Genomic DNA, 144,179 nt, shown 5'->3' with positions numbered 1-144,179 from the left:
GAAGGGTCTCTTTTGACCATTGAAGGGTCTTCTAGGAGGTCGAAAAGGTTACTTCATATAATAACATTTCCAAATAGTATGTCCCTTTTTATTGCAATTGTTGCATACAACAGTTTGAGGAATATTTGGGCTTAAGGTCTTCCCTTTGAGATTTGATTTGTTTAACTGAGGAGTTTTCTTTCTAACATAACATTCCTCAATCAAATGTCATTTCTTTTTACAATAATTGCAGAACTTCTTCTTCACTTTCTTACTTGTTATTTTATTTGAACTTGCCTCATTGGTATGATTTGAACTCTTGTTCACATTATAGCCTACTCCTTCCATGTTGAAGGGTGCTTTGGAGGTATTTTCGAGTAAAAGATCAAGAGTCTTTTTGTCATTTGTGAAGGACTCTAATGCTTTACACAGTTTCTCTTTTTCTTCTTCCAAAGTCTCTGCTTGAGAAGTTAGAGATGTGTTTTGGTTTTTGAGGGTGTTTATCTCTTTTAGGAGATCTTTCTTAGTAGTAGCCAATTCTATGCTACTTTGATATAAATCTTCAAAAGCTTCTTCCAATTCTAAATAATCTTTATCTTTAGAAGGAGAAATAGGAGTTACCTCATTTTGAGTTTCTTCGTCTTCTTCGGTAGCCATTAAAGCGAGGTTGGATTGTTCCTCTTCTTCTTGTGATTCTTCATTATCTTCGTCTTCATCACTTGAGTCGAAGGTGTGTTCGGCTTTGTAGGCCTTCTTATACTTCTTCATTTTAGAGCAATCTCCTCTAAAATGTCCAGGTTTTCTACACTCATAACACAAGATTTTCTTTGAAGAAGAGTCAGAATTATCCTTAGAGATATTTTTACCTTTTTGGTCTTTTGAGAATTTTCTTTTGTTGTATGAAGGTTTTCCTTTGTTCTTCAAAAACGTTGAAAATTTCTTTGACAAATAGGCAATTTCATCATCTGAAAGTTCTTCATCATCATCGCTGATATCATAGGTTTTAAATGCGACAACCTTCTTCTTAGGTTCCTTAGGCTCGTCCTCCTTGGTGTCTTGCTTTAGCTCCATCTCATGTGTTTGAAGTGATCCCAATAGCTCATCTAGACTTAGCTTATCAATGTCTTTTGATTCTCTTATGGCTGTAGTCTTGGGTCTCCATTCCTTTGAGAGTGATCTTAGAATCTTTCGAACGTTCTCGCCATTGGAGTAGACCTTACCTAATCCTTTCAACTTGTTTACAATATTAGTAAATCGAGTAAACATGGCATATATATCTTCATCGTTTTTCATTTTAAACAGTTCATATTCATTTACTAACATGTCAATCTTAGATTGCTTAACTTCAGAAGTACCTTCATAGGTCACTATAAGCTTATCAAACATCTCCTTAGCGGAGTCACACATGCATGTCCTATTATACTCTTTTTCTCCTAATGCACATTGAAGATAACTTATAGCAATATAGTTGAGTTGCATCTTAGCTTTCTCAATTGAGTCCATTCTTCTTTGGGCTTGTCTCGATATTGGATCCGTTCTCTATAACTTCCCATGCAATCAATATTATTGGCGCATACGAAGTTCTTGAAGCGATTCTTTCAATAGGAGAATCCTTCACCTTCAAAGAAGGGAGGTCGGATAATGTTATAACCTTCGAACTTACGTTTAGCAGAAGTTCCCATAGTATTTAACTCTTAGTTGGATTAAAGATAATCATGGTCTTAAGCTCCCGCTTTGATACCAAATGTGAATTCACCTAGAGGGGGGTGAATAGGTGTAGGTTCAAAAATTAAAATAACTATGCGGAAATAAAACCAAAGAATAAAGATAGAGAAGAGTAAAGACAAGCAATGTAAAAAGACACAAACAATTTATAGTAGTTCGGCCAATATGTGCCTATGTCCACTCCTCTCACCTTAGAGAGAATTCACTATAACGAATCTTGAGTGAGCAAGAGAACTCGTACAACTACTCTTGAAAATATGAGCAAGATGACTCAAATGACTACTCTTGAGAAATGAGCAAGAGGACTCCTTCTCTTGATTTTGAGCACGAGGACTCAACAACAATTTTAAGTAAAGTACTAAGTAGTTTAGAATTACCTTAAAACTTAGTAGAATGAGTGCTACCTCTTAGTCAATGTAGCTTGGATGCAAGTATGTAATGAGGGAGCAAGAATGAGATTGAATTTTCTTCGATCTTCTTGATCTTGAAAGAATAATCTCACAAGGGAGTGCTTGATTGCTTATAGCTCTTGATTGATGATTGTTGTAGTGTTTAGAACATTAATCAAGAGGGTATTTATAGGCTAGAGGCTTAGAACCAATTAGGAATCCAATTAAGAAAAGAATCCCACATTCTATAAGTAATCCGGTATGCTGGATGAGAATCCGGAATGCCGGATTACCTACTTTCCTTAAAAAATAGGGGAATAACGGTCAAATTAATTTAGTCAAGCACTGATCTGGTATGCTGGATTGGGATCCGGTATGCCGGATCAGGGCAAAATATAGCTTACTGGAGGTGTTTCTCCAAGACACCCATTAATCCGGTATGCCGGATTGGGCAATTACAGTGTAATTTTGTCCAATTCTTTTAAGGCTTAACTTTGGGGTCTTCTTACCCAAAAGGGCATATGTCTTAGGGGTGAAGCTACCTCCTAGGGACATTCTACATGGATGCATGCGTGTGTGTGTGCATTACATCGAATGTGACTTGAGAAACAACAAGAAATACATATTTGTAATTCTTAGAAAGTCTTCAATAGAAAGTCTTCAATTCTTCAAGACTTTAAGCTTTCAAACGTTTGACTTTGACTTCCAAGCTTCAATCTTCTTTAAGAATAGTTTTTGAACACTTGTATATATGCTCCCCCTCACTTGATGCTATGCTTTGACTCTAAAACACTTAGAACCCAAGCATTAGTCCAAGTCTTATTTGTTATCATCAAAACATCATCATAGGGATGACTTGGAGGGGATAAAGTGTAGGATCAACATTTTCCCTAACACTTCCTGTCTTTCTTGGGTATAGGGACAATATTGGACAACCACTGAGGATATTGTGTGACTTGTAGAAATTCTACATTCCACTGCTTTATGACTTCTTCCCTAATCTTCTCACTCTATTCAGGTCGCATCCTTCTGGGCTTTTGCTTGACTGGCCGGGCATCTGGATAAGTAGGTAATTGGTGTTGTACTATCTCTGGATCGATGTCGCGCATATCTTCGTATGACAATGCAAACACTTCTTGGAATTTCTTCAATAGGGCTGTCATTTGACCCTTCCTCTTTGTTGAGCGAAGCACCAATTTTATCCATTCGTGGGCATTGTTCAGTTCCCAAATTTATGGGGCATATGTCCTCTCGGACATGTTGGGTCTTTCTTTGCTTTAATTGCTTTATTAGATGGTGATGCTCGAGGATATTCTCGTCATTAGAAGAAGAATCAAAAGAGGAATCAGATGAAGAGGAGACATACTTGGAATGGTTGATTTAATTCATGACAAGAGTAGGAATACAAGCAGACTGGAAGGTACTATATTCCTTGATTACAACAAACTCATTGACAGACGAGACTAACTCAGAGCTGACCACTCCCTGAGACTCTATCTCACTAAACCTTTCAGAGGCACTAATCTAGTTCATAATTGGCTCTTGGATAGGATGAATTAATAGATAAGGTTTTGGCCCCTCTTCATCCCCTGTAGGGATCATAGCTATTTTAAACAGTCCTCCGATGTTTAGTTCTTCTTCAGTAGCTTTTAGTTTCATCTGCTCTATTTCGAGGGTGATCCAGTCGACATCATCCTGAAAGAAGATTTCAAACCCGGGCTGGAGACTTCCATTGTCATGATCGAACCAAGGCTCAATGTTCCTATAGTAAGGGAAGTTCTCATCTTATTTGACAAAATATCCATTCAAGGTCTTGAAGTATGGAGATGGTTTCTTTACCTCAGCAACGCTCGCCTTTTGACATTCTCAGTTCATTTGCTTAGGATAACTTACTTTCTTTGGTACTTTATATCCCATCCCACGATGGTTGCCATAGGTTGGAAAGTCAGGGAATTGTGGGATCCCTTATTGGTTCCTTCCTAATCTGAGCCCTACAAAATATTCCATATTGTTCATCATCTTCAGAATTATCATACTCCATTGTGGATGGCTAATCGAATGGAATTATTTCCTTCATTTCTGAGGCCATTACACTGATTGCCCCAATCTAAAATCCTCCCAGCTGGATATTTATCGGGGCTTCCCCACCTTCTTCAATGCTATCAACAGGGTGGATTCCTTCTATTGGGTTGAAGTATGGATCTCTGGTGTTACTATTACCAATCCAAGTCTCCCATTCCTTCATCATCTTTGGGGGCCCAGAGTATGGCCAGTTGTCTGAGTATAACATGGGATCTTGAGGAGGATTCCCAAAGAAATCTTTCGTCAAAGAGAGATTTAACCAGGTCATGTTCCTCAACTCATGTAATGTTCTCTGGAGGAAGTCTTCTTCTATTGGCAACTCTATTTTCTCGCATTGTGCGACGAAGTGTTCACACACCATGTTTGGGAAGTGTGAAGTAACCTTATACAGGATGCCATGAGTCATGGACATTAGCTCAAGGATGTCTTGTATTTGGTAGAAGATGCTCATATTCCACTTGTCAAAGTCCTCCCCTTTGACAAACAATGCCCTTCTCTGATTTACTGGAGATCCTATTTCCTTATCACCACTCCTTCCTTCGTCTTCTTGAGGGATAGGCTGAATGAGGTCTGTCGGCTCTGCTTCATCATCATTAATTCCAATGCTATTTACTGTAGAGTTTCAAAGGAGAACTCATCTTTAGACTATGGCTCGAAGTCTTCTTCTTCACTATCGTCGGTCCCTCCCACCTTGATAAGGAAAGTGTCTCCAAATAGAGTTTCGCTAATGGCTAGTGTTGATACAGCTTGGATTAGACTTGGTGTGACCTCTTCAATAGTTCTCATGCTGTCTTTAGAAGGCCCTTCCACAATGGGTTGAATATGAACCGTGAAATCTTCTTCACCTTCTGAATTTTCCACATATGCCATGTGACTGATCTCAAATCAGTGAACCCAAACCTTCTCAATTGCGCATTGGGTTCGAGACTGTCAAGTCCATTCTCTAGGTATTCCAGTTTCATCATCCGATGGTTAGAGGCTAGACCTTTCCCTTGGTCGCAACGTTGTCCATCTTCTCTGAACTTTCCATTGCAGTTTGTTCTCGCACAATAAGCACATACCATCATTCTTCTTGCTCTCCTTTTTCGAGCGTATCGGCTTCGACCATGGAACGGTGTTGGCTGACTTTTGATCATCTCATCTTTGTATATTTCCTTCAGGAAGTTGCTGATATTGGTTCTTGCTTCTGCTGGGAGATCCATCTGCCACATGAGGCGCACTTTGTCTCTCCATACCATCCTCAATTCCCTCAAAGATGCTTTTTTGGGCCGGATTAGAGTGGTTGGGTCCAAACCTGTTGTCCCTTCCTCCAAAGCATTCACAGATCCCATGGGCCATCTTGGGGAGTCAAGTTCATCTTCATCAAGCGACCCAGTTAAGGTGGCAAATGTTTCTAGTATCTTACGCTACTAGGGGTATGGATACTCATGATACACTCCATGTAGATTCTCTAGGATTATCCCCACTTGCTCTTCCTCCGTCAGATGGGGTTGTATCCTTTCAGCTTCTTTACAGAATCTTTTGACGTCGTCGGAAAATCCTTCATTCATCTCTTGCCTTAGTGCCTCTAATTCTTTTCTTTCTTTTTTGCTTTTCTCAGTTTGGGCTGCTATGATAGCCCTATATATTCGAGCGTCCATCAGCTCCCGCTCTTGCTTCACAGGTTAAATCAAAATTGTCGGATTTCTGAAGGGATCTTCTTCTTCTAACATATTCACCCCATGATTTGGCAGAGGGTTAGTGGTCACATTGGGCTGTTAACCCGTCTTTAATTCAATTTTTCCTGCATCTATCAGATCTTGGATTGCATGCTTGAGGTGTCTGCATTTGTTTGTCTGATGACCCTTCTGATTATGATAGTAATAGTACCACTCTAGCTTATATCCTGGAGGTAGATTGGACGTGTTCATGGGCCACGGTGGTACAACATCCATCATCCCTTCTTGAGTTTGAAGAAGAGGCGAGTGGATGTCATACTGCCAAAGGTAACCTGTCTGGGAGGGGTTGACTGTTCAGCTTGGATTACCAAAGGAGGAGCAACTGTTGGTGAAATTTGCTTCTCGGTGTACTGAACGGAAGTAATTACATTCACTTTAGGTCCTTTACCTCTTCCTCCTATGTTATTCTTGCCAGAATAAGAACCAGAAGCTTCCTTGGTTGAAGTCTGGGCTGGCTTCCCTTTGAATAATTTGTCCTCAATGCGCTTTCCAGTGGCTATGAGTGCTTCGAAGGTTCTGATGTGCTGACAGTAGAGGCGATCATGATACTCTCCATGTAGGTTTTCCAATATGATTTTGACCTGTTCTAATTCATTCGGGCAGTTCCACATCTTGGATGCTTTTTCACGGAATCTCATGATGAAGTTAGAAAATCCCTCGTTGGCTCCTTGCCTCAGGGTTTTCAACTTGCATTGGGTGATGTCCACTTCCGTGTTGTAGGAGTACTGTTTGGTGAATGTCTTTACAATTGCTGACCAAGTTTGAGTTTGAGTTTGATCCATTTGGATTAGCCACCTCAAAGCTGATCCTGCCAACGAGTAAAGGAATGCTTGACCCATTTGATTTTCTGTGAGATTCCACGACTTGGCCACTGTAATGAAAATCTTCAAGTGAGCTCGGGGATCCCCTGGTCCATCGAACTTGTCGAGCTTCCATTTGAAATCTTTGGGTATTCTTTCTCCAGCGAAGCAAACCATGTCTTCTCCTGGTTTCTCAACAGCCTTTCCTTTCATTGCCATTTCGAGCTTCTCAACTTTCTCCCTCATCTGTTCCTCCCTTTCCGTTTCTGGTGGGTCTTGGGGAGTATTGATGGCTATATCCTCTTCTTCTAACATGATCCTGGGTTGTGGCCTAGACATCGTTGGGGTCACCCTTGGCTCTCCAAGGGTTGGCGGATTGTCCACTGAGATTGACCCTGTATCGACTGGTCTAAGTATGTAACCAACTGTTTCATCTCTATCATTTCCCTCTGCATGCTAACCATTTCCTAACTCGGTGCTTTCTTTGAAGAATTGGCCCATGGCGGATCCATGGTGCTTGTAACATGGGGTGACCTTATTGGACTTTGTGTCAGGGGACTAGAAGTCAAGGGAGGTGAACCAGAATTTTCAACAAGCTCAGAAGGTGGAGTCTGGTGGAGAATGGCCTGGTTCAATCGACCGTCTTGACGGTTCCACACGGGTAATAGGGATTTTCTTTGTAGCGAAATTGTGCCTTGCAAAGGTAAAAAGGGAAAAATTTAGGACTCAAGTGGGGAGATTCCTTTTTTTATCTTGTTTTAATATATTTTTTTTGTTTCAAACAAAGTGACAATTCGCTTTTACTCTCTCGATTCTATTTTACTCGGATAGTCGATGGTAAGGTTTGCATCCACATTCAAGACTGCTCGGGAATAACCCTTACGATCTTGTGATATGATGCAAGCTTGCTATAGATCCTTCGTTGTTTAATAGTTCTTGGAGATCAAATTTGAATCATCACAAGGAGATCTAATCGAGGACTTCTCAACGATCTACCTTTTCCTACTATAGAGTACCTCTCATCAGAATTCTACCATTATCACATCATTTAGACTGTATCTTTCTCCAAGGGACAATCGAGGCTACATTTTTTTTTTTGATACACTGATCCAAATAGATATGTGACACATATCGAGGGACATTCGAGGGACAAATAGAATTCTTCCGTTGATTGATATTATGCATTAAGAGAAGGGATATTGCTGAGCGTTCCACTTTCGGCCTTGAAAAGCTACAAGGATAGTTTGTGGCGTATCCTAGTCGTATATGGTTTAATTTCCTACATGATGCATGCAATAGGTAGGCTGATAGGACAGATCAAGGTCACCTTTGACAGGACTAATATACCTATCGCTCGTGATAGCGAATTGCGGGTACGTGGTTCTTTTGATATACCTAGATAATAGATCACGCGATCTTAGAGTAATCAATCTAGTGCCCTTTTTGAGTAGCAAAGTACCCCACAACACACTAGTGAATACCCTCATCGATAACTCTAGACCCATACAGTAAATATCAAGGGTTGTGGCTTCGACCATGAATTACCCATGACTATACATGGGGTTCAATGACTAATCACGGGCCTGTGTATTCCCATGAAGTGTTGTGTGTATGATAGTGTTGCAGGAAGCGGGTATCATCCGACCTCAGAGCACTTAGTATGATGTGCCCCACCTCCCTAAGGGTAGAGGCACAATAGGGAGTACCCTCGTCGTTTGATTTCACTTCGAACACGATGCATGATGTAGTTAATACAACAAAAGGGGTTAGCCAAGTATGTCTCAACCAAACAATGCAGAAGGGAGAAAATTCTTACGTTCAACGGTAGCATCTAGTATTGAAAGTTTGATCATTATTAATTCCCAGTGGAGTCACCACTGTGAGGATCCGTTTATTTTTCCTTCCCCTTTCTTGGCGGGTGTTTTAGCCGCGCGGAGGGGTTGGTTGGTACTCCCCGGTTGAAGAGAGAAGGAATGCATCTTCTTAGTAGGTAATGATTATCAGGGGATGGGGGTCATACAATAATTATGAAATGGAGTCGCCACCTAGGATTAAGGCCTAGGACCCATTGGTGCAGTTCTGGAAGGGCTATGAGACTTCGGTTGGTCTGGTCAGAGATTCGGGGTAAGTGGTCAAGTTACGAAAGTAGGAAGGTATTAAGCATCCACGAGTAAACCAGTCTTTCTACTAGATGATAGTTTTCGAATGTTCTCCCTTTATGAATGTCCTATACCCACATGTATGGCTAAATACTGATGCACAAGCTATTTAATTAAATTAAACTATGTTACACTAACTATTGTACACTACACTAGAATATTTGAAATGACTACATTGTGCTAGAATTAAATGTTAATGGAGGAAATGTATACCTATATGCTTTAAACAAATGCAATTATACAAGACGGACAGCGTCCCCCAGCTCAGGTGGAGGAAAAACACTGGCTGTGTCCCTTCGTCAGACAGAGTAATGACTTACGAGTGTCGGATCTTGGGATCTCGGACAAAATAACGACGTTTCAAAGTTTTGGAAACTAGGTGCTCAAATGCCAGATAGAGTAGCTACACCACGGGAGGTTTCCCAAGCTTGTGAAAAAGGGATCGGAGAAGCCGGACTCAGATAGCTCGGACTTTGGATAGGGGAAATTGGACTAGGGCAGGGCCTCGAAACAAGGAAAACGAGGAAAAACTGGAAAATTGGAGCTCTGGGGGTGCCCCCTCTCCCACAAACTTCGACTATGAAAATGAGGGGGTGAGGGGGGCTATTTATAGGAAAAATTGGTCCCTGCGGCGCCGCGGAAATTACGCGAGGCCGCAGAAAGTGGAAAAATGGGAAAAATGGAATCTGGGGGCTTACGGAGCCGCAGCGCGCGCGGTAGGGCCGCATGGCAGGGCTGCCTGGCAAGGCCGTGTAGGGCCGTGATGCCATGTGGCACGGCTGCCTGGTGGGGCTTCGGCCACGGTGCTGCCTTACGGGGCTACCGCACGTATGCTATACGCCTTATAGGGTGAACGGAGATGTTTGCGGTGTTTGAAAAGTTAGGTTTTCAGGGACATTTCCAGTCATCTACATCCGATTGTTGTCATCGCTGGGAGGGTGACAAAATCCAGTGTCTACAAACCCCGCCAAGTGCGCCTTTGGCATGACATCTAGAAAGTTCTTGGGGTTCATGGTGTCGAAGAGAGGGATAGAAGCCAATCCATCAAAAATCCAGGTCATCAAAGACATGACACCCCATCGGACGGTCAGGGAAGTTCAAAGACTGAACGGGAGAATAGCAGCACTAACCCAGTTCATGTCCCGAGCAGGGAACAAGTGTTTACCCTTCTTCAAAAATTTGAAGAACTTAAGAAATCCGAAGGAGTTTGTCTGGACGGAGGAATGCCAGCAGGCATTCGAAGAGCTCAAATGGTATCTGTTGAGTCCACCACTCTTGGTGCACTGGAACCCAAAGATGAACTACAGCTATACCTAGCAACATCCCTAGTAGCAGTCAGCTCAGTTCTCCTGAAGGAACATGAGAAGCAGTAGAAGCCAAAATATTACGTAAGCCATGTCTTACATAATACAGAGACCCGATATCCCAAGATAAAAAAGTTGGCTTTTGCCCTAGTTTAGCAGCAAGGAAGCTCGGGCCCTATTTCCAAACATATGTGGTCCAGGTCCTGACTGACCAGCCTCTGAAGAAAGTACTTCACAAGCCAGATGTCTCCGGATGACTCATAGCCTAGGCAGTGGAGTTGAGCAAATACCACATAGACTTCATTCCTCGAGCAGCGATAAAAGGACAGGTGATAGCAGATTTCATAGTGGAATGCACACATCCAGAAGGAGAGTTGGTCGGTGAACCAGAGCTTAGGGGCTGTGCTCAAGCCTCGTGGACCTTGTTTGTGGACAACTTAGGCAACATAACAGGGGGGAGAAGTGGGGCTCATTCTCACAAGCCTTGAAAGATTCAAGATCCAGTATGCACTACGGTTCAACTTTCCTATCTCCAACAACGAAGCAGAGTACGAAGCGTTGTTGGCAGGATTAAGACTCGCTCGAGCCATTCAAGTAGAAAGACTCATGGTTCGAGGAGATTCACAACTGGTGGTGAATCAGCTGAACGAGGAACATGAGGCCAAGGTCGAGCGCATGGCAGCATAACTCGCAAAGGCCCAATACTCATTCAAAGGATTCACCAGCTTCGAGATGATCAGGATTCCCCGAATAGAAAATTCGAACGCAGACGCACTATCAACGCTGACAAAATTCGAACTCAATTAGTTGGATTGGGTAGTATTGTTGAGGTTTTTGTGTCTGGACTTCTAATGATGGACTGTTGTGTGGAGCCTCCAGGGGCTGTACTATCAAGGCTGACGAAATCTGAACTCAATCATTAAGGACTATATAGGTATTTTGGTAAATTTCCTGTGTAGGGTTTCGCTATAAATTTGTAGCAAGAGTTCTTTCTCTGTATTGAAAATCTAAGAGAGGTGTGAGGAACGAGCGACTGTAGTATTCTCCATTGATAATGAAACAGATCTCATCTCACCGTGGACATAGGCAACCTTGCCGAACCATGTAAATCTTTGTGTGCTTTGTGTGATTGTGTTTGCGATTTCCATTCTTCTCTGCATCGTGTTAGGTTTTACAAGTATATTTAGAATTTCTAGACAAACCCTGTCATAAGGAGGAATTAGCAGCCCCAATAGAAGAAGAGCCGAGTTGGATAGACCTCATAGTCCAGTACCTAAGAGATGGAAAGCTCCCAGAAGAGCGAGTCGAGGCGTGAAAAGTAAAGAGTCAGAGCGCAATACACATGGCTTGATGGCGGGCTATATAAAAGGTCAGTCTCTATTCCTCTACTACGTTGCCTTGGCCTCGCAAGGGTCCAATATGTTTTGTCAGATGTCATAAAGGAATATGTGGAAGCCATATGGGAGGAAGAGTTTTGGCCTACAAAGTACTACGCCAAGGCTTCTATTGGCCAAAACTGTAGGAGGACGCCATCAAATACATCAAGAAGTGTGAACTATGCTAGATTTTTGCTCCCGTACCCCACCAACTTGCGACACAACTAACGCCTATGCTCTCCCCATACCCTTTGCCATGTGGGGAATGGACATACTCAGAGATTTCGGACCAGCTTCAGGAAGCAGGAAGTACTTAGTGATGGTCATCGATTACTTCGCCAAATGGGTGGAAGCTGAACCCTTGGCCACTAACACGGAGAAATAGGAGGGAGAAGTTCTTCAGAGACAAAGTCATCTATAGGTTTGGACCCCCATGAATCCTCATCACCGACAATAGAAAACAGTTTGACTGCCCAACCTTAGGGGAATTCTACTCAAGTTTCTTTATTGATCTGAGGGTCATCTTAATGGCATACCCACAAGCAAATGGGCAAGTTGAAGTCACCAACCTGACATTACTGAGCGGGATCAAGAAGCGACTTTCTGAGGCTAAGGGGAGATGGGTGGAAGAACTACCAAGTGTCCTGTGGGCATATCGCACAACAGTGTGCACACCTACAGGAGAGCCACCATTCCGCCTCGCCTAAGGCACAGAGGCCCTGGGACCGGTGGAAGTTCTAGCATCTTCCCAAAGAGTGATAGCATTCAACGAAGAAGAAAATGAAAAAGACCTTCGGACAAACTTGGATTTCCTGGCTGAGGTCCGAGAGGAGGCATTGTCAAAGAACTCTATATGCAACCAATGAGCGGGGAGGTACTACAACCAAATCGTGAAGGAAAGGCTATTCCAACCAAGGGATTTGATCCTACGTAAAGCTAGTGCCTCACGACCACGATAGGTCGAAAAACTCTCTCCAGACTGGGAAGGTCTCTATATAGTTTCCAACAAAATTCGCCCAAGCACATATCGATTGAAAACTCCACAGGGCAACAAAGTACCTCGACCGTGGAATTCGGAGAACCTCAGAAAGTTCTATCAGTGAACAAGTACCCCTCGCTCAGCCAACTCACCACCCGTCCAGGCCTTGCTCGGAACACACTCGCTCATCTAGAAAAAGCAGTAAGAATTTCATTTTTCTGTTATGTTTTTCGAATGTGGTGTTTGTACTTCGCTTTTTCGTAGAAAATTAAGTTGGAGTTTGAGAAACGAGAGCCTACCAAAATGAAAGCCCTCTACGTGAGGCAGGAATACCCTCTACGTGAGACACAAAAGTCCTCTACATGAGGCATGAAAGCCCTCTGCGTGAGGCACGAAAGCCATCTACGTGAGGCACGAAAGCCCTCTACGTGAAGCACAAAAGCCCTTTACGTGAGGCACAATATCCCTCTACGTGAGGTAGGGGTGTCAATTCTGGACTAGAACCGGTAACCGAACCGAAACCTTCCCACTAGGAACCAGAACTGACCCACCTAATAGCTTATTGGTCTGGATCTGGTCTTAGTGATAGATTATTAGTCCGGATCTGGTCTGGTCCCCGAAACCATTAAGGATCCGTTGGAACCAGAAGAAATGCATACACTTGAACTTATCTTGCACCATTTTTTCTGTTTTAAAATGTAAAAGATGATCCTTGCTATTTTAACATACAGTTAAAGTGACTTTTATTACACATTTGTTGTCCGGTTGCTATTAGAACATGACCCAAGACTAAGCAAGACACTTGACCCCTCAAATTCTAGTATTCTACCTCTTTCATATCAGTTGCACATAAAGGGCACACACCAGTAGTTAATAAATTGCTTTTGAAAGATTCTAGCTTGCTTGAGATTTCTCGTTCCGATGGGAAAAATGCTTTACATTTGGCTGCTCAACAAGGGCATGTTTGGACCTGATTAGGAACCGGAACCGGAACCGAAACCAGACCACCCATTAGTTAATGGTCCTGGATCTCAGATTTGGAACCGGTGAGCTTATTGGTCCGGATCTGGTCTTGACACCTTAGAGCCGGAACCGCTAGAGAACCGCATCGATAGCTCAGAACCAGACCAGTTGACACCCCTAACGTGAGGCAGAAAAGCCCTCTATGTGAGGTAAGAAAGCCTCTACGTGAGACACGAAAGCCCTCTACATGAGGCAGGAAAGCTCTCTATGTGAGGTAGGAAAGCCCTCTACATGAGGCATAAAAGCCCTCTACGTGAGGCAGAAAAGCCCTCTACATGAGGCACGAAAGCCTTCTACGTGATGCACAAAAGCCCTCTACGTGAGGCATAAAAGTCCTCTACATGAGGCACAAAAGCCCTCTACGTGAGGCATCAAAGCCCTCTACGTAAGGAAGAAAATCTCCATGAAAGACAAAGAAAGAAAATCTCCACGAACGACAAAGAAAGAAAATCTCCACGAAAGACAAAGAAACAAAATCTAGACGCAAGACAAAGAAAGAAAACCTCCATGCAAGACAGAAGAAGGAAAACTCCATGCAAGACAAAGAAAGACAGATCGGGAAGAGAATTTCCCAAATTCAAACAGAAGCCAAAAATATACAAGCCAAGGCCATTCACCGTTGGAAATTCACGATGATGCCACGCTAGTCAAAATCAGGGGCTTGAGCAATTACAGCATCTCATACAAATTTAACACCAGCAAGGTACCTAGAGTTACCATACCCCTTATATTCAGAAGAAGCTTTAAATTGCCTAACGGCCCGATCGGCAACATGCGCAACAACTTGAGAAAGGGCATCGCTGTACTCCCGAACAAAAATCGAGCTTAGCAGATAGATCCCACAACTGACGGACGACATTATTCAAAGCAGAGTCATACCACCTTTGATCATACTCCACTTCAACTACAGTGTCCTTCAAACCTTGAATGCAGTTTATAAATGACCTATTAGCTTCATGAGCTTGGCCTAGCTCATCTACAAGAGCGGTAACGGTGTAATTGTTATCCTCTGTAATGAGCTGGAACGCCTCAAGGTCACCCTCCTGCTCATCGCACTTCTTCGATAGCTTGCAAGTTTAGCGCGACACTCCATAAGTTGAGCTTCCAAAGATGCCACCAGGGCTGAAGGTAAACCTCCCGTTCTAGCAACAGATGTTTTAGTAATGTCAACTATAGAAGGGGCCTACGGTAAGTGAGCCAAGTCAGAGGCAGACACAAGGGGAAGAAAAATAAAGTTCCATTCCAATATAAACTAAAGTACATTCGACGAGCCATTACACAAATAGAGAGAAGAACGGAGGCAAAACATAATATTTCACACGGGGAGAGGATTTATATTTCGGCCATCACCTATAAAAGTTGTGGGATCAGCATTGCCTCCAATGACCCCCACCTCCGTGGCAACATCTTCCTCGCCAGGGTCCTGGGAAACCCCCCGTTCCTTTTGGACACCTGCCTCCATCTCAATCGGCTATGCCGCGCGCTCCTCGCTAGTTTTCTCCACTAGCAGAGAACAAGCAGAGAAGTCGAAGTCAAGAACAGACCCCAAGACAAAGTCTCGAACTTCCCGAGCTCCAAGAATGAAGGAGTCAACACCCGCCTCCACCAAAGCATCATCAAAATCTTTGGAGGCTTTAAACTCAGCAACCACCTGACAGCAATAAGCTTCTCCCGCTCGGTAAGCTCGGCCAACTTAGCCTCAGCTTCCTTCAGCTTGGAGTAAAGCTCCTGAACACATGCATCAGAAGCAGCCTTGGCCTCCACTAAGCTCTCCACACACCCTTGAACCCACTATAGGTCACCCTCTAGAGCCTTCTTCTCGAGGGCCCAGGAACTCTCCAGGCTGTGGTGTCTCCCTACAACCGTTATTCTTCGATACTCGAGCTCCTTATTCCAGGATTTTGCTACCTCCAAGGCACTCTCAGCGCTAGCAGCCTGCAATTGAAGTGCCTCCTAGAGGTCCACAATCAACTAATCCTTCTTCTTCAACTCCTCTTGGAAGAATATCAAGCAATCAAAGGCACCCCCTATATATGTAACACTCTGAAGAATACAAGGAGTCAGATAGAGAAGTGCAAAAAGAATCTCAAAATGTTACGTATAATGCAAGAAGAACCTACCTGGGCAAGCATGCCCCCACCCTTCAACACTAGGTCTCAATTGCAGGCTGCTAGCGCTGAGAGTGCCTTGGAGGCACCCCCTATATATGTAACACTCTGAAGAATACAAGGAGTCAGATAGAGCAGTGCAAAAAGAATCTCAAAATGTTACGTACCTGGGCAAGCGTGCCCCCACTCCTCAACACCAGGTCCTCAGTGGAAGATTTACCCACCAGGTCATGGTCCTGAGGAAGCCTGCCCTCTTGGACCTAAGAAGCACCTGATAACATGTCGCCAAGGACAGAACAAGCAGCCAAGAGACACATGAGGGGACAAAAGGAGAAGGAGCATCTTCATAAGGGTGTTAAACGATCCGATTTTGGTTAAATGGCCTGGTTCGGTTTAAATCATTTAAGTAAATGGTCTCAATTTTGAAACCATAACTGAACCATTTATTAAACGTTTCACAGTTTCGATTTTAAACGGTTCTGTTCAATTTCGGTAAACAGTCTCAACTTGCTTTTGGTACATTTATGTACATTTAAGAAAGTTAAATGGTTTATTCGGTTAAACGGTCTGGTTCAGTTAAAACCATTTAATTAAACAGCCTCAATTTTGAAACCATAACTGAACCATTTATTAAACGGTTTCATAGTTTCGATTTAAACAGTTCGGTTTGGTTTCGGTTTGATTTTAACAGCGGAAGGGACGAGCGAGGAGAATCCTGCCCATCCTGCCTCTCCCCCTCATCCTCAATCAATGTCCCCAATAGAGAAGAACCAATCTCCAATGGCAATCGTTTCTGGCCCAGCGAAGAAGAAAGCCCTACAACCTCGACTCTGAGAGCAACAAGCGCATCGTCTAGATGGTTAGGGTTGTCAGCCGAAGTATCAAGCACAAGAACCCTGGAGCTCTTGGCAATTGACAGGATAGTAGTAGGAGTCAAAGCCCACTCTAAGGAAGAATCCACCCTTAGATGTTTCTTCCTTCCATGTTTGGGAGGCTGAAGACTTGCCTCCTCTAAAACTCTCTTGGAATTATGAGAGTCGCATTGCTTAATGGCAGCCTTAAGTGATTGGTTATTGATAGGCACTGAACGATAAAAAGAAGGTCAATGCACAACTTGAACGTACAAAGTACACAAAGAAGGCAATGAGAGCCTCACCAGAAGTGAGACCATGCTGAAGAAGGAATTCCTCTTCAGTCAGAGGAGAGGCGTCAAAAGGAGGGTTAGTTTCGCCAACCTCTCAAAGATCTGGAGTTCCGATTCATTCAAGGGAGGCCTAGCATTCAATGCTGAAATCTCAGGCTTAGACCAGACATTACCAGTTGGCACTCCTCCAGTCCCTAGAACGAAGAAGAAGCGATGTTTCCACTTCTTATTGAATAAGGCAGACCAGTAAGACACTTTACCGAAGCATGTTGGCTTATGATATAGGAACCCCAGGAGCCAGAGTGGGGATTGATATGAAAGAGGTTTAAGAAGAGACTAAGCGATAGAGACAGACCAAGACTATTCATCATGGCAATGTAAGCGAGGACGATCCTACAGGAATTCAGAATGAGCTAAGGGAGGGAAAGATGGTAGTACTCCAAGAGTTCACCAAGGAACGGTTGGAGAAGGAACCTAAGTCCACCAATGAAGTAGTCTTCAACATGGCAAACCTCTCCCTCATCAGGGTCACAGGCAAAGTTCCTTTCTCTAGGAACCCTGAAGGCAATAGAGTTGGGAACTTGATACCTCTCCCTAAGACGGTCCAAATTTACCTTGGTAATTGTACTAACGTACCTTCGAGCACCCCAAGGAAAAGACGGGCTTATATCTGATCGTCCAAATCCTTGAGAGGTAGGAGGCACTACACGTGCCATCACAAGGCGAGGAGAACCACCTCCAAGAGCAGCATTGGCAAGACTGGAGGTAGAAGCCTCACTTGTTATACCCATGCCCAAAATACACCCTAAATTTTTGGGCTAAATTGATTTTCCATTTGTAGGTGTTGCAACGCTGCCAACGGTCAACACCTGTGACCTTGGGCCATAGTAGTCAAGGGGATAGCTGGAATAAAAGCATGGAAAAGGTAAGCTTTTAACCCAAAAAGTTATGTATACATACCCCCTTGAAGTCCTTAAAGTTCGGGCCAAGGCCCAGTGGCCTTGCCCTTGTGTTTTGCCTTTTAAACTGGAATGGACCCGCGACCGGACCCACTGCTAGTGAGTCCGTTCGAGGATCCATCCGTACTGTTAGGTCCTTTTAAGTTATAAAAAGGGGACTTGAGCTCTTAAACTCATTTCTTTTTCTTCAAACCAAAAACCATGGGAGAAGAGTGGAGAGAGAGAAAAAGGAGAAGAAGAAGGTGTGAAGGGAAGGGGAAAAGGGAGAAAATTTGCCATCTCCACCTCAGTACACCACCTCTCCCTCCCCTCTAGTTGTCCGAACAAGGAAAGAGGAAGCCATGAAAGCCAAAAGAATAAAGGAAGAGAAGGAAAAGAAGAGAAAGAAAGAGATCAAGGGGGCTAACCTACATTGGCTCTTAATCCCTCCATTGGTAAACACCTCCCCAACTGTCCCTCTCCATCTCTAATTGTTAGTTTAGGGTTTTGCATGTTGGGGTTAGGGAAGACTTTGGGTTCCACTTGGGACCCAATGCTCTTATGTGGAACTTGATTTTGGTCCTTTGGGGTGCCATTGCATATCCTTGCATCTCCCTTTGAATTGTCCTTCACCCAATCCATGAAAAATTAGGTTTTTCACCCAAAACCCAAGTTTGGGTTGGATAATCGAGTATGGACCATAAATGCCTTGATTCATTGTGTCATTGGGTTTATAGGACCCCAATGAACCTTAGAGACCTTCCCTACAAGTCCTTGGGGCCATTAATGGCCTTGGGCATCAATTTGGATGAAGTTTGGGCTGAAAACCCGTGTTCAATCTACGAACAGACTCACGATCGAACCCACTTAAGTGGATCCATTCGTAAATCTGTTTGTTACTGACTGCTTGACCTCTACTCACTATTTTGGCCATAACTTGGTCTATACACATCGATTCAAGTTGAGTTGTAAACTAGATTTCATATGAAGAACCCTTGACCAAACTGGAGTGGAAAATCCTCCAAAGTGGACCCAAACCTGATTGATGTGTTTTGACAGTAAAGGTTATAATTTAATCTGTTTACCTGGGTGACCTCAAACCTAGGGTTCCACTTGGAACCAATGGTATAACCTTGGTAGGATGTTGGACCCCATTTTATGGTTATGCTTTCTAATTACAACCTCAAGAAACCCCCTTGCAACCTCATTGCTGTCTTAGGGTTCATTATCTGAAAAACCTATAATTTTGATAATGGGGGATTCAATCCCTTGAACCCCCTAAGACCAATGAGTTGATGTTAATAATGTGGCCCTAGGAGACCTTAAGGTACCCTCCCCTAAGCCCTAAAACTATTAAATATATAAAGAATGGGTTGGGGAGGTAAAGACTTGAAAAACCTCTATTTTGCCCCGAACAAATTCACAACCGGATCCAATTATCGGGAGTTCGTTCGAGGATTCGTTCAGTACAAAATGTCACTTTTTTAAGTTGTTGCCTGAATGGATTTACCAACGGACCCACATGAATGAGTTACGTTTGAGAATCCGTTCGACACTGTATTGTTTTACTGAGAACGGATTTACTAACAAACCTACAGGAGTGAGTTACGTTCGAAAATCCATTCGTACTCTTTTGTTGTTTTATGAACTTAAACCTTGGGGACCCTTCATAGACCCTTCCTACACTTACTAACACTTATGTTCACATACTCCTAGGCTACCAACCTACTATGGAGAAGCGTGTATCACGTCGATCGATAGTAAACACTACGAACGATACACGAACTATTATGAGTAGGGGTGGACTTCATTTTATCTCGAGTGATTCCATGCTTAAACAATACGTTTGGTGCATTCATGTTACTTGTCACATTTCATGCATAATGCATGTTTGCATTATTTAATCATGAATGTGTTCATGTGTATGTTAGTTGGTGGCTATACGCTGTGATTGTGGTTGGAAATGTGATCTGTTATGCGCCATGTTGTGCTGGTACCCGAATACTAGATGGTATGGGACGTTGATGCACCCAAAGTACCTCTTGATACGATAGTTTCATATAGTATTTTGCATATTGGGTTCGTATAATGTGATTAAAGGGATACGAGTGGTAGATGTGTATGTTCCTACACCATGATCGCCTACTGTGATTAAAGGGATACGAGTGGTAGATGTGTATGTTCCTATACCGTGATCGCCTATTGTCATTAAAGGGATATGGGTGGTAGATGTGTATGTTCCTACACCCTGATCGCCTATTGTGATTAAAGGGACACGGGTGGTAGATGGGTTAATTCCTACACCGTGATCGCCTTATTGATAATCCAGCCCGGGGATCGAGGGTATGTTTTGGTATCGTGGCATAGGATTATCAGGGGTTTGCTAGGAGACCGATGATGTGTTCCAGGATCGACAGGCTTCCACTGACGTAGTTAGGGTTATATCGTTGGGGATCGAGGGTATGTTCCGGTACTAGGATTCTGGCTCTACTATGTCGTAGACTAATGGCATTGTATCGTTGGGGATCGAGGGTAAGTTCCAGTACTAGGGATACAGTTCCATTACTCTACACAGCATAGCATTCATGCATACATTGCATCTCATCATCATCATCAACATCATATATCATACATCACAATTCATATTACATTTTGAACTATTGCATATGATGTATGACTGTAAATTGGATCTGATGTGTGAGTCATCATTGGTGGTATGGGATGTCTATGATATACGTTTATCAGGTTCGGCTTCTAGTCAAACAATTGTTGTGTGTGTGGTTCAACTTTCTGCTCGCAGGGCTTAATGGAGCTCATCCCTCATGGAACCCTTCTTTTTAGAATGTGCTGTAGGTTATACGATACCGGTCGATGACAGAGGACACGGTAAAAGATGTGGATGCGAAAGTTGGTCTATGGCCGTTGATGCTGTTGGGTAATTCTAACCCCACCTCCATGAATGTTTTGATGATAACAAACATGTAGATATAGACTTGCATATGTCTATGTGTCAACAGGGCTAATAAAGTCAAAAGAGTAGTAGACAGGACAAGGCAATGAAGATCAAAGATATCAAGGGCATTTCAAGAAAAGAAGATCTTAAAAAGATCTTTTGAAGATTGAAGAACATCTCTCGAAGAAAGAGACCAAGACCCTAATCAAGATGCTCGTGTGCACATACTTAGAACACTTACTGCATGCTTGTATTGCACTTACATAAAAATTAATAAAATAAACATGTGCATCTTTTAGAGACCTTAGGAGGATACAAAAGAATCCCCTATGACCTTAGAATAAGTCAAAATTGGTTGGAAAAAATCCCAGACCGAACCCATCAGTCAAAAAGTCAGAATTAAGTCCTAACTGTGATTTGGTCTGATGATCCGGTCGACTGGATCTCAGTGTATGGATCGATCAGATCTGGCAGTAGCTGCTCGGGTACGTTCCCATAGATGATCCGGTCGATCGGATCAAGTGGGACGATGATCCGGTCGACCGGATGCCCTGTTTGCCTCCAATGGCTAGTTTTTAACGGCTATATTCTCCAACGGCTAGGATCCGATCGACCGGATCAATCTTCAAGTCGACCGGATTGGTGAAAAATCGATCCGTTAGAGCACATTTTGCATATGTTCTTTAGGCCATTAATGAGCCTATAAATAGAGAACTTGTCAGTCTTTTTCACCTATCCATTACAGTCCAAAATCCTACTTTTGAGAAAAATGGAAAGTGATAATTGCTCTCATAATTGAAGTCTTGTCCGCATCGATCAAGAGTTGACTTCAAAGCTTTGAAGGACCTTCCCAAGCTCATTCAAGGAACTAATTCTAAAAGAAGGTCTGCATTGTGCAAGCATACATTCGCATCATTTGGCACTTGCAAGGAGTACACATCACACTCCTTGCTTAGGTATTTCTATCTTATTTCTTTTTGTATTTAGTTTATGCTTTTAAATTTACAAAGCATTGTTTGCATTGGCCTAGACTGTACTTAGGCATTACAAGGATCCTCTTATCCTTAAAGATTTTGGATTCTCTTATCCTTAAAAGATTGGGATCCTTTTATCCCGTGTAAAAAGATTGTAAAGGTGTTCTTCCCACTTACTGTACTGAAAGGAAGAAACTAGTGAATTCTCTCAAGGTTGAGAGGAGTGGACGTAGGCTAAGTTTAGCTGAACCACTATAAATTCTTTGTGTCCTCTATTTGCGCACTCTCTTTTTCTCTATCTTATTTAATTTCTTTAAAAATTTAAAAAGGATATAAATTCACTAGAGAAAACTTATTCACCCCCCTCTAGGTTATCCAACAAGTGGTATCAGAGCGGGAGCTCATTTTGATTGAGACTAAGATCAATGAGATCTAATTATACCAATCCTCTTGAGGGACTAAATGTATCTAGACCTCCCTTGTTCAATGGAGACAATTTTTCTTATTAGAAAATTAGATTCTGGAACTTCACATGTGCACATAATCTTGAAGTTTGGCATGTTATTGAAAATGGACCTTATTCCTTTACTAAGATTGTAGATGGTGAAAGTGTGTCTAAGGAAACCTCTGAATTAACTCCGACTAAAAAGGAGAAAATTCAGTTTAATTTCAAGGCTATCACCTTTCTACAATATGTCTTGACCAATTCTGAATTTAATAAGATAGCCATGTGTGAAACGGCTAAAGAGATTTGGGATACACTTGTGGTTTCATATGAGGGAACCTCACAAGTAAAGGAATCCAAGATTGATAAACTTGTGCATGAATATGAATTATTTAAAATGTTAGAAAATGAGAGTATTTCAAGCATGTTTTTGCGTTTTACTAACATTACCAACAAGTTGAAGGGACTAGGTAAAACATACATCAAGTCCGAGAATGTAAGAAAAATTCTCAGGTCACTTCCCCCAAGTGGAGACCAAAAGTAACAACCATTAAGGAAACAAAGGACCTCGACAAAATTAGCCTGGACGAACTGCTTGGATCTCTTCTTACTCACGAAGTCGAATTGAATGATGATGAAAGATGGTCGGAAGTGAAAGAACCAAAGAAGTCTATAGCTCTCAAGATCACAAATGTTTCTGATGAAGAGAGCAATGAAGAAGAGGATGTCACTTTCTCAAAAAAAGAAATGTCCCTTATCACAAAGAAATTCCATAAATTCCTCAAGAAGAAAGGTGGAGAATACTTCAATAAGGGACAAGTAAACAAAGGTAAAAATCTAACCAAAGATAAAACTCCTCTTTCCAAGAAAGATATTGTTTACTATGACTGCAAAAAGTCCGGACACTTCAGAACTGAATGCCCAAAAGGATAAGATAAGAAGAAAGCATATGCCGCTGAAATTTCATGGGATTCAAGTGAAGAAGAAGTGGTGGAAGATTCTGATGAAGAAGTAACACATCTAGCTTTTATGGCAACAGAAGAAGACATTGAGGTAAGTTCAGCCTATCTAACTTCAAATTCTAAAAATAGTGATTCAATTGAAGAGATAGATACGGATGACATAGATGAAGCTGATATTGAAAAGGGATTTGAACCTCTCTATGAGGCAAGTCGCAAGCTTGAAGCTTCAAACTCCTTTTTAGAAAAAGAAGTAATAGAATTAAACAATAAAATCGATGACCTACGTATCTATGTTGCTCAAGTTGAAGGAGAAAATGGGAGATTGACGTCGGCCTTGCTAACCTTCACCAAGGGTAAAAAATCTTTAGACACTCTTCTTGGTACCCCTCAAAAGCCACCACAAGACCAAGAAGGTTTAGGCTATAATGCGAAAAACCCATACCATGCCAAAGGTAAAGAAAAAGTGGTACAGGGAAGAACATCCCAAGGTCAAACGTCAACTTCTCATGTTCCTCTTTCAAGGAATCAAGGATATAGAAATCAAGAGCATAAAAATCAAAGGTATAGAAATCAACATCATCATGCATTTCAATATACCTCTCAGAGAAGGAATAGACCTCAAAGGGAATATGTATCTCAAAGACCCGAAGGTCAATATTATAGGCCATACGCTCCATACTCAGTGGGAAGAAGCTATAGACCTCAACCAAACCATAGGCCATATATGAAGTATAACTCGTATAGACCTTATGACCATCAAAGATTCCAAAGAGGTAGAAGGACTCAAAACTCCTTCAATAGCCAAAGACCACAAAGGCAAAAAAAGGCACCATCCCCATTTGACATTTGTGACCCTAGGTACCAATGACCTAAGAACTATGTTATGGGCACAAACTATAGTCCTAATTACAAGACAGTTTGGGTACCTAAGGAATCTCTCAACTCTAACAACAATGGACCCATGAGATTATGGGGACCAATGCATGTGTAAACTTTGTTTTGTAGGTATGCTTGAAGAGCAAAGGGCAAGTAGAATGGTATATCGACAGTGGATGCTCCAAGCCTATGACGGCAAATACAAAGTTATTCAAAAAGTTGAGAAAGTAAGATGGAGGATAGGTGACTTTTCGAGATAATGGCAAAGAAAAGATAATTGGCATTGGAAACATCAATATCGGAGGTACTACCATTTCAAACGTCTATCTGGTAAACAAACTTGCCTACAACCTACTAAGTGTAAGTCAACTATGTAGTGTTGGATATAAAGTAAGTTTTGATATTTCACAGTGCTTAGTTATGGATACAAATAACAAAGTAGTATTGAAAGGAACTAAAAATAACAATATATATACTTGCATCATTGATGAAGCTAGTTCTAGCAATACTTGCTTAGTTTCCTTTGAAGATTCAAGTGTTTGGCATAGAAAACTTGGGCATATAAATATCAAATTGATTCAATCAATAGCTTCCAAGGATCTTGTCCGAAACTTACCTAAACTAAAGTTTGACAAGAATCATTTTTATGATGTATGCCAAAAGGGTAAACAAGTTAAGGTTTCTCACAAATCTAAGAACATAGTTTCAATTTCTAGACCACTTAAACTTCTCCATTTAGATCTTTTTGGCCCTATCCCTACTCCAAACTTGAGTGAAAAAGTATACACTTTTGTCATTGTTGATGATTATTCTAGATATACTTGGACTTCTTTTCTTAGACATAAAAATGAGGCTTACGATGAATTTTCAAAACTGTGTAAGAAAATCCAAAACCAAAAGGGCTATTTGGTCACTACAATAAGAAGTGATCATGGTGGTGAGTTTGACAACTCAAACCAGTTTGGGAAATACTGTGATGATGAAGGCATCACTCATAATTTTTCTACTCCTAGAATACCCCAATCCAATGGGTTTGTTGAAAGGAAAAATAGATCTCTTTAAGAGACTGCATGAACCATGCTTAATGAATATTCCCTACCTAAATATTTTTGGGCTGAAGCTATGAATACTGCTTGTTATGTTTTAAACCGTGTTTTGATTCGAAAGATCCTATCCAAAACACCTTATGAGTTATATTTTGAAAAGAAACCCAAAGTTGATTATTTTCAGATTTTTTGTTGTAAATGTTTCATTTTGAATACTAAAGACTCCAAAGAAAAATTTGATGAAAAATCAGATGAAAGCATTTTTCTTGGGTACTCTAGCAATAGTCGTACATATAGAGTATTCAACAAAAACAACTTAGTAGTAGAGGAATCTATGAACATTAGATTTGATATTTCTCCTCCAAAAGAAAAGTGTAAACCTCTAGTTGATGATGATGAGGATGTTATATCCGAAATCTCAAAAAGAGTTGAGACTACCTCTTTAAATGAGAATAATTCTCTTCTAGACACATCAAATGAAGACTTATTAGAACTTCCTTAGGAAGTTAGACTAGTAAGAAATCATCCATTAGAACAAGTTATTGGTGATTTAGAATCAGGTGTTCAAACTAGGTCTAAACTTCAAAACACTTGCAATTTTTCTGCATTTCTATCCATAGTAGAGCCTAAGAACATAAAAGAAGCCTTGATGGATAATGATTGGATTTTGGCTATGCAAGAAGAACTTCATCAATTCGAAAGAAATGATGTTTGGGAGCTTATGCCCAAACCTAAGAATAAATCCATAATTGGAACAAAATGGGTATTCAGAAATAAATTGGATGAAAATGGTATTGTGGTAAGAAATAAAGCTAGACTAGTGGCTCAAGGATATAATCAGCAAGAGGGAATTGATTTTGATGAGACATATGCCCATGTTGCTAGATTAGAAGCCATTAGAATGCTCCTAGCTTTTGCTTGTCATAAAAATTTTAAACTTTTTCAAATGGATGTGAAAAGTGCTTTCTTGAATGGGTTTATTGAAGAAGAAGTGTATGTATCTCAACCTCCTGGTTTTGAAAGTTCTTCTCACCCTGATCATGTTTTTAGATTAAAGAAAGCTTTATATGGACTTAAACAGACACCAAGAGCATGGTATGACAGATTGAAGACATTTTTGATAGAAAATGCTTATACCATTGGTAAGATAGATACTACATTATTTGTTAAACATAAGGGCTCTAATTTGATTATAGTGCAAATATATATAGATGATATTATATTTGGTGCTACTGATGATTCACTATGCATTGAATTTAGTAATTGCATGAAAAGTGAGTTTGAAATGAGTTTAATGAGTTAACTCAATTTCTTTTTAGGCCTTCAGATTAAACAAACTGAAAATGAGATTTTTACCAATCAATCTAAATATATCAAAGAGTTGCTAAAGAAATTTGATATTAACTCCCAAAAGGCCTCTAACACTCCAATGAGTACCTCTATAACTCTCTCAAAAGATGAGAGTGGAACCCCTGTTGATCCTACTCGTTATCGAGGTATGATTGGAAGTTTGTTATATTTAACTACTAGTAGACCTGACATCATGTTTAGTGTTTGTGCATGTGCTAGATTTCAGGCTAGTCCAATGCAATCACATATTAGTGCAATTAAAAGAATCTTTAAATATTTAAAAGAGACAATTAATATAGGATTATGGTATCCAATGCATAATAATTTTGAATTACCTAGCTTCTCTGATGCTGATTTTGCTGGTTGTCATGTTGATCGCAAGAGCACGAGTGGTACTTGCCACTTTCTTGGATCTTGTTTGGTTTCTTGGTTCAACAAGAAGCAAAACTGTGTGGCACTCTCAACCATCAAAGCTGAATATATTGCAGTCGGCAGGTGCTGTGCCCAAATTCTTTGGATGCGTCAAACTCTTCAAGAATATGGACTCCAATTCAATCCTTCCAAAATATTCTGCGACAGCACTAGCACCATCAATCTAAGTAAAAACCCTATTCTTCACTCAAGAGCAAAACATATAGATGTCCACCATCATTTTCTTCAAAACACTGTCCAAAAGGGAGAAGTTGTACTCAAACACATCGAAACTGAGAAACAAGTTGCAGATATGTTCACCAAACTTGTTCGAAGAACGATTCTGCAATCTTCGACGAGAATTAGGTATGTGTCATCCTTTTGAATGAGAAAAATCCCCCGAGCCTGCCCCCAATCGACTTTACGATCCAAATCTGGGGCTGACCGATTTAAGAAGCATTTTTAAGTCACCCAATCGACCAAATCGCGGAAAATGGTCTTTTTAAGCAAAACTGAGACTCAAATGGCTCATTTCTAACTTTCTAAAACCCATCTCTCTTCTCTCCAAAACCTCTTTTCTGAGTTTCTAGGGCAAAATCTTGCCAAATCCTTGAAGATTTTTATCTTTTTGGTGATCCAAACTCATTTTCACTATCAAATCTCTTAGTTTTCCCTCTTCTTTTCTCAAAAAAACCTTTCAAATCCCTCTTTCTCCAAAACCCTTACTCTCTATGGCTTCCAAAGGAGAACCCTCAAAGAAGAGAAAGATGGTTGCTTCAAAGAAGGATCAATATGATGGGACTTTGTTCATCTCGAAGGAGGCCTCGATTTGGTGGAAGCAATTCCAACTCAAGAAACTCATTAGGGAAAGGCTAGTATCACTGAACTCAACAATATTCTCCCTAGTGAAATCAATACATTTTTTGAAATGTTGGGTTGGGATTCCATTCTTTATCCCCAAGAGAAAGCCTATACTAGGCTAGTGCAACTGTTCTATTGCAATCTCCAAGTAGTTAGAGTTGAAGGAGACTATACTATCACTTCTCTTGTTAAGGGAAAACATATCTCTTTTGACATTGTGGAGCTTGCTCAGATTATTGGGGTAGATGACTCTGGAGAACAAAAGTATCTCCGTACCAAGACTTCCCCTACAGGATTTATGGATGTTGATGAGGTATATGGTTCAATTTTCAAGAATTATTTTAGGGAAACCAAGGGCCTTACTGCTATTCATCCTGGAGATATTCCTAGGGTAGTCAATTGAATTTTGACCTATAATATCCTCCCTCTTGGTGGGCATAGAGATGCAGTTACCCGCTTTCAGGCATATATCATTTGGTGCATTGCTAATACTCACCAAATTTGTCTTCCCTATGTGATTATGAAAACTATGGAATTGGCTGCTGAAAGGGACTCTAAGGCAAGCATCCCCTATAGTAGGTTCCTAACAGTTATCTTCAAACATTTTGAGGTTGATCTATCTGATGAAATTCCAACTTCAAATCGTTTTGCAATTGATTCTTCCTCCTTGAAGAAGATGGGCATTCCTACTAGCGGATCCGATGTTCCTCCTCCTCCTGCTGGTCGCCAAGCCAGGCGCAAGCAAGCCTCTTCATCAATTGTTGATAGTGATGCTTCTGATGAGGATGATAGTGAGGATGAAGATTATGTGTCCAGGGCCGAATTTGCTACTTACCAGGAGAAGCTTGACTCTCGTCTGCAGGGATTTGATGATCAGTTTGCAGCTCTTCGAGGTGACAACAAGGAGACTTTGGCACAGCTTAGGATGCTCATTCAACATTTCTATATTTCTCCTCCTCCTCCAGATGCTTAGTTTGAATTATTTTTGCCTATCTTAAAGACATTTTTGGGTTGTAATATTTTTATGACTTTTCAGTATTGCACTTTTTTAGGGGGAGTATGCTTTGAACTATTTAGTTTTTGAACATTAAAACTATATGCTTGCCTGCTTTAGACTTCTCTAACCATGTGATTGGCTTATTATGGGTGTTATATCCTTTGGCAGCAATTATTCTATTTTATTTCTTGTAAATGGATGTCTATTGCAGGGGGAGCCTTCTCCACCCTTTTTGGTGTTGACAAAGGGGGGGAAGCTATTTATTGATGATTTGGACTTATACATATTTTTGCTATGTGCATGATTTAAAATTGTTTGATTTTATACATTGCATTTTATTTGGTTGCTTGGTCGTTATACATGCTATATATTATATTGCTACTAAATCAAGTGTTTGTCATCATCAAAAAGGGGGAGATTGTTGGGTAATTCTAACCCCACCTCCATGAATGTTTTGATAATAACAAATATGTAGATATAGACTTGCATATGTCTATGTGTCAACAGGACTAATAAAATCAAAAGAGTAGTAGACAGGACAAGGCAATGAAGATCAAAGATATCAAGGGCATTCAAGAAAAGAAGACAGGACAAGTCAATGAAGATCAAAGATATCAAGGGCATTTCAAGAAAAGAAGATCTTAAAAAGATCTTTTGAAGATTGAAGAACATTTCTCGAAGAAAGAGACCAAGACCCTAATCAAGATGCTCGTGTGCACATACTTAGAACACATACTGCATGCTTGTATTGCACTTACATAAAAATTAATAAAATAAACATGTGCATCTTTTAGAGACCTTAGGAGGATACAAATGAATCCCCTATGGCCTTAGAATAAGTCAAAATTGGTTGGAAAAAGTCCCGGACCGAACCCATCAGTCAAAAAGTCAGAATCAAGTCCTGACTGTGATCCGGTCTGATGATCCGGTCGACCAAATCTCAGTGTATGGATCGACCGGATCTAGTAGTAGCTGCTCGGGTACGTTCCCATAGATGATCCAGTCGACCAAAACATCGATCAGATGCCCTGTTTGCCTCCAACGGCTAGTTTTTAACGGCTATATTCTCCAACGGCTAGGATCCGGTCTACCGGATCAATCTTCAGGTCGACCGAATTGGTGAAAAATAGATCCGTTAGAACACATTTTTCACATGTTCTTTAGGCCATTAATGAGCCTATAAATAGAGAACTTGTTAGTCCTTTTCACCTATCCATTACAGTCCAAAATCCTACTTTTGAGAAAAGTGAAAAGTAATAATTGCTTTCATAATTAAAGTCTTGTCCGCATCGATCAAGAGTTGACTTCAAAGCTTTAAAGGACCTTCCCAAGTTCATTCAAGGAATTAATTCTAAAAGAAGGTCTGCTTTGTGCAAGCATACATTCGTATCATTTGGCACTTGCAAGGAGTACACATCACACTCCTTGCTTAAGTATTTCTACCTTATTTCTTTTTGTATTTAGTTTATGTTTTTAAGTTTACAAAGCATTGTTTCCATTGGTCTAGACTGTACTTAGGCATTGCAAGGATCTTCTTATCCTTAAAAGATTTCGGATTCTCTTATCCTTAAAGGATCCTCTTATCCCGTGTAAAAAGATTGTAAAGGTGTTCTTCCCACCTACTGTACTGAAAGGAAGAAACTAGTGAATTCTCTCAAGGTTGAGAGGAGTGGACGTAGGCTAAGTTTAGCCGAACCACTATAAATTCTTTGTGTCCTCTATTTGCACACTCTCTTTTCTCTATCTTATTTAATTTCTTTAAAAATTTAAAAAGAACATAAATTCACTAGTGATAACCTATTCACCCCCCCTCTAGGTTATCCAACAGATGCTTCTTTTACTTCTTGTTATTTTTGATATTGTATTTTCTTGATGTATGTTTTCCTTTCTTTCTATGTACTTATGAAACGACTTATGTTGTATTAACTTTTAAATTCAAGGATAATCCACCTTATGTATTTATTATCACTTTAGTTTCTCTTTATGAGAACATGTCGCTTTATTTCAAAAACTCTTTCGCTACTATGACGTTGTTTATGATTCTTGATCGTGTGACTGTGAGGTAAGCCACAGCGTCTGTGATCCTAGAGGCGGTTTTGGATGTTGGGAAGCATCCTAGTCATACCAAAACCCTAGGGTGAGGGTTGGGGTGTGACATCACTAATACTACGAGAAGAAGACCCCTCATGGGAAGGACCGGCAATTGAAACTCTTCCCAGTGGACGCACTTGCCGTGATGCGGGGGAAGCATTCTGCATATCGGTCCTCTCCCAGAGAGAGGATTTACCCTTACTAAAAGACATCAGGCTTGAATGATGAAGACAAAGGGAAAAATAAAGAAGCAAATCAAAGGGGAGAAAGCCTTACTAGTAGAAGCGCACTTGAAAGAAGAAGGGTGTATGGCAAAAACCAAACTATCAACACTTGATCAAGTAGAATAATGTTTGTAGTCTGAAGACAAAAAAAAAAACCTAGAAGAGCGAAAATAGAAGAAAAAAGGGTTTAAGCAAAATCCTAAGCCACTCATCGAGGGATATTTAATGCTCCTCAAAAAGTGCAACAAAAATTGAAAAGGCACAAGCACGTAAGTGGCAATCTTGGGATCTCCCTTGATTGTCTGCGACAAAGGGGCAGATGTGGCATTAGACCATTTGACAATCCATAAAAGGCACATCACACTAGGCAACAAGCAAAGTGATAGGTACACATCCCTCCCAAACCAAGCCCGATGCATTACGCATTAGGTAATGATGAAGATTTTAGGAGACAAAATGCCGCGAACAGAATAAGAGGTGATAAGATTTCAAAGAAAGCCAATGCTCAGCCAAGCATTGGATGACCAAGGCACCCCTTCCACTCGGTTGATAGTGGAGAGGGTAAGATTTTGAGAAGGCCAACACTCAGCCAAGCGTTGGATGTCAAAGGCATCCCTTCCTCTCAACCGAGTGTGGAGAGGGTAAGATTTTGAAGAAGGCCAATGCTCAACCAAGCGTTGGATGCCTAAGGCATCCCTTTCGCTTGGCCGAGAGTGGAGGGGGAAAGATCTTGAAGAAGGCCAACAATCATCCAAGCATTGGATGTCCAAGGCATCCCTTCCACTCGGCCAAGAGTGGAGGGGTAACATTTTGATGAAGGCCAATGCTCAACCAAGTGTTGGATGTCTAAGGCATCCCTTCCGCTAGGCCTAAAGTGGAGGAGGTAAGATTTTGAAGAAGGCCAACGCTTAAACAACGCTCAGCCAGCGTTGGATGTTCAAGAGCATCTCTTTCCGCTCGAGAGTGGAGGGGGTAAGATTTTGAAGAAGGCCAACGCTCAGCCAAGTGTGGTATGTCCAAGGCATCTCTTTCGCTCGGCCGAGAGCCTCGAGGGTAAGATTTTGAAGGAGGACGACGCTCAGCCAAGTGTTGGATGTCCAAGGGATCCCTCCCGCTCGGTCGAGAGTAGAGGGGGTTAGATTTTGAAGAAGGCCAACGATCAGCCAAGCGCTGGATGTCCAAGGCATCCCTTCTGCTAGGCCGAGAGTGGAGGGGGTAAGATTTTGAAGAAGGCCGATGCTCAGCCAAGCGTTGGATGTCCAAGGCATCCCTTCCACTCGGCCAAGAGTGGAGGGGGTAAGATTTTGAAGAAATCCGATGCCAGCCAAGCATTGGGAATCCAAGGCATAAAGACTTCCGTGCTCGCCTTCTGCAACCCCAACCCTCGATTGGGACTGGGGGGGATAGAGGTGTGATTAAGAGTTAGAAGAATCTAACACTTTGCAGGTCAGAGTTAGAAGAATCTAACACCTTGCAGGTCACAACATCATGTTCAGGAAGCAATAAACCTAAAGGCGAGCATGGAAAGTCCAAAAAGAAAGAAGAAGCTTTAGAAGAAAACTGAAGATAGTCCCAACCGAGGGCAGGAAGTAGTAAGGCAACAAAACAAAACAAGCATCACCAACAAAGAAGCCATATAATGAAAGGAGATTTTTATTACGCCAAATGGCAATGATAATTACAAAGAGACTCAAGGCCGTACAACATTATAAAGATTTTCTTTGTCTGAAGGCCATACAATGTTACAGAGGAGCCAAGGAATTAAAGAATTCTTCAAACATTTGATCGAACTTCGAAATCACCAACACGAGGGGAGGCTTTTGATCTCTAAAATCTCCAACAAGTGAAGGTTTCAAGCACTAGGGAAACGGTTAAGGTCCTCCAAATCTTTGGCACTGGGAAGATTCTCACAAACTCTCATAGTAGATCAACATATGGAATGTCCAAACCTCAGTATGGATAAGGGATGTCGAACCACCATTGCCAGTGCAGTCCTGAGAAGAAATCTTAAACAAAACCTCTGAAGGCCTAAACTGACCACCAAGTTCTGAAGAACTACAGTGAGATCAGTTGTTCATTGACTCAATCTTGCGCCCAAGAACCACCTCCAAAAAGATAAGGAGTTAGAGAAGCGGGAAGCAATTCCCAGGGCGCACAACCTTCCCCCTCCCAAAAATCGAGCCACAAGCAACTCCTTGAGGCTCTTGAGAGGGGACAAATCTTGCTGATCTACATCATTGCCACTCGAGGCGCCATCGGAAGATAAAGCCGGGATTTGTCACGCCATCGTAGGGTAAAGTCCAAAAGAAAAGTCACGAAGGCACAACCCTCAGAAAAAGGATAGGCAAACATGGGTTTGTAACACAATGCCTTGCCCTAGGCAAGCAGATGTCTCAGACGGTGCCACATCAAAGCAAGAAGTCCCAAGTTATAACAACAGACATAGCAACATGAAGAAGAAGCAAACCTCATAGTGTCTACAAAAATAAGAAGACACTAGGATATAAAGCTTGGCGACGAAGGGGCCATCCTTACAAAGGAAAAAGAACGGCTGAGATGGAAAGAGCATGTGACGGCCCAAATAGAAGAACAAGACCAGCACCTGAGAAGACTACAGAAAGAATAAATGCCCAGATAAAACATGATAATTTTCCATTGAAGACCTCTGAGAACGACGCCTCGAATGCCATGAATGGCCATATTTTCCCAAAAAAAGGCATTGATAAGGATTCGCTAAAGAGGACTGTGACTCCATGTGAAGCGTCAGGCCTCCTTAAAGATTCAACATCTGGATAATTGCAAAAGCAAAGATAGGGAATAAGATCTACCACTCCTGCTTTAAGTGACGTAACAATTATGCTTCCTATTACGAGGTAGTTACAATCTACACTATCCAAATCAACCCAAGGACTAGAAAGCGCCACAAGGGGATGTACAGCTCAAGACCACTCTACAGGGGAACACCCAAATCTCAAGCAGGTCCGGAAGAGAACCTGGGGCTAGTACATACTATAGAATAGTAAGGCACGAGATCGACGAAGGCATGTCAAGGACTGTTCTACTCCAACACACCCCACAAAGAAATTTGTTGGAGTTGGGGGCTTTATGCTATACCATATAAAAGCCACCCAATTACTCCACGACAGGTGGCACCAACAAGGATAGCCGATGGGATCTGTCGGGTAAGAACTATCCGCTCAAAGGCCCATAAAGGATTTGTAGGGTAAGAACTATTCGCCCGGAGACCCATGACTAAAAGGATCCAAAAGTCCCCTCATGGAAGCAAGTGGAAGCTGGCATACCCATCAGGTCAATCAACCTATCAGCGCCTACTCTATGCGACCTAAAACATCACCTCTCACTAGGGGCAGCCGTATTATAGGAGGCCTAAGCACATCAACGGTCACCAAAAAGCAGTAATCCAGTGGAAGAAACCACTCTCCAGCGAGGGAAACCACACCCCAACTCTCCATCGCATTTATGAGCATGCCCGCCATGGAAGAGCTCTTATGCATATAGGGGACCTCACCCCAATAAAGAACTCTCCATACAGAACTCTCCATATCATAAACAGAGAAACACTATGCCTCCTCACAATAGGACTCCTTCATTGGTCACATCAGGACCTCTACATTGACACCACATCCCAAAGGGATCAAGCCCTATAAATGGGAAGGTAACATCCCACAGAAGGGGATCAAACTCTTGAAACTCTAAACTGTTTCATCTGTTTGCTAAAGAGACCTAACTTAGGCATCGGAGAGTTCCCCGCCGGCACTCACCTCCCTTGCCTGTTTGATATTCTGTGCAAGTCCCCACTCTCAGAGAACCCCCCGAGAAGTTTCTTAATGCAACACAATGGGTACTTTTATCCCGTGTAATGGTGACCAATACATGATAATGGTGGTGCATTGTTGCACTTAGTTATTATGTAATGTAATGAATTACATATGCTAATATTTCGCATATCTCAATGTTTTTGCATATATTGGTTTTGACTCACTACTTATCTCGACATGTCTCTATTGCATTGAACCATTGTGTTAGACTGGGAGACTGAATATTTCATTCCTTCCCGGCCATAACCTATTCAGAAATTTTGGCATTGGGGGTTATGCCACAATTACATTCCATGCGCTCCATTTGAGCCCTTTCTAGCACATGCTCTAGGGAGCAAAATTACATTTGCTTAAATACTAAAAAATTTGTTTGAAAAATAGGTTCTTATATTAAAAATTATTTATTGCATCTGAAAATTGTTTTTCTATACATATAGTAAAAATGTAGTTTTTCATTCCAGGACACTTAGTAGATAAACTATGATTTTGCCTGAATTTTTTTTATTTAATACAATATGATTTTATTTCATTTCATTCACTTTTTTTTGTATATAGAATAAAAAAATTTGGCTTATTGCATTTCCACTAATTTTAGATTTTACTTCTCACGGCTTATGTTTGGAGCGCATTCCTCACACATAAGCATGTTCAACTTATGAGTTCATAGTGCAAGCTTGTGATGCAATTTTTATCATAGAGAGTGGAGTAGGGGAGGGAGGAGGAAGGAGAAAAAGAGAGAGAAAGAGAGAGGATTAGGGATAAGAAGAGAGATGAACTGTACTATATGATAAATCCATGTTTTTCAGAAGACCAAAATCTTGGGTTACTCGAAAGAATAAGATCTTCGGCAATAATATTCCCCTCCAGCATAAATCTCCCTCTCTGGCTACAGTTTTGTTTTCTTTGGCAACATTTTACCTTTCTTCCCTGACAACAAGCTCAAATGCATTTCTAATTTCTAGGTTCCCATAAATGTTCAATTTCAAAAGGGTTGTACGCTCAATCCTTCTCAAATATGTATGTACTAGAATTAAAATTTTGTCAATGACTTCTATTGTGCTTTGTCAACATTATCTGTAACAAGGAGGGCTCTAATTGTGTAACAGGCAGCAGTCAAGATGCCAGATTGATAGGGCCGGAAGAAGCGTTCTCATTGACGCCACCTAAAGTGTTGAAGATGGTGAATTCGAGTCCACCGGAGAATCTCCAATTTGCCACGGAATGGGCGACCATTATTCCGATCATCATGGGTAATTGGTCGAGGACGGAGGTGCATCCACTAGAAAAGACTAGTTGCCCAACGAGTCCCCATTCAACGAGCAAAGAATACTCCAAGGGTTCATGTCCGAGGTAAAAGATGAGGCGGACTGTTGATGGTGAGCAATTCTCATAATATTTTTAGGAATTCCAAAAAAAACTTTTGTAGCTACTGGGTATTGTTCTTCCTCACAATGATGTTGTATCACCGAAAAATTTCACGGGGAAGGATTTCTTTAGCTTTTAAAAATAAACAGATTTTGTATATTTTATGAAAGAGAGCATCTTTTAAATGGTCTTCAATACAGCTACAACCTCAAGAAAGTCGTGTACCTTCTCGGGGAAGTGACATCGTCCCAATCAATTTGTTTAATTGAGTCAAGCACAACATTTTGAAGGGTGAGCTGTTTTGTGTAAAAAGCTCCAAGGGATTTTGAGAAGGCGATAAGAGCGGTCCGAAATGATTTTTTCTGTCCGAAAACTCGCGTCTTCCACAAAGTGTTAATCGATGGTACCACTTGGTAGGTACACCATCATGATGAAAGAAATCGATCGTGGTTGTCACCGACCCAAAAGAAGATGGAGCAATTGCCGTGGTAGTTGTTGTACTACTGCGAGTAGTAGGTGGCGGTCATGTTCCATAAATAGTAGGGATCCTGACTTCCGATTTTGACTATTTTCGGGAAGAAATAGGAACTAAAAGGTTGGTAAGGAGAAGGGGTGAACTCATTGTTGTGGCGAGAATTGCATAGCCAGGAACCATTGGGTAGGAGTGCCGTCCGCTATCCTGGGGTTCTCGAATGAGAATACCTCCATGGGGGCAGGAGTAAGGTGGTGTGGCCTTTTTGCTCTTGCGATGTGGTGTCGCATGGGCTTTTCCTTTACCTTTGTCGGAGGGCGACGAGGATTCATGGCCTGCTAAGATAATCAAAGAAAATTGTCGATACTTTTATATGGACAATTTCATATTGATATTGATGAATAGTATTGGCCCAATTAATCCGTCGGGAGTTGGTTTCCTTAGTTTTAGTCTTTAAAAATCGCGTACAACTTGGTTGTCCGCATTTAATAAGGAACTTCTCGGCAGAGGTAAATCCGAAACCGTTGGATTGCATTAACAATGGCTAGGATTTTCTTTTCATAAATAAGATAATTAATTTGAGCGGGGGTGAATTTGCCAGAGTTGTATCCGCAAATTTGCTCATCAGGGAGGATTTTTAAGAGGGCGTGCTTTTAACACACAGCCCCAATGTTCATTGCTAGCATCTGTTTCAAGGATGAGGAGATCGCCAGCAAGAGGAAAGTAAACTCTAATTTTGTATGTATATTTTTGTAGATGCGATATATTTTATGTTTAGATGAAGGTATGGCTCATATTTTAATGGCCTAGATTTAATGATTTTGATATGACGAATCCTAAAAAAATGGTTGAAGTGATTCTTCCTCCCCAATAGACAAAGGAAAACTTTCACTTATAATCATTATATTCTTGTAGGACCAAATTTCCCTTCACCCACCTTAAAGAGAGAATCTCTTAATCCATGGGTTCTGATAGTTAGCCGAGAACTTTGGAACAATGCCAGGGGTATTTTGGACATCGTATAATAGTAGGGGAAAGAAGAAATAGTGACATCCAATGGCTAGATTTTCTTCCCCCATGGTGAAGAAAAACTTGCACGCTTTTAAGGGCCCTTTGTGGCATGTAAGTTGGAAATAAAAGGCAGGTTTATAGACCCAAGAAAACATTCTTATTTTAAAAGAATTTGTTGTGACATGTCAGATTTTTCTTCTATTGTTCCAATATTTTGGATCTTTTATCTATGCCACCATGTGGTCATGTGTTGATTTTTAGTCTAATCCAATCCAATTTCATCACATGATAGTCTAAAAGAAGACTTGTTTGGAGAAATCAACTATGTTGTGAAGAGTTTGGAAACTGAAGAAATAGGCAGGTCCCACTGTCTACTATCCAACTATAAAATCCCAGAGCAACCTCAGCTTTGCACATGGCAAAAATGAGAATGAAAATAGCCACAGAAAAGTCAAGTTTAGAGTGAACGATCGTGAAAACAAGAGAAATACTGCTTGAGATGGACCATCAAATTTAATGATGGAAGAATAAAAATTGGTAATACCACTGTCTACTCATCTTCTACACGCTTCTTGTCTAAAACTTTTTCAGGATTAATCACCAAAGTGCCCAGCACCAAATTATTCTACGCTAAAATGACTTGGACTAACATTTTTCTTGACTGGAAAGACAAGAAAAGAGCCTTTGATGAACTTGAGTGAGTGACCACTTCGATGGATTTTTCACCACTTGGTTCACCCACCAAGGCTGAGAACGATAGTGTTAGACTAACTAAACTCAATATCTACTTCTTTCTAGCAGATCTTCAAAAATATCTACTTCTAGCCAACCGATCCAATATATCTATGGGCATAAATAGCAAAACCCAATCCACTGAAGGAGGGTTTCCTTTCACAGCCACGTACATTGCGACACCGCGACACCGCAACTTGGTTAGGGAAAAAGTAAGCTGAAATAAATGTCACTACTCACTATGCCTAATGAAATGTAATCTATAACTATTTGCCATAATGGAGTACATGGGGTCAATTCTAGTGAGTAAGAACTTTACTAGATCTCATTGGGATTTTTAACTTCCAATGTGTAGAGAAATGACTTTACAAAAGATAAGATTTTTTCTCTATATATTCATTGTATGACATTTTCTTTACTTAAATAGAACTTTAAATTTGAGTCTAAATAACTTCACCTAATTTTGACCTAAAATTTGACTATGATAAATATGGGGGTTCTCTTCAAACGAACAAACCAATGTACTGCCAAATGCCAAATGCCAAATAATGGCACCCGGATTAAAAATCTCCATAATACCTTGATTAACTTCAAACAACTATTTTAGTTTTCTTTTCTCATAAAATAAAAATATTTCAGTTTTCCCCCTTCTCCTGTTTTTAATCAACTAGTAAGAAAACAACATGCAGTTTTCCCTTCACGGCTCTGTTTGTTTCCGTATAAAATTTACTTGGAAAATTTTCCACGACAAATTTTACTTGTTGCAAAGTTTTCTAGGGTTTGTTTCCATAAAAAAAAAAAACATTGCAATGCAATACTTCCCAACATTAAAAATTTTACATCTATTTTTTTTTTTTTTTTATGGAAAAATGGAGCCGAATCATGAAGATGAAACTGACAGCTTCAAACATACATATTTTTGGTTTCGTCGCATAGTGAAAATTTTGTCCAAGTACTATTTTTCAGCATCACAACGAAAACCAAATCCAATTATTGCAGGGGAAAAAGTGGGGATTGGGTGGTCTTGCCAATTTGACGAGAATTAAAACTAACCAATATTAAAACTCTGTTGATAAATAATAAAAAATAAAACTTCACTAATGTATCCTGTGTGTAAAAAATAAGTCAGAAGAATTTAAAGTCTACAACAAATCTCAAAAGGCAGATTATATGTGGACTGTTATCAAGAGCAATATCAAAGAGAACAAAATTTTCCACTCTTCCCCTCGTCTTTTCCTCTCATTAACTCGCATATTTTTCCTACATCATACAAGTCAAATATCACGTATCCTCCAGAGTTTTTTATCAAGCAGCCCTCAAGGTTTGATGGAATTGGAAGTTTTTCACCACTATGGAAGCTATGCTCTTTCTGCAACTAAGCTGATGTTGAGGAAGAGTAGAAAAGATAGAATACCCCCCCGGAAAAAAAAAAAAAAAAAAAAAGAGAAATAGGATGAGTAATAAACATATGTTGTTTTTACACTTCTATATAAAAAGTCACTAATGATTTCAACGTTTTCTTGCTTAAATGGTCAATTTGAAGAAAAGAAATGATTAGGTAAACAATGAATAGAGAACTAACAACTACAAGGTCCAACTTATAATGCATATATATATGGAGAGGAGGAGAGAGGACATAAGAAAGAAAACCAACATGACTACCAAAGAAATTTCCAATCTAGGTAATAGAACTCTTTTTCTTTCATTTATTCATTCATTTTCTTCATAATCAGCAGAGATAACAGCAGTTAACAAAATAATTGCTGGTTCAATTTCATGCCAGCATAAATACTCGAGAAATGATAATCACATACATCACAAGAACACATTCTGTTATCCTTTCAACTACATTAAAGTCGTGTCAACATTCCTAAGAAAGGATTCACCTATTGATATTATGTTCAAAATATTGTACATGAAACAAAACTAAAGAAATACTATAATAACAACCACATGAAAGTTGTTTGAAGCCATAAAACTAATAGCTGTTTTAAATGAAGAAGACAATAAATGTACCTTGAATTTGACATGCAATAAAGAATCTACATCCCAATACCCACGGTACTCTACTTGTCAGGATGGCCCCGTTTAGCTCTACGGCGTGTCTGGCCAGTATGCGCATTCCGAGCAGATTTCTTTGCCTTCCCACTGCAAAGGTTAACCAAAAAATGGATAATGCTCATATAGAAGTCAAGAAATCAAAACAAAAATAAAAAGGGGAAAATACCATCCCAGCCCCTCCTTCCCTACAACAACAACAACAACATAGCATCATCCCAACTAAATGGGGTTGGCCACATGGATCCTTGCTCTCCAATACTAGGTCTAAGCTATGCAAGTCTTTCCTCACCACTTCTCCTGTGATTAATCTAGACGTACCCCTAACTCTTTTAGTCCCCTCAATCTGAATCAAATCACTATTACGTATTGGAACATCCGAAGGCCTCTATTGGACATGGCCATGCCACCTCAAACGGCTCTCTCGTAGCTTATCATTAATCGGGGTTACTCCCAACTCAGCTCTAATATGGTCATTCCTTACTTTATCTTTCGTAGTTTTGCCACACATTCATCTAAACAATCCTCATCTTTGCTACACTTAGTTTATCTATACGACTCTTCTTAACTGCCCAACATTCTACACTATACATCATAGTTGATCGTATGAGAGTCCTATAAAATTTTCCTTTAAGCCTTCCAGGAATAGCCGATCATGGTGATAGCTTTAATGAAATTGATTCTAAAAGAACCTATTTCACCTAGTGTTAATTTCTCCCTTTTTTGCATGGCTCCAATGGCTATATTTTATGTTCAAAGCTTGGATACTTTTTTTAGGGTTTTCTTCTTCTTAGTAAAGCGACTACTCTAGAAAAGAAAAGAAAGTTGCACCCGTAGAAGTGACACTTATGGCCGATGGTAGGAGGGGGCATCAATTGGAATAAAGTTCCATCCTCTATATCACATTCTTTCAAATATCTAAAATAATCACTTTGTGGGATCTCCTTCTATACAATACTCATCACTCATTAACCATCCTAATGTGCTAAATTTACACACCATATACTCTGTGTTTATTCCACGCATCTTAAGACCTTTTGATTCCAAGGTAGATCTCCATAAATCCTACTTGGCATTAGTGGCTTTTGTCTCATCCACCAGAACAATATCATCAGCAAAAAGCAAACACCAAGGAACTTCATTTTGTATGTTTTTAGTATAATTGTCAAGGCGCCGTCTTGGCGATAGTTTTTTTGGGGTCTAGGTGTTTGTCACCTTAATGCAAGGCACTGTTTTATTGATATCGAATTTAGTTTGACATGTATATATGCCAAATATCAAGTAAATGTTTTTATATTTATTTTTTCATTTACTTAAGATATTATTCATAAATAAGCAAATATTCCCTATTTGAATCCAATAAACAAAAAAGTTAAAAATCAAATTCCAAAAGAATAAAAATCAACCCCCTAGTTCAAGAACAAAAGCTGGGGTGAAATTTCAACTTTCAAATACTTGGATTTTTCTCAAATCTACAAATTCTATAAATCTAATCTAATTATACAAAAATATAATTAAAAACCAAAAGAGCGCTAAAATAATATTTTGTTTTGATGTATAAAAATATTTATTTTCATTTAAGACGATTTTAAACAGCATTCGTACACAGTAAATAAAGTTTCACCGAAACATAACTCCTTCAACATAAATCAGATTTAAGCAATCTTGGATTTATTGGAAAGCTGGTTTTATGCTCTACTTAATACAAAAATATCTCATGTGAAAATAAAATCATTTAACCAGTTAAAATTATTAGAGCACAAGAACATTTCTCTAAATCAAGAGTAGTTTAATTACTTATAAATTAGATCATATTTTTCAAGAACAATATAAACTAAATGTGAGACTAGGTATACCAGGACAATGATCATTTCCAATAACAGTATAAACCAAATGTATGTTTTCATTGTTTCAAACTTTCAATAGTTTGCTTCTTCAGTTATGTTGTCTTCTAGTTCTATGTTGATTTTTTATGACTTGATGTGGCTTAATGTTGATTTTTCATGGCTTGATGTGACTTAATGTTGATTTTATATGAATTGATGTGGCTTAATGTTGATTTTTTATGATATAAGGTACATATTGTAGCATACTAAATAATGGCACAAAAGAAGGGAAATAAAAAATAACACTTGGGCGCCTTATCACCTAAGCGCTTAAACACCCCTCCACCACCTTGGGTCGCCTTTGAGAAATATGGTCGCTAGTTAAATCATCCATGATAAACACAAACAAATACGGGCTTAATGTTGACCCTTGGTATAACTCCATTGTAATTGGGAATTCACTACCTTGACCCCCCGCAGTTCTTACACTAGTCACTACACCATCATACATATCTTTAATAATGTCCACATATTTACATGACAACGGACGCCTTGGGATGCTCCATATCTGTGAGACTTAAATAATAAACAATTGAGGAATAAATAAAGAATAAAACATACCTGAAAATGGCTGAAAACAATCTGGTTAGGATTATTATTGGAAGAGCCAGTAAAGGAGTAATGTTGATTTTTCATGACTTGATGTAACTTAATGTTGATTTTTCATGACTTTATGTGACTTAATGTTGATTTTTTTCATGACTTGATGCGACTTAATATTGATTTTCCATGACTTGATGTGGTTTAATGTTGATTTTGATGATGTAAGGTATATATATATATTGTAGCATACTTAAAAAAATAATGCAAAAAAAGAGAAAATAAAAAATAACACTTGGGTGCCTTAGTCGCATAGGCGTGCCTAGGCGGGCGCCTTATCACTTAAGCGCCCCTCCACCACCTTGGGTCGCCTTAAGAACTATGGAGTCTAGTTAAATCATCCATGATAAACACAAACAAATAAGGGCTTAATGCTGAACCTTGGTGTAACCCCATTGTAATTGGGAATTCACTACCTTGACCCCCCACAATTCTTACGTTAGTCACTACACCATCATACATATCTTTAATAATGTCCACATATCTACATGACAACGGAGGGCTTAGGATGCTCCATATCTGTGAGACTTAAATAACAAACAATTGAGGAATAAATAAAGAATAAAACATACCCAAAAGTGCCTGAAAGCAGTCTGGTTAGGATTATTATTGGAAGAGCTAGTAAAGCAGAGGCCTACAACAATTAAGCATGGGCATGTCAGATGAACTAATATGCAACTGCATGAATAAACTGTTTCCCAAGGGGGAAAAAAAAAAAGAGGTGGGGGGAAGCTTCCAAAAGACAGTGTGTAGTTGATATAATACCCACCGCAAACCACACCAGCTCTTTAGTTGCAAGATGTCTCGTTAATTCATGCTTTTTCAGTGTTTCCCGTACAGAATCTTGAACCTTGCCAAAACCAGAGAAAATACTGTGAAATACTGCAGGGTGCAATCGATAACAAATAAAAGACATCAAAATTGAATTATGATCAGCAAAAGGAGAGAAAAACAACTTTACATCTAAAATTATGACCAATTACGAATATCGTACTCAATTCAGGGTCAAAATTGAATTATAATCAGCAAAAGGAGAGAAAAACAACTTTACATCTAAAATTATGACCAATTACGAATATCGTACTCAATTCAGGGTCAAAATTGAATTATAATCAGCAAAAGGAGAGAAAAACAACTTTACATCTAAAATTATGACCAATTACGAATATCATACTCAATTCAGATTATAGTATCAAAATCTACGCATAAACGGATATTTTTGTTTGCAACTGTTCAAATCCAGCTCAGAGTTCCATTCTGAAGCAGAAAAATCACAAACAAGCTTATTCAGTAAAATAAGTGTAGGAGTGAGTACATCCCCCAACAAAAAAGTCAAATAAGTAATGGGATGGATTATGTATATATACATATATTTCGCTTCTGATCTGATGGATTTCCATTATAATTGGGGCTATTTTAATGGTGGACCTATATCATAGTTGTCAAGACACCAAGTTGAATCAAGGCATTGGACGCTTAGGTATCAACTAGGTTGGGTCTAGGCTGGCAGGCGAGTACCATATTCTACTAAAGATGGTTATCAATTCAGTGGTAAATATGTAGGATAATTTGGGTATTAAACTACTACCATAAAGAAAAAGATTAATATATAAATGAGACAAACTTCAAGGAAAAAATTGTAAAAACTGATAGTTAAACTTATCCAAAGAACCCAAAGAGTGCTTTCATTTTCGAGACTTGGGACGAGGAGCATCCGGCAGCGGCCTCGACTGCTTTACTGGAACCTCTTCCTCCTCTACTCCTCTCACTCTCCTCCGCTGCTACTGCTGCCGTAGCGGCGGCAGTGACGGGTGGCCACACTGTTGCAGGTTTTTGGTGTTATGAGGACTTTTGGAAGAAGAAGATATCCCTCTCCCACAATTTGTTACCTTTTTAATCCTTACTTCCATTAATACCCCCACCTTTGCATTGTATTCCCTTTTAAGTTCTATTTCTTTCTTCTTCCAAATATACCCTTTCCTCATCAAACGTGTTGTCCCACTTGCTGGTTTATTTTCTTTATTAAATTGACTTCCATTAATTACAATATTGTCATCCCAATTATAACTTTCAGTTATTTACCATCCTGTCATTGCTCTTATAAAACTTCAAAATATTTACTGTTTTGCCACCTGTGCTTATATTTTGAGTTATTTAACACTTTGGTGGGCCCGAAAGCGATCCGATTAGAGTTTTGAAACCCGGATCCACATCAGTTGGCAATGTGTAGTTTGCAAATGGGAAATTTCATTTGCGAAGACGGGGCATTGGGAGGTTTGTCAACTTGGAGCTTGCACCGTTCTGTAGTTGAGATATTGCAATCAACTAAGAAGCGTCACCCGACTCTGTTGAAAAGACAGGATATGGCCTTTTCCTCAGAAACTGATGCAATTCCTATTCTTTGATCAAGGAAATTCGAAGCTGGGCAGAGTAAAGGGTTCCTGCTTTTACTCCTGGTCTCCTCCGCTGCTCATTAAAATTTGAAGTTGCTGGTTCACTTGAAGTTCTGGAGGGCGGGATGGGTTATGCTCGGTCCCCAATACCTATTCAAAAATCCTAACCTGTCCTGGGACATGTGCAAGTGACCAAGACCCGCCTGCAGTTTTGTCTTCCAGAGTCTCAGTCTATTGGGAACTGGCCCAAGGGGCTCAACAGAGTGGAGAACCGACTGCAGAAAACGACATGACTCGATAAAGACCATAGGGGTTAAGACATTTAGCCATCGATGACACTTGAAAAATGTCACATTCAACGATCCCAATTCGGCTCTTTGAGAGTCATCCTAAAATCCATCTTTTCCCCTTCATGGATTGTCGTGGATTTTAAGCTTAAGGTAGAAATATCAATAGTTGTCATCGGCGCCTAGGCAAACCACAGCTGTGGCTGGATGCCTTCTCACCTTGGTGACACCTTAATGAACAAGGCTGCATCATAGAAAAGGTAATCAAGGGCATATATGCAATATCAAAGACTCCATCTCCTTAGTTATAAATAAGAAAAGGGGGTTATAAGTAATTAGTGGTAAAAAAGAAAAGGGGATATAAGTGAAGTAGAAATATATTTTTCACTTGTTCTCAAATACAAAGATTGAAAAGATTTATTTGTAAATTGTAAGGATTTATTTGTAAATAAGATCTTGTATGACAATAAAAAAGTCCTTCTGTGAAGCCTTCTCGAAGCTGATTTTTCAATTCCTTCTTAAGCAAAGCGGATGGAAACAGATTGGAAACAGATTATTAAGTATTGCAAGCATCACCCTTTACTTCATCTGGCATCAGAGGAACAGGCTGATTTTCCAACAGCAGTTCATACAACCATCTATTATCATGGAACTTACGAATAAATGGGTAGGTGACAACCATTTGCTACCTGACTCTGCAAATGAATTGCAGCTTTCCCAGATGGTCTTACCCACCTTGCAGAATAATATCCTACCCATGGATTTCTTTCTTGAATTGGACAGCTCGGATACCAGCATTATTATCTCTGATGGCAGCTATAACACATCTTCAAATCAAGGAGGGTGGGGATACCTTATTATCCACAAACATGCTTTATATGCATCTTCAATGAATTGTGGAAATGCAGGTTCAGCACAGGAAACGGAAAGGATTCACAGAAGGACTCGAAAAGGCACTTTCACTGGAATGCAGGAACTTGATTATTTGGACAGATTCACAGGAACTCAAGAACTGGTTGACAGCCCCAGAAGACTTTCTGTGGCCTTGGGAACTTTTTACTTTTCTTTTTGACATTAGATCTTTCTTAAACTTTTTTCGGTCTGTAAGTATAATTAAGCAACCAAGACACTATATCCAGCCGGTTGACAATTTGGCAAAATATGCTAGAACCAACCAGATATCTTCTAGATGTATGGCTACCAATGTCACTACTATGTTTTAATTTTTAATTTTAATCTCCATTTCATCAGAAAAGACAAAAAAAAAAAAAAAGAAGCCCAATGGGTTTGCCCTTTAAGGCTTTGCCAGAAAAAACCAAGGTTCAAAAACTTGGTGCCGACGCCGGTTTCGACCAGCCAGGAAACCGAGATTCCTAGGTTTCGGTCAAAACCTTGTCGAAACCTAGTATTTTTTGGGCAAAACTCGACATGTGATGGGCTGGATAAACTAGTCGAAACTACCAAAACTTGGTATTTTTTGGCCGAACCTGGTCGAAATTATCGAAATTTCCAAAACATTGTCAAAACATGTCAAAACCTGGTCGATACAGTAGTACATATAGATTTCGTCTCAGAAACTTGGAAACCAAGATATCTCGATTGAAACCACTGGCTTCGACCAAGATCTTGATCCATGGAAAAAACTAAGTTGCAGCGACCTAGTCTTATTCCTCTTGACACAATGTGAACAATGAAGGAGAGATGAGATTGTAGGAATATCCCTAGTTGTCGTGGCACCTACGCATCCAAAGTGGTGGCTGGGTGCCATGTTGCTTTGGTGCCTAGGTGACACCTTATTGAAAAAGGTGGTACTATAGAAAAGGGTACCAAGGGCTTATAATACAAAATAGAGGACTCAATTTTCTTAGTTATAAAAAAGAAAAACGGTGTCAGTTGCTACTGAGGGCATCATTCATTAGACTAGTTGTGGGGATACTACCACGTAAAACGGTGTTGTAGAACATAAAAACCGCCACCTGTTCGAGGTTGCCTGTGCTCTAATGTTTGGAATGCATGTCCCTAAACACTATTGGATTGAGGCCGTCCTTACTGCTACTTAATCAACTGCATGCCTTCTTTGCGTGTTGTGTTCCCAGTCTCCTTTGGATGTTCTCCATCACCGGTCCTCTTTTACTCTTCTTTCGCGGGTCTTTGGTTGTGTGTGTTTCGCATGCAATCATCGTCTTGCTAGCAAACTTGACCCTTTGGGTAATGTAGTCCTAGATTGGTAGAAGACCAACTAGAACCTAGACAACCAGGATCTGATCTGAACATTAATTCGGGTAGGTTAAAAATAGGTACTTTGGTCAAATTAGGGTAAGGGTTTAATGGGACCTAGGGTTTGAAGGTACGGTTATGCTAAGTTGATGTAGAGAAGTCTTCCAGTGAAAGTTACGTTAGGTTTTAATGGAGGGAAGTGTGCTGGAATGAATCGGCAGCAAGGTGCAGGTTAGGGTTTCAGGTTTTCGGAAAGAGGAAAAGATGGATTTCTATGGTTTAGGATGGTCAATTTGGCTGCAACTTGGATCAAGTTTCCCTTATGGTGAGAGGAGAGTTCAATCTAAAAAAGGAGGCGGGTTTGGTCTGGGTAGAAATTAGCTATTGGGAAAATTGAAAACAAAAGGGGGAACCTTATGGTTTGGGCTGTGAGAGGATTAGAAGAAGAATTATTGGGGATGAGGATGAATCCAACTCACTGTTGTTGCAGAATTTCCTTGGCAGCACCTTGTTTGATTGTAGATCTCGAATAAAAATCCAATCTTGAACTAGAACTTGAATGTAGAGCTTCAAAAGAATCACCCGGGCTTCACACCGCAAGGTGTCAATTGGATCAAACACCAATCCCACCAACGAACCACCCTGGCTTCCCACCGTAAGGTGTCGATTGGATCAAACATCAATCCCACCAGCCTTGATCAAACAACAACAGCAACAACAAACTCAGCCTTATCCCAACTTAATGGGGTCAGCTACATGGATCCAACAACACAAAGTAGGGAACAAAAGTCTAAACAATAAAAAGGGGGATGCAAAAATGGTCAAAACAGGAATGGGGGATGAGATGAGAAAAAAAAAAAAAAAGATGAAACTGAGGGGGCACAACCCATAAGTCAGGAGGATCTCAGCTAAATGAGGTCTGCAACATAGATCCTTGCCCTCCAACAGGCTCTATCCAAGGTCACACTTGGGACAAGTCCCAGACAATGCATGTCCTTCCTCACAACTTCTCCCATGGTCATTTTAGGCCTGCCCCTAGCTCTTTTAGCTCCTTCTATCAGAACCATATTACTCCTTACTGGGGCGTCCCTAGGCCTCCGTTGAACATTATCGTACCATCTCAAACGACTCTCTTGAAGCTTGCCATTGATTAGGGCAACTCCCAACTTAGCTCTAATACGATCATTCCATACTTTAACCTTCTTAGTTTTCCCGCACATCCATTTTAACATCCTCATCTCTGCTACACATAACTTCGCAATATGACACTTCTTAACTGCCCAACATTCTACTCCATACATCATTGTCGGTCCAACAACAGTCCTATAGAACTTTCCTTTAAGCTTTAAAACAATACATCGGTCACAAAATACTCCGGACACACCTCTCCATTTCATCCATCCCACTTTAATTCTCTGTGAAACATCATCTTCTACCCCAACTTCTTTATAAACGATTGACCCCAGATATCTAAATAGTCACTTTGCGGTATCTCTTTTTCCTCAATTCACACCATGTCAGCATCCATCATAATGTGCCTAAAATTACACATCATATACTCCGTCTTTGTTCTACTAATCTTAAAGCCTCTTGTTTCCAAGGTTGATCTCCATAACTTTAACTTAGTGTTAATCCCTTCTTTTGCCTCATCCACCAAAATGATATCATCGATAAAGAGCATACACCACAGGCCTCATCTTGAATGCTCTAGGTTAGCTCGTCCATGATAAGCGCAAAAAATAAGAACTTAAAGCTGAACCCTGATGTAAACCAATCGAAATTGGGAATTCCTTGCCCTGACCTCCCATAAATCTCACACTAATCACCACGCCTTCGTACATATCTTTAATAACATTGACAAATTTACTTGACACCCCTCTCTTCACTAGAACTTGTTGGATTAGACCTCTAGGGACTCGGTCTAGGCTTTTTCCAGGTCAATAAAGACCATATGGAGATCCTTTTTGCTATCTCTATATCTTTCCATGAGCCTCCTCAATAGGTAGATAGCTTTTGTCTTAGATCTACCTGGCATAAAGCCAAATTGGTTCATTGATATATGAGTTTCTCTTCTCCAACCGGCTTCAATAATCTTCTCCCAAAGTTTTATTGTATGACTCGTTACAATGGAGAAGAAGAGCAGCAAAAAGCTTTGCATTAATATCAAAATTCGTGTACAATACTTGCCCCTTACAACCATATACAAAAGACTCAAAAATAGACTCCTACACTAAAAAGGAAAGGCCTAACTCAATCCTTAACCTATTAGGTAGCTTAAACTGACTAAGAAATTGAAATAGACTCAAAACAGAGTCCTAATCTAACCCCACTAAACAATTAAAAGAAAACTACTAAAATCACTTAAATTGAACCATTGGTTGAAAACAACTGATCCCGTATGCAACCCTATTACCCATACTTAAGGTCCATAAAAGTGGCCTATTACATATAAAACCCATGGGATCAAAGGCCCAATATGAATATAACCCAACCCTAGACATATTCCCATTAAAATAAGCCTCGTTTGGGCTCTAGTGCATTTTCGTTGGCAGTGCATTTTCGTTGGCCACTTTGCCACTCAAAAGGGTTATAAGTGCTACCATCCACCTTCTTGTCGTTTGTTTGTCACTATGGATGTCGTCTTTCAAGAGTCCGCTGCTTATTATTCTTCCTTTGCACCTCTTTAGGGAAAATATTCTAGTGACGATGTGCCGTTAATTGTTCGTCTTGATAGCCCCCTCCTTATCTCTTTCTGAGCTCAATGTACACCCTTTTGTTCAAGGGGAGCAACTGATTACTGACAACCCATTGCAGGTGTTTACTCGCTCTCAGTCTCGCAAAGATTCAACAGACATTACCACTACCACTGCCACTCTACTTAGCCAACCACTCTCCTCAGACCCAGGACCGCCCCCATCTGAACCTGGTAATCCTCTTGCTCCTAGTGATGTTGATTCTTTGAATTTACCTATCGCTGTTCATAAAGGGAAGAGGAGTTGTACAGTTGTACTCAACACCATATTTCTCATTTCGTCTTACGATTCCCTCTCTTCTTCCTATCATGCTTTTGTGTCGTCCTTGTCTTCTATTGCTACTCCCCAGACTTGATAGGATGCAATGGCAGATTCGTGATGGAAAGAGGCTATGACAAAGGAGATGAGGGCCTTTGAAAAAAATGATACATGGGATATCTCTTCCTTCAGGGAAGAGACCTGTAGGCTGCAAATGGGTTTCGGTTCTCACCAACCAGGCTCCCTACCCTTCATCTTCACAACAGGATAACCAAAACTTGCACAAAGCAATCTAAGCAACTTCATTGATTCATAAAATCATGGGGTGCCTCTATGGGCAGGTTCCAATATATAAAAGCCCAAGGATTGAGCTCCAAAATAGAAACTAAAAATTAAAAAAGCCCCTTATAAGGCTGAGACTTAGGTTACAAGTAATGAAACTAAAATAGAAAAAATAAGTTGCAAGGATCAAAATAGAAACTGAGTCTAATTAAAAAAGAAAACTTAAACCTACTTTCTAAATCTGAAATTAGAAACTAAACTAAATTTCTAAATACCCACACATAAAGCACCATGCAATCTAATCTTGAGCGCCACAAAATCTTCTAATAATATTCTTGTAACCACATAGAGACTAAGAAATTAGTAACAGAAGCAAGAGAGAGAAGATAAAGGAACTCTGCAACAAGAAAGGAAGCAGAGCCGGTTAGTCTATAAGCTCACCCTATGACCATATAAATATAGAAAGAGTACAACTTATAGGAGTCTAAAACAGACTCAAAGAAGGAAATAAAGGATCCTAGACTATCTAAAACTATTAAATAAAAACACATAAATCGGTACTCTTCAACAGTCCCCCTCAAGCTGGAGTATACATATCAAAGGCTTTAGCTTGGAACAACAAGAACAGATATTATGAGTAGCACCAGTCTTAAGCATAAACAGTAGTGGTAGACACCAGTGAGCACAAGGAGAACTTCATTCAAGTAGCAGTACCAACTCAAGCACAACAACCATCAGCAATTTCAGTAGATAATAATCTTCATATCGAATCCAATCAGTAACGTGTAAAATAGGCGGCAGTGAACACAAACTGCAATCCACAAGATCATAGCAGCAACAATAATCTCAAAGGCACTTCCCAAAGAAGGCTGGTAGTAGTAAGGACTCATCTTCTCAAAGAGAGATAAAAGTGCAACATCCAATGGCTACATCATAAGCGGCAGGTAGTAGGTAGTAATCTTCCCAAAGAGGACAAAAAATGCAACTCCAATAGCTACACATAAGCTCTTCTAAAAAAAGGCAAGTAGTAAGTAGTATTCTGCTCAAACAAAGGTAGACATTGAGCCCCAAACAGAGGTCTTCGATAAAAACTTCAATGATAAATAGGCAGTATAGGTTACTGCGGACCAAACAGCATCAAATTGTTGTAGACTAGACAAACAGTACAGATTACTGAGGACCATATAGGCAACATAGGTTACTGTGGACCAGATAAGCAGTATAGGTTACTGCAAACCAGATAGGCAATATAGGTTATTATGGACTAGACAACATCAGGTTGTTGTAGACCAAGTAAATATGAATTGTTGTTGAATACCATCTTCACAAATAAAATTGTTGTTAAGGACACAAACAAATAAATAATAGTAATCTTCAGATGAAAATAGTCTTGAACTAATGACTGAAGACTTAAGCAGATAAGATAATAATAATCTTCAATCTCCCCCCTCACGTGTAGCATTCCATGTGGACAAATAAAAGACATCAATTATCAACATTGTAAAGGATGAAGCGTCATAAAAAAATCCAATATAATAATCAAGCGTAGCGTTACAACAAAATCCCAATAATCTCCAATTCACCCCTTCACGATAGAAATAATCCCCATACAAAATCCCAAAAATTGTCACACAAGTGCAAATCTTCAAAAACTGGAACCCCAAATTGATATAATTGGGGCCCACCAAACAATAATATGGGAAATATATAAGCCCAATGGCAATTCTGTAATTTTTTTTTTGGTAAATAAGTATATTACCGAACCCCAAGAGGGGGCAGGAAAGAGAGACCAAATAAACATGAGGGGGGAAGAAGAAAACAAAGGGATAGGGAGAGAATAAGAAAAAAAAGGGGGGGGGGGGGGGAGGCAATCAACCAGCCTACGCAGAGGAGGAAGACCGCAAAAGGGTAATATCAAGGCCCCAAGAAGTGAAAATATGCCTGTTCCTAGGGTTGTCCGTGGACTACCTCTGACAGATACAGCTGAGCTTGGAGGACACATCGAAGGAGATGGCTTTCTAAATCACTTCAAATGATCGAGAGTTGGAAGTCCATCTCCTGAGGTTCCTTTCCATCCAGATATGGTGAATAGCAGCGCTAAAAACTAGTTTCCCGATAGTGTCGCAAATGGAGTTCCCAGGAAAAGTCTTGAGAAGCCAAAGCCATTCACGGTCAAAACTTTGGATCCTTCTATTGCGCGGCCAGATAGAGGACAAGGCCTTTTTCCAAATGGTGGAGGTGAAGGGACAGTCAAAGAAGAGATGGGGGATATCTTCACGGCCAATCCAACAAAGGTTGTAAAAGGGCGGGGGGCGGGGACAGTGCGGTGAACGAGAAAGGCTTAGGTAGGCAGGCAAAGTCTGAGGGCTCTCCAAACAGTTAGGCTATGGCAGGGGATGCGGCCCTTGAACCAGACTAAGTTGTGCCAAGGGACAGAAGGGCTAGGGTCTCTGGAGAGGTTCCAAGCAGAAGAGGAGAAGAGACCATTGGGGGAGGGAAGCCAGATGACCTTATCCGCGCGAGGGGAGGAGTGCTGCAACGGGGAAAGGGTTGCCCAGATCTGGGAGACGATGTCGGGGTTCAGGGAGGGGTGAGGGATCCAAGAACCAGAGGAGATGAGGGAGAAGACTGGGGCAGCCTTGGGGAGGCCAGAGGAATAGATGGCTCTAGGGCCAAGAAGATTATAGAGAATCCCTAAAGGATGCTAAGGGTCAAGCCAGAGAGAGGTGGAGGTGCCATCAGCAATGGAAGAGGAGATACCACTGATGAGCACATTTATGTGTGAAATCTTAGGGTATAAAGCAGACATTTTACCACATTGAACAGAGTTACTCAGGTGCTTTTCTGTACTTTTCAGGTTTTTGATCATTTTATGCTATTTTGGGATATCGGGAGCTGCATCTCTTAATCTACACGTAAAGTCACCATATTTCTTTCCATGGCTGTAAAGAGGACTGAATTTTGAGCTAGATGGACGAGACGGAATTCAAGTACGCATTCGTTTAGGTCATCATGCAAGCGATTATTCTTTTCAAGCTAGGCAAGAATAATGGGCCAAAAATAAGTTGGAATGCAAGCCAAAGCCATTCTGCCACTTCCCAAGGGTATTTTTTACATCAAAGGAGGAGTTTCTAATCAAGGGTTGAGATTTAATGCAAGTACAAGACCCTTTTTGCGATTTTCAAATCTTAAAGAGAGAGAAGAGCTGCCATCCACACATGGGGGGACCCACACTTTCCACCATTTTTTTGAGCACACTCTCCACGATTTTTGAAGGACAGTATGGGGATTTACTTAATCCTTGAATGGAATCCTAGTCATCTCTCTCTCACCTCCAAATCTCCAAGGGTATTATAGGAATTTGATTATGGATGGATATCTTGTGGAGAATATTCTCTCATCCTTAGAAGGTTGAAAAGTCAAAGATTGGAGATAGCCTTGGTCACATTACTTAGAAGACACATGCAAAGAAAAGGAAACACATGAATTAAATTGGAAAGTCTACTTTTTAGAAAATAGCAGGTCTATTGGACTAAGCTTTGTACACCTCTTACTTTCTATTTTTTTTCTTTTTCTTGGGATTCAAGCAAGTTGTAAAGGGAAAGATGAGACAATCAAATATTGAGGGAGGATCCCTTCACACTTCCAAGCTTTTTAGAGGAGGGAACCTCCCAAAACCATGGAGGCTTCCCCCCCTCTTCTATCTTCTTTCTCCTTCCACTATAAATACCTAAGGGGGTTGGGGGTTGTAAGGTGTTCAATTCTTAATGAAAATTCTCTTCTTCTTCCTCTAATTTTTGGCTTTTAGTTTCTAGTTTGATTTTATGAATTAGATTTCCATGGTTGTAATAATTTTATGCAAGTTTTAATTCAATTATTGTCTTCAATATGGTTGTAATCTCTTAATCTCTAGTTCCTAGTTTTTTAAGCTTTCTAGTTTTAGGTTTCTAATTCTTGTGAGAAGAGTTAGAGATTTGGAAGAGGAAGACATGCAAAGTTCATTCAAGTTTTTCAAGCTTCATCAACTACATCCATCCAATGCCTAATCAATTCATGCAATTACAAGTTTGGTAGAAGGGAGTATTGGTTCAAAGTTCTTATTTTTTTTCTCTCTTATTCTTAGTCTCTAATTTCTTCCATCATTTTTATTTTATTCTTACTCTTATCCCCTCTAATTCCTCCACTCTAGTAGGATTTTATTTTTCCAGTCTTTTTATTTTATTCTCATTCTCTACCTCTCTAATTCTTCCATACTTTTGGGATTTTATTTTTTATTTACTTTCATCATCATGCCTTATGTTAAGCTCTTAGTTTAATTATTTTTGTTTTATTTTTCAGATTTGGTATGCGCATTCAAGTGTGGTAGAGAAAGTCAATCAACTTCAGTCCAGTTCAAGCAACAATTCATTAATTTTATTTCTTTAATTTCTAGCTTTTGATTGTGTAGTTGTGGTAATTTTAATTCATCCAATTTCGTTAATCCGCGTTAGATGCATAGTAGGTTAGATGGATGTGTGTTAGGACATAGATGCTTGTGAGTTAGGATTCGTTAGTTTAATTAGACACCTTAATTAATTTGGTTCACTTTGTGTTGCTTTTAAGTGAGTAAGATAGAGTGGCATACATCTCCTTGTGTTCAACCCGTAGCTACGATTGACCCGTACGCAAGCGTACGATTATCGTGTAGCCAACGGGTCGATCACAGGAAGATGTTTGCCACTTTATCTTACCTTTCTTAAGCAAGGCAAAAGTGTATCAAATTAAGATGTTTGATTAAACTAATGAATCCTAACTCACAAGCATCTACGTCCTAACACACATCCATCTAACCTACTATGCATCTAACGCGGATCAACGAAATTGGATGAATCAAAATTACCACAGCCACACACAATCAAAATCTAAGAAATCAAAGAAGTAAAACTAACAAATATTGCTTGAACCGGACTGAAGTTGATTGGTTTTCTCTACTTCACTTGAATTCACGTACCAAATCTGAAAAATTAAAATTAAAATTATTGAACTAACAACTTAATATAGGGCATGAAGATGAGAATAAAAAAAATAAAATTCCAAAGGAATAGAAGAAATAGAGGGGATGAGAGTGAGAATAAAATAAAAAGTGTGGCACAGGAACAAGAGAATAAGAATGAGAGAAAGAAAAAAAAGAAATTGAATCAACACTCCCTTCTACCAAACTTATAATTGCATGTATTGAATGGGCATTTGATGGATGTAGTTGATGAAGCCTACTTTGCTTGAATGAACTTGCATGTCTTCCTCTTCCAAATCTCTAAGGCTTCTCACAAGAATTCGAAACCTAGAACTAGAAAGCTTAAAATAAAAACTAGAAGCTAGAGATTAAAGAGATTACAACCAAATTGAAGACACTTATTGAATTAAACTTGCATTAAAAATTAATTACAACCATGGAAATCAAATTAATAAAAGCAAACTAGAAAATTAGAAGCCAAAAATTAGAGGAAGAAGAAGAAAATTCTCATCAAACTTGAACAACTTTACAACCCCAACCCCCTTAGGTATTTATAAGAGAAGGAGAAAGAAGAGAGAAGAGGAGGGGAAGCCTCCACGGTTTTGGGAGGTTCCCTCCTCTAAAAAACGTGGAAGTGTGGAGGGATCCTCCCGCAATATTTGATTCCCTCATCTTTCCCTTTACAACTTACTTGAATCCCAAGAAAAAGAAAAAAAATAGAAAGTAAGAGGTGGGTGTACAAAGCTTAGTCCAATAGACCTGCTATTTTTTAAAAAGTAGACTTTCCAATTTAATTCATGTGTTTCCTTTTCTTTGCAAGTGTCTTCTCCAAGTAATGTGATCAAGGCTATCTCCAATCTTTGACTTTTCAACCTTCCAAGGATGAGAGAATATTCTCCACAAGATATCCATCCATAGTCAAATTCCTATAATACCCCTAGAGATTTGGAGGAGAGAGAGAGTGATGACTAGGACTCCATTCAAAGATTAAGTAAATACCCATACTGTCCTTTAAAAATCGTGGAGACTTGGTGTACCCTAAAAATCGTGGAGAGTGTGGGTCCCCCCATGTGTGGATGGCAGCTCTTCTCTCTCTTCAAGATTTGAAAATCCCAGAAAGGGTCTTATACTTGCATTAAATCTCAACCCTTGATTATAAACACCTTCTTTGATATCAAAAATACCCTTGGGAAGTGGCAGAATGGCTTTGGCTTGCATTCCAACTCATTTCTGGCCCATTATTCTTTCCTAGCCTCAAAAGAATAATCGCTTGCATGATGGCCTAAACGAATGCGTACTTAAATTCCGTCACGTCCATCTTGCTCAAAATTCAGTCCTCTTTACAGCCATGGAAAGAAATATGGTGACTTTACGTGTAGATTAGGAGATGCAGCTCTCGATAGCCCAGAATAGCATAAAATGACCAAAAACCTGAAATGTACAAAAAAACACCCGAGTAACTCTGTTCAATGTGGTAAAATGCATGCTTTATACCCCAAGATTTCACACATAAATGTACTCATCAGATTCCCCCACACTTGAACTTTGCTTGTCCTCAAGTAAACAAAAACAAAAACTATCCAAAAATGCAAAAGTCCTAACTCACTATCGTAGGAATCACGGTTGCACTTAGCATGTGCAACAAGCCTTTAAACCCCTAGGTTACTCCTAGTGGACGAGTTTTGTCCCGTGGGTGTTTGCAATGAATGTACACCCAAAATTCAATAAGTCAAAAAGAATGCTGCAAATTTTAATCATGGCATAAGTAGGATAGTACACACAATATCTAAAAATACTCAACTAAAGATCAAGGAGCCAAGGATTCCCCCACACTTGAATTTTATTACCCCACATCAATTTAAGCAACAAGCATGTATCAAGATTAAGGGATCTCCTCATATCTTCTGAACACTACTCACCTTCAGGTAAACCACTCATAGCATCGATGGAACCAAAGACTCAGGCTTTGAGTATTTTTTACCATACTTTCTTTTCAGGCATTAAGGCAATAGCTTTTCTTTCTCTTCAAACAGTGAACTCTATTTCTACTCCATTACTGTTCCTTGAATGACATGGTGGAGCATACACCAAACATCCAAGTACTTGGTAGCTTCGCTTTTTGCATATATCTATGAAGACATTGAGACATTGATGCTAGAGTTTTTTTTTGAGTTTCCTTCCAAGGAATTTCTAACAAGTCACCCTACTTCCTGAGGCACCAGTGCTCTATCTAGTTCTAAGGAATTCCACTTCCATTTCTTTGTTTCTCTTTTTTTTTTTTTTTTTTTTTTTTCTTTTTTTTCATGCCTTGCCACAAATAAATTGGTCTCAGCTTTTAGCCAAAAGATTAAAGGGTCCATAAAACACATAGAGGAATCTAGCCATCAAGTGAAATAGTGCTCATATTTTCTAACTCGGTCTCCATCACTGGATACATACCAATTACCGTCTTTGAGAAGGGATTTTTTTATTATTTCACATACTAGGGCACCTAATTCCCTCTTTCTCTCGCTTTGCAATCAAAGAAACGTATGTACAAAACCAAAACTACCTCCACAATCAAAATTCACCAATCAAGTTCACACCCCCCCCCCACACACACTTAATTCATGCAGTGTCCTCAATGCATGCAGAAAAGAAAGAATAAGGACAAGGGAGGGCAAACATACCAGGAAATCAATCATCAAGGTAAAGAGGCCCATGGAGATCCATGACCACTTCCACAACTGGAACAGGCATCTCAATGTATGGCTTCAAACGTTGGTCATTCACCTTAAAAGTAGCATCTGTACTTGGATTGACAACTTCAATAGCCCCATGAGGATAAACAGTTTAAACAATATAAGGGTCATCCCATCTAGAGCACAAATTACCTGGAAAGATGTGCAAACGAGAGTTGTACAACAATACTTTCTTACCTACCTCAAAAGATTTTCTCAAAATATGCCTGTCATGGAAAGCTTTGGTTTTGCCTTGTAAATCAGGGCATTCTCATATGCCTCATTTCTCAGCTCTCCCAACTCCGATAGTTGGAGTTTCCTATGGGCACCACAGTAGGTAGATCAAAGTTAAGCTTTTTAATAGCCCACAAAGCATCTATTAAAAGATTAAACCAATCCTTGTGGTTCGGGTTGATGGTTTTCTCAAGGATTTGCTTTATTTGCCGATTTGAAACCTCAACCTGGCCACTAGTCTAGGGATGGTAGGGTATGGCCAACTTGTGAATGACACCATACTTTCTCATGAGGGCCTCCAAGGGACGGTTGCAAAAATGCTTGCCACGATCACTAATGAAAACACGGGGCATACCAAAAAGGGAGAAAATGTTCTCCTTTAGGAATTTGATAACCATCTTGTGGTCATTGGTCTTGCAAGCAATTGCCTCAATCCATTTTGACACATAGTCCACAGCAAGTAAAATGTACAGGTTACCAAAAGAAATAGGGAAAGGCCCCATGAAATCTATACCCCATGCATCAAATACCTCAACCACCAGAATTGGATTGAGGGACATCATATTCCTCCTAGAGAGACGCCCTAAAGATAAGCATGAAAAACACGCCTTCCAATAAGTAAAAGCGTCTTTAAAAAGACTAGGCCAATAAAATACGCACTGTAAAACCTTGGCCGCTGTCTTATTGGGCCCAAAATGGCCTCCACAAACCTGATCATGGCAAAAAGATAACATAGATTGTTGCTCATGATCAGGAACACACCTACGGATGACTTGATCCGGACAGGTCTTAAAAAGATAAGGATCGTCCCAAAAGAAATATTTAACTTGAGAAAAGAAGCGATTCTTATCTTGAGTGGACCAATGTGCAAGTGTCACACTCGTAACCAGATAATTAACAATGTCAACGAACCAAGGTTCACTAGACACTGCCATCAGATACTCATCAGAAAAGTTCTCGTTGACTGGAGAATCATCAGTCAAGGAATTCGACAGCCGGGATAGATGGTCTGCAACCAAATTCACTACCTTTCTTATCCCTAATTTCAAGATTAAATTCCTGCAACAAGAGGACCCACCTAATGAGGCGAGCCTTGGCATCTTTCTTCTGCACAAGATATTTGATAGCTGCATGGTCAGTGTACACAATCACATGTGAGCCTATCAAGTAGGACCTAAAAATTCTTTCTCAGTAGTGGTATAATTAAGTTGTGCATCATCTAGAGTCCTACTTGCATAATAAATGACTTGGGACAGTTTATTGATTCTTTGCCCAAGAACAGCCCCCATAGCAAAATCAGAGGCATCACACATAAGCTCGAATGGCACTGTCCATTTTGGAGCTTGAATAATGGGTACTGAGGTCAACTCTCTTTTTAATTGCTCAAAGCTCTTATGATACTCAAGGGAGAAATCAAAGGGGCGGACCTTTGCCAATAGGGTAGTTAGAGGTCTAGCTATTTGGCTAAAGTCCTTGATGAATCTTCTATAGAAGCCAGCATGACCCAGAAAAGATCTAATATTCTTCACACTCTTAGGTGGTGGTAAATTGACAATAAAGTTCACCTTAGATTTATCAACCTTAATCCCCTCTTTAGAAACAATGTGACCAAGAACTATGCCATGCTTCACCATGAAGTAGCACTTGTCCCAATTCAAGACCAAGTTCTTTTCTATGCATCTCTTTAGAACCAAAGAAAGATGGTACATGCAATTAGAAAAAGTAGAGCCGTGAATAGATCATCCATAAACACCTCTAGGAAGTGTTCTACCATATCAGAAAAGATACTCATCATGCACCTTTGGAATGTAGTAGGGGCATTGCAAAACCCAAAAGGCATACGCCAGTAAGCAAAAGTTCCATAAGGGCATGTAAATGTGGTCTTGTGTTGGTCCTCTAGAGCAATAGGGATTTGGTTAGAGCGTGCATATCCATCAAGAAAACAATAATATTCATGGCCAGCTAGTCTCTCTAACATTTGATCATTGAAAGATAAGGGGAAGTGGTCCTTCCATGTTGCCGCATTCAACTTCCTATAGTCAATGCACACTCTCCATCCTGTTTGGATACAGGTTGGAATCAATTCATTATTTGCATTCTCAACTACAGTGATTTCTCCTTTCTTAGGCACAATCTACACAGGACTCACCCATTGGCTATCAGAAATAGGATAAATTATGTCATGATCCAAGCACTTTAGAATCTCTTTCTTAATTGCCTCTTTCATCACAGGATTAACCCTTTTTTGGGGTTCCCTAGAAGGATTGGAACTCTCCATCAGATGAATATGATGCTGAACAATGGAAGGACTAATACCTTTGATGTCTGCCATGGTCCAACTTATGGCTTCCTTATGTTCTTTTAGAAGCTTGATCAACTCTTGTTCTTGACTAGAAATCAGATCAGAAGCAATAATTACAGGAAGAGTGTGATCTTGCCCTAGGAAGGCATATTTTAGGTTGGAGGGCAACGCTTTCAACTCTAATGTGGGGGGCCCAATAATGGAGGGTTTAGGAATGGAGGTGGATAGGGGTCCAAGGGGCTCCAATGGTGGTTGGATGCTCCAGACCTCGGATAAGGTGGTATCATCAACACCTTCCAATTCCTTCATATATTCCTGAAAGCCGAAATCAAAATCAATCTCAAAGAAAGTCTCAGCATCATCGGGGAATCCCTGAAGCATATGTACCTCTTCATCTTTATCAGGCTGTTTGCCCTACCTAAACACATTAAAGTCCACAGAAGTATTGCCAAAAGATAATTTCACGAGACCATTCCTACAATTAATTAAAGCATTACTGGTAGCAAAGAATGGTCTGCCCAAGACATGGTATAAAATCTCGCGAAATATCGACGATATATCGCCATATTTCGTGAATCTCAATATGTCCGAGATACGAAACACTTCCGAAACATAAAAATACAATATCTCGTCGATATATCGTGGATCTCACGATATATCGCGAGATATTGTAAAAGTGACAAATAGTGTCACATTAAGAGCCTTATAATTCCATATTTCGCAGCTCTTGGTCGATATTTCGGCGAGAGTCGCTAAATCAAATTTTCTCTCTTCTTCCTCCCTTCCAAGCCTCATCCAAGCATTGTTGAAGCTCCTTGTCATTGGGAAGACGTCGGAGGGTCATCTAAGCTCATCATCCAAGCCTATTTTCATTATTTAAGGTAAATTCTATTTCTCTAAAACTATTTTTTTAAAAAAATTTTTGTACAAATGTTGTTGGATGTTGATGATATTAATATATGTTAGACACCTGGAGGCCGATCTCTGACCTCACGGTGTTGAAATTTTTTTCCCATATGTATTTTTTTTATTTTTTTTCTGGTTTTAAAAATTCATTTTCCTACAACTAAAATAGAAAATAATTAGGGGTAATATGACTTAGATGGTAATGAATTAAATATATGTTAGACACCAATGGCCGATCTACGGCTTCACAATGTCGGATTTATTTTTCTGCTCTTAAATAATTCTTTTAATTTTTGAAAATTAAGAAAAATATATAAAAAATTAAAAAAACAGAAATAAATAAGGAAAAATATGAGTTTTAAGTTTAAAAAATAATGAAAAAATATGAAAGTTATTTCTATATGTTTTGAGATGCATTACATGTATATTATGTTTACTAATTTTTGGTTTTATTGTGTTAGGTCAATACTTATATTAACATTATATATAAAAAATTGGTTTTAATTATGTGAAAAATATAAGGGTTAGGAAAAAAATATTAAATAACTATACAAGTGTATTAGTAATCTAAAAGTGTCAATTGAAGTGCATCTACATTAAGTTTTTTAATTATTTGTGTTACTTACATTCACGATAAACAAGTAACATTATGGCGGATCGTGATAGACAACGTCAAGGGCAAGCAAAAGGTGGGGGAAAGTAGTCAACAAAGGGGGCGGAGGGAACAAAGAGAACGAGAGGAGCAAGAGAGACCAGCCGGCCGGCATAGGGGTGACATTGCATGGTTACATGGTACTCCCATTGATGGGGATAAGAGAAAATCTATATGTAACTATTGTCATGCATGCAATTTATGGGAGGTGGGTCCAGTGAGACTTGAACAACATCTGGGAGGATCTAAAGATGTTGTAGGTTGTCATATGGTCCCTCTTGAAGTAGCCAGGGAGATTGGTGATAGTTTGAGGGGAAGAAAGAAGAGGAAGGCGTGACAAGCAAAGGATAAGAGAACAACTTGAGGATACAGATGAGGAGTTCGATGGGAGGAGGAAGACGATACAATGATGATGATGATGATGATGATGATGACATTGCGATGCACGATGACATACAAACAAGCAGAGGAGGCTAGGGATTTTACGCGGACTGTTTCAAGGAGCGGAGTAAGTTTTCAAGATGATCGGAAGAAAGACAAAGAGTAGGAGGTAGTGGAGGAGTCGGCGCTCGGAGGTCCTAGAACTTTGAATCCTTTTAAAAGATCACAAAGTGTGAGGGCAACCCCAACACCTCTACCAAGCATTACAGTACCACCATCAACACCTGATCCTAAATTGCATAAGAAGAAAGGAAGCAATCGACCCGAATCAAAGGAGCATGGAAGGGGATGAAGGGATTGGTTAAAGAATCAATAGCTAAGTGGATGCTATACCATACCATCCCAAAGAACACTCGCTGAAAGGCCCCCATTATGATACCATGATAGATACCATTGCAAAGGCTGGCCCAGGATTCAAGGGCCCCACCCCATATGAGGTAAGAATGTTTATCTACCTCAACAAAAGAGAGATTGATGAATACATTAGTGAGATAAGGAATATGTGGGAGACATATGGGGTGACTATAATGGCAGATGGATGGACTGGGCTTACAAGAAAGTCCATCATCAATTTCATGGTTTATTGTGATGGGAGGGCAGTGTTCCTCAATCGTGGATGCATCCAAAGAGATAAAGGATGCAAAATATATTTACAGATTGTTAAAGGAAGTAGTGGAAAAAGATGTGGGTATTGAGAATGTTGTCCAGATTGTAACGAACAATGGAAGTAACTTCAAGCTGGCCGGTGAGAAGATAATGAACAATAGTAAGTACCGGCTCTTCTGGACTCCTTGTGCAGCCCATTGCATCGACTTAATGCTAAAAGATATGGGAAAGTTAAAGTTGGTGAAGACTGTGATTGAAAGTGCAAGACAAGTCACCAACTTTGTATACAACCACTCTTATGCACTCAATCTATTGAGGGAAAAATGTGGGGGTGACTTGGTTAGGCCTGGCATCACAAGATTTGCCACCAACTACATTGCTCTCAAAAGCATTGAGACAAAGAAGGCCGGGCTGAGAAGCATGTTTGCTTCTGAGGAGTGGTTTGAATGGAAGGGTTCCAAGACTGCAAATGGGAGGGAAGCACAAACAACGATGTCATCTGAGGACTTCTGGACCAAACTAAGCAAAGTGGTGAAAGTTTTAGAGCCAGTAGTTAAAGTTCTACACGTTGCTGACTCCGCTCTGAAGGGCCCAACCATGCCAGTCCTATATGCTGCAATAGACTTGATGAAAGATAGTGTCTATAGTGTGGCTCCTCGCAGTAGCAAACACTTCTTAGATATCATAAATGCTTGCTGGGAGAATCAACTGATGCATCCACTGCATAAGGCTGGTGAATAAATTTGTTTTATGTTTACTAATTCATAGTATTATTATTTACTAATTACCTATGCATTTGACAATACCTCTATTCTATATGTCATATTTCAGCATACTACTTGAACCCTAAGTATCAATATAACAATAGGCTTGGATTGGAAACTCAACTTATTGATGCTGTGAAACAAGTAGTGAAGAAGTTGGAGTCAGATGGTGCACTACAAGCAATTTGCAACAATGAAGTGAGTTCATTTGGAAACTCAACTTATTCATGCTTTCAAATAAGTAGTGAAGAAGTACTTACTAATTTTCCACATGGGTGTAGATCAAGGTATTTAGGGATGCATTGGGAAGTTTTGGAACCGAGGTGCGATCTGGCGAGCACGTGGTGATCTTGGTAATTCTTTTAAGTTTTAAATTACATATGTATTGAAATTTGAAAGTTGAAAGTTGAAACAACATTTGACACATGTCTTTTTTGTTGTAAACTTGTAATGCATTGAATGGTGGGTGTTGTATGGGAATCGGCTGAAAACTTAAGAAGAATAGCAATTAAAGTCCTTGCCCAAACATGTTCTACATCCTGGTTGTGAGAGGAACCGGAGTACCTTTGCACTCATCCACTCCAAGAGGCGCAATGATTGGGGTCTCAACGTTTATCGACATGGTGTATGTGCACTACAACTTGAGGCTGAAACGCAACACATACGCATAGGACATGTGGGACGAGGGGCACCATTGATCTAGTGACATCTTTCAAGTTGACTCAGGCGATGAGGACCCTATTGTGGATTGGGTGAGGATAGAGGTGAGCCAGTGTTGGATGAGGAGGAGGTAGGCCCGACCCCATGATAGCTTCCGAGATTGGTGCTGATGTAGACGAGTATATGGCGACGAGGGTCGGATACATGCAAGAGGAAGCCTCACCCATACCATTCCAGCCCACTGGTGGCAATGTTCGCGATGATGAAGACTGGTCTAAGTCCTCAAATGATGATGATGATGATGGTGATGATGGTGATCTTGGTGGTGGTGATGGTGACGCCGGTGGTGGTAATCTTGGTGGTGGTGATCTTGGTGAAGAATTTGACAGCATGCGAGAGCGTTGTGGTAGGCCAGGAGGCCCAGGATACGGCACTGTAGAGCCACTCCGATTCACCGGAGAGACACAGTTTGATCATGCCACACAAGATACGGACCACGAGCACGTGCCCCGGACCCCACTCGAGAGGCCCCTACATACATACAACAGAAGCGTAGGGGTCGACAAACACAACAGTTCAACCTGATCACATGGACATTGATAACCTATCTAGCTCTGTTGGTGGTTTGAGTATGGGTGATAGGGAGGGAGGACCGACTGGACATTGGCGTGCCCCATCTTTTGACGCACATGCCACTCCATTGGCATCGGATTATGGTGCATCACAACCTTACGGTGGATATGGATATAAATCATCATCATATGGGCGGTTTAGTGGGGTAGGGGACTATGACTACGAGTCCCAGTCCCGAGGACATCTTGGATCATCTTTTGTAGATAACATCTTTGCATACCCTAGCGGACCTAGCTACCAACCTCACCACCATACATGCACCAATGCCATCGCCTCTTGCCCGGCGCCAACATCATATCACAGTGGATCATCTTCTTCACTGATTTGGATCGATTGGTAACCCTAGTTTATACCCTAGGATAGGTTACCTACAAGATGTTGATGATTCCATTTACGTGACACTTGTGGATGACTACACTCGTTTCTTCTCCGATTCTATACCGTGGTCCACATATGTCCTTCAAACAGAGAGCAATGGACGTCGACTCCAGCGAGGCATGAGTGGGATTGATCCAGGGAGGCACAGCAACTACTATTAGCAGTTTAGCACTTGTAATTTGTAACTTAAGTTGTGATTTCATTAATCTATGTGTATTTAACTATTTATACATTAGGGTCGGCGACCGTATGTCAATCAAGGGTGCAAGCCCAAAACACCAATTTGAATTCACATTTTTACAATTTTATGGTTTAAATGTGTTTATTAAGCTTAAATAAGGCTGTCCATGAAGTTTCAGGCCTAGATATGGCCAAATACCCCCCGAGATGGTCCCCCGAAATATTGCAGAAAAAATGCAATATTTCGGGCATATTTCGCGATATCTCGGATATTTCGGATATCTCGGTAGGCCCGAGATACCGATATATCGCGAGATATAGTACTATGGCCCAAGATGATAGGGATTTAATCCTTGAAGTTTGCAGTAGGTTGGGTATCTAAGACAATAAAATCCACAGGGAATACAAATTCCCCAACCTTTAGCAGGACATCCTCAACCATCCCCTTAGGAACTTTTACTGACCTATCTGCAAGCTGAAGAGTGATTCTAGTGGGTTTCAGCTCTCCCAATCCCAATTGTTGGTAGACATAAAAAGGCAATAGGTTCACACTTGCACCAAGGTCCAATAAAGCATGATCAATAGTGGTGTTGCCTATAATGCAAGATATGGTGGGGCTTCCAGGATCCTTATGCTTGACTGCTACTGGCTGTGCGATGAGAGAACTAATGTTAGCAGCCAAGAATGCCTTTTTGGGCACATTAGTGGTCCGCTTTTAACTACATAAGTCTTTAAGGACTTAAGCATAAACGGGGACCTGGGCTATAGTATCCAACAAAGGAATGTTCACCTAAACCTATTTAAAAACATCAAGTACTTGCTTCACAGATGGAGATTTCTTGCTAACCAACCTATTTGGAAATGGGGCACGTTGGGTATACACTCTTTCCGGGGTGGTCCTTTTCACTTTCTCAACAAAATCATCTTTGATTCCTCAACCAAATCAACTTGAATTTCTTCAGGTTCATCAGACGAACCTGGAACAGAAGGCACTACAACAACCTCATCAATAGGGGGAGAGTCAACAAAAGTGTGAGACGGTAAAGATTGAGGGGTACTAACCTGTTGATACTCACGGCCACTCCGTAAAGCATATATTGTATTAATCTGGTTGGAGGGCCCTTGATGCTGATGACATTGTACAACATTGAGCTGAGGAACTTGGGTACCTTGCTGAATTAGAGTCTGATGTCTATGATTCGGCTCAGGTTGGCTAGGCAATTTTCCTTTTTCCCTCTCATATATGATTGTAACAAGCTGGGTGAGTTGCTTCTCCATATTATTATGGCTTATCATGAGAAGGGTCATGCTTTTCTCTAGCTCACTTATTCTTGTTGCTTCTCCTGTATTGGTAAACCCTAGGGGTTGCTGATAAGGTGCAAGAAGAGATGGCTTAGCAGAATTCATTGGAGGTCCTAAATGAGGACGAGGGGGAAGGGGATGAGGAGACATACCTGGGTTTTGTGGTGCATAATTAGGCCTTTGGAGACCAAGCTAGCCTTGATGGTGAAAGTTGGATGGGCCTGCTTGGTTCCCTTGATTCCAGGAAAAATTAGGGTGATTTCTCTATCCTGGATTGTAAGTGTTGCTATATGGATTATTTTGCTAAAGAGCACTTACATTCTCTGTGTTGGAATTACCCACAAAGGTGTTGGGGCATTCCTCCAAAAGATGACCAGGTATATGGCACCAACTGCACATGGAGACATGATTGACTTGGTTAACCGGTATAGGCTCTTTAAGAACTATGGATTCCAACCTTTTGATGAGGCTATCTAGTTTGGCTTCTTTGGCTAGTACACCCTCAATGAGGTAACCCTTAGTGGTCCTTTCAGCCTCTTGGGTGGATTCCCACTCCTTAGTCTTGTCAGCCAAGTTGGTCAAAAATGTCCAGGCCTCATTCTCATCAGTAAAAGAGGTAAAGCCAGTAGGACACATAGATTCTAAAAGTTGCTTAGTCTGAAAGTCAATGCCCTCATAAATGATTTGGCAGATTTGCCATAAGTCAATACCGCGGTGAGGGCATTCTAACAGAAGGTCCATGAACCTTTCCATGAATCTAGAGAAGGACTCATGTGGTTTCTGCCTAAATTGAAATATGTCACTCTTGAGTTTATTGGTCTTGTGAAGAGGGAAAAATTTTCTCAAGAAGACAATTGTAAACTGATCCCATGTAGTAATGGAATTAGTCGGCAGTCCATAGAGCCAATTCTTGGCATGGTCCTTCAGGGCAAAGGTTATAAACCGAAGTCTAACTGCATCATCAGATAAATTTTGGACCTTAATCAGAACACAAACCTCCTCAAATTCCCTAAGGAAGAGATAGGCATCTTCATTGGTCATCCCATGGAAATGGGGCAACATACTAATGAAGTTGGTCTTGAGTTCATAATTGTTTTCTGTAACAATTGGTAGACTGATGCAGGAAGGCTGTGCAGCCCTGGTAGGGTAAAACCTATCCTTAAGAGTCTTGGATTGGGGTTGGTTAACCATAATTAAAGGTGGTGGAGAAGGTGGTATTCTAATAAGACAGTTGGTTGAATCACGGATCCACACTGTAGCCACCTAAACAGATAAGAAGTCTCCCCCTTTCTTTCTTTTTTTTCTTTTTTTTTTTTTTTTTTTTGAGGAAGAAAAATCAAAAGACTAGAAAAAAAAAATACTAAAAACACGAGTGAGCCCAAGGTAGTTGGTGCATCTACCCCTCAAAGATTGAAACAATGATTCCAAAGCTGTAAGGTTGCCATATAGGTTGACAATAAGGGAATCCCTATAGTCTTCAATTGCCACCAACGTGCGACTCCAAGTGGATTCTGATGTAGAGTGAAGGACTACTATTCGTTTTTGTTTCCAAACAAAAGCACTCAATACGTTGCTTTCCTATTATCAAAGTTGGTCACCTCCAAAGATAAGTCACATGCCAATCCAAACAACCAAAACGAATCAAGGGGTAGCGTCATAGGTGACTAAACCCTATGAGGGACACCAAGATTGGCTGGGTTTAGCCATATGAAAAATTTTAGATTGAGCGCACATTCTTTGAAACAGAAGAGAGACAAGATGAGGTTTTCTCTTTTTTTTCTTTTTTTAAAAAGAAAAGGAAAAAAGAAGAAGAAAATAAAGCACTTCGATTTACTTAAAAAGAAGAAAAATAAAATGGACAATTACCTCCCCAGCAACGGCGCCAAAAAACTTGTTTGAGTTTAAATAATACCACAAGCGCACGATTATCGTGTAGCCAACGGGTCGATCACAGGAAGATGTATACCACTTTATCTTACCTTTCTTAAGCAACGCGAAAGTGTATCAAATTAAGATGTTTGATTAAACTAACGAATCCTAACTCACAAGCGTCTACATCCTAACACACATCCATCTAACCTACTATGCATCTAACGCGGATCAACGAAATTGGATGAATCAAAATTACCATAGCCACACACAATCAAAATCTAAGAAATCAAAGAAGTAAAACTAACGAATATTGCTTGAACTGGACTGAAGTTGATTGGCTTTCTCTACCACACTTGAATTCGTGTACCAAATCTAAAAAATAGAAATAAAAATTATTAAACTAAGAACTTAATATAGGGTATGAAGATGAGAGTGAAAAAAATAAAATTCCAAAAGAGTGGAAGAAATAGAGGGGATGAGAGTGAGAATAAAATAAAAAGAGTGGAAGGAACAAGAGAATAAGAATGAGAGAGAAAAAAAAAAAGAAATCGAATCAATACTCCCTTCTACCAAACTTGTAATTGCATGTATTGAATGGTCATTTGATGGATGTAGTTGATGAAGCCTACTTTGCTTAAATGAACTTGCATGTCTTCCTCTTCCAAATCTCTAAGTCTTCTCACAAGAATTAGAAACCTAGAACTAGAAAGCTTAAAATAAAAACTAGAAGCTAGAGACTAAAGAGATTACAACCAAACTGAAGACACTTATTGAATTAAACTTGCATTAAAAATTAATTACAACCATGGAAATCAAATTAATAAAAGCAAACTAGAAAATTAGAAGCCAAAAATTAGAGGAAGAAGAAGAAAATTCTCATTAAACTTGAACACCTTTACAACCCCAACCCCCTTAGGTATTTATAGGGGAAAGAGAAAAAAGAGAGAAGAGGAGGGGAAGCCTCCACGGTTTTGGGAGGTTCCCTCCTCTAAAAAACGTGGAAGTGTGAAGGGATCCTCCCTCAATATTTGATTCCCTCATCTTTCCCTTTACAACTTGCTTAAATCCCAAGAAAAAGAAAAAAAAATAGAAAGTAAGAAGTGTACAAAGCTTAGTTCAATAGACTTGCTATTTTCTAAAAAGCAGACTTTCCAATTTAATTCCTGTGTTTCCTTTTCTTTGTAGGTGCCTTCTCCAAGTAATGTGATCAAGGCTATCTCCAATCTTTGACTTTTCAACCTTCCAAGGATGAGAGAATATTCTCCACAAGAAATCCATCCATAGTCAAATTCCTATAATACCCTTGGAGATTTGGAGGAAAGAGAGAATGATGACTAGGATTCCATTCAAGGATTAAGTAAATCCCCATGCTGTCCTTTAAAAATCGTGGAGAATGTGGGTCCCCCCATGTGTGGATGGCAGCTCTTCTCTCTTTTCAAGATTTGAAAATCGTAAAAAGGGTCTTGTACTTGCATTAAATCTCAACCCTTGATGCAAGTAAAGGGCTGAGATTTAATGCAAATAAAAAACCTTGTCTGCGATTTTCATTACTTAAGGAGAGAGAAGAGCGGCCATCCATATGGGGGGACCCACAACCCTCCACGATTTTTGAAGATGCACATGCTAATCTCCACGATTTTTAAAAGCACACATGCTCCACAAATTTCTGAAGGAGGACATCATGGGGATTTATTTATTCTTGAGTGGAATTCTAGTCATCTCTCTCTCTCTCCTCCAACTTTCAAAGGGTATTTATGGAATTTGACTATGGATAGATATCTTTTAGAAAATATTCTCTCATCTTTGGAAGGTTGAAAAGTCAAAGCTTGAAGATGCCTTGATCACATTACTTGGAGAAGACTCCTGCAAAGAAAAGGAAGCACAAGAATTAAATTGGAAAGTCCACTTTTTAGAAAATAACAGGTTTATGGACCTAAGCTTTGTATATCTCCCACTTTCTATTTTTTTTATTTTCCTTGGGATTCAAGCAATTTGTAAAGGGAAAGAGAGATGGGAGAATTATTTTTGTGGGAGATTCTCTCCACCCTCTACTGTTTTAGAAGGAGAGAGCCTCCCAAAACCGTGGAGCTCTCTCCTCTCATCTCTTCTTCTCCTCCTCCTATAAATACCCCTAAGGCTTTGGGGTTATAAGTGGTTATTCTAGTGCTAATTCTAGTTCAGATTTTAATAAAATTTTCTTCTTCTCCTTCTAATTTGCGATTTTCTAGTTTCTAGTTTGATTTGATGAGTTTAATTCAATGGTTGTAATAAGTTTATGCAAGTTTTAATTTCAATTATTATCTTCAATATGGTTGTAATCTCTTAATTCGAGTTCTAGTTTTAAAGCTTTCTAGTCTAAGTTTCTAATTCTAGTGAGAAGATTTAGAGAGTTGGAAGAGGAAGCCATGCAAGGTTCATTCAAGTTTTTGAAGCTTCATCAACTACATCCATTCAATGCCTAATCAATTCATGCAATCACAAGTTTGGTAGAAGGGAGTATTGGTTCAAAGTTTTTATTTTTATTTTCTTCTTCATAATCTGTTAGTTCTTCCATTATTTTTATTTTAATCTCACTCTCATTCCCTCCATTCTAGTAGGACTTTAATTCTCCACTCTTTTTATTTTTATTTTCATTCTCTACCTCTCTAATTCTTCCATGCTTAAGGAATTTTATTTTTTTATTTACTATCATCATTATGCATTATGTTAAGCTTTTGATTTAATTAATTTTGTTTTATTTTTTTCAGATTTGGTAAGAGCATTTCAAGTGTGGTAGAGAAAAGCAAGCAATTTCAGTTCGGTTCAAGCACCTTCGGTTTTACTTCTTTGACCCCTCAGATTTATTTTCCTTTGTTTTTGTGTGGTTGTGGTGTGTGGCTGTGGTTATTTAATCCTTCAATCAGCATTAGTTTTGATAGGTTAGATGGATATGTGTTAGGACGCCAATTCAATTCGTTAGATGCGTAATTTCGTTAGATGGATGTGTGTTAGGATTCAATTCGGAAGATGCTTGTGAGTTAGGATACGTTAGTTTAATTATCGTTAGTTTAATCCAACACCTTAATTAATTTGGTTCACTTTGCATTGCTTTTAAGTGAATAAGATAGAGTGGCATACATCTCCTTGTGTTCGACCCGTAGCTACGATTGATCCGTACGCTTGCGGTAATTATTTCTTGCAAACAATTATCAATCCAAGTACAGGCGCTACTTTTAAAGTCAATGGCCAACATTTGAAACCATACATTGAGATACCCATTCTAGTTGCGGAAGAAGTCATGGATCTCCATGAGCCTCTTTACCTTGATGATTGATCTCCTGGTATGTTTGCCCTCTCTTGTCCTTATTCCTTCTTTTTCTTTTTCTTTTTTGGTAAAGGGGATCCTTATTCTTTCTTTTCTGCATGCATTAAGGACACTGCATGAATTAAGTATGGGGGGGGTGTGTGAACTTAATTGGTGAATTTTGATTACAGCAGTAGTTTTGGTTTTGTGCATACGTTTCTTTGATTGCGCAACGAGAGAAAGAGGGAATTAGGTGCCCTAAGATGCGAAATAATAAAAAAACCCCTTTTCAAGGACGGTATTTGGTATGTATCCGGTGATGGGGACTGAGTTAGAAAATATGAGCACTATTTCATTTTATGGCTAGATTCCTCTATGTGTTTTATGGACCCTTTGATCTTTTGGCTAGTAGCTGAGACCAATTTGTTTGTGGCAAGGCATGAAAGTGAAAAACAAAAAACAAAAAAGAAACGAGAAAGGAAAGTGGAATTCCTTGGAACTAGACAGGGCACTGGTGCATCGGGAAGCAGGGTGACTTGTTCGAAATTCCTTGGAAGGAAACTAAAAAAAAACTCTAACATCAATGTCTCAATGTCTTTATAGATATATGCAAAAACCGAAGCTACCAAGTACTTGGGTATCTGGTGTATGCTCCACCATGTCATTCAGGGAATAATAGTGGAGTAGAAATAGAGTTCACTGTTTGAAGAGAAAGAAAAACTATTGCCTTAATGCCTGAAAAGAAAGTATGGTCAAAAATGCTCAAAGCCTAAGTCTTGGGTTCCATCAATGCTATGAGTGGTTTACCTGAAGGTGAGTAGTGTTCAGAAGATATGATGAGATCCCTTAATCTTGATACATGCTTGTTGCTTGAATTGATGTGGGGTAATAAAATTCAAGTGTGGGGGAATATTTGGCTCCTTGATCTTTAATCGAGTATTTTTAGAGATGGTGTGCACTATCCTACTTATGCCATGATTAAAATTTGCAGCATTCTTTTTGACTTATTGAATTCTGGGTGTACATTCACTGCAAACACCCACGAGACACAACTCGTCCACTAGGGGTAACCTAGGGGTTTAAAGGCTTGTTGGACATGCTAAGTGCAACCGTGATTCCTACGAAAGTGAGTTGGGATTTCTACATTTTAGATTAGTTTTCGTTTTGTTTACTTGAGGACAAGCAAAGTTCAAGTGTGGGGGAATCTGATGAGCACATTTATGTGTGAAATCTTAGGGTATAAAGCATTAATTTTACCACATTGAACAGAGTTACTTGGGTGTTTTTCTGTACTTTTCAGGTTTTTGGTCATTTTATGCTATTCTGAGCTTTCGTGAGCTGCATCTCCTAATCTACACGTAAAGTCACTATATTTCTTCCCATGGCTGTAAAGAGGACCGAATTTTGAGCAAGATGAATGTGACAGAATTCAAGTACGCATTCGTTTAGGCCATCATGCAAGCGATTATTCTTTTCAGGCTAAAAAAGAATAATGTGCCAGAAATAAGCTGGAATGCAAGCCAAAGCCATTCTGCCACTTCCCAAGGGTATTTTTGACATCAAAGAAGGTGTTTCTAATCAAGGGTTGAGATTTAATGCAAGTACAAGACCCTTTTTGCGATTTTCAAATCTTGAAGAGAGAGAAGAGCCATCATCCACACATGGGGGGACCCACACTTTCTACCATTTTTTTGAGCACACTCTCCACAATTTTTAAAGGACAGTGTGGGGATTTACTTAATCCTTGAATGGAATCCTAGTCATCAATCTCTCTCCTCCAAATCTCTAAGGGTATTATAGGAATTTGACTATGGATGGATATCTTGTGGAGAATATTCTCTCATCCTTGGAAGGTTGAAAAGTTAAAGATTGAAAATAGCCTAGGTCACATTACTTGGAGAAGACACCTGCAAAAAAAAGGAAACACAGGAATTAAATTGAAAAGTCTGTTTTTTAGAAAATAGCAGGTCTATTGGATTAAGCTTTGTACACCTCTTACTTTCTATTTTTTTTTCTTTTTCTTGGGATTCAAGCAAGTTGTAAAGGGAAAGATGAGAGACCCAAATATTGAGGGAGGATCCCTCCACACTTCCACGTTTTTTAGAGGGAACCTCCCAAAACCGTAGAGGCTTCCCCTCCTCTTCTCTCTTCTTTCTCCTTCCCCTATAAATACCTAAGGGGGTTGGGGGTTGTAAGGTGTTCAATTCTTAATGAAAATTCTCTTCTTCCTCTAATTTTTTGCTTTTAGTTTCTAGTTTGATTTTTTGAATTTGATTTCCATGATTGTAATAATTTTATACAAGTTTTAATTCAATTATTGTCTTCAATATGGTTGTAATCTCTTAATCTCTAGTTCCTAGTTTTTTAAGCTTTCTAGTTCTAGGATTCTAATTCTTGTGAGAAGACTTAGAGATTTGGAAGAGGAAGACATGCAAAGTTTTTCAAACTTCATCAACTACATCCATCTAATGCCTAATCAACTCATGCAATTACAAGTTTGGTAGAAGGAAGTATTGGTTCAAAGTTCTTATTTTTTTTCTCTCTTATTTCTTCCATCCTTTTTTATTTTATTCTTACTCTCATCCCCTCTAATTCCTCCATTCTAGTAGGATTTTATTTTTCTACTCTTTTTATTTTATTCTCATTCTCTACCTCTCTAATTCTTCCATGCTTTTGGGATTTTATTTTGTATTTACTTTCATCATCATGCCTTATGTTAAGCTCTTAGTTTAATTATTTTTGTTTTATTTTTCAGATTTTGTATGCGCATTCAAGTGTGGTAGAGAAAGCCAATCTACTTCAGTCCGGTTCAAGCAACAATTCGTTAGTTTAATTTCTTTGATTTCTAACTTTTGATTGTGTGATTGTGGTAATTTTAATTCCTCCAATTTCGTTAATCCGCGTTAGATGCATAGTAGGTTAGATGGATGAGTGTTGGGACGTAGATGCTTGTGAGTTAGGATTCGTTAGTTTAATTAAACACCTTAATTAATTTGGTTCACTTTGTGTTGCTTTTAAGTGAGTAAGATAGAGTGGCATACATCTCCTTGTGTTCGACCCGTAGCTACGATCGACCCGTACGCTTGCGGTATTATTTAAACTCAAACAACCACGAAGAGCAAGGGGGCAAAGGGAGAGAATCGTAAGCCAAATCCAAGACGAGTCAGCATGGACGAAGACAGTCCAAATGGAATCAAATTTAAGGCGATGAGAACGGACCCAGGAAACCTAGATAGAATCCTGACGGGAAGAGATTCTCCAGAGGAGCTTAAGGATGCCGGCCGTGTTAGAGTCACGGATGCGGCGGAGACCCAGACCACCCTCGGATTTTGGGAGGCAGATGGACTTCCAATTGATAAGGTGGTGAAATCTGGGGGTATCAGTCCCCTTCCAGAGGAATGCGCAGAGGATGCGCTCAATGGCCTTGATGGTGGAGTTAGGGATGCTAAAGATACCAGTCCAGTAGATGTAGGAAGCTTGGAGGACCGAGCGGATACATTCAAGTCTTCTAGCATAAGAAAGGAGCTTGCCTTTCCAAAGCTGGAGACGCTTACGAATGTTGTCGAACATAGGAGTACAGTGATGGCTCGAGAGTCTGACTGGAATCAGGGGAAGGCCAAGGTAAATGACTGGGAGAGAGCCGATGGAGAATCCAGTAAGGTAGCGGAGGGACTCTTTAGTAGAGTCCGAGATACCAGAGAGAAAGATTTTGGATTTTAGGAGATTGACACGGAGACCAGAGAGAGACTCTCAAAGAGATGGAGCGAGTCCATAATGGCAGAGATAGAAGAGTGAGAAGCCTTAGAGAAGATTATCAGGTCATCGGCAAAGGCCAGATGGGAGAGGTTGATATGCTATCCCCAAGTAATGCGGAAACCGGATTAAAATACCCAATTAGGTTCGGTGTGAACCCACTCAAGTACACAATAGGCAATAGCAAGAGTTAATGCCAGAACCGTATCCAGAATGTCCAAAAGGGTACTTGGTAGATAATACCGTAACAAGGTTCAATCTGCTAAATAATGGTTGTAATATATCAAAGGTATAAGGAAGAGTGGTAGAACCGTAAATAACTGAAAGTAGGGAAGGAGATGGCAAGGTTGTATTAACCAAACAGTAAAGGGGAAACCAAATAACTAAAGGACTAGTGGTTAACTACGTAAATCTAATACCATAAGAGGGTAAATAGGACTTTACTCATAGTGAACATGGGCAAACTTGTCATTATGCTGAAGTACTCTTCTTCTCCAAGACATAACACCCAAGGCAACCCAAACACTTTGCTGGAACAGAGGCTTGAACACTACGGCAGTAAGGTTGGGGGCGGTAACCAAAATAGTAAGGGTTGAGGGAATCGAAGCCAACAGCAGCGTGGGAAGAATCGATCCAAATAAATCTTCCCACAGTAAGAATCAACCCTTGAAACCAGATCAACAGTAGTAGCCATTGACCAATCCTTCAAACCAGAAAATACCAGAACCATAGCAGTGGTAGCCATAGGTGATGCAGATTTATCACCAAATTGGGCTTCTCTTATTAGGAATAAGTCTAGGGTTGGGATACATACATGTTGGGCCTTTGTTCCCAAGGGTTTTCTATGTATTAGGCCACTTTAATGAGCCTAAACTAGGGGTATATAGGTTGCATACGGGATTAGCCCAATACTTAGTTTATTTTTATGTTTTTTAATTGAACCGGTTCAAATTGGTTGCATCCAATTGGTTCAATTTAAGTGATCATGTGACTTGGTTAAGTGGTCATGTGATGTAAGTTGGGCTGGATTAGGACTCTATAAGTCCAGCCATGTTTTGAGTCTATTTATTTTAGTATTTTAGTTTCCTAGTTAGTTTAAGTTGCCTAATAGGTTAGGGATAGGGTTAGGCCATTCCTTTTTAGTGTCTAAGTCTATTTTTAAGTCTTCTATATAAGTTTGTAAGGGAGGCCAGCATTAGATACGAATTTAATTAATAAAAAAATAGCATTATGCTTGCTGCCATTGCTGCTGCTCTTTGTGAGTGTATATCCTTGTGGATCTCAAGGTGGAAGGGATTGGTGGATCTCCAATCGACTCCTTGCATCGTGAAGATCGGGAGGGCTGCTACTTATCTCCTTGCATCGTGAAGATCGGGAGACCCCATTGTTCATCTTCAAAGCTGCTGCCATTGAAGACCTGCAACAAGTAAGAAATTCTGCAACTATTCTTCTTCCTTCTAGAAGGTCACATACAAGGTGATTTTCGTGAGAATTCTACCCAGCCAAATCTAACCATTAGAACCTGCTAAAAATTTGATTGAGTCTTCCTCAAACCCTAAGAGAGACTCGATTCAAATTTCAGCACCATCCACCCAGCCGATTGTCTGAAATTATAGTTTTACCCCTCTCTCCTACTTCTATTAGGAAACCTCCATAACTTCGAATCTGTCCATCAGTTTCAAACCAAACTTTCAGCATGCATCCCTTACATCATTGTTGACACTCGATCCAAGTTTCAGCCCCAAACTCCCACTCTAACCCCTTCATCTCCTTGCTCCATTAAAACCCAAACCCAAAACCCTAAAATTCAATTCTGCCCAAAATTGCAGAATTTCAAAACTCATCCAAACCCTAACCTTTTTATACCATATTGACCCCCTAGACCTGCCCATTAATACCCTATAAACTCCTTTCCCAGTATCCAACCCAAACCCTAGGAATTGACCTAAATCCTAATGCTGTCCATTCGAACCAGCAGCCCCTTTTGTTATTTGATCCTGTTGTTTGGCTCCTAGTAGGTCTCTTACCTATCTAGGACTACATTAATAGGCATAGAACCAGAGGCAGAAACATCAACGATACCAGGAAGAAAGAGACGGCAACCGTGAAGGGAGGGGATGACCAAGGTGGAAAAGAGGAGTATTTGAAGAATCAGCATAATCGAACGACAGCGGCAACTCGATTCAGCAATAAAAGAGATATCCAAAGCAAGCCCTTCAATCTCCAGATGTAAGGAATAAACAACAGCAATCTATTTCCACAAGAACAACAAATCAACAGCAGGATTCTTCAACCAGAAATCCAAATCAGTAGCAGCCAACGACTCCATCAAACAATTCTTCGAACCAAGAAAGACCAACAAACGACTGTGAAAGATTTTTTTTTTTTTTTTTTTTTTAAAGAAGATAAAAATTCTTCAACCCTATTCTTTTTTTTTTTTCTTCTTTCTTATTCATCTCTCTGATACCATGTAACAATATAGAGACTAAGAAACCAGTAACAGAAGCAAAAGAGAAAAGATAGAGGAACTCTGCAAGAAGAAAGGAAGCAGAGACGATAAGTCTACAAGTTCACCCTATGACCATATAAATATAAAAAGAGTACAACTTAGAGTAGGAGTCTAAAACAGACTCAAAGAAGGAAATAAAGAATCCTAGACAATCTAAAACTATTAAATACAAACACATAAATCGGTAGACTCTTCAACAATTCTCACCAAAGCAAAATAAGGGGTTGTGACACTATTCACGTGAACAGTAAGGTGAACAATGTTTTGGCCTCTTTTTCTTCATGCTTTGTACTCTACATCAACTCTTCCCCTCTTAGAAAAAATTCAACCTCGAATTTTGAAGAGAGTAGGAATAAGCTTGGTGTGGTGGATGTCAAGTTTCTGTCCAAACAAATATTCTTGCAGCTCCTTGAAGATATAAATGTAATCCAGAATATATGGAATTCGTTCTTCATAGTACTTTAGTGGAATAACAAATTCCACAAGTTCAACTTCCACCTCATCAGTCGTGTCCATGGGGTTGTCCACGAACGTGTCTTTGACCTTCTCTGCTTCAGACTCAAGCTTTTTGAATTCTTCCTTGTCATTCATAGCCTCCCCAATGGTTTCTTCAACCACCTTGTCAACTGTAGTGCCAAGCTCCACATCAACCGCTGCCTCCACTTTGTTTGCTTCAAATTCTTCAATGTAAGCCTCGACATTCGGAACATCAAGGGCTGACTCTTCCATGACGACAAAAATTGTTGGAACTTCAACATTAACTTCATAGATGTCATTGTTATCATCCAGGGTGTCTTCACACTTTTCTCCTTCAAGGGCAGCATTAACAGCCCAATGATCATCAAGTTGTGGTTCACACACCATCTCCGGAATGGATTCAATGGTTGTGATCATTGAGTTTGTCTTCTCTTGATGCACTTCCATCTTCAAAACTTCAATGACTTCCATGGTAGCATCTATTGGATGTGGAGGATGATGGGGACCAAATGTGGTTTTAAATGTTTGCTCAAAAGATGCCACTTGGCCTATTAGTTGTTTCACGCTCTCTTCAAGTGTAAGTATCTTTTAGTGGTAATCTTGTGGAAGGGAGAGCTTTTTGCGCATATGTTCCGATAGGTACTTATTCTTCAACTCATACTTCATTGTTTCCCAAGTCCTAGGTTCACATCTTCTAACTCTGAGTCTCTCTTCATGGAGTTTCCACCATTGTCTAGCATGACCAGTCAATTGGGAGTAAACAAATCTAAGCTTCCAGTCCTTCGTTGGGTTATACCATTAAAAATATTCCTCTAGAAATTCCAACCAATCAAAGAAGAAGACTAGATCCCTCTGCCCAGCAAAGGAAGGAACTTCTGACTTCATCTTCCTTGGATTAACATCAACGTAGAGGTTATAGGCTCAGCACTGTATTAGCTCAACAGAGAACAGCAGCAGTACAGGGATTAATTGCAAGGAAAAGGAGAATAGAGAAGATAGAAAATAGGGATAAGGAGATTCGGCTCGGCTCTCACCAGCCAGCCTCTCTCAGCCTTTCATGGGTTTCGGCCCTCACCAGTCAGACTCCCTGCCCTTCATCCTCACAACAAGATAATCAAAACTTGCACAAAGCAATCTAAGCAACTTCATTTAATTCATAAAATCGTGGGGTGCCTCTATGGGCAGGTTACAATATATAAAGGCCCAAGGATTGAGCTCCAAAATAGAAACTAAAAATTATAAAGTCCCTTATAAGGCTGAGACTTGGGTTACAAGTAATGAAACTAAAATAAAACTCTAAGTTGCAATCTGATCTTAAACCTACTTTCTAAATCTGAATTAGAAAATAAACTAAACTTCTAAATCCCCACGCATGAAACACCATGCAATCTGATCTTGGGCCCCACAGAATCTTCTAATAATAATCTCACCAAGGCAAAATAAGGAGCTGTTACACTGTTCACGTGAACAGTGTTTTGGCCTCTTTTTCTTCATGTTTTGTCCTACATCAACTAATGATGTAGGACTAAATTAACCGTAAACCCACAATTCCAAAACAGAAACCAGGGCAGAATTAAAAGGTTTAGAAAATCAGACCAAACCAGCACTGGGATTCAACCAAGCTGGATTGATTGATGCTTGTAAGGAGTAGAAGCTGTGCTGAAAGTCTCACTTGAAACTGATGGTTGAATTGGAAGATATGGCAGCATCACAAAAAAGAAACTAAAATTCTGCAGGCCAAACCAGCCACCAGTTGGGGCTCAAGTTTGATCGAGTGTATGGCCTATTGAGGGAAGGCTTTGTGGCAATTTTGGTGAAGTTCTGATGGATGGAAGTGGCGTTATGAAGGTAGAATGAAAATAGAAGGTTTGTGAATATGGAGGATTCCAACCAATGGAATGGAGTAGAAGTGGGATCGAATGGACGGAGTGATGGTGTGAGGTGATGCTCCAAAACTCCGCAGGATTTGATGAAGGAATGTGGAGATATCCCACTTTGATGTTGCAGCAGAGAGACAACTCGCAGGAGCAGCAGAGGTCTTCAATCAATGGGTACAGCAGCAGCAGCAGTCTTCGGATGATCTTCACAATGGTTATAGTAACCACAGTAACACAGCAGCACAAGAGATCGATGGCAAATAAAAGAAGATAGAGAAAAGAAGAAAATAGAAGGCAAGGGGTAGGTGAATTAAGCTCTCTCAGCCAGGCTCCTTCAGCCCTTCATTGTCACTCAACTTGACGAGGAGAATTCAGTGCTCAAAGCAATTTTCATTCACCTACTAAAAATCGTGATGAGGCTTCTACAACCTTTACATAATATAGGGGCTATGCTTGCACTTCAAGTTACAAGAAAATAGAAACTACTAAACTGAAAATTAGAAACTAAGCTTGAAAATAGAAATTAAGAAAATAGTAACTAGGATCAACTCAAAAATAGAAACAAAATATAATCTTAAAGTCTTCTATGAGTCTTCTAAATATTCCAGCCAATGCTTGCTCCTTGTGGACCCCACCTTTTGAGTGCTAAGTGCTGCTGCCGATTCTTTTCCTTGGTGGTCCCCACCTTCAAATATGGCTCCATCGATTAGTGCAATTAGGCTTTAAGAACTTTGAACAAAAGGACATTTATACCCTTCACTTAAAGACTTGAAGTAACCAATAATTAAAGACTGATCTGCCCCCCATGATCTTCTAGGAATATTCCCACCAAAGTCAAATATGGGGCTGAGACACTGTTTACGTCAACAGTAGCGTGAACATTTTTTTGGCCTCTTCTTCTTCATGTTTTGATCTACATCAGGTCTGCATTCTGAAACTATCTAATCTCCATCTAATCCCAAATTAGAGAGTCGATGGAGATGGCTCCAGATTATCCATTTAACAGAAGGTGCCACCCTGAGCATCATTTTAGCTTTCTTTGTATTTTCTTTTGAACAAAGAAAAGTTCACTTCAAGAAGGCCCCAATTCATGTTCACAACCCAAAATACAGCTTAGCAACAAAGGGACTCAACATTCAGAAGTACATATGGGCCACCAACATAAATGACAATGAAACCTTCTTCTTCATCATTTTTGGAACAATGAAAGAACAAATATAAGTAAAAATAAATTTGTTACAACTAGACCATAAAATTCAAGAAAATGATACCTGGCGGTGGTGAGTGGTTGCTGACTCAAGGAATTTGCCATAACTGTGAACTACCTTTTTCGTATATGGTTTCAAGGCAACCCGCACTTTATCAACATGAGGTTTTGCTGCAGTGGCAACCTGATCGATGTACGGTTTGGTAAACTTCTTGGCGTCCTGTCAAATCATGAACTGTCTTTATGAATACTTTTTGCAGAGCAAAGCACACAAATGAGAAAGTTAAAAAAACGAAAAAATACCTGAAAGTAAGGATCAGCAAATTCTTGTACTTTAACCACATATGGTGCTATGGTGCTTTTAGATGTCTCATAGAACTTCATGCTTCTCTTGGTTAATAATTGGATGCGTGGTTCAACATGTGTTGTAATTGTCAACCATTGTTCCTTCAGAGTTGGGATCCATCTCTTCAAAAAGGAGAATAAAGAACCAGAATGGAAAAATCCAGTCAAAATTACAACACATTAAGAACCCTGAATTTGTAAAAATTCGGAGTAACCATAACAGAATACCTCATATATATCAAAATAAAAAAATAAATACATAAACCAGGAGAATTCCTTACACTAGCATTGGAGAAAGTGACTCTCATTAATAAACAAAAATGACCAAACAAAATATGTATATGAAAAAAAAATATGGAAAGGAATTAGAATAATTAACTTACACTTTTAACCAATTCAATATGGGGTTCAGCCCAGTTCTGAGCTTGAGCTTTTTTCTCCAATGCCTAAAACAATTTAGAAATGTAAAACTGATCAAAAAATGCAATAAAATTATCTAATTAATTATTCATATTTATCCACAAAGACATCTTCAAGAGGTGGCCATAAAGTAGAAAATTTCAGCTAAGACTGTATGCAACCCAAGAAAAACACCTTTTTGACCACAATGTCCATTGCTGGTTTCCCATGCCCATTCCAGTGTTCTGCCACAACAGACTGCAACAGCAAAAGATAGTATAAATAATAATGTAGTCACAAGCAAAACCCTTGTAGAAAATATACCAAACCTGCATAAATTCACCTGAAAATGAACTAAATGACCTGCAAGCCAAGGGGGAAGCCATGCACCATGAACCTGATCATGAATCCCAATTATCAAGCTTATTAATCTTGCAAACAATAAAAATCAGCCAGTCAAAGAATCAGGCACTTACTGCAGCTAACATCAAGCACATATAATGAAGCTAAACACATCTAGATTCAGACAGTCCCAAATATAAGACTGATGAAGGCATGAAGCACCCACATTGGGTAAGCACATGGGGAAGAGAGAGTGGCTTCCCCCCTACACATTGATTTAGGGTATTCGCTTAAGTTTTCCTTTAGGGTAAGTTCACTTCCTCCTTTGATTGAGGATTTTCTCTATCCCCTCTCAGGTGCGAAGTTTTGGTCCTGCCCACCCCACATTTGTTTTCTATCTCCTTGTTTATTAGTTGTCTTGCCCAACCTGAGTTGAGGAGATCTGCCAGGACAAGGATCGGACCAGCACATCAAGCCCAATCAGGATCAAGATCAGAAGAGACCAATCCAAACCTGGATCCAGGTCTTTCAATCCTGCACCTTCTGTTCCAAACATGAATCAGCTCAGTGGAGTTTTATATGCAATATGACAGTTTTTGAGACAGCATTTTCTCCATCATTGCTGCACAAAAGCAATAAGGTAGTCAACTGGACGACCATTCCTCAAACGATCTGAAAATGCTCCCATTCAGAAATCCAGATTCAAAGGACCAGAAGACCCTAGCCTTGCTCTACAATCTCCATCCAATACCAATAGTGATCATAGTTTATGCATGCCACTTCCAGTAGCTTAATATAGAAAGCACAGGAAACTCCAATAGCATTGTTAATAAGAATTCTTATGACAGAAGTTAATTACCAATTTCCAGTATTAAATATGACATAATAATTTTGGATCCACAATGGCAGTCAAATTTTTCACTAAACACAATCCAATCACAAATTAAATTTTCATTGGCGTAAGCACAGTGCAGAGATCAATAAGGTAGGAATTGTCAATGCTACTACATTTATATATTTGTAATTGTAACAAGATCAAAGCCAACTTTATAAAGGCAAGGATACTACAAACCTCACAAAGAAACAGAAATAGGAAAGGCAAAAACAAAGCAGCTGCACTTTGGGTCTTAGGTTCTTACCTCCATCAACTCTTTGATCTTCAAATTGGCCTCAAACTTTGTCTTCATCATCTCCTCCTGAAGAATGACAATGTTGAATTTACACTATCAACACAACCGTCTACCATATTAAGAGATAAAAGTTAAAGCCAATAAAAAATTAGTTTTCACCTCAGCAACTTGAAGAGCGCGTTCAGTTTTGTGAATTCTGGTCTTCTGTTCATCATTAATCTTCTGGAGCTGTAGAAGAGACATTAAAGGTGGGAATAAGGGGAATTAGTCAATCATGATTTTCATATCCATGGACTACATCATTCAATCATGTTAATAGAAATTATGTATAAAACCATTCTGATCAGATCCCCACCAAATCAAGGTTGGGTGTTCCTTTGGGAATGCTCTTTAATGCCCCAAAATTTGGTCCTGATCTGATGGAAACTGAGATAAAACCATGATTCAAAATATCACCGATATATCGGCATATTTCGGAAATCTCGACACTACCGAGACGAGATGGGCTTCCGAAATGAAAAATGTTCAAATTTCGGTATATTACTTAAACAATGTGTATTTAACTATTTATACATTAGGGTCTGACCGTATACTGTCAATCAAGGGTGCAAACCCAAAACACCACTTTGAGTTCATTTTTTTGCAATATGATGGTTTAAATGTGTTTATTTAGCTTAAATAAGGGTGTACATGAAGTATCAGGCCTTAATATGGCCAAAAACCCACCGAGATGGAGTGCCGAAATATGGCAGAAAAAATACCATACTTCGCCGAAATTTCAGAATATTTCGGAAATTTCAACCAGCCCGAAATAGCGAGATGAAACGAAATTTCGAACTATGGATAAAACAGAGTAGCCGCACGCTAGAAATTCAACCTAATCTAATGCAGTTTAATAAAATCAGACCAAGGAGATACATTAATAAATAGAAGAAAGGCTGAATCGATTAGAAACAGATAGAAAAGAACTCAGCAAAGCATACCAATTGATTAAAACTGAGAGCAATACCTGATTGGCGGTAAACAGAGTAAAGCAGGAAGAGTAAAAGAAGAATAACCTATCTCAGATAGTGGGATTCTCACCCTGCTTCTCACAGATCCCATGCCAAAGGCAATTCCATCTTATTCCGTAAAATACAAAATCGTATGATGTTGTGAGCCTTACAGAGCTTATATAGAACCGAAAAGTAAACTCCTACTCAAACTAGGAAAACTGAAAGCTGACTCCTATCATAATTAGGAGTATTGTTTTTAGCTATTACACTTGGACTGAAATAAAAGTAGCTAATACAGAGAAACCAAAGTAGCTAATACAGCTCCCACGAGCTGGATATCTCAGCCAAAGCTGGCAGACTCGCTAACTCCATGAACCAGGTCACATCGGGCCTAGTGATGCAGATTCATCACAAGCTGGCTTGTTTTGCCTAGGAATAAGTCTAGGGTTGGGTTGTACGCATGTTGGGCCTTTGGTCCATGGGGTTTTCAATGTAATATGCCACTTTTATGGGCCTAAAGTATGGGTAATAAGTTTGCATATGGGATTAGCTAGTTAGTTTCTTATAATTAGTTTATTTTAAGTTGTTTTGGTTTAGCTCATTGGACCTGGTCCAATTTTGGTTCAATTTAAGTTGTCTATTTAATAATTTAAATAAGCTAGTAAGCAAGTTGGGTCCACATCACTTAAAGTCCATGTTGGCTTTAGTTAGACTTCTTAAGTGATTGTGAGATGTAATAAGGAGTCAGCTGTGGGGATTTCCTGTTCCAACTCAAAATCTCACTCTTTCTTTATAAATATAACTGTGTATGGAGAAGTTTCTTCTTAACCATGATTTTAAAATTGCATTGCTGCTGCTGTTGCTAGTCTTCTTCATTGGAGATCCTTGTGTTTGATCAAGGGAAAGGGGTTGATGTGTGATCCAAGCGACACCTTGCAGTGGGAAGCCCGGGTGGATCGTCTTCAAGCTTATCTTTTGTTACTACCATGTTCTACTGGATTTCTTACTCTTATTTTCAATCTCAGCCACTAAGAAGTAAGTTATCTCTGATATTCTTCTGCAACTAGAACCTAGGCTTCTAGAAGATCATATACAAGGGTCTTTTCTAGATTAAGCAAACTAGCCATCCGATCTTTCTGAAATTTCTACCACATTCACAAACCCGAACCCAGGAATCGATTCAAATTGGACCCTGTTCTGACAGCTGGATTTGAATATATTTCTTATTAGAATTTCTTGTTAGGATATATACCTCTCGGGATTAGTGTCAGAGGGACTGGTGCTAATCCCGAGATGGCTCTCTTTTTTATGTTTTGTTCCCTTTCTGCCCTTGTGGTGTCATCCTACATCTATATATTTTTTTATTCTTTTGGCTCTCTCTGTTTATGAGAGTGCAGTCATTCTCTTGCTCTCTCAACCTCTCTCACTCACTCTCCTATCTCTCTCTCTCCTTTTTCACCTTATTTACATGGTGTCAGAGCAATCTGATCTGTAAGTCCATGCTTCTTTTCTATTTTCTCAATATCTCATTGTCTCTACAACACAAAAAAGGAGGGACAGACTGCGATCGATACAAGAGAAGGCTTTCGGTTTCCCTTTTTGCAGCAGGGGGTGTTCTCAACCCCATAGTTCAAAATCTCGCGAGAATTTCGAGAATTTCGACCCCCTCGAAACGAAATGACCCCTCGAATCAAAAAAATACTAAATTTCGATCGAAATTCTCGAGATTTCGAGATATTTTGAGACTTTTTCAAAATCTCGAGAAAATGCTTTATATAAAAATACCATGTTTCGATAGTCTCGGTCGAAAACTGAGAAACAGAGCATTTTTCCTCTTTTGCTTGGTTTTTGAAGGTTTTTACTTATTTCTTCTTCAATCTTCTACTTCCCACTTGAATCCTTGCCGCATCTACGCCAGAATCACTTGGAGAACAAACTTCTTAGTACATCTGTGAAGCCTTTCCACTATTTCAGGTAAAACCATATTCTCAAAATTGATTTTTTTTAGGGAAATGCTTGATCAACATGTTTGTTTGTGATGAAATAAATATATGTTAGACACTAGAAGCCAATCTACGACTTCACGGTGTCGAAATTTTTTTTTGGTATATATATTATTTATTTATTTTTCTACTTCAAAAATTGGATTTATTTACAACAAAAATCAAAAATTAATAGGGGTTATGTATATTGTATGGTGATGAATTAAATATATGTTAGACATCATTGGCCGATCTATGGCCTCATGGTGTCAAAAATATTTTTCTGCCAATAATTATTTATTTTAATTTTCGAAAATTATAAAAAACACCATTTTGGGTGACTATTTTTGTAATTTGAACATTTAAATGTGTTTATATAGCCTAAAATAGGGTTTCCATGAAGTTTCAGGCCTTAACTTGGCCTAAAACCCACCGAAATGACCTATCGAAATATACCAGAAAAAATACAATATTTCGACCGAAATATCCGAATATTTCAGATATTTCGGTCAGCTCGAAATACCGAAACGAAACGAGTTCTCGAACTATGCTCACCCCTAGTTGAAGACTTGAAGTTGTTTGCAAGATGACTTGAAGACATCGTTATTTTCGATCAATCACTGATCCTTAGGTTCAATGTCTTTTTTATTTGCTTTCTACTGAAGATTGATTGTTTTTAGATCGACACTTCTGGTCGATAGTGCTCGTTTATGAAGATTGATGTTGAAATCAATTTTTTAATCGATGTTGGGGGATGGTTACTTGTTGGTTTGAGTTCGGTATTGGTGCAGTTTCATTTTTCAGATCGATTTTCAAATCGGTATTGGGAGGCTGGTTGTTGATTGTTTACCTGATTATTTTGGTGCAATATTTGGTGCTGCTTTTGGTGTTGATTTGGTTTAAATTTCTGCTAGATCGATTTTTGGTGCTCTTCCTTTTGTGCTATTTTCGTGGTTATACACTTGCAGGTCGAGATGGGTGATGCACAGAAAGATGCAAAACTGGTGACTGAGTAATGTAGTCCTAGATAGGTAGGAGACCTACTAGGAGCCAAACAACAGGATCAAATAACAAAAGGGGCTGCTGGTTCGAATGGACAGCACAAGGATTTAGGTCAATTCCTAGGGTTTGAGTTGGATATTGGGAAAGGGGTTTATAGGGTATTAATGGGCATGTCTAGGGGGTCAATATGGTATAAAAAGGTTAGGGTTTGGATGAGTTTTGAAATTCTACAATTCTGCAATTCTGAACAGAATTGAGTTGCAGGTTTTGGGCTTTAATGGAGTTAGGGTTTATGGGGTTCAAACCAAAAATAAAGGGGATCAATTGGGGGAAAGGATTAGAGGATTAGAAGAAGAATTTTGGCGTTAAAGTTACTGGAGATTCCACTGGCAGCAAGCTTCGACAATTGTGAAAGATAAAGCCACCTTCGAATTTGAAGAAGATCCTCCGAGCCGTCACGGCGTATGGAGTCCACCAGATTCCACCAGTCCCTTTCCACCTTGATAGAACCACAAGTATGCACACTCACAAGGAGCACAGGATCAGCAACAATGGCAGCCAACAAGCAAAAGCTTTTTTCATTAATCAAATTCGTGTACAATGCTGTCCTCCCTTACAAACTTATATAGAAGACTCAAAAATAGACTTAGACACTAAAAAGGAATGGCCTAATCCTATCCCTAACCTATTAGGTAATTTAAATTGACTAGGAAACTAAAATACTAAAGCAAATAGACTCAAAATAGACTCAAAACATGGCTGGACTTATAGAGTCCTAATCCAGCCCAACTTACATCACATGACCACTTAAGTTGTCACATGACCACTTAACCAAGTCACATGATCACTTAAATTGAACCAATTAGATGCAACCAATTTGAACCGGTTCAATTAGAAAACATAAAAATAAACTAAGTATTGGGCTAATCCCGTATGCAACCTATGTACCCCTAGTTTAGGCTCATTAAAGTGGCTTAATACATAGAAAACCCTTGGGAACAAAGGCCCAACATGTATATAACCCAACCCTTGGCCTATTTCTAAAGAAATAAGTCAATATCTATGATGAACCTGCATCACTGAGGTAGTGTCCTCTTCATCTACTTATCTTACTACCAAAAAGTTGGAAGGTAGTACCAATTTTCAGCAATGGCAGAAAATTGTATCTCTAGTTCTCACAGGTAGAGGTGATAAGAACCACTTGACAGGGTTGAAACCTGAAGGGACTGATGAGACTACATGGGAAACTGTTAATGCCCGTATTTTGGGTCAGATGCTGAACTCAACGGACAGCAATATAGTTGGTCTGGTGACTCATATTAATAAAGTAAAGGAGTTGTGGGATTACTTGGCTGTGTTATATTCCAGATATAATAATCTCTCTCAGATCTATGAGTTGTCCCAAGAGTTTTATCGTGTTGATCGGAAGCGCCGTCCTTTTACACAACACTTTGCTGACTTTAAACGGATGTATGAAGAGTTAAATTCCCTGCTCCCCATTACATCTGATGTGGCACAGATGCAGAACCAACATGAGCAGTTGGCAATTATGAGTTTTCTGGGCAGCTTAGGACCTGAATTTGATTCTGTTCGATCTCAAATCCTTGATGGTGACAAGGTTCCTTCTCTTGCAAACACTTTCTCTCGGGTCCTACGTGTATCCCGAGACACTACCCATGATTCTACTTCTGGTGATAGCACTGTGCTTGTTAGTAGTGGCCCTGGAGAAGGGTGTGGCACAGGTAAAAGTCTGACTTCTGGTATACCCCCTTCACCTGGTGCACAGGTTTTGTCTGATAAATCTGGTCCTGTGAAGACTTGCCACCACTGTGTCAAACCTGGTCATATCCAACGATTTTGTTGGAAGCTTCATGGCAGACCTTCTCAGTTAAAGCTTGTCAACACTGCTAAGACTGAACCAGCTCCCCATTCTTCCCTTTAGAGGAGCATCGTGTGACTTTGACTATGACAGAGGAGGAGTATGCTCGGTATAATCAAACAAAGGCATCTCAGGAGTCTCCTTCTACTGCTACTTTTGTTCAGACAGGTGTCTATCCACTTTTAGGCCCTGGATTATTAATTCAAGGGCCTCAGATCACATGTTTGGGATTCCAGGTATTTTTTCCTCCTTACATTCCAGTGTTACCTTGGTTGATGGTTCCTTTACAACAGTCAAGAGGCACTGGTACCGTTCAGCCCACATCCACTTCAACCTCTTGTCTATTAGTCAACTTACTAAGGCATATAATTGTTCAATAACCTTTTATCTGGACTCTTTTTTCAGGATCTCCAGACGAAGAAGACAATTGATAGAGGCAAAGTATCGGGGGGGGGGGGGTGTACCTTCTTGAGGGCACACCATCTGTTTGCATGTTCGAGTACATTATCCCCTCATCAAATACATTGTCGGTTGGGTCATCCTTCGTTACAGAGTTTGTAGAAACTTTATCATAGTTTTTGTTCCGTTTCTGTTCTAGATTGTGAGTCATGTCGGTTTGGGAAGCTCCACCATGTGAGTTACCCACCTAGAGTCCATAAACGGGTCACACGTCCTTTCTCTTTAATTCATTCCAATGTGTGGGGTCTTTGTCCTGTAACATCCAACCTTGGCTTTAAATATTTTGTTACGTTTGTTGATGACTACTCTCATGTTACTTGGCTTTATTTAATGAAATGTCGATCTGAATTATTCTCTATATTCTTTGCATTTGTTGCTGAAATTAAAAATCAGTTTGGTTGTTATATCAACATTTTACGTAGTGATAATGCTAGAGAATATTTTTCTGCTCCGTTTACTGACCTTATGGCTACACATGGTATTATTCATCAGTCTTCTTGTCCTAACACACCACAACAAAATGGTGTTGCAGAACAAAAGAACTGTCACTTGATCGAAGTCACTCGGTCACTTGTCTTTGAAATGAAGGTGCCCAAATCTTTTTGGGCTGATGTTGTTTTGACCGCATGATATCTTATCAATCGCATGCATTCTTCTCTTTTAAGTGGTGTCATTCCCTATACTTAATTTTTCCCTTCCGATCCTCTTTTTCATTTGCTACCACGTGTGTTTGGATGTGCCTACTTCATTCGGGACTTGGGTTATCAAAGTTAAACCGTAAAGCTATTAAATGTATTTTTGTTGGAAATTCCCGTGTTCAAAAGAGATATCGGTACTGCTCTTCTATCCTTCGTAAATATTTTATTATTGCTGATGTGTCTTTCTTTGAGTCTCAATCCTATAAGGATGATTCTATTGTGAAGCCTAGTCTGGATGATGATATTCCTACATACATTGTTCAGTCTCGTCTTGCTATTCAACATGTTTACAGCCATCATCCGAAGGAAGCTGCTACATCCCTTGATCCTGATCCTCCGTCCACTACCACATCATTGCCGTCAGCAAAATTTGTGCCCAAGCTTAGCCTTCCTCCTTCTGACTTGGACCTTCCCATTGCTCTTTGCAAAGGTACACCTCGCTGTGTTCAACATCCCATTTTTCTTATTCTGGTTTATCCTCTACTTTTCAGACATGTCTTTCAATTATCTTTCAATTGTTGCATCTTATCCTATTCTTAAGACCATAACAAAGGCATTATCTAGTTCTGGCTGGAGGACAGCTATGGAAGAAGAATTACTAGCTTTGGAACATAACCAGACCTGGGATCTTGTTCCCCTGCAAGCTGGGAAATCTACTATTGGTTGCCAGTGGGTGTATGTTGTCAAAGTTAATGCTGATGGCTCTCTTGCTCGTTTGAAAGCCTAATTGGTGGCTAAAGGTTATGCACAGGTACATGGGATGGATTATTTGGATACATTTTCTCCGGTTGCCAAACTCCTCTTTATGTGTTTTGATCTCTCTTGTAGCCTCTCACCTTGGTCGATGCATCAACTGGATATCAAGAATGTATTCCTCCATGGTGACCTGCAGGACGAGGTGTATATGGAGCAACCTCCTGGGTTTGTTGTTCAGGGGGAGTCAGGTCTGGTTTGTAAATTGAAGAAGTCGTTATATGGTCTGAAACAATCTTGTCGGGCCTGGTTTGGCCGTTTTACAGAAGCGGTACTTGAGTTTGGGTTATCACGGTGTAACACTGACTACTCTATTTTTTATCATCATTCCAGTACAGGCAGGATCTTCCTTATTGTGAACGTAGATGACATTGTGATTATTAAAGATGACTCTAAAGATATTAAGAGTTTGAAAGCTCATCTGCAGCAGAGATTTCAGACTAAGGATTTGGGGAAATTAAATTATTTCCTAGGTGATGAAGTGGCTCAATCAAGAAAGGGCATATCCCTCTCACAAAAAAAAGTATACTCAGTGATTTACTTACAGAGACTAGGATGCTAGGGTGTAGACCTCTTGATAACCCTATGGATCCCAATGTCAAACTTGTTGCTGAAGAGGGAGATGTTCTAGATGATCCAGAGAAATATAGAAGATTGGTTTGTAAGCTGAATTATTTGACTTTCACTCGACCTGATATTGCTTTCCCTGTGAGTGTTCGAAGTCAATTCTTATCATCTCCTCGGACTCCTCATTGGGATGTTGTTATCCGGAATCTGAGGTACCTAAAAAAGGCTCCAAGGCGTGGATTGGTGTATACTGATCATGGATAAGGACAGGTTGAAGGTTTTTCAGATGCAGACTGGGTTGGATCACCTATTGATAGGAGATCAACTACAGGATATTGCATATTTGTTGGAGGTAACCTTGTATCATGGAAAAGTAAGAAACAGAGTATGGTGACTAGGTCAAATGTAGAGTCAGAGTATTGAGCCGTAGCACATGCAACTTGTGAACTAATATCATTAAAAATGTTGTTACAAGAACTTGGATTTTTGAGGATTCATCACTAATGCAAATGTGGTGTGACAACCAGGCAGCGATACATATTGCCTCAAACCCAGTATTTCATGAGAAAACTAAGCACATCGAGGTGGACTATCACATTATTCGGGAAAAACTCCAACATGAATTAATTTCTACAAAACATGTCAAGACGGGAGAGCAACTTACAAATATCTTTACCAGGTTACTAGGAAGTGGGAAGGTTGACTATATTTGTAACAAGTTGAGCCTGATAGATATATATGCTCCAGCTTGAAGGGGAGTGTTAGAATATATCCCTCTCGGGATTAGGGTCAGAGGGATTGGCACTAATCCCCCTCTGACCCTAATCCCGAGATGGCTCCCTCTTTTTTATGTTTTATTCCCTTTTTGCCCTTGTGGTGTTACCCTACATCTATATATATATTCTTTTTTTCTTTTTTTTGGCTCTCTCTGATGATGAGAGTGCAGTCATTCTCTTGCTCTCTCAACCTCTCTTTCTCCTTCTCCTTTCTCTCTCTCTCTCCTTTTTCTTCTTATTTACATTTCTATTTTCCCAATTCTTCCCCTACCTCCATTAAAACATTGTTTTAGACCTTCCATTACCCATAACTGATTCAGTTTTCATAACCTAAACAAGCTACAGATGTTAGGGTAGTAAACATCAGAGATAATCAACTTGTTTCCCTTTCCTAAACCCAAAATCCAGTACCCAAAATTACCCTACTACCCCTATTCCTATTGACACTTGGATTACCCATTATCTATTGTTTTACCCACCTGATTTGGCTGAAACTTTCAGCAGACTTTCCCCCCTAACACCTACTACACTCCACCTCACCTAGAGCATCCAACCACCTATTTTATTGTTATATTAAATCACCCTAATCTGGACCTTATCCCCTGAGAAAAGATCTTGTCTTGGCTACTGATTTGATATTCAAACAAGTACTACATTACCTAGGTTCCTGCTGGTTCAAGTGACCCAATCTACTCACCCTGGCCTGTTAGCAGTTTTTTGGTTCTAGACTCTAGACTCTTTTTTAAACCTTGAATCATTTATTCTACTCACCCAAATAGCACATTTGCATTACCAAGGGTTACAAAATTCAGTACAATATATAGGTCATTAAACAAACAACAAAATTAGAACAAGGGAATACAAGATGGAAACAAAGTTCTTAGTTCCCTATTCAATAAATCATGGTATAGTTCTCCTTAAAGCTGGAATAGAATATAGAGTCAAAACTGAGTGTTAGATGTTGGTAGCCACAGCACCTCAAATACGATAAATAGTTACACAGAATCTGAAGGTCCTAGTTATTACAGGCTCTATCGGCAATCAAACAGTTCAAATTACTTACATTTTCTATTTTCGAAATCAGTACATCAATTTTCTTTTCAGCTTCACTTGCTCGCACATCCAAAGTATCTTTATTATTTTTCTGTGCTTCGAGATCTCTTTTAAGCTTCTCAACCTGTATTGAAGAATACAATCAGGGTAATCAATTAATTTACTGGAAGTTGCCAAGGCATTTCCATAACTGACCTGCTTCTCAAGTTCACCAGCCCATGCATGTGCTTTCCCCATCTGCTCCTCAGCATCTACAGTACCTTTTTTCTGAAATAGAAGAAAATCATATCTAAAATGAAACCCTAAAAATGTATATCCAACAGTTTGTCAAGACCTTAAAATCAAGCACTGAAAGAATATTCCTTTTCATGCACAGGCATAAGTATAGAATCATCATCCAAAACATCATAGACATGAACTAAATAATCATTACCCAAATAGAAAACCAAAACATTAATTGCTAAAACTGAAACTGAATCATCACCCATTACACACACACACACATCCCCAAAGAAAAAATCTGCCAAGTATAATTCAGGTCATGTATGAAATATTACCTTGAGTGAATCTATATCATTTTGTAATGATACAATGCCATCTGACTTCTCCTGGATGGTCTTCTTCATCTGAGCAATGCTCTCATCCTTGCTCTTCAACTCTCGGGTTTTCTCTTCAATGCTAGATTCTTCAACAAAGACAGGGTAAAAGAGACCATCATTATCATTAGATCATCATCAGTAGGCAGAAGAGCAGAAAGCACCCACTTGACAGACTGAGAACTGTACCCAACAATAACTAAAATATATTTCCCTGAATACCAAAATATTTCATGTATCTCTTACTTGCAAAATAGAGTCTAATACATACATGGAAAAATGAAGTATATGACGAGACGGTGGGGAGGGGGAACAAAGAAAATAAACTATTCCTTGTTATCTTTAAAACACAGTTTCACATCCATAAATAAAGTTTATGCAGAAACACTACAGACCTAAGGCTAGTTGCAGATAACCCAATCCTCTCCCACTAATGAAATCTAGCAGTCACAGTCCAACTACTAAACTTTCCTCAGAGCTCCCTTCAGCGAAAAGTACAGCATCTTTTTTTAGTTCTCTTACACTTTTTTATCCTTTTTGTACACAATTCTGAACTCAAATAATCCAAAATGCTTTTCCTGACAGCACCTTAGGCTTTGTTTGGTGCCAAGGGGAATTAAAGAGAAGGGAAGTGAAAATTTTCAGACCTAAAAAAGAAACTTTTGTAATCATTACCCCATGTGATTGTATAAACTTACTTAAATTTCTTACCATATTTAGTAATGATACATTTTACATGTAATTTTTATTTTACTTTTGAAATCATAGGGAATTGGATGCAAAGTAAAGTGATTTAATAATCAAATATTGAATGATTTGGAGTTAGTGATATAGTTACATGAGGTAATAATTACAAAAGTTTCTTTTTTAGGTCTGAAAATTTTCACTTCCCTTCCCTTTAATTTCCCTTGGCAACAAATATAGCCTTAATGTCTGTTTCGAACAACCTTTCAGGGGGAAAAAAAACTATCCATTGCGAAGCATCTGTTTGTCCTACAATGAAGAGGATCATAATCATTTCATAGAAAATTAATAAAGTAAAGTTTCTGAACCTTATTACACAGAAAAGAGGGGGGGACATGCCAAAATGCAACAGAAGAATTCCAGGAAAATTCTTTCTTTTTCGCAATCCTAAAATTTCAAATTCAATCAACATTCCAAACTTAAATATAACCAATATGACAGACTGAACACTGCACACACAATAAATATACTTTTATACCCAACACCAACCTAAGGAAAAGAGAACGATCATGATTTCCATGTACTAAGATAAATCAGGAATCTTTAACTTCTAACATGGAGTTTAATCACATATTCTTAGTTAAGAAAACAAAGCGTATGCCCAAGGACGGAGGGGTAAACAAATACAAATAAACAACGTTTTATCCTATTTAAATAACAGCTTCGCATCCATGAAGTATACCTTAAAACGGCTAAAGGCAGATAACCCAATCCTCTCCCACTAAAAACGTCCAACAGTCACAGCTTCTTCTGTTTTTTTTTTTTTTTTTATCATACACATTTTCCCCTGCCTTCGAAAGTTCACAAGTGTAAATGGTGTTCAACCTTCATTCGTCCTTTGTATTCCATTGTTTAAATAGAAGGAGATAAGGTACAGAGATGGTTACAATAAGAGAGTCCAGATAAGTTACAATAACAGAGTCCTAAACTCATATTGAGTCCTAGTGAGATGCATAGGTGAAACCGATAGAGTTGAGATTGGTATCCGATACGAGTTTAGTGGAACTGAACACTACAAGTGAGAATAGGGTTGAGGTTGTTACAAAACCGTGTACATGTGGCGGGCTACATGTTATCAGCTTTATATACACAATCTGAATTCAAATCAAACCAAAATGTCCCCTTTTTTTTTTTTCCATAGAAGAGCCCTAATTTCTGTTTCTATACACCGTTTGTCGTTCAAACAAAAAACATAATTCTAGCTTGGAATAAGCCCTAGCTATTATAGATAGTTCCACAACTAATGAAAAAGGCAAAAACGAGAAAGAGAAACAAGAAAAGAAATCTATCCTTTGTGCAGCATCTTTTTTTGCCCTAAAATAAAGATATCATTCAAAAGAAAAATAAAGCGAAATCACTGAATCTTCCTACACAGAAAAAGGGAGGGGAGAGATGCAACTAAAAAAATCCATAGAAAAGTCTCCCGTTTCTGTAGCCCAGAAACATCAAATTCCATTAAAATTAAAACTTAAATATCCAAACGAAAATAAGAAAATCATCACATCAAACCAAGACAAACCATTTCCAATTCAAAGAGAAAAAAAGCAACTTTGAACACCAAAAAAGACAAGTTAACAATAGACAAACCGAAAATCAGGAGAAAAAAAAACAGAGACAAGGGCATGCACTAACCCAGAACAGAGATCTTCGCCTTGACCTGCTCCAATTCGATCTTCAGGGACGAATCGGAGACCTCTGATGCAATATTTTCACCATGTGTCTCTGCATCGGCCGTGGTTTTCGTGAAAATGAGGAGTAAGAATACCGATAAAACAAGGAACTTCGAAGATGCCATTACGAGCCTACAGAGCTCCTTCAAGCGATTTTGATTTTTCTTCGTTTCAGTTGTTCTTCCTCACAGGTCGTGGAAATCTAATGGAGGCCGAGAGGAGAGAAGAAGAAAAGAAAAGAAGAGAATTAAGTTTTTAAAGACTTCGTTATTTTCGTGGTAGAGTTTGGATTCTACAGCCACGTGTCAGTTAATTAAAGGTAATTGATTTTTAGGAGCCCACGTTATATTCTAAGACAGGTGGGTTACCGCCACGTGAAGGTAAAAAGGACTAAAAGCCAGGGTCATAAATCGCTTTAAAGTGAGAACCGGCTGGCACATGTAATACTGCCGGCTGGCACATGTAATTTGCACGATAAAGTGGACAGCTTAGGCAACATGTAATATTTTGAAGAATTTTTGAGGTTCCCAGTGGTTCTCCCCAATAAAGTAATCAACTACTAACAACCTACAACGAAACTTGAAATTTATTAGTATCCACCATCCACATTGACTCTCTCCATCAACCACGCCTTTACCCTTTGGCGTCAATGTTAGCTGCATGTACAACAAACCATTGAAGTTGCGAAAAGGTTAATTAAAAAAAAAGGACAAAGATTTATGTCCGGGAATGTGGTCTACACCAGCATTTTCATGAGTCTATCTCTCTCTTCCCTACATGAAAAGACACTTTGACCCCTTGTTTTGTTTTGAGAAGATAGATAGACACATTGAAGTGTTGGCGTAGAGCTACACTCTCGGACAAAAAAGTGTTTTCCTAAAAAAATAATCTAATTTATAATGGGAAAAAATATCTTTACTTAGTAGTGTTTTCTATGCCGTCTCATAGGGCACCGTGAAATCCTTTAGAATTTTACTAATTTACGAAAAAGAATGCTACCTAGAAGTGAGCGGTGCTCTATCCCAGCATCCAGACACAAGAGTGGGTGAAATGAATGATTGCTCTATCCTAGGGGAAGGTAGAACTTTCCAGAGGTGCATAGGGGCAACATACCGCATGCGTCCAGGTAGTGTTCTCCATCCCTTATTAATTTATATTTATATGTTTTGAAGATGATTTGGATAGATTTTTTTATCCCAAAAAATTAATAATAATAAATAATAAATAATCAAAATTTTCATGAAAATCTAATACTTAGAAGTTGAAGTGTAAATTTCATTAAATAACCATACAAAAAATTATGGACCCTCCTGAGTTATGATTTCACATAAATCCATTCTTAATAGGGTGAAACAACCAAAGAGTATTCACCGGAAAAAAAAAACAACTAAACAAAATTTATGGGAAAAAAAAAACTATTATTGTTTAGGGCTCATGTTCGTTGTACCGCAGCACAAATTGCGCCCAGACACATGGGCCTGCCACTCAGGGGGTAGAGTGGTCATTGCACCCACCCCCATGTGTCTGGGCGCAGCCTGCGCCCCGGGCACAGAGAACATTCTCCCTATTGTTTATTAATTTTTCAACCATTTGTCATTTCTCATCTCTTTGCCCATCCCTCTTCGCCCATCTTTTCGTCACCTTTTTTTGGAGTATTACTCTGCTTTTCACTATTTTGTTTTGTCTGGATCCATGTAGCCAACCCCATTAAGTTTGGATAATGTTGAGTTTGTTTGTTTTAATCATTCAACCATATTTATAATTTGGGAAAGTGAACGCCACCCAGTCGCATAAAACACGCCACCCTTGCGCCCTAACGCAGAGACGCACGAAATGATTGCCACACCCCACTGGAATCCCCAAAATGACCTGGAGTGCGGCAGTCAAATGTTGCACACCCCTGTGTTAAGGCGCAGGGGCAATGTGTCCGACACAACTTGGTGACATTCTTTCTGCCTAAAAATTTATAGTTGTTTATTAAAACATTAATTGTATTAAAATGGGTATCTGAACAAATGATGTCCTTTATAAACAAATTGCTAACCCCTCCCTAATTACTCGGTTTAAATGCTTTATTAATTCTACTCCCCATACCCCTTACTGGACTATTGTACAAATGTTATCCTTTAATTCTCTTATAAATATTTTTCTTTCCATAAAAATATAAAGGAAAATTTACACATACCACCCCTAAGGTTTGACGAAAGGATATTTTCACCCTCAATTTTGGAAAATTCTACATACCCCCTGAGGTTTGTAAACAGTAACAAATAAGCCCATTCCGTCAGTTCATAACTAACATTGTTAAAAATTAGACTTGAATTGACGGAATTTCCCTTGTCATTGGGGTTTCAAAGTGAATTAACGGAATTACCCTTGCCATTAGGGTTTCTAAAATGACTCAAACGATGAGGGATTTTAGGGTTTGAAATTGGGGAAAATCCCAAATCCTGCAACTCGTCTTCCTCCCAAATCCTGCGTTGTTCCCTTAATCGATCCACACCGAAAGAGAAAAGGGGAAAAAAAAGGGAACAAAGTTGCAAGCCGTTACTCTGTGACCGACAGAGCGTAACAAAGTTGCGAGCTTATACCAAGATCAGGCCCCAAAACAAACATCATGAACGTGCACGAAATGTTTCTCGCTTTGAGGTTGTGCTTTTGATTCTGTAATACCCAGAACCAGAAAGGGAAAGAGGAGAAACAGAGAGACAAAAGTCCTCTTGTGATTCTTCACTGTCTTTATTTTCATAATGAAATGACTTGATCTTTGGAAACACAGTGGAATTGAACCAAGTGAGAACACAAAGCTTAAAAGGAGAAGAAACCCAATTCCTCACCATAGATATATGGCTACAGCAACCTAATCAATCATTCAATATAGGAAAGTAGGCTTCTTTTGCTGTAATTCACTAATCACTTTGCTTCAATCTGTTTCCACACTTGGGTTTTGATCTCACCCAATTTCTTTCCTTCCTTTCTTCTTCCTTCGGAAGCAGAGCAAGGAAGAAGATACAGAGACAGAGATGGAGATTGAATTGGTGAATTGGTGAATTGCAAGTGTTGCGGATTGAAAGAGGATTGTGCCCAAGATTACATTAGTGAAGTGAAAGCGAAATTTGATGGGAAATGGTTATGTGGGTTGTGCTCTGAAGCTGTAAGAGATGAGGTGAAAAGAGGAAAGAAGAGTTCATTTGGAATGGGTTGTGCCTGCTTAAGAATGCACGAAAGAGAGAGACGCATTTATGAGTTTCCAGTGTAGAAGATATATGGTAAGAGATATGGGTGAAATAGATCCAGCTTTCATTCAAGCCATCGAGCACCGGCCTAATCTCACCGGGGTGGAGGCCGGAGGGATCCCACTGATCGACCTCTCCCTTTTAAGCACTCACCCTTTGGAGGGATATTGCATAGACCATCCACAGACCATATCGGATCTAGTGGAGGAGATAGCGAGTGCATCCAAAGACTCGGGTTTTTTTCAGGTGATCAGCCATGGCGTGCCGCCCGATCGGCGCTGGAGGGTTGAGACTGCGGCGAAGGAGTTCTTCCATCCCCCTATATTATTACTCATCTTCTCCAATGTTAAAACCCACCCCTTTTATTTCTATTTCTCTTAATCATAATTACATAAACAAAAGAAAAACCCTTATGATTTTGGAAACGATTGGGGAAGATGAGTTGCAGGTTTTTTTGTTTCTTTTTCTTTGTAAGGGTAATTTTGTATATTCATCTCTTTGTTTTTTTTGGTTCTTCTTTGAGGGGTAATTCAGTCAGTTCAAGTCTAATTTTTAACAGTGTTAGCCATGAACTAATGGAATAGGCTTATTTGTTACCGTTTGCAAACCTCAGGGGGATACACAGAATTTTCCAAAACTAAAGGGTGAAAATGTCCTTTCGTCAAACCTCAGGGGTGGTATGTGTAAATTTCCCAAAAAAAAAAACAATCACATCAAAACTTATTAGTTGGTTCCAAACTCAACTAACATGTCAATCGAAACAGACCCTGTCATAACCAAGGTTGGTGGAAAAATAAATCCTACCCTTACATTTTTTTCCCTTTTACTACAACTCTTTTTTTTGTTTTTAATAAGAGTAAATCTGTCATTTCACATGTATACTAAAACAAGCAGTTGTTATGATGATATAAGGGAAAATATCACGGACACCCCCTATAAGTATACAATATATCACGGACACCTTTAGACTTTTTTTTTTCTTCTTGTGATTTCACTCTCCTCTCCCTATCCCTCTCCTTCTCCGTCTTCGACACCCCTCCCCCTGCTCTGCTCAAACTCTCCCTCTCCCTTCCGCCTTCCCTGACTTCTCTGGCTCCGGCTCCCCCTCCCTCTACCCCTGTGTAATTTTCGAATCCAACCCCAATCTCCATCACAAAATTGACAAGGATTAACCTGTTACAACTAGCCTATGGCTGAAGGCAATTACAACAAAAATCTTTCCTCTATTACTTAGGCATCATATTAAGATGATTTGGAATTTCCCATTGTTCAATCAGCCTGGCAAAGCTAGAGGCAAATGTACATGTGTTTGATTCTGTTGAGCAAGTGGTAATTTTGAGAATAAAACTTTTTTTTTATCTGAGTTATGTGGGTTATGTGATTCTTCATTGTGGTTTTCCTGGCACTCCATGAGTTGTGTAACCAAATACCATAAGGAATTCCTTTCCCCATTTTTGTCCCACCTTGATTTCTCTTAATTTCATCTCCCAGATCCCTTTTCATGTCATGTATGTCGGCAAAAGCTAGCCCATAAATATAATCAGGTATTCTAATGGTCAATCCAGGATTTTCTCATCAGTAGAGAAGAGGTTCTAGACAACAATTCCAACCAGATAGAGGCCAACCGAAACCTTGAAGACATCATCCCAAGATCCTGGATAGTCAATTGTGATAGAAGAATCATTAGTAAAATGAGGAAATCTAGGCCGATGGTGTCAAAGTCCATATGAGATACACCACTTGATTTCTGCAGATTCTTCGAAGAAACGAGAATTGCATATGCTTGCTGAGTGCTTCCTAAACCACTGACTGCCAAGTTTCCCTTCACAAAAACCACCATTATCAAATTCAATCGGACCATTTTCTTCTTCATTTTTCCTCTCTTCCAGACTCTAATCGCAAGCCTCCATCATTTCTTTCCATTTCCTATCCAGCAACCCTAAATCTACCTATCCAGTTCGATTTTGCTTTCTTTTCTTAAATAAACGAATGATCCCTACCTCATTATGGATTGCAATAAAAAACCATAATCCATCATTCAGAAGAAGGTTTTATGATATGGGTAGCACCATCGGCAGCAAAATCAAACCTAGAAATGGGAGTCGATAACCTGGTTCTGCTCCAGATGTAAGAAGTTCTTCATAAGAAGTCCAATTGAAGTGAGATTTCGGAGCATGAATCCTAACACAATAACCTTTTGAATCCAGTTCCAAACCACCCGAAAGAACAACCCAAAATTTAATATCAAGCTACTGAAATTATACCTAGCAGAATATTAGAGTAGGATTCTTAGAGAAAGAAAGAGAGAAGAAAAGAAGAGACAAGACCAAAGGATTAACGTGGTTTGGTGCTGAAGCAACCTACGTCCACGAAAGGAATAATCTCCACTATATTATCCTCTTATGATCACAGTCTTATTTAAGGAGGACTGTTGAGTGATTGGAGCAATGATTGAGGAAAGAATCCCTCTATACAAGACAACATGTTGTCATTTACAACTGTGATTGATCCCCTTCAAATTTGAATTTGAATTGATCAAATTGATTTGCCTACCATGCGTGGAGTCTTGCCTTATCTTCTTGTCCAATTGGTCCCTAGCAAATCTTGTTGTTAGTGCGAGATTCTCTCTTATACTCCCCGTCAAACTCAAGGGGGGTGAAAGCACCTTGAGGTTGGTCAACAGAATTGAGAAGCGCTACGTGGAGAGAGGTTTGGTAAATATGTCTGCCAATTGATCTTTTGTAGAGATAAATCGCACATCAAGATTCCCTTTTGTCACTTTATCACGAACAAATTGTTAGGATTTTCCCAAAATGCGACGAGTGTGGGCTTAATTAATTATCGGGTCGATCATTGATGGGGATCAAAAAATACAAGGGCTGACGTGGCTGCTACTATTTTATTGAGATGGATCGGACCGGCCTGGCCCATTGTGGAAGTGGGTTAGGGTTGGTGAGTATTATAAATACTACTGATGAGGGGTCCCTGCAGTGACTATTCTCTTTTCTCTTTTCTCCACAAGAAAGGGAGCTGTGAGAGAGTTTAGCAGGCGGCAGAAGATCCCCATCGCGGATCGCATTCATTCTCTGACAGATCGATGCTATTTCTAAAGGCGTTCTTATTTGTTCTTCACCAGCATACGTGGGTGCCAGGTACACTATGCTTTCCCTGTTTATTTTGATTTAATCGTATTCTAGATCTCTGTATGGGGACGGATTCGGGTTTGACAAAACCCTTACGTGTTCTAACAAGTGGTATCAGAGCCGACCATACGGACCTAGGATCGATTGATTAAGAACATGGATCGAGTTTTGACGGTGGAAATAGGGTTTTTAGCTGGATTTTGACGAAACCGCATGTTTTGGCCGCTGTCGGATTTTTCCACCAACGAAAGTCGAAATTTTTTAAATGGGTGTGAAGGGCTCAGAGAGACGATCACGGCGACGTGTGGATCGTCACCGCCGATGACCGGACGCACCGGCCGAAGCCGAGAGTGAGATCCACGCGCTGGCGGCAGTTGTAGAAAAAAAAAAGATTCCCTCATAGTGATGCTGACGTCAGCCCTGATGTTTATGGGTCACGTTTGACCCGGTCAAAGCTGACCTGACCCGGTCAACCAAGACCCGGTCAAAGATTCCTGACCCGGTCAATGGTGACCCGACTCGAGACCCGATTGTTGACCCGTTTCTTGACCCAGATTTTGACTTGGATGACCTGGTCAGGTGGACCGGCGGTCAAGTTCAGGTGCATCGGGTTCGGCCCAGTTTGGTTCACTTGATTTGGTTTGGATCGGTTCGGTTTGGTTCGATTCTTAAAAACAAAAAAAAAAAATAAGGGGAAAATGACCAGAAAACTTCAAATGGACCGTGTGGATTCGTTTGGATGAATTTTGAGATGCAGTTTTTTTCTAGCGTGTCTGTTTTTTTGTGCTTTTCATTTTGATATGCAATTTTGCATACCTTGGATAAACAGGGACTATGGTTTTGGTGGTTTTTACGTTTTTCAGTTGTTTTGGGAACAGAATCGACTGTTTTAGAACGTTTTTAATTATTCCAGAAGCTGTTTTCCTGTTTTGAAACGCTATTTTGATTGGATTCTGTCCTGGGATGCCCCACTTTACTTGTATTTTTTAAGACCGACGTTTTGGGTATCCTGTTCGAATATTTTGTTGAATTTATGGGACCTGTTAATGACTATTGTGTCACCTTCGAGTGATGTATGGGCGAGTGGAGCATCTGATTGGGCTCCGGTTGGTCTTGTTTCGTTCGTAATTTTAAGACCTACCCGTTGGTACCTGGTTTTGGACGTTTAATACTTTCAGGGACCTATTTTGGACGATTATACTGCTTTGAGCATATTTGGACTATTTTGGGTTGACTACTGCCACATGGACGATGAATGTGCATGTCACAACACATTATGGATGATCGATGTGTTTACTTCCACATATATTGCTGCATATCAGGTTGAGAAATTATGAGAGGGTAAATGGTGATCCATCAAAATGGCCCATTGAATCCTTTTATGGTTCTGTCAAGGCAGCGGAATAGGTGACATTAGCCCAAAAGCGATGTTGCCAAAGTTTGACGAGGTGATATGCACATGGATTGGAAGGATAGTGGTCTAAGGGTTCCAGTTGCCCAAAGGTGTTGGGATTTCTGAAAACTACTGATCTCTTCACGAAAAGGCAGTGTGTCCATCCAAAGATAGTGTACTCAAAGAATTTGGGATGCGTGGCCTAGAGGTTTTCTTACCGCCCAAAGGTGGAGGAAAATTTTCGAAAGTCATCGACATCTCGCGATAATTGCAGTGCGATAAATTGTTGTTGAGGTGCATAACCTAGTGGTTTCTCTGTCACCCAAAGGTGGAGGGAGATTTTCAAAAGTTGTTGCTATCTCGCGGTATTTGCGGTACGATAAAGACGTGTACCTTTAACCCAAAAGGGCAAGAATGCAGTATTGTAAAGTAGTGTTGATTGATATTTATCATTTTGATTGCATATAACTATGTGTCTGATGTGTTGATGATAAATGTTTAGAACCACTGATTTTATGATGATATGTAACATGTTTAAATGATGAATGGACACGCGATGATTAAAAAACATGTTAGTTTATGCGATATAGAAACCTTTAATGTTATGATGTTTTGGTTCTATATGTTTGATAGAAATTATGCTGTTGACGAATAATAACTTATTAAGATAGATGAAATAATAAGTGAATAATTATGGTAACTGACGGTTGATCAATGTGCATAATGAACCATGAACGAATAATCCATCAATAAGAATTATAACGATGAAAGATTATGTTAAAAATAATTTTATAACCTATAGGGTACAACCGGCCTTGAGCCATTTGACGGTAGCTACTTCGGTGGCATGGATTGAAAATGTATTATTAATATGAAAATATGAAGCCATACACTGAAATAAAACAAGGAATAATGAAAGGAATGAATGAGCGAATTAAAAATCACAAAGAATATGTTGAAGAAATTGATACACTTAACAAACTATGACTATACCCTTGAAGAAACTGATATCTAATTGTGCACAAGGAAGTAAGAATCTTGAGAATGATAACTTAACTGAGAACAAAAGAAGTAATCGATTTGAATAGTTTGCCGTTTTTGATTACTTTGTATCGAGATGTGTGGTTTGAATCTTTATTTTAAACTTAACTTAATATATGTTTCGTTTCGATTATGATGCTTCTGCTCATTATGATGAATAGCATTTGCATGCATGCATATGATTGATTATTGTGGGCCTTTTGGTCCAAGGATGTTCGATTGATGATGAGCCGAGTCGTTCGGCTATTTCTAGCTATGGATGTTCGATTGGTGATAAACCAAGTCATTCGATTACCAACGAATCATGACGATGCTCAAAGGTAATCCATGAGTAGTACGATGCTCATGATATGTTCGAGGACCCACAAGGAATGTTGACAATATTTATGTGATAACAGAAGTGTACGACATTCCTTGTACAAAATTATCTCAAGGCGGTACATGTTAGTAGATAAATCTTTGTTTGTAGTTGACAGAAAGTAATATGCCGTATGTTGAGGTGTATTTTCTGCTGTTGCTCGACATCGATTTATTTGCTAACTGGATCAAGGTTTAGTAGCATTATTGTTGTATTGAGATCCCATGGCCACATCTGATAATGATGACCTTATAATTAATTTAACCCAAGTGGGAGATTGTTAGGATTTTCTCAAATTGCGATGAGTGTAGGCTTAATTAATTATCGGGTCAATCATTGATGGGGATCAAGAAATACAAGGGCTGACGTGGCTGCTACTATTTTATTGAGATGGACTGGACCGGCCTGGCCCATTGTGGAAGTGGGTTAGGGTTGGTGAGTATTATAAATACTATTGATGAGGGGTCCCTGCAGTGACTATTCTCTTTTCTCTTTTCTCCACAAGAAAGGGAGCTGTGGGAGAGTTTAGGAGGCGACAGAAGATCCCCATCACGGATCGCATTCATTCTCTGATAGATCGATGCTGCTTATGGAGGCGTTCTTATTTGTTCTTCACTAGCATACGTGGGTGCCAGGTACACTATGCTTTCCCTATTTATTTTGATTCAATCGTATTCTAGATCTCTGTATGGGGACGAATTCAGGTTTGACAAAACCCTTGCGTGTTCTAACACAAAGTGAATATCTATTTGTACATGTTTCGTTCTTGCGTGAAAGACTGGATTGGCAGTGAGATAAGTAGCCCCGACATTGTCACACCAAAGAATTGGAGCCGATGGAAGGAAGATACGTAGTTCTTTGAGTAGAGATTGCAGCCATGTGAGCTTAGCAGTAGCATTAGCAATAGCCCGATATTCAGACTCAGTGGATGATCGAGCTACAGTGGCCTACTTACGAGAACTCCATGATATCAACTTATTTCCAATAAATATCGCCAATCCACCTGTTGATTTTTTATCATCAGGGTATCCAACCCAATCGGCATCTGAATAAGCTAATAGAGTTAATGGTGAGTGTCGATGAAACATAATACCATAAGAAGCTGTCCCTTAGAGATAATGAAGAATTCGTTTAACTGTAGACCAGTGATCTATTGTCAGAGCATGCATATACTGGTAAATTTTGTTTACAACATATTGAATGTTAGGCCTTGTAAGGGTTGCATATTGAAGTGCTCCAATAGTACTCCGATACAGTTGGCTCATCCATAGGTGTCCCTGTGAATTTTGTGAGTTTTGTTGAAGGTGACATTGGCATCGAGACGGACTTGCAATCTAGCATCTGAACTTTAGCCAATAGATCTAGAACATATTAACGTTGAGAGAGATGTGTGCCATTGCTCACTTGTGCAACACTAACTCCAAGAAAATAATGTAATGGTCCCATATCTTTGACTGGGAAAGCGCCTCCAATTTTGGTAAGAAAATTGGTCAAAAGTTATATCATCAACATATATTAGGATATATATGATATCCTCTTTCTTTTGATAAACAAACAGGTAGGTATCCGTCTTTTAGCCTTCAAAATTATTTTCAAGAAGAAAGGAGCTGAGACAATCAAACAAAGCCCTTGGGGCTTGCTTTAGTCCATAGAGGGACTTATGGAGCCCGCAAACATGATGTGGGAAATTTGGATTAGTAAAACCTAGTGGCTGACTCATGAATACCTCCTCATTAAGAATTCCATGTAGGAAAGCATTCTGAATGTCAAGTTGTCGTATCGGCCAAGACCGGCTTAAAGCAAGGCATAACACTAGATGAATAGTAGTTGGTTTCACAACAGGACTAAATGTCTCATTGTAGTCAAGCCCTTCTTTTTTGTTATAACCTTTTGCCACAAGATGGGCTTTGTAACTGTCTATAGTGCCATCTGCTTTGTGCTTGATGCGAAATACCCACTTACAACCAACTACATTTTGAGTGGGAGATGGAGGTATTAGGGTCCAAGTTCAATTCTTCATTAAAGCATTAAATTCACAATCCATAGCAATATCTTGAGTATCTGTGGTGCTAGTAGCAACATAGATCTTAGGATGCCTTGTGCCATCCTTTGTTCGGGTGACCATGGGATGGTGATTTGTTTGAGGTGGAGCAACAATTAGATCTACCATTGTATCAACGGTGAGATGGGATGCAGGTTCAGGGGCTTGAGATGGAGATGGTAATGTAGTAGCTGGTTGTGTATTAGAGTGGGACCCATATGGGGTAGATGCTTGCTCAATGGTGGCACGAGAAGCATTGGGTACCAATGGAGTTGGGGTGGGTGAAGATGACTTGGTTATTGGGGTTTGGGTTGGTGGAAAAACCCAAGAGACAACTGGGGGAGGGCCAAGGAGAGACGGTTGGTTAATTGGTTGTGAGATAGGTTTTTGTTGGTCATCCCTGAACAGAAAACGGTCTTCATAAAAAATCACATGGCATGATATAATGAAGAGTTTGTTTGTATTGTCATAGCACCGATAGCCACGGTGTCTTGAGCTATATCCCAAAAATGTATGAATCTCAGATTTGAAATCTAATTTGTGACAATTGTAAGGCTTGAGGAGAAGGTAACATGCACATCCAAATACCCGTAGATGATCATATGTCGGGTGAGTCCCAAATAATTTAAACACCGGTGAAACATTACCAAGAACAACCGTTGGTAGTCTATTAATGAGGAAGACCGCCGTTTCAAAGGCATGGTGCCAAAATTCCCTTGGAACGGATGAGTGAGCTAGTAAAGCGAGCCCTGTTTCCACTATATGGCAGTGACGCCTTTCTGCTGCCCCATTTTGCTCCTGGGTATGGGGGCAAGAGAGGCGGTGTTCAATTCTGACCTTGGCAAGGTAGGTGGAAACATTTTGGTATTCCCCACCCCAGGCATTGTGAAACCTTTTGATCCGATGATTGAACAAATTTTCTACGAGGACTTTGAACCTCTGAAAAACTCCAAAAACTTCAGATTTCAGTGTTAGTGGAAAATACCAAACAAATTTGCTGAAATCATCAATAAATATGACATAATATCTAAAACCATCAAAAGAGGGGATGGGGGATGGACCCCACACATCAGATGATTTGGAATTAGAAATATTGAAGGGAAGTTTGTGACTTTTCCCTTGTTGACAAGCACTACAAATCTGAAATTCTTTTTGAGAAGAAACGGGCAAACTAAATTCATGTGCAACACGCTGAACGGTTCGTAAGGCAAGGTGCCCCAACCGATTATGCCACTGGTGGATTGAGGTCCATTCTCCGATCAATGCTTCAAAAGAACATTTATTTACAGAAGTAACAACTTTATTCAACGTCATCTGGTAGAGACCATCTTTAAACTTGCCCTGTAGATGGCATGTCCCTATTGTTCGGTCCTTCACATAACACATGTCAGGGTGAAATTCAAAAATAGTGTTATTATCACGAGTAAACTGTGAAACTGATAATAAATTTCTAGTGATGGTGGGGACATGTAATATATTACACAAAAGTAAAGGTGAAGATGATGTTGAAATTGAGGTTGTACCAATGTGAGCAATGTTCAAACCTGTTCCATTCCCAACTTGAACATGATCCGAACCTGTGTAGAGCTGTGACATATGCAAGTTTTCCAGATCAGTAGTGATGTGATTCGTGGCACCAGAATCAGGATACCAATAACTATCAGGGGTAGAGGCAGTAGAGTATTCAGCCATATTGACTAAAGGTGGGTTGGTACCACCACTCTGGAAAGCATGATTGAAACTTTGCCTGCAGTCAAGGGCTTTGTGCCCAAGACGATTACAAATTTGGCAAAATTCTGTTACAGCTTGCTGAGTGCCATTGTTATTGGTATTATGTCCTTGAGTAGGGGCTGTTGAGTAGCCATTAAAACGTGGATTATGCCTACCACGAGAATTGCGGCCATTGTTTCCTGATCGACTACGGTAGTAGGTGCTGCCACGAGAAGAACGTCCTCCACGAGGGTGAGAGGAAGTGATAGCAACATGAGCTACAGACTGAGATAGATCGACAGAGGTATGTTCATCTTTAATTAGAATTTCCTGAGTCAATAGGATACCTCTAGGTCGGCATAGGTAACATGAATACTTCTTGTTGAAATGGAGATGACGAAGGCAGCATACTCTCGCCCTAGTCCATTGAGGACATAAAGACATAGATCCTCATCACATACAGTCTTTCCAATGGCTGCTAATTGATCAGCAGTGGTTTTGAGCTTCAAGAGGTAATCATGAATAGAAGAACCACCATGCTTGATATTCTGCAACTGCAGGCGGAGTTGCATCGAGCAGTGGAAGAAGTGGAATAAAGCTGCTCTAGGCTCGTCCATACGTAGCTGGAGGTGGTTCAGCCAACTATTTGAGCATGCACAGGTTCAGTAAGTGAGGCAATGAGCCAACACATAAGTAATTGATCCTGTCGAATCCATTTGAGATAGGCAGGATTAGGATCTGCCGAAGTAGAGGAACCGGTGGTGAGTGCACTGCTGTTCTGGGCCAAGTTTGGAGATGGACAAGGAGAGGATCCATCGACAATTCCAAACAAATCATAAGTTTTTAGGAGGGGAACCAGCTGAGACCGCCACAGTAAGTAATTGGAATCCGTGAGTTTGATGGATAAAAAATTATTGAGAGGGAAAAGCATTTCTGATAGAGGAGGAAGGGGATAGGATTGTGGTGGGTGGGAGAAAATCGGATGTGGCCTGGTGCTCTGATGCCATATTAGTAGGATTCTTAGAGAAAGAAAGAAGATAAGAAGAGATAAGACCAAAGGATTAACGTGGTTCGGTGCTGAAGCAACCTACGTCCACAGAAAGAATAATTTCCACTATATTATCTTCTTATGATCACAGTCCTATTGAAGGAGGACTATTGAGTGATTGGAGGAGTGATTGAGGAAAGAATCCCTCTATACAAGGCAATATATTGCGGTTAACAACGGTGATTAAACCCCTTCAAATTTGAACTTGAATTGATCAAATTGATTTGCCTACAATGCGTGGAGTCTTGCCTTATCTTCTTGTCCAGCTGGTCCCTAGCAAATCTTGCTGTTATACGAGATTCTCTCTTATACAGAACAAGGGATATCATATCTACGACGCGATTTGTTTCCCACAGCCCATGTAAGTATTATGGATCAGATTAACTGTGCTGCGAGTACCATTAGAACAGAACTGACAAACAAAAGCAGTATTGATTGAAGAAGAGAGGAAGATGGAAGAGGAAGGATGTTCTAACTGATCGACAAACAATAGCAGTATAGCACGAAGAAGAGAGGACGATGAAAGAGGAAGGAGCAAGGAGCAGGAATGAAGAAAAGAATAAGAAGGGGAAGTTCCCTGTTCTTGTTTCTTCCGCCTTCAGAGCATGGAAATGGGTCGAAAAATGGCATCGATTGTGGGTGAGAATTGAAGTTTCCTGTTCTTGCTTCTTCCTCCTTCAGCCCAGCGAAAACGATGAAAAAATGGCATCGATTGTGATATTTTGACAATGTTTGGGGTGTATGTGATATTTTGCATACTTATAGGGGATGTCTGTGAAATTTTCTAATGATATAATGATGAATCACTTCTAAATTATACTTAAAAACTCTTTTTTTTTCTTTCTTATCTTAGATAACTTTAGGGTATAAAACAAAGGACAATCAAAAACATAAATTTCACTTAACCATTTTGGTGATAATAAGATGCACCTGGGAAATTTTTTTTGGGGCACAGCTATTAGTGTAGGTTAACTTCGAAAATATAGACGAAAGGTTGAATGGATGGTGGATTAAACAATTTAATATAGGACATAAAGTTAATCAAAATATCTTACCAAAAAAAAAAAAGTTTATCAAAATGTCAATTCAAAAGGAACACCGGTGAATTCAAGGAGAATTGAGTGCACTGTGAAGGACTTTCAAATATGGGTGCCATGAATTTTGGTTTATTTATCTTTTATTGGTGTAACCGTTTGTCACAATAATATGTGACTTTATTGGATGTCTCATATGCATATAGAACCTCCACCGAAAAAATCAAGCACATTATTACAACAAAAAAAAAAAACCCCATAGACCATTGAAGTCGTTCATTTTCAAAGTTGGAAAACATCGACTGAGTAGAAAAGAGATTGCACCGTAGCTACACCAAAGCGTTCCACCAGTCTGAAAATCACTTTTCTGCTGAAGAGTTTCAAACTGGAGACCCTTCCACCACACCGTGATGTCTTTAGTTGAAGCAAGGGGCTAAAAAAGGAGAGGAAACCGTTGAGATGGCCGTTGTCTTTGCCACTGAAACCAGCATCGGATTCATGCATCATCATTATTTTTCACGACTGCATCACTATTTGTTATGCTAAAAATCCTTCAACCAATGCGGTGCGGTTGGAATAGAGTAAAACACTTTGACCGGTCGTGGCTATCTAGGGTTCTACTCGTGTCCCGATAATTTAAGGACTTCTCAGGGATAGCAGACAGGCAAATGATCCCAGACAATGGGATAGAATTGCACTTTGATTACTTGACGTGAATGATCTATAATGCAAATCAAAAGGGTGCATAAAGCAAAACAAAAAAAAACTTAAAGTTCACAACATCATGAAAGAAAAGAAAGACAATGCAAGAAAAGTAAAGATAAGTAAAAACTGCAGGTTGGTTGTGTTTGATCGATGCCATCTCCTTGCTCCCCCTGCTTATTTATATGGTAAGAGTAATCGCAAGAGACGGTTTCCTTGGTTATCAGTCTGAACTACGCCATGTTTGGGCGACCACCCCTTCTTAGTTAAAACTGCAGAGGAACTGCCTATAGTGGTAACCACCTCCCCGCCTTGGCCGATGGAACTTCTTTTGACCGAAGGTGTCGAGATACCATCGGTTGCCCCGCTTGGCCGGGCTGCCCTGTGGCCGAGGATCCCATCCTGACCGTAGCAGAGTAGAGCGAAAATTGGGTGTCAACCATGCCCCTCACGAGTTGGGAGGTCGATTAAAGGAGTCCTCGAAACTCGTGCCTGCTCCAGTTTCACTCAAAAATATCTTCTGTCATGCCGTAATGTGACGTGACTGCGGCTGCTGAAGAATTACTAGTACGGACACATGGCCCAATCACGCTCCGGCGCTCGCGCCTTTTGGGTTATCCTCGCCGTTTCCCAAGACAATCATAATTCCTTTTTGAGTTTCAAAAAAGGACGAAAACTCTTCTTAAATCCCCAACCTTCTTGGTTGCGCGACAACCCCTCATCTTCCCTCTCATCTTCTCTGTGTTGCCTTCCAACCTACTCCTTCTGCAACTTTGGGTAGATGGCCACCAAAGAATATGCCGACGGTAGCCAGACGGCCATCGAGAAGCTTGAGGCTAAACGCGCCGGTCTGCACCCCCTGTGAACCTTGAGGTGCTTATCCCATGCTCAGGCCACTTCGTGCTAGGCCCCATCTTTGAAGACCCCTCTGCCACTCAGTACCTGAAAGACTTCCCTGCTCACCCAGGTGAGCGCCTTCTATTCCGTAAGGGAATACCAACCACCCTAAAGTACAAACCTGCTGTCGTGAAGCGACACTGGGCCGGCCATTACCCCGAGTGGAACGATTGGGTAAAGAGGATGTCTGCCGCCAAGGAGACGGTTTGGAAAGAGCTTGGCATCTATGACGCCGTTCTTATGTCCACCGTTCACTACCCCTATGACACCGACTTTCTCCATGCTGCACTCCATTTTTGGTCACGCTCGACCAACTACTTCCACTTTAGCTTCAGGATGATGGGGCCAACCCTTCTGGACATAGGGGCTCTCCTAGGCTTGAAGTCTGCCAGAGCGGAAATCAACGACAGCTCCGACTGTTCCAGGGTTAATTGGGACCTGAACCTCATAAAAAATGCCAGCTACACCTCCTACCTTTATCAATGCCGGAAGCTAAGCGGCCCGGTAAGCAAACAAGAGTATGTTGCTTTTCTGTTGTCTTGGATCTATCATTGCCTTATTTGTACTCGAGCCGACAAGATCACTAAGGCCTACCTCGGCCTTGCCAACACTTTGGCCTCTGGCCGTCTCATGAATCTTGCAGCGTTTGTTCTCTCTTCCCTGTATAGAGGATGCAATGATTTGGTTGAATCTAGCTTCGCCCATGGCGGAGGCTCATTCTGGGTCCTGCAGTTGTGGCTGAGTGCCTACTTCCCAGAGTTCAATCCAACCCCCTTGGCCGATGAGTTCCCGGCCGTTGGTTTCAAGTTACTCCGACCACGGTTGTTGCACTCGGCCACAGAGTGCTTTAATCTCTTTTTCCATCTTAAGGATGTCCATCCTTCGGCCTCTTTTACTCCGTTCCATTATTTTAATAGTTTGTCCGGCTGGCTTGGTGAAGCTATTGCTAATCCGGTTGCCCACGGGGATCTCTGGGGCTCTTATTTGACTTGCCGAGACCTCCACTATGGAGTGTTCCTCGAACACAATAAGAACAGCATGTGCAGTACAGAGCCCTATAACCCTCAGTTTTTGGCCCGCTAGTTCGGCCTCACACAAGCCATTCCAGTTCCCTGCTATTTCTCAGTCTCCAATGGTGGCCCTAAGCGGCACCTCTTAAAAGCCTATGATAGCATTGTAGATGTGACTCTCTTAAGTGGCATAGCCCTCTCTGCCTTCAGGCCGTGCTACTTTTCTTCTCTGCCCACGACCACTGAAAGCTTTGATGCATGGTGGTCCCAATACTTCTCTCGATCTAGTGACGATGAGGCCGATACCTAGGAAGAACGGCAGTCTTCCACATCTAGCCAAATGGACTCCAAGAGCTTAAAACTACCGCCAAAGTCAAAGAAACGGTCGGCATTGAGCGAAGGTAATACTTCTGGAAATCTCAACATGATTCCTTCTTTTCCCCAACTGCCAAAAACTTCTACTGATTGGTCTCTTGTTGCAGATGTAATGACCATAGACTCCGCAAGTGAAGAAGAGGCAGACAAGAAAGGAAAAGAAAAAGCAAAAGGAAAGAAGCAACAAGCCCCCAAGCGAACTCGTCAGGAAACAACCAAGACCAAGAAGGCCGAGAGTGAGGGAGCCATCGACAGTGAAGACCAAGTCCCACTAAAGATCATGATGACCCGTCGATCACAGCTCAGGCCAATCCCTTGGCTGAGCCAATCAAAGGCAAAAGAACAACTGGGTGAAGAGATCGGCAAAGCCTCCCTGTCCAGGCTTTCTCGGTCAGGTTCGAGTGAGTCTACCTCTTCCACCCTCAAGTCTAGTGCACTGAAGGACTCTGCTGCGCTAGTTGTCTCATTTTCTACTCCACTCAAGCAAGATTCTAGCTTTGTCTCCCCTACGAAGTCCATTGGGGAAAAAACTCCACTCGCTCCACGAGAGCTTTCAATGCCAGTTGCATCTCATTTATCTCCAGCCAAAGTAGATCTCTATGTTGTCTCCCCCGTGAAGAGTACCGGGGAAAGAAGCCCAATGAAGTTAGTCCCACAATCATCGGGGTCGACCGTCACTATACCTGAAACCGTCACCCCCCTTGCTATAGTTGTACCAAGCCCCACCAAGCTTGTTGAAATAGAGACCGCAATCCCACAGATAGCCCCGTCCTCAGGAAAGCAGTCGCCTTCGTTGCCTCCTATCCAAGAAGAAGAAGCAGAAGGCAGGGCCGCACCTCCCCTGGGGCCCGCTTTGTAGGTACGTCATTTGTCCTTGTCTCAGACTTTACAATGTGACTGGAGCCCTTCTGACCTTAAAACTTTATTGTAGGAGAAAAAAGAAGAAGACTCAGTAGCCCTATTGTTGGATTCCTTGGACGACCTTCTCGCCATTGGTTCTCCTACCACCCTTACGGCTGAAGAGGTCGAACTCACACCGCTAGGCACGCCTGAAGTTATGGCGGCTTGGAGAACCATGGGAGAGAACAACCTTTTATCAGTGGAACAGATCCTCACCCAGAACAAGGCCAAACCCATGATTGATGCTCTCCAGACAATAATAGCCAGCCCAAACTCCAGCCACAAGTAAAGCACTGCAGCGCAAAGCTACATAGAACTCCTATGCCTGATGGCCAACACCCTGCATTCCAAGCACTGAAGGACGAAGGGGCCAATTCAAGACTGAAAGCTGAAAAGAAAGTTTTACTCACCACCCTCTCGACCAAGCTGCGAGGATATCAGCAAGAGGAGGTCGATGTCAAGGCTGAGCTAGCTGACCTGGAGCGCCACAGGAAAGCTTGTCTGAGAGATTGGAGTGGGTCAAGACTGCTCTGGCCATTGAGGTTACCTCGACTGCTGCTGAAAAGGAAGCATATTGCATCATCTTGTCGACGAAGGAGAAGCTCTCACGCCAAGCAGCTTTCGCTCGATAAAAATTGACAGGGTCGAGAAGCTGCTGGAGCAGGTTTAAGGGGATCTGGAGGGCAAAACTGGGATCACATGACCTCACTGGAAGCTAACTCTTTTTTGCCGATCTTTGATGATTTGGCCCTTAGTACTTGTCATTTTATGGTGGCCAATGTGTTTCGGCTCGAACAATCTCTTTTTTTCCTGTCTTTATATGGCCGGCTCTCGGCCTTTAATCATTTTACGACCTCCCACATTATTGGGTGGTACTTTTTCAAATACTTGTCATTCAGCGGCCTTAGCTGCACTTGGCCGTCCACTATTCTCAAGTGAGATGCCCCACCCTTTAAGACTTGATGCACAACGAACGGTCCTTCCCAGGTGGGCGACCATTTCCCAAATTTGGGATCCTTGTGCCCAATTGGTAACACAACTTTTAAAACTAGGTCAGACTTAGCGAACGCCTTGGGCCTGGCCATTTTGTTATAGGCCTTAGCTACCTTGGCCTTTTAGGCCTGCACCCGGTCAAGGGCCAACAGATGCTCTTCGTCCAGGTCGTCGAGCTCAGCCATCATGGAATCCTTATACTGGCTGGGAGACATGTTGTACTGTCTTACCACCCGTAAGGACTTCACGGTCACCTCCATAGGCAGGATGGCATCATGGCCAAAGGTCAGCGCATAGGGGGTTGTCCCTGTCGCTGTCCTCTTTAAAGTCCTGAAAGCCTATAGAACTTCTAACGACATCTCCACCCAGGACCTTGGTTTATCATCGATGACTTTGGAAAAATTTGTCTTGATAACTTTATTACTTGCCTCTGCTTGGCCATTGCCCTGCGCATAATAGGGCGTTGAGAAAGTAACGGTCATGCCATACTCCTGCGCAAACTGAGACACTTCTCCCCCAGAGAAAACTGACCCATTATCATAGGTGAGAGTCTCAAGTAGGCCGAAGCGGTGTATTATCTCATGCTTCACAAACCTTATCACATCGGCCTGGTTGACCGACTTCGTTGGCATAGCTTCCACCTACTTGGTAAATTAGTTGGTTGCCACGATAATGAACACATGCCCCTGGGCCGATGGGGGAGTACCCTTCCTAATCAGATTGAGAGCCCATCCTCTGAATGGCCATGGCTTGACGATGGGATGAAGTTATGTCGCAGGCACTCCTTGCATGGGCACATGCCTTTGACAAGCCTGACACCCTTTTGCATACTTGATGTTGTCCTGCAAGATGGTTGGCCAGTAATAGCCATGACGCCTAAGCAACCATCTCATCTTAATCCCAGCCTGGTTGGAGCCCCAAATCCCCTCATGTGCTTTGGCCATGACAAGCATAGACTCATTCAATCCTAAGCACTTGAGTAGAAGATCATCCTGACCCCGTTTAAACAATTCTCCTCCAAGCAGGAGATAGTTCAATGCATGGTATCTTGTCTTTCAGTCTACTTTAGCATTAGGATTCTGGAGATAATGAATGATCGGGGACCTCCAATCTGGCCGAACCTCATCCAAATTCCCCACCTCAAATGCTCCTTCCTCCAGGATGGACGAGAAAGTCTTCCTCTAGATGATGAACACCTTCTCCACTTCTCCCCTCGAGAATGAAACACTTGAGGCGGCTTGGGCAAGGCTGTTCGCCACACTGTTCTCTGCTTGTGGGACATGCTTGACCGTGCTGCCATCAAACTTGTCCAAACACTACTGAGCCAGAGATAAATATGGGAGTAAGGTTTGACTGTCACAGCGGTACTCCTTAGCTAGGTGCCTGATGACCAACTGGGAGTCACCAACGACCTTGACATTTTGGGCTCCCAATGCGTTGAGGGTCCTGAGGCCGATTATCAAGGCCTCATACTCAGCTTGGTTGTTTGTGCACAGGAAGCAGAGTTGGAAAGTGAGATGGGTCTCAACGCCGGTAGGGTACACCAACACTATCCCTGCCCTTACTGAGGCACTAGTCCTGGATCCATTAAAGAACAATTTCCAGGGTGTTTGTGCAACGGCGTTCACCCCTTCGCTCATGTCTGCCTCCCCTAACTCGAGTGGGGGATGCACTACGAAGAAATCAGCTAAAGCCTGGCCTTTGACCAATTTCTGGGGTACGTATTGGAGCGAGAACTCCGTTAAGGCCATCATCCATTTTCCTATCCGCCCCCTTATAATCGGTCTGGAAAGCATGTACTTGATAACATCTATTTGGCAAAGGACCAACACTGACGTGGGCAGTAAGTAATACCTTAGTTTTGTACAGGCGATGTACAATGCCAAGCAGAGCTTCTCGATGGGCACGTACTTCCTTTCCACATCAGTTAAGGCGTGACTTAAATAGTAAACAGCTTTTTCAAAGCCAACCTCATTATGTTGAGCGAGTAGGCTCCCAATCGATTCTTTTGAGGTCGAGACATACAGCTTGGGTGGGCACCCCCTTTCGTGGTGGTATCAAAACAGGGGGTTCGATCAAATAGCGCTTTAGCTCTTCAAAGGCCTGCTGCTGCTTAGCCCCCCAGTGGAACTCGTCGTTTGACTAAAGTCGTAATAATGGAGAAAATGCCCTCACTCGGCCAATGGAGTTGGAGATAAACCTCCTGAGGAAGTTGATCTGTCCCAAGAACTTCTGTAACTCCTTCTTGTTCCTAGGAGCCGGCGTCTGCATGATTGCCTTGGTCTTGTTCTTATTGACCTCAATTTCTTTTTGATGCACTAGGAAACCAAGGAAATTTCCTGTTGACACCCCAAAAGCGCCTTTAAGGGGATTCATCTTGAGGCCGTGGTGCCTCATCCGCTCAAAGGATCTCCGGAGATGCTCGAGGTGCTCCTCCTAACTCATAGACTTAACCATGATGTTATCAATGTATACCACTAAGAAATGATCAATCATGTCATGGAAAATGAGGTTCATTCCCCTTTGATATGTGGCCCCAGCATTCTTCAGGCCAAAAGGCATCACGACCCATTCGAACGTCCTAATAGCTCTAGGGTACCTGAAGGCCATTTTGGACACGTCCTCCTCAGCAATAAATATTTGATTGTACCCTGAATGCCCATCCATGAACGATAAGATCTGGTGCTTTACGGTCGAATCGGCCAGCATATCGGCCATCGGCATTGGGTACTCGTCCTTGGGAGTCGCAGCATTCAGGTCTCAAAAGTCTATACAAACTCTCAACTTTCCATCTTTCATAAGGACGGGAATGACGTTCGCCAGCCACTGGACATAGCGAGTTGGCCAAATAAACCCTACCTTAAGAAATCTCTCAATCTCGTCCTTAATCTTTGCCATAACCTCAAGCGCCATGCGCCTAGGGAGTTATTTGACCGGTTTACATCCTTCTAGGATAGGTAAATGGTCCTCGTCAAGTCTTCGGTCCAAACTAGGTAATTCAGTATAGTCCCAAGCAAAACAATCCTTATATTCCATTAACAAGTTTACAATCGACATCTGGAAGTCCGGAGAAAGCAGGCCACTAATAAATGCTAGCCTCTTGATATCCCCGGAGCCTAAGTCAATCTCCTCGAGTGGATCTTAGACTTCGGCCAATGTCTCCTCCATCTTGGGAGGCGTCGGTCGGAGATATTTTAATTCCATTCCTCAGCCTTAGCCTTCACCGTCCGTAGATTACTCAACCATATGGGCCTGAGCGGACACTAAACGTTGTTTCAGGCTGTAGAGACCCAACGTCTTTATTATATCTATCGCTATGCCTTCCCTCTTGGACCTTCTATCCATCCAACTTCATTTTACTCAGCGTAAGCCCATCGACACCTGACGGCCTAAGGAGCCACTAGAGGGCGTAGCTCAACTGCTCAGCATCCTCAGCCACCGTCGAGGCTATTGCCATCGTCGTCGTACTCCCATCCTCATCTTGCCCGATGAACATAATAGGGGTGATCTCTCCACCATAGAGCCTAGCCTCCGCATAGTTTATGTTGACCATGAAGGGCCTACTATCAGCACTTATCCACTTGGTCTTTCCTTTGTCATTCCAAAAGACCAATAACTAATGGAGAGACGAGGGGATGCAACTGTTGGCGTGGATCCAATCTTGTCCCAGCAAAGCATTGTAATTGGCATTAGCATCCATAATGAAGAAGGCAGTTAAGGACTCCTTGCCCCCAATCCGGAGGTCGATTGGGAGTATCCCCTTAGGTTTGGTAGCTCCGCCTAGAAAGTTAGTGATTGATATGTCTGCTGACAAGAGCTCGGTCTCATTATGGCCCAGGCGCTTCATTATCCTTAAGGGGAGTATGTTAACCGCAGCTCCGTTATCAACTAAACCTTTCGCGACACAGACTTCCCATTCATTTGGACGTTGATGTACAAAGGCTTCAGATGCTGTGTCATCTCTTTGCTAGGTTTCTCAAAACTCACACTCGACTAGGTGGACTGTTGCCCCTTGACCGTTGCCCCTGAGTCAATTACGTCGATCGAAAATAAGCTGTGAGGGATAGGGCTTTCGTCCACACTCTCGGGGTCGACACCCATGATCATAGGACCATCATCTTCCTCCTCAAACTCCTTGTCAACAACATGCACGAGCTTACAGCTTGACTGATACATCTGTGGTAGCACGTAAACCATGTTGGCCAGGGCCTTGAATGGAACTGGAGTCTTTATGAGAATTGTACCGATCATCATGGTCTAGATGTAGCATTGAAGGTCAGAATCATTAGTATACTCCTGCTCTGAATAGTTGGAAGTCCCTCTCTTTTGGGAAGATGGCTCGGACTTGGTCAACCCCTTCTCTTCTCCCGCTAAGGCAAGATACCCTGAGGTCAGCTGCTGAGCTACCTTGAAAGTCACTTCAGATTCTTTGCCCAAGGTTGTAGGCTCTGTCTCGGCCAACATCTTCTCCTTCCCCTTTGAAAGGGGCTTGATCGTTTATTAGCTGCTTCCTCTGCCAACCTCCGGCTGCCCTGTGGAAAGTGAGGTTTCCCCACTGTCATCCCTCTCCTTTGGGAGCCTGCATACTTGCCGCCTCTGCTCCTCCCTGGCTGGGAGAGCATCTGCTCGATCAGGCGGCCCCTCAAGTTGGTGACTCACCGTGGCTTGCTGTCTCTATCGCCTGCGTTTTTGGGTTCTGGTCATCCTCCTCCCTTGGTCGAAAGGGAACTTTGGATGTCTCGCCACATTCCAATAATAGTCTCTCTTGGCCCTCGATCGGGAAATCACCATTCTGGGTGGATAAGGCGCAGAGAAACCTCTTGGTGGCCCCTCTCGTGCTTCCTGCTCTGGTATGGTAACGGCTGATTGCAGAAGCGTCGGTGCCAACGCTGAAGGCCTTCCCACTCCATCCTTGGCTGATGGCCGCAGCCATGGCCTTCTCTCCGGTCTGCTAGTTAACTGAAGGCCTGGATCCTCTTCCACGAATCGTCTTCCTGTCCTCATTTTCGATTGCCGTAGGGGTTCCTTTGACCGTCCACGGTTAGACGCAGTGGTAGGGTATCTCGGCCCAAACTGCCTGGTAGTTCCTGTAGGTCGTGTGAGCTTTGCCTCCCTACCACTTGGTTGATCGTCTAGAAAAGGAGCGCTCGACTCTGCCTGAGGCTTATTCTCGTATAGTTTCTTGCAATGCACGTAGACCCCCCATTGAAAATGCTGGTCTGGTAACGGTTCGATGGCCTCTGGGTCGACTCCTTTCTTCTTCTCTTCGGATAGATGCTGGAGATGCTTCAACGTGACCAATGACTCTTTCCTCTTAAGCAGGCGCAGCTTTGACAGGTCAGCATCCACCATGTTGACCTGCGGGAAAGGGTCCTCGTCAACCAACATGATGCCTTTCCCCTTGTCTGGGAACTTCAAGCGTCCATTTAATAGCTTCCTTCAATGCCATGCATAAGATAATACCCATTAGTATTATGAGTAAAGGAATTGTGCCATTTGCAATACCTTTTCCCCTTAATCTCCTCGATCGAGAGGATTTGATGCCCTTTTGAGAGCTTGATCTGCTTGTCATTAAGAAGGTGGTCAAAAATGGACTCGACCTTGGATATATCGTAAGAATATTGAGCCATACTATCCAGATTCCTGGCCAGAGTCAGCTTTGGCGTTATGCCTACCCCTGTGCGCTCAGCCATGGGAGACAGAGCCTTGTACACATAGGGCTTCCCTGAGACTATCTCTACAATGCTAACCTCGCATTCCTCATCGGCCTTAAAGTCCGAGAAGTTAAGCTGGACTAGGGGTAGTAGCCCCCATGATTGCCAAAGCCGGTTGCTTATAGTAAGTCCCTAAGGATGAGGCTTTTCGATCTTCCTCCTCCTTGAGGAGCAACTCGTAGCTAGTTGCCTGGGGCTACAAGCCGACCGAGGTCAGGGAACTCCCGACCTACAAAACGCTTTAACTCGAATAAGAGCCCGCACAAGGCCATCTTAGCGTATTCGGCTCTTACAAAATAGTCGGGCACTTGAATCGTGCCAACTTGAACCTATTAACAAACTTCATGGTGACTCATCGGGCAATTGGCACATGCATGCCAAATCCACTATGGAGACGAGGGGTCAATCCGGTAGAACTGGGCATGGAACTGATCCTCCATCTTGCACCAAGTTTGAATTGAGTCACCGACAAGTTAATATACCAAGTAAACGCCAAGCTGGTTAGGGAATTTGGAAACAACCTAAGCCTTATGATTTCGTTAGCCCCTAAACCTTCACACTGGGCAACAAGCGTCGCTATGTGCTTGGCGTAGGCGTATTGTGTTATACCCGCACTCGGATCATAATTAATTATTATTTGTTTCCGTGACGTATGGTTATCAACGCCACGTCTTGGTGAGTCTGTTCTCCGGTGGTCAAACCGATTACAAATTATTGACCATGATACGGGCTTACCATTGACACCCCATGGCAAAGGAAATAGTAAGTTCTAGCCCTTAATTTTATTTATTTACCCTTTTCCTCGATGCCCTCGAAGTGCGGGTCAAGATTTAGACCGCCGGGCTATTTTAGTTGAGTTGGGAATATTCTATTTGTGGGTCCCACTTGCCCTGGGGAAACGCGTGAAGAGCAATTATACCCATATCATGTGGGCTCATCTTTTAATTAGGTTCTTTCCTAATTATAACTAGTGGGCAGGCCCATTAGCTTAAGAGGCCCATTGGGCTTAAGTGGCAATTTAACCTGAGGGTCCATCTAACTCTATTTGACCCAAAGATGGGTTAACCCATTCCTTTACCCTAAATAAGACCATGGGTCAACCCATTAAGCCCTCTTGACCCATTTAACTTAAACTATCCATTTGGCCTAATGACCCATTTATCTTGGATCCACCCATTTAGCTATTTGACCCATTTAACTTAAAGTACCCATTTAGCTATTTGACCCATTTAACTTAAAGGACCCAAGCCCATTTTCTATAAATAAGACAAAGGGGGGGGGGAGAAGCATTCATTTTCATTTCTTCTCCCATCTAACCTAAATCGTGGAGGAGAGAAAGAGGAGAGAAAGGAGAAAGAAGAAAGAAGAAAGAAGAAGGAAGGAAAGAAGAAAGAAGGAAGGAAAAAAAGGAGAAGGAGGAATGGAAAAGCTTGGTTGAAGGCTTGGAACCTCACCTTGTGGAGCCCTCTACGTGGAGCTTTTCTACATTGGGGAAGGTAAGCCATTGAAACCCACATCTCTTCATCTATTTTGAGTTTTGAGGTTTGGGAAATGGGAGAGATTCGACCAAGGAATCGATGGAACCTCTAAACCTAGACTATAGTGGAGTTATTTCACTCCATTACAAGCCCTAAGCCTAAGTAATCTCTTTCCATTTAAGAAATTTAAGGTTTCTACCCTATTATGTCTTAATTTAGGTTATCTTTGTTTTCCCTCTTAAATCCATGGGATTACATGGACCTAATGAGGTCTTAGAACCCTAATGGACCTAGGAGGAAGCTTTCTTGAAGCCTCCCTACCTTTAAACCCCTTGGAAAATGAATCCCTAGCAAGAAACCCTTCAATTTTTGATTACGCAGGTATGTGGTTTTACATGTGGTTTCAGACCGAGAAACCACACCGCAACCACCCTTGGCGAGAGACCTTCCTAAGCCCCTGGTTAGCTAGGATTTACATGTGGTTTTAGACCGCAAGAAACCACCACGAAATTACCTTCCGAGAAGGCCCCTGTGAAGCTCGGATTTACACTCGGTTTGAAACCACATCAACCGACCTTGACTAAAACTGTCACGAACCCTGGTTTCCTAGGATTTACACTCGGTTTCAGTTTTACGAACCACATCTGCAACCGACCTTGACTAAAGCTCACGAACCCTTGGTTTCCTAGGATTTACATGTGGTTGCGGGAAATTTGGGCATGAAACCACTCCTGCAACCACTTTGTTTTTGAAACCTTATACTTAAGTGATTATGGGAGACCTTTTGGGGATCCTTTCCCTTCACTCGTTTAACCTTATTTCACTCTTTGTTTAGGTTAATATATTCATCTTGTGGCTTATTGCTTGATCGAGGCGACAAGCGATAATCTTGGTGCTTGGCGTATACGTTGTGAGTGGGTTTGGTTGTTTGGGCTTGATATTATTATTGCATTGTATATTATGTCATCATTATAAATTATTAAGCATGCTTGCGCATATTGCATACTTTTATATATGAATGTTATGATGTTAATTGGAGATGCTTTACTTTGATGGGTCTCGGTGCGGGTGCGGTCGGAACCCCGATACTTTATATACTTATGAAGAAATTATGTTGAATGTCATGTTGAACGTATGCGCCGTCTTTGTCTTGTGCCGGGCACTAAACCGGATGAAAAGTTGATGCGCCGGATTACCTCTCGGGACGATAGGACTTGCATGTAGGCCGTGGCTAGGATTTTACACCCTTATGCTACGACCCTTACCAACAGGGGTTTAGGTGTTGGGTAATCGATCACGGATTCTGTGGAGGTGGGAGAGGCCGACATGGTAGTATTGGTTATCGGGGTTTGCCACGAGTGGTCTTGGAGGCTTCGATCGGCGTAGGTCCCGGTGACAATTGAGGTTTCATTGTGGCGATAAGTTAAGTGACCCACAGTGTCTCCCGAGTTGTCACGAGAGCATATGCCATTGACTTAGTTGTGATGTTAGGTGGAAAATTTACTTAACATATGCATGCATCATTGGACTATGTGAATTGTGTGTTTGTGCATCCCCATCCCCTCACTGGCTCAGTGGAGAGCTAACCCCTCGTATACACAATTTTTAGATTATGATGCAGGTGCGGAGGAGCCGGAAGGCGTGTTAGAGGAACATGGCAACGGGTGTCCTTGTGGCGATTGTGCCTACGGGCCGTGAGAATTCTAGGGACTTGTTCCCCTTTTGTTTATTTTAGGGCGTAGGCCCATGTATAAACATTTTTGCTATACCCTTGTTGATCATTATTAGATGGTAATGAAAAATGGATTAACTACGATTTATCATCTAGGCTTTGATCATCTTGTAACTATTGATTTTATACGCTTCCATAAAACTATTGATCTTTTGGAATGTAATATTTTCCTTTCCGCACTCTGATATTATATTGTTTTAATATTGGTTATGACTGTGCGTTGGGACACTGTGTCAGTGATCCTGGCAGCTTAGTAGGATGACACGCGTCGTCCTAGTCACCCCTTATAATGTATTGTATCCCTTGTTGGGATGGGGGCGTGACATATTGTCTTCTCCTGAGAACTTAGTGAACTGCAGAATTTTCTGAGTATACCCAAAGTCCAACTGGTCATAATACTCTGGGTAGGGCTTTCTATACACCGGCCAAGGGATTAATTTACTCTTGGATCAATCGAGTCAGATCCTCCTAGTTAACAAGTATCTGATTGGCCTACTCCGCAACCACTGGCTACCTCGGTCGGACCTCTACTTGCCCCTCGTTGGGCGATGGACGAAAATAACCAGCATACGGCCATTCTGGCTCCGACAGATTCATCCTGGGCATCGGCGGTCTTTGATAAAAACTCATACTCGGGCGGCCAACACGCTCTCCTCCTCCAGCCTGGAGTCCTGCTGTTGGGCCAACCGTGGTGACTGGAACGGTTGAGCTCCCGATCTACAATGCCGGAGCAGTAGCTCCATTCTAGGGGAGCGAGGTCCTAACCGTACTGCTGCACGATCGTGTCGGCTGGCTAGATGAACTTCTGCTGGAAAACTCCAAGATAAGCTCCTCGGTGTCGGTATGCGACTCTGTTCCTACCACGTTGCCAACTTAAATGGTCGGAGTTTGACCGATACGAGTTGGGCAACTTGGGGTGGCTCTTGTTGGGTCAGGAACATCGTAACTAACTCTTCAAAAGGGCCTGGGTGCCATTATAAGCCTGGACCATGTAAGCCACGATGGCTTTCATGTCCTTTATCCCTGATTGCAAGCACCCTTGTGTTTCAACGATCGTGCGGGCCTGCCCTTGCAACAATGCAGCCACCAAAGGAGGCACAGTAGCATCCAACTGTTGTTCACCTTGCATGACCAACTGATCAGCATTTTTTGCATCAGACTCATCTGTATTGCTATCCCTATTATGTTGACTTGCTCTAGTTTCAGCTACCATCACTATCGAGTGTCCCACCAGGCATGCCAAAAATGTTATGCTAAAAATCCATTAACTAATGCGGTGCGGTTGGAATGGAGTAAGACACTCTGACCGGTCGTGGTTTTCTAGGGTTCTACTCGTGCCCTGGTAATCCGAGGACTTCTCAGGGACAACATATAGGCAAATGATCCCAGACAATGGGATAGAATTGCACTTTGATTACTTGACATGAACGATCTATAGTGCAAATCAAAAGGGTGCATAAAGCAAAACAAGAAAAAATCTTAAGTTCACACCATCATGAAAGAAAAGAAAGACAATGCAAGAAAAGTAAAGATAAGTAAAAACTGCAGGTTGGTTATGTGTTTGATCGATGCCATCTCCTTGCTCCCCCTGCTTATTTATATGTTAAGAGTAACCGCAAGAGACGGTTTCCTTGGTTATCGGTTTGAACTACGCCACGTTTGGGCGACCACCCCTTCTTAGTTCAAACTCCCGCCTTGGCCGATGGAACTTCTTCTAACCGAAGGTGCTGAGATACCATCGGTCGCCCCACTTGGCCGGGCTGCCCTGTGGTCGAGGATCCCATCCTGACCGTTGCAAAGTAGAGCAAAAATTGGGTGTAAACACTATCAAAGCAGGATGTGTGTGTGAGAGAGAGAGAGAGAGAGAGAGAGAGAGAGAGAGAGAGAGAGAGAGAGAGAGAGAGAGAGTTGGGGAGGAAGAACTGGAAACTTGTTTAAGGGCAAGAGATCGTTGTTTGGTCATGTGGCCCCTGCACTAGAGCGGGGCGTGAGCGGGGAATCTTCACGTACGTGAGCATACATAAATGACTCACAGCTGTTCAGATGGAATCCAATCTGTGAGAATATTCCATCTGAATGGCTGTGGGTCGTTCACGTAAGCTCATGTACGTGAAGACTCACCGGACTCGAACAGGCCCAATGAAAACGTGTGGGGGAATCAATATAAATGGATATTTTTTATTTCATGAGGGGCAAAGCCATAATCTTGTATACTCTTGTGTCTCGGTGTAGGAGCTACACAACCAAGTTGTGTTTTTTCCCTTATTTAAATATAGGGAAGATGTTTCTTGGTCGGTAGCATAGGCTACGAGGACTGACAAGAGCCAGTGGGCCCCCTTTGGTTCAATCAATAGGGGGTAGAATAGTCATTTCACGGGAGGAGGAGAGCGAAAGAAAGAAAGGAGTGTTAATAGAAGATATGCCCTCGACAAGAAACATTCGCTTGTGAAATAACCTAGAGGGGGTGAATATGTTATAACTAGTGAATTTTGCCTTTTTTCGATTGCTTGTGAATTACAATGTATGATGCGGAATTCTAATAAAGTAATTCACAATGATAAATAAATAATTACACAATTTGAAGAGACACAAAGATTTATAGTGGTTCGAATTTTACATCCACTCCTCTCAACATTCGAGAGAATTCCACTAGTATTTCTCTTTCAATACAATAGGTGGGGAGATATCACATTTACGAAACTTTTTCAAGGATCGGAGAATCCTTTACAAATCTCTTTCAAGGATGAGAGGGTCTTTGCAATAATCTAAGTACGGTCTAGACTAAAGCACCTTAATATCTTAAGGATGAAAGGGTCCTTGCAATAGTCTAAGTACGGTCTAGACTAGTGCAATGTTTGCTCTATTCTAGAGTTCACAAACTCAAGAGCTAAAGAACAATTATAAGTAAAAGTGGTAAGATTTACCTATCAAAGAGTGTGACACTTTACTCGTGTGAGTGGACAATGATATGATGATGAAATATGATGCACTTGAATCACCTAGTTAACTTCTCTTTATGATTTGAAATGAAGATGATGTAGAGAGTTGAATGCTTGGATTTTAAATGAAGTAGAATTGAATGTGAATGGTGAACTTCAAGCCAAAAAACAACTTTTTTATTTGTACTTTCTATTATAAAGCTCCCGTTTGTATGGTAGTTGATTAATTTAATGGAGAGTAAATGATGCCTTTGCAGAGTCACTTTAATACGCAAAAAGATGGTGATAATGATCGACTAATGGCTCCAGTTTCAACTCAAGAAATCCAATCTACTATTATGAGCATGCCAGCATCTCGAGCTCCTAGACCAGATGGATTTTTAGGTCATTTCTACCATAAGGTATGGAATCAGATATCTCATGAGGTTATTGATGCAGTGCAAACCTTCTTTTGTCAAGGCTATTTCTCCCGTAGCTTTAATCGAACATATATTTCTTTTATCCCAAAAATCCAGAATCCCTCCCCAGTGAATGATTTTTGCCTGATCAGTTTGTGCAGTTTCATTTATAAGGTGATTTCCAAAATCATTGTTAATCGCCTTAGTCTAATTTTACACAATCTGATATCTCTCAATCAAAATGGTTTTGTCAAGGGTTGCCACATAAAAGACAACATTTTGATTAGTCATGAGCTCCTTTATTGCATTCATAAGAAAAAGAGAAGGAAATTTGGTCTTATGGCTGTCAAATTGGATATGAGTAAGGCTTATGATTGACTAGAATGGACTTTTCTCAGGGAGGTTTTGACTGCTTATGGGTTTCATCCTACATGGATTCAAAGAGTCATGTTTTGTATGGAAACTACCCAATTTTTTGTATTACTTAATGGGTCACCTCTGCCCATTTCAATCCAGCTAGAGGTCTTCGACAGGGAGATCCTCTCTCTTCTTATCTATTTGTTCTCTTTGCGGAGCTCTTATCATCTCATTTGACCATTGCACTCACCCAAAAAAAGAATCCATGGTATCAAACCTTCTAGAAGAGGTGAGGCCATTTCTCATATGGCCTTAGCAGCCGATGATCTCATCATATTCAGTAGAACTTCTCTCTAAGAAACACATGAAATTCAAAGCATCTTGGATACTTGTTGCAATTTCTCTGGTCAAGCCATTAACATCAATAAAACCAGAGCCCAGAGTCCGAAGGTGGCCTCTAGCACTAAAAGATTACTATATCAGAGGTTTCATATTAGTTCCAATCTCCATCTTGATCATATCTTGGTATCCCTTTTATTGGAAAAAGACTCAACCGCAGTCATTGTCAAGATCTCATTTATCGGGTCAACACTAAATTGCGTTCTTGGAAATCTAAATTTCTTAGCTCAGCAGGGAAACTTACTCTTATTCAATCAACCCTTTCTGTCATGCCAATGTACTATATGTCATGCTTTCAATTACCAACTTCTATTCATCATGAGCTTGATCAGATTAGCAAGAAATTTTTTTGGTCCAATGGGGAGAGATCTCTTGTTCATACGGTTAATTGGAACTCAATATGCAATTCTAAGAAATCCGGTGGCCTCAATCTGAAAATTTCTAGTCATATGAATTCTGTCTTACTTGCTAAGAAAGCATGGGAACTTCTTCAGCCTCAATCTTCCCTTTGGGGACAAATCATTAAAGCAAAATATTTCCCCAACGGTGACTTTCTCCATGTTTCTTGTCCTTCCTCGGCATCTTGGGGTTACAAATCTGTTTTTAAGGCCCGAGATATTTTAATTAAAGGTCTCTTCATCCGTGTTGGCAACGGTCCATCAATCCTTGGACCGATCCATGGATACCAAATCTTACCCTCTCCTCTGCTCCTTTTCCTATCCCTAGATATGCTCCTTCTTCTGTTGCTGAATTTATAGATTCGCAATCTTTAACTTGGAAATCTCATATTCTTCATCATTGGTGACCCCCAGATATTGTGAATAACATTTTATCAATCCCCATTCCTATCTCTTCTCCTGCAGATTCAATCATTTGGAAACTTACATAAAATGGGAAATTCTCAGTTTTATAAGCTTATAGGCTATCATTTCAAGGTTCAAAAGACTCCATCAACCCTATGTGGCAGTGTCTATGACATATCAATATAACTCCCAAAGTGAAGATTTTTCTGTGGAAAATTTTTCTGAATTGTCTTCTCCATTCTGGGCTTCTCAGCGGCTGGGGTTTCAACATCAACCCTTCTGTCCCTTTTGTGCATCTCATCCAGTTACATTTGATCATATATTCTTACATTGCAACTATTCTAAGTCTATTTGGTAGATATCTGGATTTCATCGTATTCTGCATGGACACTTCACTATTCAGAATTGGATCTCAGCCATCATGAGTTTACATAGTAATTATCCTCTCAAGAAGTGGATTTTGGCTTTTATGACAAGCATCATATGGCAATTATGGCTATCAGATAATGATTCAACTTTTAGAAACTTGATTAAAAGTCCTCAATTAGTGGTTTCTTCAAGCAAACTTTTTGCTCAGGATTATCACTCGCCTTCTTCAAATATCATTCACCAACGTAATATTATATTTGTCTCATGGATTGCTCCACCGAGTCATACAATTAAAGTTAATGTGGATGGTTCATGCTTGGGCGCACCGGGCTCATCTGGAATTGGAAGTATCTTTCGTGATTGGCAAGGGCAGTTCATAGGTGGTTTTGTTGATTATATTGGAATCACTTATTCTTACATTGCTGAAGCTCTTGCTATTCGCCAAGCTAGGCAAATCGCCATTTCAAGACAATCATCTTATTATTGAAGGGGAAAATCTGATGATAATTCATTTGTTGAATGGTACTTCTCATGAGGCACCTTGGAGAATTTCTCAAATCATTAATGATTGTAATATTCTCAAGTCACATTTTTCTCAGGTTTCTTTTTCCCATGTTCTAAGACCTGGGAATTCAGTGGCTGATCGATTGGCTTCTTTTGGTCGCAACTTAGGTCAATTTGTAATTTGGGACTCCCTCCCCCCTCCTTTTATTTCTACTTTGTTGTCAGATTACATCCATTCGGTACAACACCCTTGTTATGTAAACACTTCTTCTTCTAATTAAGGTTTCGTTCTGATAAACAAAAATTGATGAGAATAAAGTTATAATGGTTATATTTTTATTGTTGATGGTCGATTTTTTTAACTACCGATCGGCCGTTAGGATATAACCGTTGGTCAAAAATACTCGTTAGAGGTCTGATGATTGATCATTGGTCGTCCGTCAGGCAATCGTCAGATCTTGGTCGACTGTCAGTCTTACGACAACGACCATCGAACTTTTTGTTTTGGTTGGTTGATATGTTTTATAAAAAACCTGTTTTGTCGGTCAACAGTCAAAGTCGATCATCAGGTTCTCTGCCTTGTTTTTGGCAGTCTGATTTTGGGGATCTTTTCTCCAACTTATTCCACCTTAATTTAAGATCTCTTGTAGGTTAATGATATGCCTCTTAAGGTCTCTATGAACTATGAAATGCATGAGTATGCACATTACAATATGTGTATGCAAATTACATTTATGCAATGTGTTCTATCCTAGAACTAAGTGCACACGAGCATTTCTTCTTTTTCTTCTAGGTACTTGATCTTTATGTTCTTCATAGTTCTTCAATTTCTTCAAGTCCTACTTGATCATGTTTTCTTCAAGTGATGTTTTTCAATCTTCAAGTTCCTCAAGTCCTTGATCTTCAATTTACTTTCAAGACGGCTTCTTCAAATAATCATTCACTTTAAACATGATGTCATTACTTTTCATGTGTTTGTTATCACCAAAACTATTATATGGAGAGGGGCATTTCCCAACACCCCCCTTAAATTTATTGCCTTCTTATTTAAGTTTCATTATGTAAGTACATTGGGGTAAGTTTGTCTTGTAAAGCTAGGAAAAATTAATATTGTAACCCTAATATTTTACCCATTCTTATTGTTAATTTCCTTTAAGAATAAATAAGTAAGAGGGGGGATGACCTACCTATCTAAGGTCTTATTGAAGACATCTACCCAAGTATGAAGGCAAGTATTTAATTTGTATAGTGTTCTTTTGTTAAAAAAAGGGGAGGGGGTAAGAGAGAGATAGAGAGAGCATTGCGCATATCATGGACAAGAAGTTGGAGTGACAATGGGCATATTTCTTGGTCCACCCCACCGTCGATTGGTTGGTTGGTTACTTAAAGATTTTCTTAAAACCTTAAAAAAAATGAGGGCAAGAGATCGCTGCCTAGTCATGTGGCCCCTGCATCAGCAATGAGGCCAATGAGAGCACGTGCATGGGCATCAACTCATTAAGGTTTAAAGATTGGATTAAGCTTATAAGTGCATGGGGCATTTGTTGTCTAGTGATTCTTTGGAATATCACCAAGATGGATGACCATTAGGCTTCATTTTATTACAAAACGATGAAATATTTTCACCTAGTGTTTGGCTTTTTTTTGGATCGCTCAAACAATCAATCAACTGTAGGATTAGTCTACCATAACAAACAGTATTGGTGGAGAGCGCGGGCGTGCCAGAGTTTTCAAGACTCAATGTAAAGAAGTTTGTACTTCTGACTTCTATCAGGCTATGTGGATCACCCTTTTGCCTTGATTGCTCCAAAGACTTTATAATAAAGACCAAATTGCAATATTTGCAGAAAAAGGGATAATCACAGAATAATTGATAGTGAGATATGAAATCGAGAACTTCTTTTTATTTTCTGATGTAGGCACATACAAAGGAAGTGTCACTGTTACATGAAATTGTAGAAGAACTTGATAGGGGAGAAAGAGAAAGAATGATCGCAAGCATCAGGAGGAAGAAGGGAGTTAAACTAATTGCATAAAGAAAATAAAAGATAATTTAAGTTGCAGGTTTGTTGATTGATCGAGAGATCTCACTTCCACTTCTGTGATTTTGGCTTTTATACTTGTGAGGATGGAGTTTGTATTACGTGTTCCCAAACTGCAACTTGCTCTGACGGTTTTTAGAACCATTTGGGGAATCATGCCCCCTTGGAGTGACTTCCACTTCGGAGGTGGTTTAGTTGTGGGTGCTTCACGGATGTAACCGTTCTAGCTCTACCCACATTCTCCTTCTAAATAGCCTACCTTGTTGACCGGTCTGAAGAGTAATCGGTCTATCATTTATGGTCAATTGGTAATTTAGGATGTAAACACCTAGAGAATATTTTAAGATAGAAAATAAGATAAGTCATAAAAGATTTTAGATTTGGTGGGGGTCGACGGGAGTGCATTTCTGGCCACGTTTTGAGAAATTGGAATCAGATTTACCGAAATCGACGTAGTTATTGTTGGATCGGTATGGCAACCAAGAGGAGGTGAATCCGGTGCTGGATAAATTTTAAAACTTTTTTCAGCTCACTCAAAGAAAGTAAGGGGTGTTAATCAGATCGGGGTCTTGGACCCGATCCATGGCGCCTATGAGGGGCGGCCCGACCCAACCCGCAAGCAAGGGGAGGGAGCCGTTCACTTTATGTGAATGACTCCCTCTGCCCCTTTCCTTGTTTGAGTGAAAGTCTGCAAAAGGGGGGCGAGGGCTTAGGGTTTTGGCTATAAATAGAAGCTCTAACCCTAGGTCCCATCATAACATCAGTAACAAAGATTTGTCTCTCACCCTACTTTCCAAGTAATTATGTGCTCTTGGGACACCATCTCTTTCCAAGGATTTGTGGTGTGGAGTTCTCCGTGGAGAAGCCTTTCAAGATATTTAGAGATTGAAGAAGATCGTTCGAGTTCGTAAAGCTTGTAACCAAATCCATACGAGATCCTTCTATTGTGCTCTTATCTCCGTTCAGGTAACACCCTAACGGGTGGTGATTTATTTACAAAGGAAAAATTGTAAACACAAAACACACACACAAAGGGACGGCAAGGATTTATAGTGATTTGGTCTTCTCAACCTATATCCACTCCCAATAGTTCCTCACTCTTGATTTTCCACTATCACATTTGGACTTCTCAAGGGTGTTAATCAAACATTTACATGTTGTTTACAAAGACTAACAACAAACCCGGTAGTTATCCTAGACTCACCGCCAAACTCAATTTGTTGCTCTGTGGCTCAATCCCTCTACACCGTTCACATAGTAGATTGAGTTTTGCAACTCAAATTACAACCTTATATATAGGCAAATATTCAATCTCAAAACATAATAAAACCCTCAAATAGAGGTTGGATATCAAAATCAAAGCAATAGTGGTTCCCTCAATTCAATTGGCCAAAAATACTAAGTGTTATAGCGTACAATTGGCCTAAGGTTGTGTGTGGCAAAATGCCAAGGAAGTTCCTATTTATAGCCCCACCAAATCACTATCCGTTTTTCTAGTTGTTGGCATCTCCATGGTCGACCTTGAACTTATCATGGTCAACCTCAGTAAAAGTCATTAGGAATTTTTTGCCAAAGGGTTTATAGAGGTCGGTTTGGAGTTCTCACAGTCAACATATGCGATCAACCTCAGATGTATGAGACCAAAACCTTTAACCTCTAGAAGCATTTTTCCGCCAGCTAAGATCGACGTCCAGATCTTCCTCATTCCAATTTCAGCATTTCCTATAGGCGGGTGACGGATCCACATCCTCTACTTCCATTACTTGTACTTCCATCTTACTTCCATGGCTTCTCAGTGTGCCACCTGTCTTTATGAGAATCCAAGGGCCTGTATTGAATTAATTCAAAGTTTTTTGAAAATCTGATGAAATGCTCTTTGAACCGGTTTAAACCCCCAAAACCAAACCCACTTCTAATTGAACCACTTTCACTCAATCTAAACCCATCTCCATTTCACTGATCCCCATTTCATTTGAATGAAAAGCCCTAAAAGTCTCTGCAACTCCTCGCTCCATGAAAACAACTCTGCAACTCATCGTAGCACATCCGGGAGAACCTCTCGGTCACTCGACACCGTCTCACTATTGACATCGCCAGAGAGATGATGATGATTCAAGCTCTGTAGGGCCTCTTCATTTGCAACTCATCGCTCCATGAAACCGTCTCAGTTTTAATGGGTAGAGGCAGCAAAGTATCTTCATCCCTTTGAATTTTGCAGAGAGGGTTACAATATTATAACTGATAGAGTTCATATGTGGTTGATCTTCTGCATAGGACTAATTTCTTCCCCTTTCTTTTCCTTTAAAAATATGATTTATTAACACAATTTTACACAGATCTCTTTGGTTCAGGGAAGTGAGGAAAGGGTATTAAATCTCAAAGAGACTTAACTGGTATTCTGTTTTTGGATCCAATATTGAATGATGATGTAAAAATTGCATATGGACTTAACTGGTGTTCTGTTTTTGGATCAAACTAAACCCATCTCCATATTTTGGATCAAATCTCATTAAGACTTAACTGATCTTCTATTTTTGGAAACCAAGGTAGAATAAGGAAAGCGATGAGATTAAAACATAATCCTAGTCCATGCTTAAACCAAAATCAGAAAGCAATGCAGAGTTCTTTGGGAATTTGATTCAGCAAGAAGAGAGAGAGAGAGAGAGAGAGAGAGAGAGAGAGAGAAAAGAAACCAATTATTATAGATCCGAGTGAAAGAAAGAAAGGGGTGAAAAAAAGAAAAAGAAAAAGAAAAAGAAAATGAAGTTAGGAAGAGGGTAGATGGTCTTCTCCAATGAGAAAGCCAAATTCGTAGAGCTTGGAAGCAATAAAAAGGACTACAGAGTAGCAAGCGGAGCTCACTGCGTGGGAAAAGTGTGAGGGAAAAAAATTCTCTATGAAAGGAATAAAGGAATAAAGGAATAAAGGAATTACAGAGAGAAAACTTGGTAGTAAACTAATCAAAGAGAAAAAGAAATGCAGTTTTGAGGGCAAAGACAGAGTTGGAAGACACAAAACAAACAAAGGATAACCAATTACCAAAATTGTCTTAAATCTAAGTTTAAAGCTACGAAAACCGCTGAGAGTTGTAAAAAATACCAATAAAAAATGAGAATGTTTAGAAAGGGAAAAGAAAGAATTTAAGAGGGGCAGAAACTAGAAAGAATTTGTCTCATGTTCTGGATTTATGTTTTGACAGAGGGAGATGAAGAGGGAGATTTGTATTCTTTGTATTGGTTTTCTTTTTCCATGTTTTTCATTGATTTTAGGGTAGTTGAATATCTTTCCTTTATACTTCTATACATAGTTTGAAGGCCGGTTTTGCTCTGAGTTTTGGGAAGAAGAGAAGAAGGGAGTGGAACCACTGCCGGATTTCGTTAGATCGCCAGGGCCATGAACGATGAATCAGATTCTCTGAGTTATTTGTATGAAGAGGAGACCTTCAGTTCGATGTTCGTTGGTCTGAGTTTTTCGGAAGAAGAAGAGGAAGTAGAAGGGTTTTCAAACGTCGGCCGAACTCTGCGAACTCAGCTTCTTCCTAGATCGAGCAGCTTGGTTCATGGAAGAGGCTCTATAGAGCTTGAAGAGGAGAAGAATGGCTTTGAATAGTCTGAGACGGTGCCATAGAAGAGGAGAAGAAGGGCTTTGAAACGTCGGCCTAACTCTGTGATCTCACCGGAATCGTTTTGAGCAGCAATGACGGTTTGATGTTAAGGGAGAAGAGAGCAGCAACGGGGTTTTGATGTTCATTTGGGAAGAAGGGTTTGAACAAAACGATGTAGAGGATGTTAAGTTAGGGTTGTGGGATGAGTTTGGTTTGATCGGTAAGAACTGGTGGGTTGGTTTGAGTGGGGGGTTTATGGTGGTTTAGACATGGCTCAGGAGAAATTCAAAAAATTTGAAATCATTCATTCACAGCCGTTGGATGCTCATAAAGACACAGGTGGCATGCTGACAAGCCGAGGAAATAGGATGGAAGTACAAGTAAAGGAAATAGAGGATGTGGATATGCAGGTGACTTGGCCTTCCTCCTAAATATATATTCTCAGACTTGACAAAGTAATATATTCATTCTATATATGATTGATCAAGTCCCATCTCTAGGATGGCTTTACCATTGGTCTTATTTCAATTGTTTTAGCATATTAAGTACTAAGGACTTTTTAGGACTGATGGAACCTTACCTCTTAGGATTTACAAGAATTTCATTATAAAATAAATCCTATGAAATAAAAAACTTAAGGTAGCTACTCTTTAAAGTCTTGGATTCTTTTGATGCTTGGCTTCTATGTCACTTGAGTTTGTTTGATGATCTTCATATGACTTGAGTCACCCATTTGGCTGGTTGGTTCTTGATGTCTTGATATATGGGAAAGATCAATCTGACAGGTGCTTACTCATCAACTTGATCTGGCAATTTATATAAGTTTGACCTCATGGTTTTCATCAAGCAACACAAATGTTAGTAGTCAGCGAAATATAATTCAATAGGTAATATTCAATATTTCAATATTCTCCCTTTTATGGTAATGACATATATATTTGAGAAAAAAGCTTAAAAATAGTTTTTCCCCCTCAGCCTATGCCATAAAAATATTAAATTATAAGGCATGCTATTGAATTGAAACATATCAAGCGTAGCATGCATTCAATAGATGTGAGAAAATCAATTTTTTCCTCCTTTGACATTCAAACATGCTCAATTTAGCATATCCAATAAAATTCTCTTCTTTATCAATTTGAATGTCTCATTATATTGACGTATCCAATCCGTTCCCCCTTTTGTTAAATTCTTTTTGAATACAAGAATATCGTCAAATAAATAATTTCAAAACCTTTTCTGCTCAAACCTCATTTTCTTACCCTTTGCCATAATAAAAAACAACAAAAAGAAGAAAACCATCTTAAAACATATGAGGGGTGATATTAAAAGTTTCAAGCTGCCCCTACTGCCGTGCGCCCCAGACGCAGCAAGGCGATAAAGACCCCCTTATCCCTGCTTGGGCAAGGTGCTCAGGTAGGAGTACAATGGTCTTTTTGCTGCCTTGTTGTGTCTGGGGTGCACACGGCAATAGAGGTAGCTCGGCAGTAGAGGATCCCGACGCTAAAAGATAACCATATCTCACGGAGGATGTTGGTGCACTTGGCAGTGTTGTCATTGTTGGCAACAAGGATTTGGCAGTGCTGTGGTTGTGAAGATAGTATTCAATTGGTCAGCAGGGTGTTTTGGGCTTGCGTTTTCTTGCTTCTTTCTCATTGGTCTGAAGGGTATCTTTTGGAATTGTATATATATTCTCGTTAAAGGACCAAAAATGCATCTCTGGAGTCCTAGTGAAGAAGGAAATCGAGGAGAAGTCATCTTCTACCATTCCGACGTGATTTGAGAGCAGAGGCGCAAAGGAAATCGTCAGAAAACATCGGTTTAGTTGTTAGCGATGGATTCGAGTGCTTGATTTGTCCTGTTGAAGATCTCACTGCATTCATTTGGAGTTTGGAGTTTTCCTTTGAGAAGGCAAATGTGTTCACAAACCATTGTCTTTGTGTAATCTGTTAAGGGTTGGGTTTGTGATTGAAATATGATTATTGGGTTGATTGATTGTAAGGCTGAGGCCATCTTATATTGGGGATTGAAGTCCTTGCCCTTACTGAGGTGAGAGGTTAAAGCAGGGTAAGGGGTATCCTGGTAGTAGGGGCGGCTAATTGTACTATTGTTGAGTATTGGGCATATATGAAACCCTGAGGGGTATTGCTCCGTGGATGTAGCCTTCACATACTGTGAGGTGAACCACGTAAATCGTGTCTCTATTTCTACTTTTATTTATTGGAGACTAATCCCTGTTTTGCAGAGTGGGTTTATAGTCTTGGTAGACCTGGCCACATTCTGATGGTGCGAGGTGAGACTATAAGTGACTGTGCGGTTTGCAGAAGACGTCGTAAAATTTAAGGGAACTGATTCACTCCCCTCTCAGTTCGATCCAGCTTTCACACTTGGTATTAGAGCTCAGTTCCCCAGGATTTAAGTTTAGTAGCTTCGGGGTTATCTGTGGTTAACTGAGAGATGGCGTCCAGTGAGAGTAGTAATATGGCAACCAAAATACCTTACTTTGATGGCATGAATTTTAAACTTTGGAAGACCAGGATGGAATTCTATCTCAAGTCATTGGGTTATGGAGTATGGATCTCAGTGAAGAATGGTTACACACCTTCAGAGGCAGGCTTGACCGATGATAAGGAAGTGAAGAAATTGGGGAATCATGCTAAGGCAGTTAATGCCCTACTGGGTTCCATAGCCAGCACTGAAGCAACTAGATTGTCTGGTTGCACTACAGCTACAGAAATTTGGGATAAACTTGTTAGTTTCCATGAAGGTGATGAGAAGATCAAGGAAGTAAAGCTGCAGCATTACAGAACAGTGTTTGAAAATCTGAAGATGACAGAAGATGAATCTATTAAGCAGTTCATGGGTCGTGTCAGTGAGACAGTTAATTCTATGCGAGGTCTGGGTGAAGAACTAAAGGATTCTGTTGCTGTTAAAAAGATTTTGAGATCTTTACCAAGACTTTACAATGCTAAGGTCTCTGCAATTGAAGAGTCAAAGGATTTGAACAAGCTGAGCCTAGATGAGTTGCATGGGACTCTGACTGCCTATGAGATGAGAATGGTTGATCCTACAGTCAAAGAGAAGGAAACAACCTTCAAGGCTATGAGAAAGATGAAGATTGATGAAGACAATACTGAAGAAGAAGATTCTGATGATGAACTGATTGCCTATCTTGCCAGAAGACTAAAAAAGGAAAGCAACAAATTCAAAGGAAAGTTGCCTCTAAGATGCTTCGATTGTGGTGAGCCTGGACACTTTGCCTCCAAGTGTCCAAAGAAGAGTCAAGATTTTGACTCTAATGATGAAGATGCAGGGGAAAGCAAGTACAAGAAAGGCAAGAAGAAATTTGTTCCCAAGAAGAGTAACTACAAGAAAAAGGGTTTGATTTCAAAGAAGAGCAAAGCCTCCTCTGACGAATCATCTGAACAAGAGCAATCAGATACTGAATATACTGAAACATTGTTTATGGCCTTCAAGGAGAAAAACAGCAAAGGAAATGATAGTGAAGTAGATATAACAGAGGAGTAGTTTGATTTAGAAGCCAAGCTATTTGGAGCTCTATCTGATCTGAAAGTTGCTAAGCAAAAGTGCAATTCTCTACATAGCCAGTTAAAAGAGAAGGAGAAAATTCTAGAGGATCTAAAGGCCACAATGGAGGAACTGAAAGATTTCATTGACAACATCAACCTTAATCTTGAAGCAAAGATAAGAGAATGTGAGGAACTATTAAGAAGGGTACAATCTTTACACAGTGAGATTGATGAACTCAAGAAGACCAGAGAGCCTAGTAGCAATGAGCCTATATCCATATTGACATCTCCAGTGAAAGAACCAGAATCAATCATTACAAGCACAGACGATACTACTGCAGGCAAAAAAGAAGCACAAACTGAGGGGGAGTTTGAAAAGGCCTTTACTACAAATGTAACTCAAAGGTTCAAACCTCATTTCTTAGGCTACTGTGAGATCTGTGGTGCTTATGGACACAAGGCAAGGAACTGTCAATTTAATGAAGCTGAAAAAGGCAAGGCCAAGGTGGATGAACCAGAATCATCATATGGGAAGAAAATCCAGACTAAAAAACAGTAGAAGTCCAAGAACAAGAAGGGTATAAAAAGGAGAGTTGACAATGAAGGCTTTGAATCTGTTGGCTACAATATGTCAAGGAGTTACTGGAAAAAACAAAGGTTTTATGGATATTGCTATGGGTGCAATGCCTACGACCATAGGATTGCAGAATGTAAGAAGAGGACCAAGTCTACTAATACAGTTACTGTCAATAGGTTTGCTTCATTGGCTGAAGAAGAAGAAGAAGAAGTTGTGTGTTATAGGTGTCAAAGGACAAGTCATATAGCTGTGGGGTGCAGGGCTGTCCTACCACTACAAAGACAAGTTGAAAGAGAACAAAAACAAAATGCTCAAGCAAAGTCAAAGCAAAGAAAAGCAAGAGAGCCTATCACTGTTGTTGAAAAAGCTGTGTGGGTAGAGAAGCAAAAGGAGATTAGTGATGAAGGTGGCAAGGCACTTGTTGTGCAGGCTGCTTTCAAAGCTAATGTGAAGACCAAGCCATGGATCCTAGATAGTGGATGTAGCAACCGCATGTCTGGAGACAAAGGCAGATTTCTAAACTTGAAATCTATTGATGGGGGTAATGTGAGGTTTGGAAATAATGGAGGAGCAAAAATTGAAGGCAAAGGCACAGTCAAGTTGAACAGTGGAAAGATTGAGTCACATGATGTTTGGTATGTGAACGGACTGAAACACAATCTATTTTCAGTAAGCCAAATATGTGAAAAGGGAAATGAAGTGGTCTTCTCCAAAGATGGTTGTGTTATTAGAAAGGTCAAGAATGGGAAAATAGTGACTAGAGGCACTAGAACAGCTGGAAATTTGTATACTCTATCAGAAGAAAGTGAACCCAGCTGCTTGATGAGTCAGGCAGATGAGAGCTGGTTATGGCACAGGAGGATGGGTCATATAAATTTTAGAAATCTTGCCAAAATCAACAAGAAGAAGGCAGTAAGAAATCTTCCCATGATCACAGTTTCCAATGATCATGTATGCAGCTCATATAAAAAAGGGAAGCAAACCAGAGCCTCTTACAAAGCAAAGGAGCACAATAGTAGAAAGCTACTTGATTTGGTGAATACAGATCTCTATGGGCCCATGAGAAATGAAGTTACTGGTGGAGAAAGGTACTTCATTTTGTTTATTGATGATTTCTCAAGAATGACATGTGTTATATTCTTGAAAGACAAGACAGAGGCATTAGAATGTTTTAATATTTACAAGGAAAGGGTTGAGAACCAGACAGGAAGAAGGATAAAGTGTCTCAGATCTGACCAAGGTAAGGAATTCACTTGGAATGTCTTTGCTAAATTTTGCAATGATCATGGAATTCAGATACAACATAGTGCAGCCGAGACTCCACAGCAGAATGGAGTAGTTGAGAGGAAGAACCGGACCGTCCAAGAAATGGCAAGAACCATGCTTAGTGAGCACAATGTGTCTAAGAAATTTTGGAAGGAGGCTGTACAGGCAGCAATACATATTCAAAACAGATGCATGTTGAGGCCAAATGAGTCCAAGACCCCATATGAGCTCTGGTTTGAAAGAAAGGCTACAGTCAAATACTTGAGAGTATTTGGTTCAAAATGCTACATCAAGCAAAAGGATGAAAACTTGGGTAAGTTTGATGAAAGGTCAGATGAGGGAATATTTATGGGGTATTCCACTAAAAGCAAGGCTTACAGGTG

General features: G+C 40.4%; 2 protein-coding genes across 6 annotated transcripts; one reads left to right on the top strand and one right to left on the bottom strand.

Moving 5' to 3' along the window:
- Window positions 1-39,421: 39,421 nt before the first annotated feature.
- Window positions 39,422-98,412, bottom strand: LOC122661839. 5 transcript variants are annotated; one of them, XR_006332926.1, is made up of 15 exons: window positions 98,169-98,412; window positions 95,754-95,881; window positions 95,392-95,463; window positions 95,207-95,320; window positions 85,192-85,260; window positions 85,042-85,098; window positions 83,904-83,957; window positions 83,756-83,818; window positions 83,545-83,607; window positions 83,120-83,284; window positions 82,881-83,036; window positions 43,647-43,727; window positions 43,450-43,511; window positions 40,339-40,481; window positions 39,422-39,708 (listed from the first exon to the last, which is right to left on the bottom strand). XR_006332926.1 is itself a non-coding variant. In XM_043857349.1 (14 exons), the coding sequence occupies exons 1-14, from the start codon at window positions 98,329-98,331 to the stop codon at window positions 40,400-40,402; spliced, it is 1,329 nt and encodes a 442-aa protein (XP_043713284.1). In that variant the 5' UTR covers window positions 98,332-98,412; the 3' UTR covers window positions 40,082-40,399. The 5 variants fall into 5 exon arrangements, 2 of the variants coding, with proteins under 2 accessions (XP_043713284.1, XP_043713285.1); XR_006332927.1 differs by having other exon boundaries at window positions 39,422-39,751; window positions 40,350-40,481; XR_006332925.1 differs by having other exon boundaries at window positions 39,422-39,713; window positions 40,350-40,481.
- Window positions 98,413-114,693: 16,281 nt separating this feature from the next.
- Window positions 114,694-115,892, top strand: LOC122663018. Its single transcript, XM_043858728.1, has 2 exons — window positions 114,694-114,760; window positions 114,805-115,892. The coding sequence occupies exons 1-2, from the start codon at window positions 114,694-114,696 to the stop codon at window positions 115,890-115,892; spliced, it is 1,155 nt and encodes a 384-aa protein (XP_043714663.1).
- The last annotated feature ends 28,287 nt before the right edge of the window (window positions 115,893-144,179 follow it).

The sequence above is a fragment of the Telopea speciosissima genome, chromosome 5 (assembly GCF_018873765.1).
Source record: "Telopea speciosissima isolate NSW1024214 ecotype Mountain lineage chromosome 5, Tspe_v1, whole genome shotgun sequence".
Classification (NCBI taxonomy): Eukaryota; Viridiplantae; Streptophyta; class Magnoliopsida; order Proteales; family Proteaceae; genus Telopea; species Telopea speciosissima.
The sequence above is the reverse complement of the archived record's forward strand: the minus strand, read 5'-3'. Positions and strand labels throughout refer to the sequence as shown.

What these genes read in the sequence shown, in the direction of transcription:
- LOC122661839 (XM_043857349.1), bottom strand. Translation starts at nt 98,331, where the DNA reads ATGGCATCTTCGAAGTTCCTTGTTTTATCGGTATTCTTACTCCTCATT. An exon ending in TTGCTGATCCTTACTTTCAG is followed by an intron (nt 83,037 to 83,119) that starts GTATTTTTTCGT and finishes ATGATTTGACAG; the next exon opens with GACGCCAAGAAGTTTACCAA. An exon ending in CAACCACTCACCACCGCCAG is followed by an intron (nt 43,728 to 82,880) that starts GTATCATTTTCT and finishes GGTTTTGGCAAG; the next exon opens with GTTCAAGATTCTGTACGGGA.
- LOC122663018 (XM_043858728.1), top strand. Translation starts at nt 114,694, where the DNA reads ATGGCCACCAAAGAATATGCCGACGGTAGCCAGACGGCCATCGAGAAG. An exon ending in GCTTGAGGCTAAACGCGCCG is followed by an intron (nt 114,761 to 114,804) that starts GTCTGCACCCCC and finishes TCCCATGCTCAG; the next exon opens with GCCACTTCGTGCTAGGCCCC.